General features: G+C 46.1%; 1 protein-coding gene across 1 annotated transcript; it reads right to left on the minus strand.

The window, feature by feature from the left end:
- Positions 1-7,118: 7,118 nt before the first annotated feature.
- SLC13A3 (solute carrier family 13 member 3) lies at positions 7,119-92,601 on the minus strand. Its single transcript, XM_003411754.4, has 13 exons — positions 92,518-92,601; positions 60,485-60,750; positions 56,625-56,788; positions 45,240-45,306; positions 42,934-43,119; positions 37,900-38,025; positions 36,024-36,119; positions 34,995-35,099; positions 31,229-31,326; positions 23,442-23,554; positions 11,888-12,049; positions 8,381-8,518; positions 7,119-7,577 (listed from the first exon to the last, which is right to left on the minus strand). Exons 2-13 carry the CDS (start codon positions 60,718-60,720, stop codon positions 7,428-7,430), a joined length of 1,641 nt encoding a protein of 546 aa, XP_003411802.3. The 5' UTR covers positions 60,721-60,750; positions 92,518-92,601; the 3' UTR covers positions 7,119-7,427.
- Positions 92,602-105,317: the final 12,716 nt, after the last annotated feature.

Below are 105,317 nucleotides of genomic sequence, written 5' to 3' on the forward strand. Positions count from 1 at the left end.
GGGCCCCTGCTAAGGTGCTTATCCAGCCAACAGCAGCTCTGGTCTCCCTCTCCAGCTCCTTTCTTGTCTTTGGGGGAAGCAGACCTGGCTTCAAATCCCAGCTCTGTCCCTCCCTAGCTGTGTGACCTCGGGCAGGTGACCTTACTTCTCTGAGTCTTAGCTTCCTCCATTTAAACGAGGAGAATGATAATAACAGTTAACATTTATTGAGTGCTTACTACGTACTAGGCATGCTTCTCAACACTTTGCACTTGAACACACTGAATCCTTACTTTCAACAATCTTCTGTGGGAAGGACTGTTATTATCCCCACTCTTCAGCTTGGAAAACTGAGACTGAGAGAGTTAAAGCACTTAGCCAAGCCGCTTGGCTAGTAAGGGGGAGCCATGATTTGCACCCAGTGGTCCTGCTCCAGCATCTACACGATTAGCCTCTGGGCTCCACTGGTCTGGAGGGAATAGTTCCCACATCTCACAGTGTTGTTGATGACCTTGTAAACCATCTGGCACTGCAAATAAGCCAGTTGCCGTTGAGTCGATTCAACTCAGGATGACCCACGTGTATCAGAATAGAATTGGGCTCCACAGGGTTTTCAATGGCTGATTTTTTTCTGGAAGCGGATCACCAGGCCTTCATGTGTGTTGTCAGAGTAGAATTGTGCTTCGTAGGGTTTTCAGTGGCAAACAGGAGATGTCAGGCTCCAACTTAAGTCCCTAACACCCCCAGTACTCAGCTCCAAATAATTGTTCATAAGTGAGAAGGAGTGATCTTTTGGAGGTAGATTGCCAGGACCTTCTTTCAAGGCACCGCTAGGTGGACTCAAACCGCCAACCTTTTGGTTAGCAGCCAAGTGCTTTGACCATTTGTACCATCGAGGGACTCCAATGTGTGTTGAGTGCCTGGAAGCAATAGATGAATGCTCATGGCCCTCCCTCCACCTGGCTGCTCAGCCCTGACTGTCCAGGCCTCTGCGATGCCCACTGGGCCATGACTCTTGTCTGGGTCCCATCACACAGGAAACCTTAGGGCACTGTGCTGGTTAGAGGGCAGCAGTCCTAGAAGATGCCCCAGAGTCTGCCCAGTTTCTGCTCTGATCCGGGGAACTGACTGGTTAAGGGCCCTGTTAGTTATTTCCAGAGAGCCTCTGGGGGGTGTGTGAGATTTGGGAGCATGGGAACATGGGACTCTGGAGCAAAGGGCAGAAGCTATTTCTGACTTTTTTCAGCACATGTAGGCGGTCGCCTCTGCCCGTATAAGGCTGGCCTAATTCCAAGGCCCACAGCATCTAGCAGGGGCTTCTGAATCATCAAAAACAGAATCGGTTTTGCTGAGGGGGATTTCTGGGTGACACATTCAGAGCCATAAGACAGACAGGAAGAGGAAGTGGTAAACCATCAGAGCTGCCCAAGGAGGCTGATCTGGAATCCGAGTCAGAGGTCCATGGATATTACAAAAAACAAAACCCATCACCATCCAGTCAATTCCAACTCATAACGACCCTATAGGACAGAGTAGAACTGCCCCATAGAGTTTCCAAGGAGGGTGCCTGGTGGATTTGAACTGCTGACCTTTTGGTTAGCAGACATAGCACTTAACCACTACACCACCAGGGTTTCCATGGACATTAGAGCCATTGAATTTTACAGCCTATGGGCGTATAAGGAGCCCTGGTGGCGCAGTGGTTAAGAGCTTCATTGCTAACCAAAAGGTCGGCAGTTCAAATCCACCGGAAACTCCTTGGAAACCCTATGGGGCAGTTCCACTGTGCCCTACAGGGTCACTATGAGTTGGAACTGACTTGATGGCAATGGGTTTGGTTTTGTATGGGTGTATAATGTTGCCATTGGCCACTTGGTTTGAGAATGCAGAGAGGCAGCTAAAATCTTACCATCTAGACCAGTGCTATGCAATAGAAATGGAATGTAAGCCACCAATGCCGGCTACAGATGTAATTTAAAAGTTCCTAGCAGTCATATAAAAAAGTGAAATCAGTTTTAACAATACATTTTATTCAACCCAATATGCGCAAATATCATTCTTTGAACATGCAATCAATATAAAAATTATTAATGGGATATTTTGCATTCAATTTTGTGTACTAAGTCTTTAAAATCTGGTGTACCTTTTACGCTTACCAAACCAAAAAAACTCATTGCCGTCGAGTCAGTTCAGACTCGTAGTGACCCTATAGCTTACAGCACATCTCAATTCAGGCCAGCCACATTTCAGGTGTTCAATAGTCACACATAGCAAGCAAGCGGCTACTATACTGGACAGTGCAGATACAGACCATGTTCATCATCACAGAAGGTTCTATTGGGCAGCACTGTTCTAAGCCATTAGAACTAGTGACCACTCATGCTGAAATGGACCTTTCAGATCATGCCGCTCTTGGAGTCATAGATTCAAATGCTTTCAGAGCCCAGAAATGTGACAGAATCAAATGAAGAGAGCCAGTGTAAGACACTAAGGAGTGGTGGGGAGTTGGGCAAACAAGAAATGTAAGGCTCCAACTTAAGTCCCTACCCCCACCATTACTCAGCTCCAAACAGTTGTTGCCAGGTGAGAATGAGGGCCCCATATTGCCGGGTCTTCCGATATTTTCTTTTTCAAGAGAATCCAGAAATTCAGATTTTGTGTGTGTGAAATCTTCTGAATTTTAAGATTCGCAACTCATCTTTAATCTGCCAGAGTTCTGAGCTTTCACCCCATGATTTCCTTGCCCTCTGGCCATACCTTTGCAGCTAGTCCCTTTATTCAATTCTCCTCCTGTCTCCAATTACCTAGTTTGTGTGCTTCCTGTTTCCTGTTGAGACCCCTACTATGTACTCTAATCTCTCAGATGGGGAAATCAAAGTCCAAAACAGTATAGAGACCTGCTCAAGGTCATACACGTGCGTTGGCACGGAGTCAGGAGTCCAATGCGGCTTACTGAACTCTTTCAATTACTTTTATTTCATCTTTTTTGTTGTTGTTGTCATTCCATCTATCATTACTGCGCCCGTCCCTATCCCGCTTGGCTCTAATCTGTGTGATGTATGTACTGGAATATGTGTGTCTGTCCCACCACTCTGTGTACCTGTGATCCATCACCTTGACATGTCACTGTATTCCCTCTAGTGTACTTGGCACCATATGTTATTTTATATTCCCCCAATGATGCTCACTCAGGTGGCCTCCAACTCCTTAGCACCTCAAGCTACAGTGGCACGAATATCTTTCTACAGTGAGTCCATAGGGACCTGTGGGATAACAGTGCTGGGATCTAGACCCAGGAGTAGGATAACTGGGTCATACGGAAAACAGATAATGAATTCCCCTAATTATGCCAAACTGTGCTCCAGGCTGCCTATCACAGTTCACAGTCTCAGCAGCAGAACGGAGGGTTTCTGTTTCCTCACCTCACACCATCACTTATAACCCACTTCCCTAGTGTTTACCAGTCTGATTGGGGTATTGTTGAATATTGCTTCAATTTGTATTTTCCTGATTACGTGTGGGTTTGAGCATTTCTTTATAAGCCTGTTGGCCATTTAGATGTCCCTTTTCAGAGTGGCATATTCATCTCTTTTGTCATTTTCCTGTTGGGGTTTATGGTAGATGCCTTCCAAGGATGGTGGCTGACCATTACTCCCCTTCCTGTACACGTATGCTAACCTCCCCTTGAATCAGGGAGCCCTGGTGGCACCAGTGGTTAAGCGTTCGGCTGCTAACCGAAAGGTGGGCAGTTCAAATCCACCAGCCCTTGGAAGCCCTGTGGGACAGTTCTACTCTGTGCTACAGGGTTGCTATGAGTTGGAATTGACCCCACGACAATGGATTTGGGGGGATCAGGCTAACCTGTGACTTGCTTTGACCAATGTAATGTGACAGAATTGACATTTCTTGGACTTCCAAGTCCAGGCCTTAAGGAAGGAGCCTTGTTGCTTCTGTTTTCACCTTCTTAGAAGTGGACTGCCCTGTAAGACAACCAGTCTAGGCTCCTGCAGGGGCCATGTGAAGGGAGCCTCTGGAGGGTCAGAGCCACCATGGGCTCTCCAGCCCCAGCTAACCTCCCAGCTGAGTGACCTGGCCACCCCACATAGGGCACAGACAAAGCCAGCCCTACAGAGCTCTGCCCAAATTCAGAAGTGTGAGCAAACGAATTGTCGTGGCTTTAGGGGTGGTTGACTGTGCAGCCACAAATAACAAAAACAAGTTTTTTTTTGTTAGTCCTTTCTCATTACTTGGTGCTCCTTGTTCATCCTACATGAGTCCCTCATATATTTCCAAAGACTCTCCACCACCTTAGCCATCTCCCTTCCTCCCACGCGGCCATGAGCACATCTGTAAAGGTACCCCTGGTTCTGCCCACAGTCTCCTCTCTCTCTAAGAAAGGCAAAGCCTTTGGGCATCGGGGCTGAGTAACATCCAGGCAGGGAGTCCCTTGGAGGATGGGTAGGGGTGCGATACTTCCTGTGGAGGGAGATGTGCAAGGCAGAGGGGGCTTGTAACCAGCCAGAGGTGGCAGACTTTCAAACCCCCACAAAGTCCCGGTCACCAGGCCCAGCCCTCTGCCAACAGAGGTCCCCTCTCCCCTTTGGGCCTCCAGACCTCTGCACTTGCAGCCCCCTGGCCTGGAACATTCTTCCCATAGACCCCATGCTGCCAGCTCCTTCAGGTCCTAATCCAATTCCTCCTCCTCAGAGAGGCCCTCCCTGAACACCCTGGCTAAAGTGGCCCCTGAGTCAGCTTATCACATTGGCCAGTCTCCGTTTCTTCATAGCCTGTGGTCATTTTATGTATTTGTTTACCTTCCTGCTGTCTGTTTCCTTTGCTAGAATGTAAGCTCCATGAGGACAGGGACAGTAAACCAGCATATTAAAAAATAATAATAATAGACAGCTGCCATCAAGTCAATTCCAACTCATGGCAACCCCATGTGTATCAGAGAACTGTGTTCCATAGTGTTTTCAGTGGCTGTGATCTGCTGGAAGTAGATGGCCAGGCTTTTCTTCCAAGGCACCTCTGGTTAGTAGCCAAGTTCTTAGCCATTTGCACCACCCAAGGACTCTAAACTATCACATAAACCAAAAAACCAAACCCAGTGCCCTTGAGCCCATTCCGACTCATAGCGACCCTATAGGACAGAGTAGAACTGCCCCATAGAGTTTCCAAGGAGCGTCTGGCGGATTCAAACTGACCCTTTGGTTCGCAGCAGTAGCACTTAACCACTACGCCACCAGGGTTTCTGAACCGGCACATAACAGGTTCTAAATAAATGTTTTTTGAATGAATAAATGAAAGAATGAGTGAAGGAAGAAAGAAATGAAACAGGCCCCAAGTCAAAGGGTGAGATTGCTTTCTCATAAATTCTGGTGTAGATTCATTTATAGAACATTTACTAAGCACCTATTACGTGCGAGAAACTGCTCTAGGTATTGGAGTTACGTCAGTGAATATAATAAAGTTTATATTCTCATCAGCTTATGTTCTGGAGCAAGAGAAAGACAATGAACAAGAAAAGAAAAACAAGACAGTGCTAAGTACTAGGAAGGGCTAAGCACTGAGAAGAAAAATACAGCCGAGTTAGGGAATGAAGAATAATGAGTGAGGTCTTTTAGACAGGAACCCTCTCTGGGGAGGTGACATTTGGGCAGAGATCTAAATGCAGTGAGGGAGGGAGCCATGCAGAGGGGCAGAGTGTTCTAGGCAGAGGAGACAGAGAGCTTGGGTGTGGGGCTGGAGTGGTATGGGGTAGGGTGGGAAGAGATGAGGTCAGGGGCCAATTCTGTAAACCCCCAGCCCAGGAATTTTGGACTTTGGAGCTCTCTTGCAACTGTTGTGTGGTTGAGCCAATTCCTACTCAAAGCAACCCTATATGACAGGGTAGAACTGCCCCATAGGGTTTTCTAGGCTTAATCTATTTTGTGTGTGTGTGTGTGTGTGGAGCGCATCAGCCTCAAACTTTTTATTTCCTCTCAATATCACAGGTTTGTTCTCTTCAATCACTTTTTTTTTAAATTGTGTTTTAGGTGAAAGTTTACAGAGCAAATTAATTTCTGATTAAACAATTAACACACATATTGTTTTGTGACATCGGTTGCCAACCGAGCAATGTGTCAACATTCTCCCTTTCTCCACCCCAGTCAAGGCTTGAAGTTTATGGGACCAGACCTCCAGGTCTTTTCTCCTTCAGAGCTGCTGGTGAGCTCAAACTGATGATCTTTCAGTTAGCAGCTGAGCACTTAACCACTGCGCCACCAGGGCTCCTTCTCTTATGTCTAGAAGGCAAATAATCTCCAGGCCCCGTGTGATTCACATTCTTTATTTTATAGCTTTTTCAATCAGAAGTATTTGAAATCACCATTCATCTGGTTACAGGCCCCGGGGTTTTCTCTGGGAAGGAACTTCCCCTCTGCTGTCCCACAGAGTCCACCCCCACCCTGCCTCCACAGGCTGTAACTGTGATTAAATATGGAAGTGATCAACTGGGAAGGAGGCCTAGCTCACCCTGGCTCAGGGGCCTCTCTTCTCTCCTCTTCCTGCTCTCAAGAAACATCCAGGATCCCCTGTGCTTTGCCCAGAATGACTTTAGTCCCCGGGTACTGCCTTCCCACAGGTGCTGCTGGAGGAACCCCATACCTCGGGGGCATAGGAAGAGGGTGTGTGGGGTCGGGGTGCCTTGGCTGTTGCCTTTTTTGAGGCTGAGCTAATACTGACCTGTTCATTCAGTAGACACTTGCCAAGCGTCTACTGGACCTGTCGTTGTCGGCACTGTGCCTTCGAGTCGATTCTGACTCATAGCAACCTTATAGGACAGGGCAGAACTGCCCCACAGGGTTTCCTAGGCTGTATTTTTCACGAGAGCAGACTGCTAGGTCTTTTCTCCCATGGAGCGGCTGGTGGTTTCGAACCACAGACCTTTCGTTTAGCAGTTGGGCGCTTAACCACTGCCACCAGGGCTCCTTCTTCTGGGCCTAATACTGTGCTATTCCTTGGGGATGGCAAGATGCCTGTGCTTAAAACGAGGGTCCGAATCCTCCAGCACTCAGTTTTCTCGACTGTAGAAGAGGACTGTAACATTTTGCCTGCCTGAGACCTTTGATACGGCCTTGATTTACCTTTGACTTTCCTCTTGCCCCTGAAAAATGTGGTCTTTGCTAACTGAACGTGCTAATCGTTTGGGGTGGGGGTGGGGAGGTAAAGTCCACCTGCGGCCCTGAAATGTATGAGGGAGAAGGAGAAAGTGTCTTACAAAATGAGCCTGTGGGCCTAAGTGGACCATTAGAGGTTACCCTCGCTTGCTGTGTACTGGATCACAGAAAAGAATTGCTTGATGGTCCGATGGGGTCCTTAGCAGCGGGTATTAGTGACAGCCCTCTGGGAGGGCCCAACCCAAAGGGAATCCCCTGTGGCGACTCAGAGGGTCCGGAGTATGTCGTTGGTCAAGGTGGTGGCAGTGCCGTAATGTTGGCTAAGTGGATGTCAGCCCAGGCTGGGAAGGTGCCCAGCTGGAAGATGGTCTGTGCCCAGGTATTTATGGCCAAGTTGAGCAGTAAGACGCCCATCAAGTTCATCAGGAGTCCCGTCCGTACCTGAAAGGGAGCCCAGACTGAGAGAGTAGACACATTATGCCCACTGTGCAGATGGAGAAAACCCAGGCTCAGAGACAGGAAGTCATTCACCCAAGATCTCACAGCTGGAAAGTGATAGAGCCAGGACACAAACCCAGGTCAGCTGATGCTCAAGACACTTCAATCTTTACACTGCCACAGTCTTTTCAATCACCTCACATGCATGTGAAAGCTGGACAATGAAAAAGGAAGATAGAAGAACTGATGCATTCAAATTGTGGTGTTGGCAAAGAATACTGCATATATTGTGGGCTGCCAGTTGGAGCCCTGATGGCACAGTGATTACAGTGATTGATTGCTTACTGAAAGGTCAGTGGTTCAAAACCATTATTCGCTCCCTGCAAGAAAGATGTGGCAGTCTGCTTCCACGGAGTTCAACCCGTTGCTCTGGGGTCAATTCCAACTCACAGCAACCCTACAGGGACAGAGTAGGACTGCCCCATAGGGTTTCCAAGGAACACTTGGTGAATTCAAACCGCCAACTTTTTGCTTAGCAGCTGTAGCTCTAACTATGCCACCAGGGTTTCCAGGGCTCCAAATTAATTAGTCACTCTAATTAGCACCTACCTTGTTACCCCCAGGGAGTAAAATATGCAGGTAACCATGCCCTGCTCTGGACCAGCTATGTAGGTGGCTCTGGAACTTCTGTCTCTCTGTCCCCTTCTACATCTTTCTGCTCCTCAACATCTCTCAGTAAGTGTCCACCGTCACCACCAGGAGCCACCCACCTCTCCAGGCCTCAGTCAGAAAACACCCAGACTCACCATGTCTTTGACCAGTAAGTGTCCAGAGGAGAAGGCAATTGAGTTGGGGGCCGTTGAGACTGGGAGCATGAAGGCGTAGGAGGAGCCAACCGTGCCAGGAATCATCATATACAGGGGGTTCACTCGCAGGCGGATGGCCTGGGCCAGGAGGGAGCCAGAGGGATGGAGATATACACATAAAATATAGAGAAACCACAAGAGAGAGACAGAGTTGGAAAGAAAGTGACACAGAGTCAAAGAGATAGAAAGAGGTGGGTAGAGACAGGAAAGAGAGATGACGTATAGAGATTGGAAGAGTGATAGAGAGCAATAGAGACAAATGAGAAAGACCAATTTAGACAGAGACATGCAGCCAGAAATAGACCAGAAGAGCACCAGACCAAGGGAAAGGTGGAGAGAACAGTCCCAAGGTTAGTGACATTCTGGGACCATGCTGTGGGTTCATCGGGGAGGGTAGACTGGGGTGATATTTATCTAGGATACTCTTCTAAAACTTGCGAAGAACCAGAGTCACCTGGAGGGCTTGTTAAAATACTCCCTGCTGGGTCCCAGCCACCCACAGTTTCCGATTCAGTAGTCTGGGGTGAGTTTTCAAGCTCTTTTGCATTAGAATCACCTAGGAGGCTTGTTAGTGTGCTAATTTCAGGGCCCCACCCAGCATTTCCGAGTTTGGGGCTGGGACCAGAGTATCTGCATTCTAACAGGTCCCAGGGGATGTTTCTGGGTCAGGGACCACAGGATTAGAACTGGCCAAAAAAAAACCCAAACCTATTGCTGTTGAGTTGATTCTGACCCATAATGACCCTATAGGGCAGAATAGAACTACCCGATAGGGTTTCCAAGGCTTAATCTTTATGGAAGCAGATAGCCACGTCTTTCTCCTATGGAGTGGCTTGTGGGTTCGAACCACTAACCTTTCAGTTAGCAGCTGAACGCTTAACCGCTGCTGCCACCAGCGTTCCTTTTGGATGAGAACCAAAAACCCAAAAACCAAACCCATTGCCATCAAGTCGATTCCAACTCATAAAAAAAAATAGCGACCCTATATTCACCTGCAATTCATGTTGGTCACTTCTCCAGCATTTTATTTAAGGTACAACATTTTGGGCCCCTCTAGAGAATTTTGGCCTTGTATCACCAGGTCCCTCCGATCCTGGGCAATGGTTTGATTAAATCCCATCACATTTAGCCAGGGTGTGGGGGAACAGTCTCCCTCCCCCATATTGCTGGTGGGAGTGTAAAATGGCACCCCCGCTCTGGAGGGCTAAGTGGCCATATCTAACAAAAACTCAAGTGTACGTGTTCTTTAATTCAGCGATCTCAGTTCCAGGAATTTATCTGGGTGTGATAAAAAATGCTCAGACAAGGAAGATTTGGGTAGCACTGTTGGATGATAGCAAAGGCTGGAAACAACCTATATGTCCATCAGCCGAGACTGCTTAGATAAACTGGGCAGCTATCCTTTCCATAGCGGACTATTCTGTCACTGCAAAAGAATCAAGTGTATCTCTATGTGCTCATACGGTGCCATCCCCATTATAAATTAATGCACAAATAAACAAACAAATAAAAAAAAACAAAGTGCAGATGAGTCTGCTTGGTGGACCATTTGCACAAAAAGCACACACTTATACCCTTGATTCGATTTTAGCCATTTGGGATTCTGTTAAGACAATGCTATGGTTTGGTCTTTAATCTGTTTAAATATAGAACTGTATCAGCAGTTTCCTAATCCTGAGTCATGTTTTCATTGCTAACCTAAAACCTCCTTGCTCCTGATACACTGTTCTTTTCATACAACCCTGGATTTATTTGGCTGTTTGCATCTTTGTTTACCTGTGAGATTAGATGGTTGCTTTCTTTTCCTTTGCTCTCCTTATCTGGGCTTGGTGTCAGGGTTTTGCTAACTTTATCAGGTGGACTGAATGACTGTCTCTAACCTTCTGTGCTCTGGAAAAGTTTTGGCAAATTGGGAACTATCTGTCCTTTGACGGTTTGCTAGATTTTGCACAAAACCATCTAGGGCTGATGTCTTACAGCAGTGGTTCTCACCCTGGGGCAATTCTTCCCCACGCCCCCACCCTGCCCCAGACGGTAATATCTGGAGACATTCTTGGGGCCCTGGTGGTACAGTGGTTAAGAGCTTGGCTGCTAACCAAAAGGTCAGCAGTTCGAATCCACCAGCTGCTCCTTGGAAACCCTAGGGGGCAGTTCTACTCTGTCCTATAGGGCCACCATGAGTTGGAATCAGCTCAAGGGCAACAGGTTTGGTTTTTGGTTTCAGAGCTTTGCCTACTGCTAGAATTTTTTCTGTGGTTGTATGTTTAGATTTTCTCCTTCCTCTTAATCCAAATTGGTCATGTAGATTTTCCTAGAAAGCCCTCCCTGTCACCATGGGTCTCTTTTCACAGCAAATTGATTTCATGCACTTAGAAAGTATTTACTCTATTTAAGCATATATTTTTTTAGACTTTTTTTTTTATTGTACTTTAGATGAAAGTTTACAGAACAAACTAGCTTCTCATTAAACAGTATACATATTGTTTTATGACATTGGCTAACAACCCCACGACATGTCAGCACTCTCCCTTCTCAACCTTGGGTTCCCTATTACCAGCTTTCCTGCTCCCTGCTGCCTTCTAGTCCTTGCCCCTGGGCTGATATGCCCCTTTAGTCTTGTTATGTTTTATGGGCCTGTCTAATCTTTGGCTGCAGGGTGAACCTCGGGAGTGACTTCATTACTGAGCTAAAAGGGTGTCTGGGGGCCATACTCTCAGGGTTTCTCCAGTCTCTGCCGGGCCAGTAAGTCTGGTCTTTTTTTGTGAGTTACGATTTGTTCTACATTTTTCTCCAGCTCTGTCTGGGACCCTTTATTGTGATCCCTGTGAAAGCAGTCACTGGTGGTAGCCAGGTACCACCTAGTTGTACTGGACTCAACCTGGTGGAGGCCATGGTAGTTGAGGTCCATTAGTCCTTTGGACTAATCTTTCCCTTGTATCTTTAGTTTTCTTCATTCTCCCTTGCTCCCAAAGGGGTGAGACCAGTGGAGTATCTTAGATGGCCACTCACGGGTTTTTAAGACCCCAGATGCTACTCACCAAAGTAGAATGTAGAACATTTTCTTTATAAACTGTGTTATGCCAATTGAGCTAGGTGTCCCCTGAGACCATGGTCCCCACAGCCCTACGCCCAGCAGTTTGGTCCCTCAGGGAGTTTGTATGTGTCTACGAGCATCCATGACCTTGCCTTGTACAGGTTGTGCTGGCTTCCCCAGTATTGTGTACTGTCTTACTATGTAAGCATTTCTTGAAGAACTAAACAGTATTTCTTAAAAATCCCACAGTCGTTCTGACCTTCCATGCATTTTGGAAGGGAGAAATGAAAATTGTGGCCCCTGGTGTACTTCCTGGTGGGAGGGGAGAGATTTCTGAATGTGTGTTGGGGCAGGATTGTTCCTCCTCTTGCTGGCCTGCCAGTCCCCTCCCCCCATCTCCCAGGGACCCTCACCAGCTCTGCCAGGACAGGCAGGAAGATGATGGTAGCGGCCGTGTTGCTGGCAAACTCGGTGAAGAAGGCGATGACCACAGTGATGAGCAGCACAGCCAGCATGGGCGGCACTTTCTCCAGGAGGTGCAGCTGCCCTCCAATCCACGAAGACAGCCCCGACTCCTGCGGGAGGGGAGGGACAGGGGAGGTTTCCTCACTCACCCCACCAGCCCTGCACTGGGACCCCTGGGCGGGCCCAGGAGAGATGGCTTGGAGCCATTGTGAGGATGACAACTATACCCCTTCACAGATGGAGATGGAGGTTCAGAGAGGGTGAGTGACCTGCCCAAAGTCAAACATCAGAAAAGCCAGGCTTGAATTCAGCTTCCCTGCTTCTTGGGTTGCCATACTGTATAAGGCTTAATCTTAACCACAACCCCTTGAAGAAATCAAGGCACAGAGACACTTATATACCCCTGGATCCCCAAATAGTCCCAGTTTGGCTCCATGACCCATAAACTCTAAATTGAGTGGGAGAGGGGAAATCAGATCCTCCAGGTGAATCTTCTCATCCCTCTAACTATGCTTGATTATAAAAATATTAACACCATTATTTATATATGTTGTTATTGTTGTTATGTGCCATCGAGTCAGTTATGACTTATAGCGAACTCATGCACAACAGAACCAAACACTGCCTGGTCCTGCACCATCCTCCCAATCATTGCCATGTTTGAGCCCACTGCTGCAGCCACTGCATCAATGCATCTTGTTGAGGGTCTTCTCTTTTTCATTGACCCTCTACTTTACCAAGCATGATATCCTTCTCCAGGGATTGGTCCCTCCTGATAACATGTCCAAAGTACAGGAGATGAAGTCTTGCCATCCTTGCTTCTAAGGAGCATTCTGGCTGTATTTCTTCCAAGACAGATTTGTTCATTCTTCTGGCAGTCCATGGTATATTCAACATTCTTCGCTGACACCATAATTCAAAGGCATCAGTTCTTCTTCAGTCTTCCTTCTTTATTGTCCAGCTTTTAATTGTATATGAGGTGATTGAAAATACCATGGCTTGGTATTTATGTATAATATTCACTATTAATGCTATGACTTTATATATAATAATATATTAATATGTATAAGATATATAAAGTAGAGTCGACCTTAAGGACATGGATGGAGTAAAGCTTTCGGGACCTTCATTTGCTGATATGACACAACTCAAAGTGAGAAGAAACAGCTGCAAACATCCATTCATAATCGGAACCTGGAATGTAGGAACTATGAATCTAGGAAAATTGGAAATCATCAAAAATGAAATGGAACACTTAAACATCGATATCCTAGGCATTAGTGAGCTGAAATGGACTGGTATTGGCCATTTTGAATTGGACAATCATACAGTCTACTATGCTGGGAATGACAACTTGAAGAGGAATGGTGTTGCATTCATCATCAAAACGAACTTTTCAAGATCTACTCTGAAGTACAACGCTGTCAGTGATAGGATAATATCCATACGCCTACAAGGAAGACCAGTTAATACGACTATTATTCAAATTTACGCACCAACCACTAGGGCCAAAGATGAAGAAATAGAAGATTTTTATCAGCTGCTGCAGTCTGAAATTGATCGAACGTACAATCAAGATGCATTGATAACTACCGGTGATTGGAACGCGAAAGTTGGAAACAAAGAACAAGGATCAGTAGTTGGAAAATATAGCCTTGGTGATAGAAACAATGCCAGAGATCGAATGATAGAATTTTGCAAGACCAATGACTTCTTCATTGCAAATACCTTCTTTCACCAACATAAACGGCGACTATACACATGGACCTCGCCAGATGGAACACACAGAAATCAAATGGGCTACACTTGTGGAAAGAGACGATGGAAAAGCTCAATATCATCAATCAGAAAAAGGCCAGGGGCCGACTGTGGAACACACCATCAATTGCTCATATGCAAGTTCAAGCTGAAACTGAAGAAAATCAAAGTCCACAAGCCAAAATATGACCTTGAGTATATCCCACCTGAATTTAGAGACCATCTCAAGAATAGATTTGATGCACTGAACACTAGTGACCAAAGACCAGACGAGTTGTGGAATGACATCAAGGACATCATCCATGAAGAAAGCAAGACGTCACTGAAAAGACAGGAAAGAAAGAAAAGACCAAGGTGGATGTCAGAGGAGACTCTGAAACTTGCTCTTGAGCATCAAGCAGCTAAAGGAAAAGGAAGAACTGATGAAGTAAAAGAACTGAACAGAAGATTTCAAAGGGCCTCTCGAGAAGACAAAGTAAAGTATTATAATGACATGTACAAAGAGCTGGAGATGGAAAACCAAAAAGGAAGAACACGCTCGGCGTTTCTCAAGCTGAAAGAACTGAAGAAAAAATTCAAGCCTTGAGTTGCAATAGTGAAGGATTCCATGGGGAAAATATTAAATGATGCAGGAAGCATCAAAAGAAGATGGAAGGAATACACAGAGGCATTATACCAAAAAGAATTAGTCCATATTCAACTATTTCAAGAGGTGGCATATGATCAGGAACCCATGGTACTGAAGGAAGAAGTCCAAGCTGCTCTGAAGGCACTGGCGAAAAACGAGGCTCCAGGAATTGATGGAATATCAATTGAGATGTTTCAACAAACAGATGCAGCGCTGGAGGTGCCCACTCATCTATGCCAAGAAATATGGAAGACAGCTTCCTGGCCAACTGATGGGAAGAGATCCATATTTATGGCTATTCCCAAGAAAGGTGATCCAACCGAATATGGAAATTATAGAACAATATCATTAATATCACACGCAAGCAAAATTCTGCTGAAGATCATTCAAAAATGGCTACAGCAGTATATCAACAGGGAACTGCCAGAAATTCAGGCCGGTTTCTTTTTTTTTTTTTTCAGAACAGGACGTGGAACCAGGGATATCATTGCAGATGTCAGATGGATCCTGGCTGAAAGCAGAGGATACCAGAAGGATGTTTACCTGTGTTTTATTGATTATGCAAAGGCATTTGACTGTGTGGATGATAACAAACTATGGAAACGTTGCGAAGAATGGGAATTCCAGAACACTTCACTGTGCTCATGAGGAACCCTTACATAGATCAAGAGGCAGTTGTTTGGATAGAACAAGGGGATACTGATTGGTTTAAAGTCAGGAAAGGTGTGCGACAGGGTTGTATCCTTTCACCATACCTATTTAATCTGTATGCTGAACAAATACGAGAAGCTGGACTATATGAAGAAGAATGGAGCATCAGGATTGGAGGGAAACTCATTAACAACCTGCGTTATGCAGATGACACAACCTTGCTTGCTGAAAGTGAAGATGACCTGAAGCACTTACTAATGAAGATCAAAGACCACAGCCTTCAGTACGGATTACACCTCAACATAAAGAAAACAAAAATCCTCCCAACTGGACCAGTAAGCAACATCATGATAAACGGAGAAAAGATTGAAGTTGTCAAGGATTTCATTTTACTTGGATCCACAATCAACAGCCATGGAAGCAGCAGTCAAGAAATCAAAAGACGCATTGCATTGGGCAAATGTGCAGCAAAGGACCTCTTCAAAGTGTTGAAGAGCAAAGATGTCACCCTGAAGACTAAGGTGCGCCTGACCCAAGCCAGGGTATTTTCAATCGCATCATATGCGTCTGAAAGCTGGACAATGAATAAGGAAGACCAAAGAAGAGTTGACGCCTTTGAATTGTGGTGCTGGGGAAGAATATTGAATATACAAAGAACGAACAAATCTGTCTTAGAAGAAGTACAACCAGAATGCTCCTTAGAAGCAAGGACGGCGAGACCGCATCTTACATACTTTGGACATGTTGTCAGGAGGGATCAGTCCCTGGAGAAGGACATCATGCTTGGCAGAGTACAAGGTCAGCAGAAAAGAGGAAGACCCTCAACGAGGTGGATTGACACAGTGGCTGCAATAATGAGCTCAAGCATAACAATTGTAAGGATGGCACAGGACCAGGCAGTGTTTCGGTCTGTTGTGCATAGGGTCGCTATGAGTTGGAACCGACTCAACAGCACCTAACAACAACAACATATAATATATATTTTTTTAAGTATCATATACAATATAAAATACGTATATAATATAAACACATGTATCAGCTATATATCAAATATAATACAATAGGATTGTCAACAATAAAGATATTTATGATTAATAAGGATAATGATTAAAATGAATAATGATACAAGTACTGACATCATTAATATTGTATTATTATCCACCATCATTGAGGCTTTTTAGGGTGTCAGGTACCCTATAAAGCCCCAGTGATGCATGGTCTTACTCCTGACTTCTTCCATCGATCCCATGAGGTAGATATTATCCTTCCTATTTTATAGAGTGAAACCCTGGTGGCATAGTGGTTAAGCGCTATGGCTGCTAACCAAAGGGTCAGCAGTGCACATCGGCCAGGTGCTCCTTGGTAACTCTATGGGGCAGTTCTACTCTGTCCTATAGGGTTGCTATGAGTCGGAATTGACTCAACGGCACTGGGTTTGTTTTGTTTTGTTATTTTATAGAGGGGAATCCCTGGGTAGTGCAAATGGTTACACTAACTGAAAGGTTGGAGGTTCAGATCCACCCAGAAGTGCCTCAGATGAAAGGCCTGAGAAATCAGCCATTGAAAACCCTGTGGGTCACAGTTCCACTCTGACACACATGGGGTCGCTATGAGTTGGAGTCGACTCAACGGCAACTGGTTTTATTTTACAGAGGGGGAACCTATAAGCTAACATGCTCTTCCAAAGCTCCCTGCCACCCAGGCACCTTCCTCTGGACACGCTAATCTGTTACTGCCCTCTTCACTGAAGAGCAAGTGCCTAGAGCTGACCACAATCCTCCAGGACAGAGAAGGTGCCAGCCAGGTTGACCCTGACTCCAGACTCCACTCTTCCATCAATGCTACTCTCTCCACTGACTTCTCCAGGAGTTATTCTATTTGTAAGCTTATAGTATATATTCCCTCACCTATGCCGCCCCGTCATCAACGTTACTTTAAATAACCCTGAGTCCAACACACTTTTCTTGTGATCCCAAGCCGCAAACCTGTAAGATGTAAAATAGTGCTCTATGCTACCGCCTAGTGGTGTTATGCAGTAATAACGCAACAAATCGACTGGCACATCCTATAGGTGGTTTTCTAAACAAAGATAACAAGCCATGGGTTTAGAAGCTGATCAAGGGTAGAGTTGGGTTAGTTCCCCAATCTCTAACATTTGGAATCAAATATATTTCTACCGTAGCTGTTTTTTTTAACGCAATATCTTCTGGTACCAATACACTTTGTTTTACCAAAGGAACTTTACACTTTTTTTTTTTTTTTTTTAAGTTTTAACAGAAAAATTACTGCTTATCCAGAATTTAAAATTTCCTAATGGATTCTAGAACACAGGTTACGTTTTTATATAAACAAAATAATACATTTTCCCCTACAATTTGAATTAGAAGTCACCTTCAATACACAAGTAGTACACGCTTAAACACAGTCCCCCCCCCCCAAAATAGCCCTTGTAGAATAAAGGTGCTTCTTTTATACCTGCGCTCTTTGTCTGATAGGCTGGCAAACAGGGTATCTACCAGAGCTGAGGCCCCAGCCCCTCCCCTGGCCTAGGGAGCGCTGCAAGGACAAAATGGGGCCCCTGGTTCTCCCTGTAGACTACCACTCTGGCAGAGACCGACAGCAGTATGAGCAATTAAAGGGAGAGAGGCTGGTGAGGGGGAATATTAATGACCTTGGCAAGTGAGAAGCCAAGGGCTTCCCCATAGCTGGGCCTCGGAGTCACAGGCTTCCAGCCAATGTCCCAGACGCCCCTCAGGTCCTTGGCTCGGCTTCCGCAGCTGGAGGGAGGTCTGGCAGCTTCCTGAGAGAGGAGAACTCCAGTTGCCTGGGGTTCTCTTGGGAACTCCAAAGGAGCTGCACCACCCTTTCCCATTCCCTTAGGAATTAGAAGCTCCATTTCCTTGGAAACACACTGCCCCAAAGAATTCCCAGGGGCTCCAGGGACCAACAGCAGGCAAGGTCAGAGGTGGCCTGAAGGTGAGGAGAAAAGGTGCTGGCTTCAGCTTCATCACTTTCTAGTTGTGTCATCTCGGGCAAGTAACTTAACCTCTCCCCATGCCTTAGTTTCCTTACTGTGAGCCAGGGATAATAACAGTACCTGTCTCAGAGAGATGCTGTCAGGAGGAAAGAAGCTAGTCTCCAAAGCACTTAGAAAAGGGCCTGGGCTCATGGTATGGGCCTAGTACATGTCAACAGCGTTGGATGACCCCGTAAGCAAGTAAGCCTGGGTTTATTTGTGTTTATTTACTAATCAGTAGTGACCAATTTCACTACAGATGTAGTAAAACCCATGTGGAATTGGTTGCTACAGATTAGTAACCCGTAAGGAAACCTGTGCTTACCTTGCTTACTGAGTCATCTTCCCCTGTCAGGGACTGTAAATTTGAAAAGAGGCTTTGATTCTGTAGGAAGGTGCTGTGGGGTTGGGAGAGAGACAGATGACAGCCATACCTAGAAGCAGAATCTTCGATGTGGTGAAAAATTGTGAAATTGTTTACTACGGATGATCTGGTAAGCAAGGTAAGCAGTGTGCTCACCTTGCCTATTGGATAATCCACCCCTGCATGTCAGCTGTGACTAGAAGCAGCAAGTCACCAGATGCTAGAGATGGCAGAACACTCAGAAACCACCCAGTGCAGCGGCTATCAAACTGTGTTCCTTAGGGCTCCCAAAGATGCCAAGAAGTGCCTGAGGCCACCTTGGGGAGTTGGGGTGGGGGAAGTGTGAGTGGGCAGGATGGTGTTCCCCTCGTCTTTCCTTCCCACCTCAGCCTGATCCTCCCTTCTTGATTTCTTTTATATATAGCAGGGTCACATCTGAGGAGCTCTGGTGGCACAGTGGTTAAGTGCTCAGCTGCTGACCAAAAGTTCAGTGGTTCAAACCTATCAGCTGCTTCGAGGGAGAGCCATATGGTCTCTTCTGTAAAGATTTACAACCTTGGAAACCCTGTGGGACAGTTCTACTCTGTCCTATAGAGTTGCTATGAGTTGGAATTGGCTTGGTGGCAATGGGTTTGGTATTTTAACCAGTAGTGTCACATCTTGTAAGGAGGGTGTTAAGTTCCAGGCTTACAGAAGAAATCTACAGTGAAGAACACCCTAGAAAAGCTCCTAAAAGGCTCAAAGTCACAGTGGGCTTGACTGTGTGTATACAATTCTGTATAATAATTCTTAGCTAGAGAGAGCCAGAGAACCTGATTAAAAGAAGGAAAAGCGAGAAGGCTTTCTGCACGTGTGTGGACTTTTCAACTCTCCTGCCACTTATAAGCTGCGTGGCTTTGGGTAAATGAGTGAGTGTCTCTGTGTCTTCATTTCTTCAAGGGGTTATGGTAAGGATTAAGTAATTTAATAAAACAGTCCCCGTACATATTAAGTACTGCACGTGATTTACTATTATTTATTTAACAAACATTTAATATAGTACTGGCCACTCTTCTAAGTACTTTGCTCATATTATTTTATTTAAGCTTCTCACAACCCCATGAGGTAGGTACTACAATTGTCCCCATTTTAGAGGTGAAGACACTGAGGCTCAAAGAGGTTAAGTGGTTTGTCGAAATAAGCGAAGCGACTTGCCCTAGGGTTGGGATGGAAACCCAGAGCCCAGCTTTTAATCATCTGCCTAGGCTGCCTCTCCAATCAAATGATAATCATAAAGATGACCCTCAGCTCTCTGGTAGACAATGAGAGGCAGGGAAGAACACACAATTTCCTACCTGCCTACAGAGTATGCTCCACTCTGATTTACTGTTAAGCATCTATAACCTCAGTGTTTTGTTGTGGTAGAGATTAAGTGAGATCCATACGAAGCTATCAGAATAAGGGAAACCCTGGTGGTGCAATGGCTAAGCACTACAGCTGCTAACCTGATGGTTGGCAGTTCGAATCCACCAGGCGCTCCTTGGAAACTCTATGGGGTCTGTATGAGTCGGAATCAACTTGACGGTAATGGGTTTATTGGAATAAGACCAATCTCTCATCCATGAGTTAGTAAAAAAAATAATAACAATAATAGTAGTGAAGACGAGAGGGGCTCCTGGTTTCGGCACCTGGTATGTACCAGTTCTCTGCCAGGCACTTTCCATACATTATATCATCAGTCCTTGAAACAGCCCATCTTGTAGGTCATATCCACTATGTACACACCATTATGCACCAGGACTCTTCTAGATGCTTGAAACAGTGGGGAGAGTAAGAGGGATAAGGTCCCTGCCCACATGGAGCTTCCATTCTAATAGCAGAGACAAACAATAACCAACAAATGAATAAGATAATTTAGAAGGTAAAACCAGTTGCCTATGGAGCACAGTTCTGCTCTGACACACATGTGGCGACCCCATGTGTGTCAGAGCAGAACTGTGCTCCATAGGGTTTTTAGTGGCTGATTTCTCAGAAGTAGATTGCCAGGCCTTTCTTCTGAGACATCTCTGGGTAGTCTCGAACTCCAACCTTTTGGTTAGCAGCCGAGTGATAACCACTCAAGGGCTCCTTAATTTAGGAGGTAGATATGGTATAAATGAGAGAGAATGAGTGGGGGTGGGAGGCTACTTTAGCTGCAGTGGCCAGGGAGGGTCTCTCTGAGGAGGTGGCCTTAGAGCTGAGACCTGAAGGATGAGGACTCAGATGTCAAGGAAGAACATTCGATAGAGGCAAAAGCACATGCAAAGGCCCTGGGGTGCAAACGAGCCTGGTGCAGCTGAGGAACTGTAAGGAGCCAGTGGGACTAAAGGGGCATAAACAAGGGAGAGAGAGAGGTAGGAGCTGACACTGGGGAGGTGGGCAGGGGCCAGCTACGCAGGGCCTTGTGGGTGGACCGAGGGAAACCTTCACTTGAATCTCAGCCTATGTGGGGTCCTGAGCTGTTCTGCAGCAGGAGGAGACTGCGCTGAGGACGCTAAGTTGTTTTTTTTTTCTCCCTAAATTTTATTTATTTTGTTGTTGAGAACATACACAGCAAAACACACACCAATTCAACAGTTTCTACATGTGCAATCTAGTGACACTGCTTACATTCTTCAAGTTGTGCAACCATTCTCACCCTCCTTTTTCTGAGTTGTTCCTCCCTCATTCACATAAACTCACGGCCCCCTAAGGTTCCTAACTAATCTTTTGAGTTGCTGTTGTCCATCTGATCCTATATAAAAGTCAAGAACTAAACCCACTGCCATCCAGTTGATTCCAACTCATAGCGACCCCAGAAGGTTTCCGAGGCTGTAAATCTCTACGGAAGCAGACTGCTACATCTTTCTTTGATCCTCTATAAAACCAGTTGCCGTTGAGCCGATTCCAACTCATAGTGACCCTATAGGACAGAGTAGAACTGCCCCATAGAGTTTCCAAGGAGCACCTGGTGGATTTGAACTGCCAACCGTCTGGTTTGCAGCTGTAGCTCTTAACCACTATGCCACCAGGGTTTCCTGATCCCCTATAGATAGTTCTTAAAAGAACATAATGCTCAAGGCAGACCTCTTTTACTAGGTAAGCTAAACTATCGTTTGGGTTTTAAGATGACTTCAGGGGATGGATATTTTTGGTTAAAGGTTATCTCAGGGCAATAGTTTCAGGGGTTCGTCTACCCTCCATGGCTCCGGAAAGTCTACAGTCCACAAGAATTTAAAAGTCTGCTTTGCATTTTCACCTGACAGTAAGTGGTTTAAGCAAGTTTCCCAAGCTCCAGGTGAGCGCTGGGACCTGCTTCCAGCCCTTCGGAACCACCACTTATGACCCACACACCCAGGCTCACACTGGACCCAGCCTAGGCCTGAGGAATGCGCTGGGCCGGGCCAGGAGGCTGGATGTACCATAAACATTCCGGTCCCTCCTGCACCAGGCTGCAGTGACCTGTGGTGGCCTGGGGCAGTCTGGGGAGGGGATGGTACCAGCAGGAGCTAGGGGGAGGGGTGGCTGCCACACAAAGACCCTGTTGAACAGAAACCCTGGCTGGTTGCCCAGGACTGGGCCAGGGGCCAGCCTGGCCTCCCAGGCTGAGCAGTGCAGCAGCCCAGCCCCCGCTGCGAGACGGGGCTTCTACTACTCCTGGGGCTCAGAGAAGCCTCTGGGGTGCAGGGCCATCTCAGCCAGCCCCCACCTCTGGGCCAGGCTGGGTTCAGATCATCTCCATAAATGGCACCATTTCCACTGAGTTGCTTGGACCAACAACTTCCAAGCCATCCTTGATTCTGCCTTTTCTCCCCCAACATCCAATCAATAACACTCAACCAGGCCCAGCTTTGTTCTAAGTGCTGCACAGGTATTGACTCATTTAATGATCATGACAACTCTGTAAGCTGAGTATCATCATTATTCCTATTTTACAGATGAGGAAACTGAGGCACAGAGAGGTTTAGTAACTTGCCAAAGATCACACAGCTAAGAAGGGGAGGATCTGTGATGCCGGTCTGGCTCCGTAGCCCATGCTGCTGACCTTGCAGTGCACCACCTCTTCAGGATGAGGATAGCATGTGTTTTCTCCAGGGCAGTGCAGTGACTTACTTCATATGGCCCTTCTAGCCATGATCTTTTGAATCCTACAAAATGACTGGGTAGGACTATGCAAATATGGTGTTTGTGGCCCACCAATAGGGTTAGATAGCCTGCTAATAATGCAAATAAAGTACATGGAACGCTTGCAGAACTTGGACTGTGCAAATAAGGTGTATAGAACCTAACAAGGGGATTGGTCAGTTTTCCCATCCCTGGAGGCTTAAAATGAGACAATCCCAGAGGCTGAGATGGACCTCACTACCATCAAGAAGAAGAGCCAGGAGCAGAGCACATCCTTGGGACTCATGGTTCTGCGCTGAGAACCTCCTAGACCCAGGGGACAGAGAGAGCTCTGTAAGACCAGAGACGGCATGAGATGGTGAGCATGGCCGCGCTCTTAACCACTGCACCACCAGGGCTAGCATTAACGATAACATTAATTGATATTCGTAATACCTAACGTTTATATCACCGGGCTTAAGAGCATAGACTAGAGCCAAACTGCCTGGGTTCTATTCCTGAGTCCATAGCTGAGTGACCTTAGGGAAGTTACTCTACCCCCCTGTGCCTCACTTTCCGTATCTGTAAGATGGGGATAATAGTGGCATCTACATCCTAGGCTTGTCATGAGGCTCACATGAGTTAACATAAGGAAAGCACGCTGAACAGTGCTTGGCATGTGGCAAGCACACTGTGTTGTTATTTCTCTGTGTTCACAGAGCCCTCTAGCCATGATATTACTATCATTATTCTCATCCTGAACTCCATGAAGGTCCAGGTCATATCCTAATCTCTTGTTCCCTGAAGCACCAGGCACTGAGTATGGGCTGGGAGGCAGGTACTATTATTATCCCGTTAGGCAGGGCCTGCAGGGCCATGTGGTCCACTGGCCCTGGTTCCAGAACCTGCAGCTGCGGCCTGTCCTTGCCCACGTGCCCCCCACCCAGACCTGCAGTGCACTTGTGGCCCCTGCCCAGGTCTTACCTCACAGCCTTTGGCCATCGCGAAGCCCCCGCCCAGAAGAAGGATGATGTCCCAGGGCACCGTCTTCTGGGCCTTCTTCCACGTCAGCAAGGGCTCTGTTTCCGTGTTGGGAGCTGGTAAAGAGAGGGACCCAACACACTCTCAGGGAGACACTCAGCCCGAGGAAGGGGCTCCCGGCCGCCGCTGGGCAAGAGTGGTACCCCAACACAATCTCAGAGAGGACACTCAGCCTGAGGAAGGGGCCGCCACCCCCACTGGGCAAGAGGGGTACCCCAACACAGTCTCAGAGAGGACACTCAGCCTGAGGAAGGGGCCCCTGACTCCCACTGGGCAAGAGGGGTACCCCAACACAATCTCAGGGACACTCAGCCTGAGGAAGGGGCTCCCACCCTCACTGGGCAGGAGGGGGACCTCAACACAATCTTGGGGACACTCAGCCTGAGGAAGGGGCCAAGGGGCGGATTAGCCAGTAAGCAAGGCTCGCACTGGGCTTCCAGAAAGCAAGGTAGACGCACGCTAAATTATGTTTACTTACTAAAGTGCACAATTTCACATGGGTTTCACCACATCAAAGATATGAAAAACAGGTGCAATTGTGCACTACAGATTGGTAAGTAAGCACGAATAAACCCGTGTGCACCTCGCTTATTGGGTAACCCTTCCCTGATTCAGCGGCCCCAAACCCTGCTGGCGGAGAAGGATCCAACACACTCTCGGGGAGGAACATTGGGCCTGAAGAAAGGGCCCCCCAAGCCTGGCAGCCCCATCTTTGTGGGGACACTCAGGGTCTCCAGGAAGCCACAGTCTGTCTCCAGAGTCTGATTCTGGAGCTTTAGGAAACCCCACAAGCATTGTGATGGGACAGCTGCTGTACTCAGAATGAGAACAGTGTCTGGCTGTGCGTGGTGGTGGGCGTTTCCTGGGACCAGGCGTTGCACAGGCAGGCGTCATTTACATCTCACAGGGTACTGCTATTTTTATCCCCAATTACAAGAGAAAAGGCTTCTTTTTATTTTCTTTCCTTTCCTTATCTTTTATTGTACTTTAGATGAAGTTTACAGAACTAGCTTCTTATTAAAAATTAGTACACATATTATTTTATGACGTTGGTTAACAACCCCACGACACGTCAACATTCTCCCTTCTTGACCCTGGGTTCCCTATTACCAGCTTTCCTGTCCTCTCCTGCCTTCTAGTCCTTGCCCCTGGGGTGGTGTGCCCCTTTAGTCTCGTTCTGTTTTACAGGTCTGTCTAATCTTTGGCTGAAGGATGAACCTTGGGAGTGACTTTATTAGTGAGCTAAAAGGGTGTCCGGGGGCCATACTCTCAGGGTTTCCTCAGTCTCTGTCAGGCCAGCAAGTCTGGTCTTTCTTTTGGAGTTAAAATTTTGTTCTACATGTTTCTCCAGCTCTGTCCAGAAATCTCTCCTGTGATCCCTGTCAGAGCAGTCAGTAGTGGTAGCCGGGCACCATCTAGTTGTACTGGACTCAGTCTGGTGGAGGCCATGGTAGCTGTGGTCTATTAGTCCTTTGGACTAATCTTTCCTTTGTGTCTTTAGTTTTCTTCATTCTCCCTTGCTCCTGAAGGGGTGAGACCAGTGGGGTATCTTAGATTGCCGCTCACAGGCTTTTAAAGACCCCAGATGCTACTCACCACAGTAGAATGTAGAACATTTTCTTTATAAACTATGTTATGCCAATTGAGCTAGATGTTCCCAGAGACCATGGTCCCCACAGCCCTCGGCCTAGTAAATCAGTCTCTCAGGGGGTTCAGATGTGTCTCTGGAGCTTCCATGACCTTGCAAAAGGCTTTCTTTTTAAATGAACGTATGCAGAGAGGAAAAAATAAATAAAAAAGAGGAAGGCAATTTAGGAAAATGGAAACTAAGGCCATCTCTGGCCCATGAGTTTATGGGATAGTTTTTATTTTCTCAAAAGTGGCTGTGTAGTGCAATGGTTAGGACAAGAGTCAGCATCCTTTTTCTGTGAAGGGTTAGGGACTGAACCATGCAGGCTTTGCAGGCCAAAGGTCTCTTTTTTGCAACTGCTCTGTCATTGTAGCATGAAAGCAGCTATAAACAACAGGGAAACAAAGCTGTTTGATGTGGTGGGCTGTGAGCTGCAGTTTGCCATGCCTGGGTAGGGTATAGTCTTAGAGTCCTGGGTCTTGGCACATGTTCAATGGGTGGACTTAAACAAGGGACCTCCCTTTCCTGAGCCCCCGTCTCCTCAGCTGACACAAGGCACAGTAACAGGACTTGGAGGGCTCTGGGAGCACTGACCGAGGCAACGATGGAGCTGTATGTGGAAAGGGACATTCCTGTCTAGTTCACAACTGGTTCCCCCATGTCTAGAACCGGGCCTGGCACCTGGTGTTGTTGGGTGCCGTTGAGTCAGTTCTGACGCATGGCTACACTATGTGATAGATTAGAACTGCCCCATAGGGCTTCCTAGGCTGCGATCTTTACAGGAGCAGATGGCCAGGTCTTTCTCCTGTGGAGCTGCTAGGTGGGTTCAACCACTAGCCTTTCAGTTAGAAGCCAGGCACTTAACTGTTGCACCACTGGGCACCTGGTAGTTGCTTCACACACACACACACACAAAAACAAACCTGTTGCCATCAAGTCAATTCCGACTCATGGTGACCCTATAGGACAGAAAAGAACTGCCCCTTAGGGTTTCCAAGGAGTGGCTGGTGGATTTGAACTGCTGACTTTTTGGTTAGTAGCTGTAGCTCTTAACCACTGTGCCACCAGGGCTCCCCTTCATAAATAACCAGTTAAAAACCAAACCCGATGCCATTGAGTCGATTCCGACTCCATAAATACTTGTCTAATAATGTAAATATAAGACACTTAGCCCAATGCCTGTTGCAGAGTGAACACTCCTCAAATGGAACTTTGCATTGCAGGCTGGGACCAGAGAGGCAGGGAGGACAGGTCTGGCTCATTCGTGGTTCCCTGGCATCTGGTGTTATTAGCTTTCTTGACTGTGATCTTTACAGAAGCAGATTGCCAGGTCTTTCTCCCATGGGACCACTGTGTGGGTTTGAACCACCAACTTTTCAGTTAGCAGCCAAGCACGTAAACATTGCACCATCAGGGCACCTGGTAGTTAGATGCCTAGAGAGGTCTGGTCGTGCAATCATTGACATTTTGTTCCTCCTCGTTGGCTTTTCCCAAATATTACACAGTGGTTGCCGAAAACAAAATCTTATAATCAGGAAATAAAGACAAAAAGAAGCTATTTAATAAAATCCCTGCATTACCTATGCATGCAGCCTAAGGTGTGTACAGAGAGTTCAGGAGTTGTGCACTGCCAGGCAATTTTTGAGCCAAGTGTGACATACCATTAAGCCCAGAATTGAAAGAGGTAATGGAGATGTCAGGTGACCTTGCCCTCCGTCTTCAGGTGGTGAATATTATTTCATTAACGAGGCAGCTAAGGTCTGGAAGAGTAAAGTGACTTGCCCCACGTGACAAGTAAAGGTAAGAAGGAGGAATGGAGGAGGCCCTGAACATGAGTTTCATATAATGCAGATTAAATGAGCTAACAAATGACAAGTGCTCATAGACTGCCTGCCATACGGGAAGCCCTCAATTAATGTTAGTTATTGAGTGGCGCAAATGGTTAAGGCCCTCAGCTGCTAACCGAAAGGTTGGAGGTTCAAGTCCACCCAGAGGCACCTCAGAAGACAGGCCTAGAATTCTACTTCCATGGAAAACCAGCCATGGAAAACCCAGTGGAGCACAGTTCTATTCTGACACACACGGCGTCTCTGTGAGTCAGAGTGAATGTGACGGCAATTGGGTTGTTATTATTATTATTGATACTATTTTCCCATCTAGCCATGCTCTTGCCACTATTTCTTACAAGACTTCTAACTATGTGAATTTCCCATTTCTAGTTCAACTTAATGTCTGTTGGCTGTCTAGAGCAGTGACTAAAAGTACAGGCTTTGAGGTTGAACTAGATTTGAATCCTGGATCTGCTGTGTGACATGGGCCAGTGGCTCTACCTCTCTGAGTCTCAATCATCTCATCTGCAAAGCAGAGTAATGGTACCTCCCTCAGAGACTTACCAGGCAGATGCCATGGGCCTGTGTGTGCAGAATGTGCAGCACAGGACTAGGCTTGGAGGAAGGCCTTGGGTCATTTATTTAACAAATGTACATTGAGCGCCTACTATGTGCCAAGCAGTGGCCTAGGCACTGAGGACCCAGAAGTAGCCAGATTAGAGAAAATCCCTCGCCATGGAGAATTTACATTCCAGTAGGGGAGGCAAATGATTTTTAGGGGAGGCAAATGATAAACAAGTAAATATAATTCCAGGAAACTGTGGGTGTTATGTAGAAAAATGAAATAAGGTAAGAGGATAGAGAGAGAGAAAGGAGGGGTGCTTTTTTAGATGGTGTGGTAAGGGGAGGTGACATTTGGACAGGGCCCCGAATGAAGTGATGGGGTGAGCCACGCACATATCTGGAGGAAGAGCTTACTGGGCGGAGAGGAAATGGAAGCTATCGTCATCATCATTACCATCTTCATCATCTTCATCATGCTGAACCATAAGCATAGCGCCTGGCACAGTGTAGGTACTCAGTCAATACTTACTGAATCACCATAAAGGCAGAGAAATGCAAGAGCGGCTCGGACCCTTAGAACAATGGAGGCCGGTGGGTAGAATGAGAAAATCAAGATTGGCCCAGACACCGGGGCTCTAAATTCTGTCTCTTCTTAACTGGCTGTATGATCTTCACCAAGTCACTTCTATTTCCACATGCTTCTATTTCCTCATCTGGAAACTGACAGCTTGACCACTCTCTAAGTCTCCACATAATCCCTGAGTGCTGAATGCTAGAAAGTTCCATTTCAGCCAAGTCCACATGGGCCCATGGATGGCTCAATGATGAGTGGTGCTCTTTGACCTCTCCCTGTCCAACCATCAGGCAATGCTGGGAACCCCAACTCAAAGAACCCACAGCCACATGGGCATTGACACTCCATGGGACAGAGACAACACACCAATGTGTTCTAACCTGATGCTGTTGGCCCACACGGTATTCGTATTTCAGTTTTAATTAGTTGCCAACATTTAAAAATTAGGGAGTTTTCATATAAAAATTCAGATTCTACTTCTTTCTGCAAATCTGGCAAAACTAGTCCTGTTTTCCTGCATGGCGACAGTTGGTGGAAACTGAGTTGCGGCTGCCCCCTTTATTTGGCCATTGGCCCCTTGGTTTTCCACAGACCCCACTGTGCCCCAGTGCTCTTCCATTTCTCCTCACCCTCTGCTGCTGTCTTCCTTTCAATATAGAAACTGTTCTCTGTTTCAAAAGAGTGGAAGGAAATTGGACAGGGAGGGCCATGTGTTTCATGAAAAACATTTCCCAGCACGTACATAACTTCCTGCTGCATACGCAACTGCTACCTCCTTGGAGGCATGTAAGTTTGCAACCCCTGATCTACAGAACCACTAAATGCCAGAGCGAGGAGGCACCTAAGGGACGCCTTCATTTTATAAATGAAACAGCATGGCCCAGACAGCAGAAGGACTTACTCGAGGTCCCCCAGTAAGTTAGTAACACAGCTGGGACACCAAGCCTTTCTGTCCCAGTGCCTGCCCCACAGTCCCAGCTGAGAGGCAGCTCTGGGCCTTATGAGCCCACCCACAGGGAAATGACCATCGATGGGCACCTGACCAAAGGTGGCCAATCCATAGGCTGTCAGGAGCCTATGGGGTGGCCTGGTGGGAGAAGATCTGCCCAAAGAAAACAAGCCAGGTCAATTAGATTCTTACCCTCAGAAGTATGAATGGGAAATAGATAATTGGGCAAAGAGAAGTGACAGCTAAAGGCGAAAGAGTAAACAGAGAGAGATGTCATGTGATATAGGAGGGGCATGAAGGGGATGAATTCTGTGAGGAAGCAAGAGCTATGAGGAAGCTGTAGCTTTGAAGAAGTGGAAGCTGTGAGGAGGTGGATGCTCTGAGGAAACAGAGGCTACCAGTAAAGAAACACTGTGAAGGAATAAGCACTGTAAGAGAACGGAAGCTGTGAAGAAGCAGAAAGTGTGAGGGAGGAGATGCCTTGAGGGAACAGAAACTATGGTAGGACAGACACTATGTTGTTGTTAGCTGCCTTCGAGTCGGTCCCTGACTCATGGTGACCCCACGCACAACATGATCAGACCATTGTGCTCCATAGGGTTTCCGTTGGTGATTTTTCAAAAGCAGATCTTCAGGCCTTTCTTCCTAGTTCATCTTAGTCTGGAAGCTCCGCTGAAACCTGTTCAGCATCGTAGCAACACGCAAGTCTCCACTGACAGACGGGTGGTGACTGCGCTTGAGGTACCTTGGCTGGAATTGAACCTCGTTCTCCACATGGAAGGCAAGAATCCTACCAGCAAACAACCAAGCTCCCCAGGGCAGACACTATAGGAAGCAGAAACCATGAGGAAGTAGAAGTGGCAGAAGCTCTGGGAAGTAGACTCTCTGAGGAGGTAGGCACATGAAGGAGAAGGTACTATAAGTGTTATTTATTTTTTTTATAACCATTTTTTTTTCTAAAAAGCAGAAACTATACTGAAGCAGAAGCTATAAAGATGCAAAACTAAGAAGCAGTAGAAAGTGTGAAGAAGTCAAGAAATGACTTACTGAGTGGATGATGAGGAAAGCCAGTTGGAAGTAAGGCAGAGAAGCAGAGAACATGAAAATAACTGAATCCATTTAATTGCACAGTCCAGAAGCCAACCACCTCAGGCTTCCCTGGATCCAGTTCTAGCCCCCTCAAGGCCCAACTGTGCTACAATGACTGTTTCTGGATCCCTGAGAAATCCCTGTCTCCTCTCTGACCCTTACGCTCAATCACCCTCTTCCACTCAACCAAACCCCGCCCTCCATGACTGGAGCTATGCTTCCTCATACTCGGTTCTTCTCAATAATAGAAAACCCCTCAGTCCTGACTCCTGGTGGAGAGCTCATTCCTCTGCCCCAGGTAGACAACTGGCCAGTCTCAGCCTCTGTGGACAGATGGTGGTGGCCGCACCTTCTTCTGGCAGACATCTGCTAGAAACTGAATTGGCAATCTGGAGGTCATCCCACAGACACTTGGTTTGATTTTTTTTTTTTTTTTTCTGTTTTTTACACTGCACTGAGTGCCTTCAGGCGGGTTTGCCTCAGGCCCTGCCACTGCCTGTAAGTTTTAAACCCAGCTTGAATTTTTCATACCTGGTCCCTTAGGCAGGCATGAACAAATGTCTCCCTTAGACCAGGGGTCTCCGAAGTTTTCCTGAAGAGAGCCAGAAAGTAAATATTTTTGGCTTTGCGGGCCAAGAGGTAAAATTAAGGCCTTTGTGCAGGTACTTAGTAACGGGGAGAAATATATTTCCATAAATGTTGTACTGAGGAATTCACAGTTTCTTATATGGATACTGAAATTTGAGGTTCACGTAATGTTCATGTGTCATGAAATATTTTTCTTTTGATTTTTCCAACCATTTGAAAATGTAAACACCATTCTTAGCTCACAGACTATAGAATAACACATAGACATTTGGCCCATGGAATGTGGTTGCCAACCCCTGCCCTAGACCATCAGCTTGGGTGCCCTGAGTCCCCAGGTAAGGTCAGCACTTAGGCAGCTAAAGGGGAGCATCGGGGACCACTTGGTTATACGATGGAGCCATCAAGGAGCACTTCCCAGGGATGGCCCCCACCTTCAGGCTCCCGATTACATGCTCCTTGCTACAGTCCTCACCAAGCCCACCAAGACCCCAGCCTGGACCCCCTTACCTTTGAAGTCAAACCACCACTTGAGAGATGGCCTTTGGGATGGGAAGAAGAACAAGATGGTGACAATGGTCACGCCAGTGACAGCATCGGAAAGAAACCTACAATGACAAGGCCCCAAAGCACATGACTGTGAAGGGCATCCTTGGATCCGGTCCTGCACGGAACTCTGCATGAGTGCAGCTGTCCATGGATGCAAAACTCTTTTATTGGACAGCTTCTTGGGACATGGTTTGATGCTGCTAAAGCCAAGCAAATGCTTACCCTCCCAATGCAAGGACTTGATCAAAGAAGGAAGACTCTGAGACCCATAGAATATTGGAGTTCACGGAACCCCCACAAATCGCCCCAACCTAGACTCTTGTGAGAGCCTTATCTGTACTTGTGCAGTTCCTGCATGAATTCCTCCTGCCCATCCCCATTCGTAGAGCCCAGACTGACTCAACCTCATTGCCCCTCACAACCTAACTGCCACCTTCCAAGCATCTACGACGTGTCCTTCGTAGACATTAGGCTCACAGAAGCCTCAAAAACAACTGTCCGAGGCAGGCAGCTTCCATTTCAGAAGAGAAATCTGAAGCTCAAGAGCAGCCGCAACTTGCTCAAGGCCAGACGATGGTCCACGGAGGACACGAGCCTTGAACCCAGAATTTTCTCGCTTCAATGAACCGCAGAGCCAATTGCTAACAAAAGCTCTTCAACCCGAACATTTGGGAGGAAGAATATTCAGATAGCCAAGAAGTTTGAAAAGATGGTCATTATCACTATAGTGAGAGAGAGAGAAATTGAAACACTAACGGAATATTATTCATGTGCTAACAGACAAAACTTGAAAAGGGTGATAATGCCCAATGAAAGCGTTGGAACAAATATACTGGTAGTGGGGTGTTATGGATTGTATTATGTCCCCCCAAAATGTGTGTCAACTTGGCTAGGCCATGATTCCAGTATTGTGTGGTTGTCCACCATCTCGAGATCTGATGTGATTATCCTATGTGTTATAAATCCTAACCTCTATGATGTTAAGAAGGCAGGACTCAATCTACAGGATTAGGTTGTATCTTGATTCAATCTCTTTTGAGAAATAAAAGAGAGAATCAAACAGAGAGGAGAGGGACCTCCTACCACCAAGAATGAAGAATAGGAGGTGAGCATGTCCTTTGGACCCAGGGTCCCTGCACTGAGAAGCTCCTAGACCAGGGGAAGATTGATGACAAGGACCTTCCACCAGAACAGACAGAGACAGGAAACCTTCCCCTGGAGCTGGTACCTGAGTTCAGACTTCTAGCCTCCTAGACTGTGAGAGAACAAATTTCTCTTTGTTAAAGCCATCTACTTGTGGTATTTCTGTTATAGCAGCACTAGATGACTAAGACATGGGAGAATAAAATGGTTTGACCCTCTGGCAGGCAGTTGGCAACATGTTTTGAAGTTTTAAATGTGAATATCTCTTGATCCAGTTATTCTACTTCTAGGAATTTACCTTCAGGAAATAATCAGACTCTTTATCACAGATTTTGTGTAGGGATGTTCATTATTTATATGAGAAAAAAAAAAAACAGAAATTTTAAATAGGGACATGCTTAAATAAAATGTGTCCTAGCCATATAATGAAATACTCAGCATCTGTTTTCCTAAAAGAGATAAAAGATAATGTCAATCTTTATACACTGACATAGAAATACAACCAAGATACCTTGTAAATGGAAAAAAGAAAAAAAAAAGGCAAGCTTTTATTTGCAGTACTAGACACAATCCAAAAATGAATTGGTTACATAAATTAAGATGCTTCCATTCTACACAATACTATGCAGTGTTTAAAGAGAGTGGAGGAGTTGGCAAATAGCAAGCCGTCTATGATCATATTGTTATATTTTCCAAATTTTACATATATATATATACACATATACATAGTACGTATGTACGAATATATGAGTGTGAGTATGTGTGTGTATTTGCTGTTGTGTATGTGTATGGACAGATAGACAGACTGACAGATAGATGGATAGATCGATAGTTATGAAAGCTACATACCAAAATGTCAATAGCGATCATCTCTGGGAGTGGGATAGAAGGCAGGTGAACAGCAACTAACTTTTTTTTTTTTTATTGTGCTTTAAGTAAAGTTTACAAATTTCAGTCTCTCATACAAAAATTTATATACACCTTGCTATATACTCCTAATTGCTCTCCCGCAATGAGACAGCACACTCCTTCCCTCCACTCTCTCTTTTCATATCCGTTCTTCCAGCTTCTGACTCCCTCTGCCCTCTTATCTCCCCTCCAGATAGGAGATGCCAACATAGTCTCAAGTGTCTACTTCATCTAAGAAGCTCATTCTTCACCAGCATCTTTTTCTATCCCATTGTCCAGTCCAGTTCCTATCTGAAGAGTTGGCTTTGGGAATGGTTCCTGTCTTGGGCTAACAGAAGGTCTGGGGTCCATGACCACCAGGGACCTTCTAGTCTCACTCAGACCATTCAGTCTGGTCTTTTTATGAGAATCTGGGCTCTGCATCCCACTGCTCTCCTGCTCCCTCAGGGGTTCTCTGTTGTATTCCCTATCAGAGCAGTCATCGGTTGTAGCTGGACACCATCTAGTTCTTCTGATCTCAGGCTGATGTAGTCTCTGGTTTATATGGCCTTTTCTGTCTCTTGGGCTCATAATTACCTTGTGTCTTTGGTGCTTTTCATTCTCCTTTGCTCCAGGTGGGTTGAGGCCAATTGATGCATCTTAGATGGCTGCTTGCTAGCATTTAAGACCCCAGACACCACTCTCCAAAGTGGGATGCAGAATGTTTTCTTAATAGATTTTATTATGCCAATTGACTTAGATGTCCTCTGAAACCATGGTCCCCAAATCCCCACCCCTGCTATGCTGGCCTTTGAAGCATTCAGTTTATTCAGGAAACTTCTCTGCTTTTGGTTTAGTCCGGTTGTACTGACCTCTCCTGTATTGTGTGTTGTCTTTCCTTTCACCTAAAATAGTTCTTGTCTACTATCTAATTAGTGAATGCCCCTCTCCCTCCCTCCCTCCCTCCCTCCCCCATCTCGTAACCATCAAAGAATATTTTCTTCTCTGTTTAAACTATTTGTCGAGTTCTTATAATAGTGGTCTTATACAATATTTGTCCTTTTGCAACTGACTAATTTCACTCAGCATAATGCCTTCCAGATTCCTCCATGTTATGAAATGTTTCACAGGTTCCTCACTTGAACAGCAACTAGCTTTTATTTTTATAATTCAGTATTGTTTGAATTTTAGATATAGAACATGCATAATTTTTGTAATTAAAAAGTAAAAGAAAAAACATGTCATAAATAAGACATATGATGTGATCACATTTTTGTTAAAAAAATCTTGTGTTTTGGTAGGTTTGTTTTTAGCTAGTCTGCATGAGTTTTTAGAGACAGTTTTATTGGGGTATAATTTACACGCAGCGAGGTGCGCACATCTGAAGGCAGCAGGTCAATGCATTCTGACAAATGTGTACACTCCTGTGGCCACGAATGGGATCAGGATGCAGAACAGTTCCAGACAGGCAGTTTCTTAAGTCAGAAGAGATGTATGTGGGAACTGGAGTCTGAGGTTCTAGGTGATTTTCACTTTCTCTGTATTATTAAAATGTTTACAACATCCCTTTTTCATCTGAAAAAATAACAATGGTAGCTACATTTTGGAAAAATACAAGAATGGCTACAATAGTCAAAGCCACTTCTCTTGGCCCCCTCCCTGCGGGACTCCATTCTGTGGGGCCCCAGAACCTCACCCAGGAGTGAAGAAGCTGGCCCAGCCAGGGATGAACTTGGGGTCCCGGGAGAAGAGGAGGATGGCGAACGTGCAGAAAAGAACGAAAACAGCTTGTTCTGCAAACCTGTGGCAGATACATGGATGGTGACCGTAGGCTTTGGACTGACGCCGCCTGGTGCCCACCTGCCTGGGCCTAACTGGGCCCAGGCCCCAACTCTGAGAAAGCTGAGAAAATAATTCTCTCCCTCCCAGGACATCCCCGGTGTATCAGGGTGGGGTGGGGGTGGGGGACAGTGTCAGTGGATCTTGTCCCTGAGCTTCCACACTCCTCCAGGTTCCTTCCGGAGCATCAAGCAGCCCCTTCCCCAAACTATATCATTCCCACCAGGAATGTCCCAAAGCCCTAAGGGGAGACAAGAGAGAAAACGAAACAGAGAGAGACAGAGAAGAAGAGAGAAACGGCAAGAGCCCCCAGACAGAGACAGAAAGGCAGGCAGGCAAAGAGAAGAGCGGTCATACAGATGGAGGGAGACAGACAAACACACACACAGCAGGGTAGAGACAGACACACTGCAAGAGGCAGACACCGAGAGAGAGACTCTCCAAATATTGTGGCGTATCTACCCAGTATGCCCACTTTACAGATTAGGGAGCAGAGCCTTGCCCAAGGTCACACAGGAAATTAATGGCAGAGCCAACCCTTGAATGCAGGCCATCTGCTCTTGTGATTTTCACCACCTGGAAAGCATGCATTAAACAAGGCAGGGGTCCTGAAGTCACCCGAGACAGTGTCAGGGTGTCCTATACACCAGAAGGGAGACAGTGCATTAGATGGGAGGCTGGCAGGTCCCCACCCCAAGTGTAACCTGAGCGACTCTACTGTCCTCAGATACCCCACCCTGAAGGTCACAGGGTATCTAGTCCAGCCCCAGGTTAAGACACTGTGAAGGTCACCTCCTAACCCTCAAGCTCCAGGCTCCCAGGGACTCAGCTCCCACAGGCCCAGGGACCAGGTCAGGAGGTAGCTTTCCCAAAGGACCCCACGCACCTGATAGGCCCCAGGTTCTGGAATTCTTCCCGAATCACAGCTCGAGCCCTGTCTTCGGCGCTAGCCCTGAGCTCAGATTTCTTCTTCCTCCAGCCCCTGGAACAGAGAGTGGGGAGGTTAGGAGTGGCCACTGCAGGCCTGACTTCCCTTTCCCCCATCACCTGGCCGAGCCACATTGTCACTGTCCCCTTGGACACTGAGACAGCCTGAACACCTCAACTACCTTCAGTGCAACTACGCACAAAAGTCTGGGTAATGCTTTTAAAATGCAAATCTGATCATACGGCTCCTGGGCTTAAAGTCAGTTAGTAGGTCAAACGGGCACCTGAATAAACAGAGAAATCAATGGGACAAAGTAGACTGTCCAGAAATAGACCCAAACAGATAGGGGCACTTAGTCTATGATAAAGCTGGTACGGAAAAGTTGGGCTATTTGGTAAGTGGGCTATTAAGTTGGGACAGATGGGTGGCCGTCTGGAACAAAAGGAAGTTGGATCCAAACCTCGTGCTGTATACTATACCAAATAGATTGAAGACTTACATGTAAAAAACAAAAGTACTAGAAAAAAAATGGGATTATTCTTTTATAATCCTATAGTGGGAAGACCTTTCTAACAAGAATTGAAAATTCAGAAGCCATGTGAGAAAAGATTGATAAATTCTCCTAAAAATTGTTTTTACTCTACATTGAAAAAAACACCATTTGCAAAGTCAGAAAACAAACCGGGGGGAAAAAATTTGCAGCTCATATTGCAGGGTAAGGACTTATCTTTCTAATATATAAAGAACACTGGAAATCAGTAAGATCAAGACCCATCACCCAGTTGGAAATGTATGAAGAATGTGAACACACAGTCCAACAATTCACAGGAAAGAAAATACCAGTGGCCCCCAGACATGAAAAGTTGCTCGAAATCACACTTAACAACATAAATGCAAATGATTTTTCTCTTTTCAGATGGGCAAAAACCCTACTTTCCTGCCCGGAAACAAGCATTCTCCTAAGTCGTTAACTACACAGCGAACTAGTACAATTCTGATGGAGAACAGTTTGACAATATCTACTTAAAAATGTGTTGATGCACTGACCCAGAAATCTCATTTCTGGAAATCTGTTTCACACACACACACAAAAAAGCTTACAAGTATATAAAATGACAGCTGTACCAAAAAAATATATCTGTATTGGCTTTTTTTATTTAAGAAAAAAACTCTGGAAGGATACCCAAGAACCCAATACCAATGGATACTTGTTTAGGCGATGTGTTGGGTGAAGGGATACATGTGGGCACAGCTGGGAACAAGACTCACACGTACTTTGTTGTATTGTCTTGATTTCTGAACCAAGTGTATGTACTGCCTATTGTATTTTTGAATAAAGCACTGCACTCCGTCTCTCTTCTGGTCATGAGTGTTTACCTTAAAGAACAATGCTATTTAATAATTATTAATGATGGCAGGAATCATGTTTGGTAAAGCAAAGCATCAGTGAATGAGGGAAACTCTCAGTGAGTTGGATTACTACAATAGCCACAATGATAGACTCAAACATGCCAACGATCATGAAGATGGCACATGACTGGGCAACCTTTTGTATTGTTATACGTAAGGCAGCCACGTGTGGAGTCCACTTCACTGCAACTAGCAACAACAACAACATTAACCCAAGGCCTGGGTCACATACACTACCTACCCTCCTGGTACCCCTGGGAGGTTGGGACTGCTCTAATGGCCCCATGAGAATATAACTCTAATGATAACTTTTTAGACACAGGCTTAAGCAGACCTCTCCTCTAAATAACAGTTCAGTCTGGCTCCAAAGCTCCTTTTTTTCCTCCTTCCCCACACTACCTCCCAAGAGAAAAATCAGTGATACCTCAGGGTTATTCCCCCGTAGAGGAAGCAGATCCAGAGCCAGCCCAGCAACAGGAACACCACCATGAGCGGAAAGGCGAAAATGAACCAGGAGCCGAAATTCACCAAGTCACACTGTGGGAAGAAACTGGAGAACAGGGGTGGATGAGAACCCATCTGCGAGAGGGGGTGGGGAGTACTTGCAGTGATGGGTCAAGAGAGGAATGACGGGGTAGCCTGGGAGTCACGGGGACAGTCTTCCATCCCTTCTAATAGGAAAAAAAACAAAAAACCAACAACGTTGCCGTGGCGTTGATTCTGACTCATGGCGACCCTACAGGACAGAGTAGAAAGGCCCCATAGGGTTTCCAAGGAGCAGCAGGTGGATTCAGACTTCTGGCCTTTTGGTTAGCAGCCGAGTTCTTAACCACTGTGCCACCAGGCCTCACTTAAGACACCTTTTTCTCTTCTTTGGAGAGGGGATGCTGAATTTCTGATCTAGTGGAGCTGTAGATGCACTACCCCAGCGGTCAAAAACTCAGTGGTTTTTGGGGGCCAGACAGGTGACCCAAGTGAGTGAAACAGGCCAGGTTGGACACTGGTGTATTGAGGAGCACACGCTCTGTTCAAAAGGGCTGGAGCCACTCAGCTCCCCCTACTGTCGTGCTGCGGAAGTGCAGGCCCAATGAGCTCAGCTCTGGGTTTTTACTTGAAATCACGTGATGTTTAATTGTTGGCAATTCATTAAAGTGTTCTTTAAAGACAAACCTCTGGGGACTGCGACCTCTGCCCTACTCTTTTAAGTCCTCACTGGCCATGCACGTCCTGCCCAAACAATGTTAACGTCTATGGGTTCTTTCTCTGCCAAAGAGTCCAACCTCAGCTTTGTTTTAGACATTGTCAAGCCTGAAAGGGTTGAGGGCAATAACATTCAGTGTCGGTGAAGGTGTGCAAAAACAGGCACGCGCACAGGCGAACCCCCAATGCTGGTCCGAGGGAACAATCTTTTTCTGGAGGGGAATTTGGCAAAATGCACTAAGAGCCTTAAACCTATGTATGCCCTTTTACCCAGATAGTTTACTACTAAAAATATCTCAAAAAACAAAAAATTTAAAAAAGTAGAAATGGGATCAAGGATGTATGTGCTGGATTGAGAAGGCAGAAAATCAGGTTACAAAACAATATGTTAGGTATTCTTTCATTAAACACATAGGGACACAAACCTGCTCACAGGCATCACACAGTAAACAAGCCAAAATACTGACAAGTGTTGCAAAATAAACAAATGAACAAACAAAAATATTCATGGTTAAACTCTATCTAGTGGGACTCTGGGAGATTTTTCTTTCTTTTGTGTATTTTCTACATTTTCTGCCATGAATAAGTATGCCTTTTGTAATAAGACAAAAAATAAAAAATTAAAAAAAAATTAGCAAGTGCCAGTCACATTTTTCACAATAGCAAAATAATAAGAAGAAGAAATGAAAACAATCAAAATACCCATTATTAAACCATGACACCCAAAATGGGATCATTTATAGCCATTAACAATTATGTTTTCTAAAAAACTTAATGATGAAATGTGTAAATGGTATGATGACGATAATGTTGACTATATACATATATTTAATATATGTACATAGAAAAGACTAGAAGAAAATATGCTAAAATAATAAGAGTGAGATTGAAAGTATTTCAAAATTTTCCTCTATATTTTTGGAGTGTTCTATAATGTGCCTATATCATTTATAACCTGAATAAAGTAATAAAGTGCATTTTGGGAACAAAAGCTAGCCATTTCCCTGTCTCCGCAGGCTGCTCAGCTGGAGGGCCAAAACTCTATATTACTTGATGTTCCCTTTTAAATCCTCTCTTTCCAGACCAGAGAGTCCAAGTTTAAGTCATTAAATGTTGCATGTGATTTGCATGTAATTTGCATTTAATTTACTCAAAATTCTATGTTCGATATTTCTATTTCCAGCTCCAGCATTTTCTCCTTAGTTCCTTTTCAGGTTGGAACAAAGTCTTGCTCACATCAGGGTGCCAGGCAGCCTGAAAACCCTTTGACAGCAGCCCCTACCTCCATTCATTCACCCCATCCCCATTCACCCATCCCTAACTCAGGACCTGCCCATGGTTTCCACCCAGGCCCCCAGAGTCCATGCCTTCCTGGCCAGCCCCTGGGATGTCCTCCAATAAGCCCTCTTATCAAGCTCCTAGCTTTCCCCCAGCAGCCCAACACAGCCAGTTTTCCCTCCATTGTCCTAATAGGTTTTTGATTCTTTAGTTGAGCATCAGGTTAAGGAGTTGACCAACACTTGGGGCCATGTTGAATATCAAATACTTTTTGTTGTCATAATGTTGAATTTTGCCTGAACCCTATGATAACAGAAAATAGCGATGGTTGCAGTAATCCTCCTACCCTTTGTGTTCAGGAAAACCAACCAAAAAAACCCAAACCCAGTGCCATCTAGTCAATTCTGACTCATAGCAACCTTATAGGACAGAGTAGAACTGCCCCACAGAGTTTCCAAGGAGTGCCTGGTGGATTCGAAGTGCCGTAACCAACGGAAAACAGCTTACCACAAATAACACCCTTTCGATACAACTTAGATAAGGCTCTCAGATGTCCCCTCGTTTACCCAGGGCAAAGCCAAACACAGACTGTCCAAATTCCCATTTGTTGATTCACAAATAAGTAACCGAATTTCTTGTCCCCATTGATCAATCAGAAACAAACTGCTCGCTGATCAAACTTGTTAAGTTTCTCGTCTTCTTCGTCCTTGAATTTTGCCCACCGTCATCCTGAGCAAACACGTTACCCTTCTTTAAGGGCCTTCAGCTTAAAGCACTCTAATTTGCTATCCAATGATGTCACCCGCTCGCCCTACCTCCCTTCCCCACACCTGGGTTTTTTCTAGGCCTGTTTTCTCACAGTCTGTATAAATGCACTTTTTCCCTACTTTTTTGACACAATTACAGAGTTTATGTGCTGGGTTCTTCCTATTGTCGTCTCCCTCCCCCACTATTATAGGAGTCAGGTTCCCCTTTTCTTTCTGAAAAAAGCTTCTCCCTGCCAAAGTCTGGATTTTTTTTTCCCTCATCTTTTTCTTTCTTGTATTGTGCTTTAGGTGAAAGTTTATAGCTCAAGTTAATTTCTCATACAAAAATTTATACATATGTTGTTAAGCGACATTAGTTGCAACCCCTATAATGTGACAGTACACTCCCCCTTTTCACCCCAGGTTTCTGTGTCCATTCAACCAGTTCCTGTCCCTTCCTGCCTTCTTATCCTGCCTCTGGACGGGAACCACTATTTGGTCTCATGTATCTGCTTGAGCTAAGAAGCACACTCTTCAGGAGTATTATTTTATGTTTTTTATTCCCGTCTGGTTCGTCTTTGTCTGAAGAGTGGGCTTTGGGAATGGTTTTAGTTCTGGGTTAACAGAGCGTCGGGGGGGGCCATGGCTTTGGGGGTTCCCCCAGTCTTAGTCAAACCATTAAGTCTCGTCTTTTACGTGAATTTGCGTTCTGCTCCACACGTTTCTCTGGCTCCATCAGGAACTCTGTTGTGTTCCCGGTCAGGGTGGTCATTGACAGTAGCCGGGCACCATCTAGTTCTTCTGGTCTCAGGCTGATGGAGTCTCTGGTTTATGTGGCTCTCTTGTCTCTTGGGCTGATATTTTCCTTGTGTCTTTGGTGTTCTTCATTCTCCTTTGCTCCAAGTAGGTTGGGACCAATTGATGCATCTTGGATGGCCACCTGCAAGCTTTTATGACCCCAGACGCCACTCACCAAAGTGGGACGCAGAACGTTTTCTTCATAAACTTTGTTATGCCAGTTGACCTAGATGTCCCCTGAAACCATGGTCCCCAGACTCCAGCCCCAGATACTCTGTCCATCAAAGTGTTTTATTGTATTCAGGAAGCTTCTTAGCTTTTGGTTTAGTCCAGTTGTGCTGACTTCCCCTGTATTGTGTGCTGTCCTTTTGTTCACGTAAGATGATTCTTATCTACTATCTAGTTAGTGAATTCCCCTCTCCCTTCCTCCCCACCCTCATAACCGTCTGAATTTGGTTTTTATTTGACAGTCGGTGAGCCAAATGCTCCATTTGCATTCATGTAAATAAATGAACATATGATACATCTCCACTACAAAGGAATCTCAGAAACACAGCCTTGGAATGCTGGGAAAATCTTAAAATCTTAGAATCTTGAAATGCTGGCATATTTCAAGTCTTAGCACTCAAGAGGCATTGACAAGCCATGCAGTCTGGGAATCTTCTCCTCTTACTCCCACTCCCTGCCAGTCACTGCCTGAGGCTCTCAGTGATGGGGAGAGTTTACCTCCTGGCAGAGCCCATTCCATCCCTGGGCGGTGCTCATGGTCATAGCTTCCCACAGAACCTTACAGCCATAGATCACCACCGCGAGTTGGAGGTTCATTTTGAAAGTGTAGGTCACACCATGTCCTTCTTCTGTTCTCAAATCTCCAATGACTACCATCTCACTTGCAGAAAAAGCTGGAGTCCTGGCGATCTCCTGTGACCTTATCTCCTTCCACCCTCCCCTCTACCCTCTGGGCTCAGCCAGCCTGGTCTTCTTGCGGTCCCTGAACCTCCCAGGGTGGTTCCCACCTCCTGGCCTTTGTACTGATTATTCCCTCTGTCTGGAATGTTTTCCTGCCTGTATTCACATGACTCAGCCCCTCATTTCTAGGTATTTGCTCAAACACTGTCTCACATGAGAAGACATCCCTGACCAACCTATACAAAATAGCACCACACACCTGTCACTTCTTCCCCCTTCTCCTGCTTTAGTTCATAATTTACTACACCTGACACAGTATATATTTGTTTGCTTTTTGTTTATTGCCTGTGTCCCCACTAGAACGGAAGCTCCCCAAGGGCAGAGGCTTTGCTGGGCTTTGCACATTGCTGTGCCCCAGAGCCTGGCAAATAGAAGGCACTCAATACACATTCCAGAATGTTGAGTACAAGAGAAGAGGAGGAGAAAGAGCAGAATCCCCAGCGCTGGGTGGGGGCACTTGCTTTTACCTGTTGAGCTGGCCCAGCAGGATGAGGTTGGGGGGAGTGCCTGTGAGCGTGGCGGTGCCCCCGATGCTGGCTGAGTAGGGGATGGAGATGAGGAAGCCCTTCCAGACGTTCCTGCGATATTCCTCCTCCTCCTTGGGGTCAGCCTGCAGATCCAGGGCAGCCTCCACTTCATCAGGGCAGTCTTTGCTTTAAACAAACCCAAACAGCAGCCATTCAGAACATACTCGGAATTTCTGGCCTCCTGGGGAGACAGGTCACACACTGCTGGGGGCTGGAGGAACAGACTAACTGGCCTTCTTAGAAGACAGTTTGGCCAGGCATTTAAAACCTTTAAAAACACACAGCCCCTTCAGCTCATCTATTCTACTCTAAGAATTTATCCTAAAGAAATAATTAGACAGGTGTTTTAGGTATGGCGCCAGGGAGTTCACCATGACATTAAATACAATTTAAAATGGAAGCAAAAACCCAAATATCCATCCAAAAGGGATTGGCTAAGTTAAGGTGGCCCTTTTTCAGCAGGGAACGCCAGTGTAAAAATGATGATGTAAATTAGATGGGTGTTTATTAAGATAATAGGTGTCTACTACATAAAATAAAGGGAAAAGCAGGTGATACTACTACTTAGTTTTTTATTTAAAAATGATCCACATATTTTGGGAATATGTGACTTAGGAAAAGTCTAGATGGTATGCACAAAACTGTTCTGGCACCCTTTTGGGGGGTGGAATTGTAGCTTTTTTTTTTCTTATTTGCATTTTCTGGGGTGTTTTCTCTGTAAAGTTAAAGAATCCCAAAAATGAATGAAATTAAGAAGTGTTTATTATGGAATGAAGATAAGATGTTAACATATATTTATTGAGGTGAAAAGATGTCCACTACACTCCAGTAAGTGAAAAAATGGTCTACAAAACAGCGTATATAACATTAGACCCAAACCCAGTGCTGTCGAGTAAAGCCTTACCGATTTTTAATTTAAAAAATGCATTTTTGTATATGGAGAGAGGGCAAGACAGTCAGAATGTATCCACTTAACTGTCTTAACGGCTGTCTCTGGGAGTGAAAAAGGAAAATATATTTTTCTTTTTGTTCGTTGTTGTTGTTAGCTGCCGTCAAGTATTTTTATTTTAAAACTACCTTTACCTGCCCAACAGCCTGGCTCCCTATCCCTCTTTCCTGCTTCATTCTCCTCCATGGAACCTGCCAACTGTCTGATATACTATGAATTTTACACATTTACTTGTTTCTTGTCACTGGAATGGAAGCTCCACCAGGGTCGGGATTCTTGTCTGCTCAGCGCTGTACCCCCACACATAGACCAGTGCCTGGCTGGTTGTAAGCTCAGGATAAGTATTTTTTGAATGAATGAAACAGACCTGAATGATGCCCATCACTGCCATGGGCAAGTCACATTACTTTCTGCTATTTCGTCAGTGTTAAATTGAGATGACAAGTGTTGCCATCTCCACTTGTATGGCCCGGGCAACCTGCTTTATCGACATTATCTCATTAAGTCTCAAAACAACCCTGTAAGGTGGGTGCCAATATGATGCCCAGTAGAGAGATGAAGACTAATGAAGCTCAGTGAGATTAAGTGACTTGTCCAGGATGCAAAGTCAGGTCTGCATGACTCCAAACCCATGGTCTTAACAACTCTGCAATAATGCAAAGGACATGTGACATCAATGTGAAGAGGTGTTCCAAGTCATATGAAGAATAAAAGTTGCCATCGAGTTGGTTCTAACTCATGATGGCCACCATGTGTGTCAGAGTAGAACTGTGCTCCATAGGGTTTTCAGTGGCTGATTTTTTGGAATGTAGATTGCCAGGCCTTTCTCCTGAGGCATCTATGGGTGAACTCAAACCCCCAACCTTTTGTTTAGCAGTCAAGCACATTAACTGCACCACTCAGGGACTCCATCCAAGTCGTGCAGATATAAGGAATTATGGTTGTCTCATGGGAATGTTTTTTATCTTTAGAGCACTGGACCCTATCTGCAGCCCTCTCCTTCTTGACTCTTTGGCCATGTAGTTTGTTCTTTCCTGCTTTCTTGGGTCCCTTCTTTCAAGGGAAAAGCATCTGAGATTCTCCGCCCCACCAGGCCTTTAGGGACTTAATAAGCCCATTCCACATCTTCATGTTTTTTAAGGAAGCTGCAGAGGACTAGGCATGGTAGACCTTGAGCATTGGGTCATTTGGAGAAAAACTGGGGGATGGGAGGGTCGTTGCTTGCAGCCATTGAATTCTTGGTCACTATCTCTTGGATCAAGCACTGGCTCCTCTATGAATGTCATCAAGGACTTACTCTTCTGTGCTGGCCAAAAATTGCATCTCCGTGGGCATGGTGGGGAGGCCGTTGCTCTGCGCAGTGGCTAGGAGGAAAGAGCATGCAGTCTTTAGTGTGACGTAGCAAATGGGATGAGAGTGTTCCCGTTCTTGTCTGGTCAATCAAAAAACTTCTTCACACCTTGTAGCTAAGTAACAGATTGGCTCACAAGATAATGAATCTCACCGGAAAGTACTGCACTCCTTAAAAAATCACCTATATGAGACCAAATGGTCAACAATTACTTTAAAAGAAAGATGCGAACATAGGGGACAGGGAAACTAGATCAATGGAAACGGAATAAGCAATGAGGGTGCTCACCCATTGTGAAAAATGTAACCAATGTCACTGAACAACTTGTGTATAAGTTGTTGAATGGGAACCTAAGTTGCTGCATAAACCCTTACCAAAAACACAATACAATATTATTTGCGGGGGGTCGGGGGGCAGGGGGAAGCTTCTTCAGGCTCCCTCCTTGCCATTGAATCAAAAAAAAAAAAAAAAATCTTATCCTCCTGGCCCATTCATACACGGAGATGGCCCCAGGCCTGTGGGCAAGAAGTGAGCTGCAAGGCTGGTTTACAACCTACAACTCAAGCCTAGTTTTACCAAGGGATGCCAGAGAGATGCTTGTAAAGGACTATATGAGTGGTCATGAAAAGCAATGTGCATGGTGACACCAATTGCCTATCGTTCATTCAGTCAGTCATTCAAAAAGTATTTATTGAGAACCTACAATGTGTTATCGAATATGAGCTCTGAGTACACAGTGAACAATAAAGAATGAGGTCCCTGTTCCCAAGGAGATTATATTCTAGAAGGAGAGACAGACAATAAACGAAAGTTCAGGTAGTGAAGAAAGTCATAAAAATAAAAACCCATGGCCGTCAAGTCGATTCCGACTCATAGAGACCCTATAGGACAGAGTAGAACTGCCCCATAGAGTTTCCAAGGAGCGCCTGGTGGATTCAAACTGCCAACCTTTTGGTTAGCAGCCATAGCGCTTAACCACTATGTCACCAGGGTTACCGAAGAATGTTACGGGGGAATAAAACTGGGCAATATGATAGGGAGTGACTGGCAGAGTGGGGAGGGAAAACAGGGAGAGCTACATGTGACCAGGTCGTCAGTAAAGACACTACGAGCCAATGGCATCTGATCCAAGACCTCAGAACAAAAAGCAGCCAGTTACATGAGTAGCCACAGGAAGACGGTTCCAGGCAGCAGCAACAGCACGTGCAAAGGCTCTGAGGTAAGGAGAAGCTCAGCACATTCGAGAAATCTAGAGAAGGGCAGTGTGCGAGAAAACAGTGAGCAGAGAGGACTTTGGTTCCTCCTGAGTCAGATGGGAGCTAGCGGGGTGTCTGAGGAGGGATAGGACAGGATTTGACTTGTGTTTAAAAATTACCCCTTCGCTTGACATTCTCCCCAGGCAGGTCCAACAGTGCTTTGGAGACGAGAACAAGGGAAGGAATGAAAAGTTCCTGCAGGTGGAATCACCACCGAAGGCATGGCAACCCTCCCCTGAAGGCTGGACATGTGGCTGGTAGTTAAGCACGTGGGTTCTGGGCTACAATCATAGCTCCATCACTTACTATGTGACCTTAGATCAGTGGTTCCCAGCCCACCCTGATTCTGCATCCAGGAGGCATTGGGCAATGTCTGGAGACATTTTTAGTTGTCCCAGCTGGGGAGGAGGTACTACTGGCATCCAGTGGGTAGAAGCCAGGGGTGCTGCCAAATAGCCTATAATGTGCAGGACAGCACCCCTCCCCACCAACAAAAAATCATCTGGTACAAAAGCCCAACAGTGCTGAGGCTGAGAAACTTTGGTTTAGGTAACTTCTTTAATCTCTCTGTACCTCAATTCGTTAATTTCTAAGAGGCAAATAACAATTCCCCCAGGGTGGTTAAGGCGGACTCAGGAATTAATCCACTTAAAACAGGGATCAACAAACTTGTTCTGTAAAGTGCCAGACAGTAAATATTTTCAGCTTTGCAGGCTATACCGTCTCCGTTGCATCTACTCAGCTCTGTTCTCCAGCTCCGAAGCAGCCTCAGGCAACGTGGAGAGCAGCAGGCGCTGCTGTGTTCAATACTACTTTATGGATGCTGAAATTCTATTTCATATAATTGTCGCAGGTTGTGAAATAGACTTCTTCTCATCTTTTTTCAACCATTTAAAAGTATAAAAACCATTCTTAGTTCCTGGGACACAGACACAAACACCAGGTGATTTGGCTCACGGTCCACAGTTTGATTTAAAGCATTTAACAGGGAATACCAGCAGGGGTTTAATAAATGTGGGTTATTCTTGAGGGGAGCGGGGAGGGGAAGCAGCCCCTGACTTCAGAATCTGACTGACACCCATAGCTGGGCCATTTTTGTTCTCCTGTTGGAAACCCTGGTGGCGTAGTGGTTAAGTATTACGGCTGCCAACCAAGAGGTCGGCAGTTCGAATCCACCAGGTGCTCCTTGGAAACTCTATGGGGCAGTTCTTCTCTGTCCTCTAGGGTCGCTATGAGTCAGACTCGACTCAGCAGCAACGGGTATGGGTTGGATTTAAGCAACCTTACAGAATACCACCCTCAGACAAAATCACCCCGAGACCATGATGAAACACGACAAAGCAAGACTACTCATAATCTTGTCTAAGCACAGCCAAAAGCAAGGTCACTGTGCTACCCAGGGAATCCGAAGCCTCCCCCATCTTGCTAGCTGAGTGACTGCCACTTCTTCTCCCAATCCCAGAACTGCCTCTGCCTTCAGACAACACCCCATCTAGAGCAAACCACCGCTTCCACAGACCTTCCCCAAATCACCCAGACCGAAAAAACCCGTTACTGTTGAGTCAGTTCCAGCTCATAGCAACCCTATAGGACAGAGTAGAACTGCCCCCTAGGGCTTCCGAGGAGCAGCTGGTGGATTCAAACTGCCAACCTTTTGGTTAACAGCCAATCTTTTAGCCACTGTGCCACCAGGGCTCCCTAAGTCACCCAGGCACAGTCTATAATAGGTTCTTTCTAACACCCTCATATGTAACACCCCTTGGTTCCCTGTGATATGGGTTCTCCCTCGCCACAACTAGTAATAAACCCAACTGTCTTCACTTAACTACAGGTGTGTTCCTAGGAGCCTTTGCTGGAGGGTAGTGATACTCTGGAGGCCTGGTGGTACAGTGGTTAAGAGTTCAGCAGCTAACCAAAAGGTCGGCAGTTCGAATCCACCAGGCGCTCCTTGGAAGCCCTAGGGGGCAGTTCTACTCTGTCCTACAGGGTCACTATGAGTTGGAATTGACATCCTGGGTAGTGATACTCTGAAGGGAACTCCAGTAGGGAAAAACATCATTTGTTGACATGGGATTTTCCTTCACATGGAAACAAGGCTGCCCACAGGGCAGTTCTACTCTGTCATATAGGGGCCTATGAGTCAGAATCAAGTCCACGGCCACAACTCAGCCACCGGACTAGGACTAGGAAGAAGGGTCTGGATCCTAGTCTCAGCTCTTTGTGCCTCAGCTAGTGGTCTTGGGGAAGACCCCACTTTGGGCTGCCTTTTCCCTACTGTACTCTGAGGGAACAGGGTTCCACGAATGCGTCATTTGTACTGTGCCTGAGGCAGGCCCTGCTGATCGCCAGCAGGGGTCTAAGGGCTAAGGGTCAGGTCAGCTGGCCCTGGGCCATGGTGAGGAGAACCTCAGGGCTCTCGTGCTAGGGACACATGTCCACAGGCAACGCATGAGACTGGAGCCCAGGGTACTGAAGCAGGAAATGAAGGGCTGTTAACAGCACATGGGTGGGGAAGGGGACAAAGTCGCTCCCCAGGGGATGCCCAGACAGGAAGAGCTCTGACCCAGTGACACCCCAGCCCCACCCATCACTCTGCACCCTTCCCATTGTGGGGAGGGGGGACTGGCTGTAACACAGCCCCAGGCATCCACAGATCTCAGCAGCACCTCAGGCACAGCCCATGCCAACCTCGGCCCTGGCTGCACGTTAGGATGCCAGGGGTGCCCAGCTCCACCTCCAGAAATCCTAGTTTAGTGGCCCCGGAGTGGTGCCTGGGCCTCAGTATTTTTGAAAAGCTCCGCAGGTGATTTCTTACATGCAGCCAGGGTCTGAGGTTACAGATGAGGAAACTGAGGCTGCCCATGCCTGCAGAGGGGGCCTGTGCTCACCAGTTTGCCACAGTCTCCACCCACCCCTCTCACTCACTCATGGAACCTGGACACTGCCAGCATCTGAGCCTGAGAACCCCGTATATACTTGGCATGCTATAAAGAGACCTGTAGAAGGTATTAACACAGAGAACTATAAATGGTAATTTCCTTTCACATATGGGATTAGGGAGGGAGAGAGGAGTTTCCTTTTTTCTTTATGCAGATTAAAAATCCAGTTGCCAACTCATGGTGACCCCACGTGTGTCAGAGTAGAACTGTGCTCCATGGGGTTTTCAATGGCTCACTTTTCAGCAGCAGCTTGCCAGTCCTTTCTTCCAAGGTGCCTCTGGGTGGACTCAAACCCCTAACCTTTCAGTGAGTAGTCAAGCATGTTATCCCATTTGCACCACCCACAGGCTTTACGCAAATTAGTAAAGTGTATATATTTTATACCAAGCATTATTTTTCTAAGGATGATAATGATGAGAAAGCTAATGAAGATAAAGTTGAAAAAACAGGAAAACCAAGATGCTGAGTGCTTTTAACCATTTGCCCAAGGTCCACATCATGCCTCCTATGGCCACAGTGACCCAAGAGACCACATGGATACAGGCCAGGGGGGCAAAGTCTCCAAAGGCTCTGACTTCTCTGAGACCAGAAATCACTGGCTGGTGAGGATCTCAGGGCTACGTAAGAGCTTATTCAAGTCATAACAATTCCTGTGTTCGAATCAGGCAGAGAGACTGAGAGCTTTCACATTTGCAAATTTACAGCAGGCTTGGAATAGTCCTGGAGAGCTCTTGTTGTTTCATGCCATCGAGTCAATTCCGACTCATAGCAACCCTTTAGGACAGGGTAGAAGTGCCTCATAAGGTTTTCTAGGCTGAAATCTTTACAGGAGCAGATCGCCAGGCCTTTTCTCCCATGAAGTCACTAGTGGGTTCAAACCACCAGTGCCTTAACCATTGTGCCCAGGGCCCCTGTTTTGAAACCTTGTGACACCTGGGGAAATGGAGACCCAGAAAGGAGGGTTAGAACTAGGTTCAGGATGACCCAATGGGTTAGTGGGAAAGTCAGGCTTGTACCCAGGACTATGGATTCCCCACCTCTTAAATCCTGCCCCATCCCCAAAGGTACCTGGTAGGTACAGCACCCACCTGCACTCACAGGGCTAACTGGAAACTGACAACTCTGTTGTTGCTGGGCACCATCTAGCCGATTCTACTCTGTGACAGAGTAGAACTGCTCCATAGGGTTGCCTTAGCTATAATCTTTCAGAAGCAGGTCACCAAGTCTTTCTCCCAAGGAGCTGCCGGTGGGTTCGAACTGCCAACCTTTCAGTTAGCAGCCGAATGCTTAACCACTGGGGGCTCCTTAACGGTATCTAAACCCAAACCAAACCCGTTGCCGTCGAATTGATTCTGACTAATACCTGCCCTATAGGATAGAGTAGAACTGCCCCATAGGGTATCCAAGAAGTGGCTGGTGGATTTGAACTGCTGACCTTTTGGTTAGCAACCGAGCTCTTAACCACTGCGCCACCAGGGCTCCCTAACTCTATTTAGACTGCCCCTATGACTGAAATGTCCTTGCAGTGTAGCACACAGCAGGCCCCAGGGAAAGCCACAAGCCCCCAAACCAGGCCGGTTTACATCTAGTTCATTTAACACTTATAAAAATCTAGAAGGTAAAGCTTACTATGCCTATTTTATGGAGGAGGAAACTGAGGCCTACGTAAGAAACTGGCCCACTCATTCATTTATTCATTAATTGCACACATTTATTGAACACTTCTATGTGCCAGTGACCCAGATGGACAAGATTACACCAGTGAAGAGTGTCACCAAAGTGAAAAAGACAGACATAACCCCTACTGGAGCTTGGGTTTTGTGTGGGGCGACGGATAATAAGTAAACAAATCCCCCCAACTAGAAGAGCTAGGAAATTGAAGCCTATATCGGGGTGTAGGGTCTCATTGCCTGTCCCCCTGCTTCTTAAATCTTATAACACTAGCTCTTATCCACACGCCACATATTAACCACCTACTATGTTCCAGGAGCTCATTTCTCATGTACACTTCACAATAATATACATGAAATGTGAGGTTTTATCCTCATTTTACAGATGGGAAAAGAATCTCAGAAGGTGGATTAGCATCATAAATGAAGAGAGAAGGAGGAGGGCAATGCTTAACCCAACCTAAAAGACTGCATTTTAACGATGGCCTCTTGGGTATTCCTAAAAGGAAGATACGCATGGTGAGCAAGCCTTCTCTGGGCAGAGGAAAGGAAGGGAAAGAGTCTGAGAGTTTAGATTTAAAAGACAGCTGGGCCACTTACTGATTGAGGGACATTGGCCTAGTTACTTCACTGCTTTGAGCCTCAGTTTCCTCCTCTGTAAAATGGGGATGATAATAGCACCTCTCCTGCAGGGCTGTAGTGGAGGATCCAATGGAACCAGGGAAGTAAAAGGTCTGGAGAAGCCACCAGGCAGGTGACCTCCAGGTCCCTCAGGCAGTGGAAGGAGCAGAACTGGGTAAAGGAACTAGAGAGAGGGAGCAGGGCCACCCTCTGAGGCTGAGGACACCTGGGAGCTGTCCAGAGGCTTTCACCCTGCCCCAGTCTACCCCTCTCCATACCAGGCACCATGGCATAGTGCTTCTTAGCACTGAGGCTGGATACAGGCCAAGCTCAGCAACTAATATACCATATTACTTTTGGCAAATCATTTTGCCTTTCTGAACCTCAGCCTCCCCATCTGTAAACTGGGGATCATGAGGATTAAGTAAACTAATGCATATGAAAGACTTAGCACAGTGCCTGGCATATGTTGAGTCCCAGAAAATGACAGCTAGCATTCTCATTGTTGTTGCTGCTGCTATAGGTGTCCCTCAGGGACTTAAAGCCCCCAGGAGCCTCCTTGCCCCTGGCCTGGTCCCACTAACACCCTGCTCTCACCTCCAATCACCTGAACGGAGCACACAAGCTGGCTGAAAGGGAACACCTCTCTTTGCCTGGAATTAGCCTTGTCTTAGGTCTGAGGGGCTGATCATTAACCAATTCCTGCTCTCTGATCCCACCGCCTGCAAAAGTAGGTGCCTGCCCCGTCCCCCAGGGGCCCCCCTGACTCCCTGCAGCCTTGGAGAGAAAGACAGGATTTGGCATCCCAACTGACAGTGCGTAACCTCAGGCAAGAACGACCCTCCCCCTTTCTGGTCCTCCGTGCTTTTCATTTTTGAAAACTTTTTTTTTTTTTTTAGCTACTAGGCTACTGTTTGGAAAAAATCTTGTGTGGGAGGCAGAATAAGGTAGGTTAAGAGACTAGACCCTGAAGTCAGCCAGCCTGGATTTCAAAACCCCAGAGCATGATGTACGTAATCAATGTCGCTGAATTATACATGTAAAAAGTGTTGGACTGGCAAACGTTTTGTTATGTATATTTTGCCACCAAAAAAAAGAAAAGAAAAGAAAATTCCTAGAGGCTCTGTTTTGAAACTGTATGACCTTGGGGCTACTCTACGCTCTTTTTTCTTTTTCTTCTTCAGTTTCCATTCCTCTAAATGAGGCCGGTGCTAGCTCCACACATTCAGAGGGCAGGCTCTTAGAAGAGTCTTTGCATGAAATAAGTGCTCAATTAGCATTTTCCATTATTATTACTCAGAAGTCAGGTGTATAAAAATGGAGCCCTTGGGGTTGAAATGGAGGGGTGGGGTAGAGTCCCGGCCAGCTGCTTGCTGCCATGCCACCCTGGGATGACTGTGAGGCATTTTCTTGGAACCCTATGCTGGGGAAACAGTTTGAAAACCAGTGAGGCTGAGCTTAGAGCAGGGTTTTGCAAACTACAGCCTGAAGGTCCAATCCAGCCCCCACCCCCAACCTGCTTTTGTACCGCCTGCCAGCTAAGAATGTTTTTTACACTTTTAAATAGTTGAAAAAGTTCAATGGAAGAATACTATTTTGTGATATGAATATTAAGGAGCCCTGGAGGTGCAGTGGCTAAGTGCTTGGCTGCTAACCGAAAAGTCAGTGGTTCAAACCGATCAGCTGCTCCACAGGAGAAAGATGTGGTAGTCTGCTCCCATAAAGATTATAGCCTTAGAAACCCTATGGAGCAGTTCTACCCTGTCCTATAGGGTCGCTGTAGTTGGAATTGACTCAACAGCAAAGGGTTTTGATACAAAAATTAAATGAAATATTCATTTCCGTGCTCACAATAAAGTTTTATTGGAACATAGCCACGCCTACTCTTTTATGTGTTGTCTAGGGCTGCTTTCCCTCTGCAAGAGCAGAGTACCAAGCCTGTTATGTTGAGTCAATTCTAACTCATAGACATCCTATAGGACAGAGTGGAATGCTCTATAGGGTTTCCTAGGCTGTAATCTTTATGGATGCAGACTGCCAAATCTTTCTCCCGTGGAGGCGCTGGGTGGGTTTCAACTGCCGAACTTTGGGTTAGCAGCCGAGCGCTTAACCACTGCGCCACCAGAGCAGAGTACGGTCCTTGTGAAAGAGACCACCTGGCCCACAAAGCCTGAAATATTCACTATCTGGTCACGAAAAGTTTCCCAGCCCCTGCTACAGACCATCTCTCCTCTTCCACGTGGAAGACCTTGCCCCTGCATAGCTCCTGGCTCTGCTACTGGACATGCGCCTTCACCTCTCTGAACTGCGTCTGTACAGTGCTTACAATCATTTCTAGCTTTCAGGGTGGCTGCGGAAAAAAAACAAACAGGGCCAGCGAGTGCATGATGGAGAAATACTCACACCACTGGCAGTCAGTGAAATGAACTCACCTGGTACGTGGATCAGCATTTGTGTTTTTAACAGATCTAAAATCCTGGTGGCGTAGTGGTTAAGTGCTATGACTGCTAATCAAAGGGTCGGCAGTTCAAATCCACCAGGCGCTCCTTGGAAACTCTATGGGGCCGACTCAGGTCGCTATAAGTCCGAATAGACTTGGCAGCAATGGGTTTGGTTTTTATTTTTAGTTTTGGTTTTAGTAGCACAAGGCCCCTCTTTTGTTTTACTGATTTATTATTGGAGTCTTGTTTCTCCCTATTTCCCACACCCGTCTTTCCCAGAGCAACCATTCTGACATGCTTAATGTGTAGCTTTCCATCCCTTTGTGTTTTTGCACAATGTTTTGTCATTTGTGTGTATTTTTTTTTAATTTACACAATGGTGTGTGTTCTCTATCTCATTCTGTTTTTTTTTCTTCCAATCACAACTATGTTTTACAAGATCAGTCTATATAACTGTATGTCCCTCTAATCCTTTCCTCCTAACAGCAGTAGCGCACTCAATGGGGGGTACTAATCACATTTTATCTACCTCTTTATTCCACCACAGACAATGTGCACCGAACATCGTCACAGGCATCCCCTTATAAACCTGAGTCAGACTGCTTTTGGGATTTGAGTCCAGGAGCAAAACTGCTGGGCTACAGACTGTATGCACATTTAATTCAATTAAATACTTCTTTATATGAAGGCTGACACAGCCCAGACTCCTTCTAGCAGTCTACATGAGGACCCATGGCCCCTTTTCCACCAAAAGGGGGTATTATCTGGCTTTTTTACTTTTGCCAGTCTTATAGTGGTTAAATGCTATGGCTGCTAACCAAAGAGTTGGCAGTTCGAATCCGCCAGGTGCTCCTTGGAAACTCTATGAGGCATTTCTACTCTGTTCTATAGGGTCGCTATGAGTCGGAATAGACTTGGCAGCACTGGGTTTGTTTTGTTTTTTTGTTTATTGATATAAATATCATTGCTGTCTCAATTTGCATTTCTCTGGGTGTTAGCGATTTTGAGCATCTCTTCAATGCTTTAAAACGAAGTTTAATTATAGTACCTACTTCACAGAGCTATTTTGAGAGTTGAGGGAGATAACATTTAAAGTGCTTAACTCCTCTCTTAGTACATAGTAAGTGCTCAATAAATGTGAATTTAAAAAAGCAAGATATTATGTATGTTTGACTTATCTGATTCTCAGTTATTATTATTAAAACACCTGGCTAACAGACTCCATGAATCACTGCTCCCACTAATATGCGGCTAGAAGAACTGGATGGTCCCAGGTACCATGATGGAACGTTTTGCTTGGGAACACAATAGATGGATCCCGATAAAAAGGAAAGAAACATAGAACAGAACTTCAGATTCCTAAAGAATCCAGACTTACTGCACTCATTAGAGCTGGAGGAACCTCCAAGGCTATTGCCCTAGGATACTCTTCAAACCTTAATATGAAACTATCACCTGAAGTCATCTTTAAACAAGCAAACAAATGAAAAATAGTAAAGAATGTCATCTTTATGTATTGGGCTTTAAAAAAAAATTATCTAGATGAGACCAAAGGGACAATAGGTCTAAAGCATAGATGAGAAGTTTAGGGGGCAGTGAGTCTAAATTAATGGGGGTGAAACAGCTAGAGAAAAATAAGGAGAATATTGACCACAATGTGAAGAATGTAACCAACGTCACTGTCATGGATTGATTGTGTCCCCCCCAAAAATATGTGTCAACTTGGCTAGGCCATGATTCCCAGTTTTATGTGATTATCTGCCATTTTGTCATCTGATGTGATTTTCCTACGTGTTATGGATCCTACCTCTATGATGTTAATGAGGCAGGATTAGAGGCAGTTAGGTTAATGAGGCATGACTCAATCTACAAGATTAGGTTGTGTCTTAAGCCAATCTCTTTAGAGATATAAAAGAGGGAAGCAAGCAGAGAGACACAGGGACCTCATACCACCAAGAAACAACAGTCAGGAGAATAGCGTGTTCTTTGGACCCAGGATCCCTGGGCTGAGAAGCTCCTCTATCAGAGAAGATTGATGACAAGGACCTTCCCCCAGAGCTGATACAGACAGAAAGCCTTTCCCTGGAGCTGGCACCCTGAATTTAGACTTCCAGCCTACTAGACAGTGAGAGAATAAATTTCTTTTTGTTAAAGTCATCCACTTGTGGTATTTCTGTTACAGTAGCACTAGGTAACTAAGACAGTGACCCAAAATATGCATAGAAATTGTTGAATGGAAGCATGTTTTGATGTGTATATTTTCACCAAAAATAAAAACACCTGGCACATAGTAGTAGTGCTCAGTCCATGTGCATTTCTTCCCCTTCCCTGGTAGCCTCCGGACATCTCCACTCTCACTCCTCCACATTGGTGGAGTTGGCCCTGTCCCTTTACACAGACTCACCTGTGTTCTCTTCACTCTCCCTGTTGAGGTCTTTCTGAGCCTCCTTCTGCCCAAAAAGACTCTTGAGGATGGCATTGGCGATGGGCAGCATCATGGCGGTAGAGGCGGTGTTGCTCAACCACATGGACAGGAAGGATGTGGTCACCATCATCCCTAGGATGAGCCTGGGCAGCACAGCGAGTTAGAGATAGATCCAGAACCTCAGGATCCGTTTTGTCCTCCCTAAGGAATCCAGCCCACTTGTTTTATAATTTTTTTTTTCAAAATAATGTTTTGCTGTTTTATAATCTTTGTTTTGAGGCCCAGAGAGGGGAAGTCAATGGCAGAGCTGGGGCCAAATCCACTTACCAGGCTTATTTTAAAGGCAAGGGAACCATGGCTCAGTGTTTTTGAATGAGCTGACCACAGGCACCCAAGGTAATACAGTTCCAACGACACCCCAAGCCTGACATTTCCCCTCTCTTGCCCCCCAATCCTTAATGGATCCCATTTCAGAATAAAGCTACCTTAGCTTGGTACCAAGACTCTTCACCATCTTGCCCCAAATAGTCTTCCCAGTTTCCTTTCCCATCTCTGCCTTCCACTGCCACCCAGGCACCCCTGCAGACAGTGCTGAGCTTCTCACCAGCCCCAAGCATGTCCTGCACTCTCCTGTCTCCTTGCTTCATCTGTTCCCTCCAACAAGAATCTAAGTTTTGTAATTTCTTCTTTACATTGAACTCTTTCCTCCACCTGGCATTTATTTAGATCTATTGTATGAAGTGAGATCTAAATAGATTTTTTTTTCCCGAAGAATAAACTAATTTTCCCAATGCCCACTGCATATATACACACTCTTTCTTTCCCCACTGATTTGGATTTCTTCAGGATCCCTGCTGGTGCAGTGGTTAAGAGCTCGGCTGCTAACCAAAAAGTTAGCGGTTTGAACCCACCAGCTGCTCCACGAGAGAAAGATGTGGCAGTCTGCTTTCATAAAAATTACAGCCTTGGAAGCCCTATGGGGCAGTTCTTTTAGATGATTTACTCTTTTAAAAATCTGTTTCTGTACTAGTTCCATACTGTTTTAATTGTTGTAACTGTATAATGTGTTTGAAACAGCCCCACCCATTCTTCTAGGTCCAGCTCAAATGTTACGTCCTCCCTGAAGAAGTCTTCCCCTATCTCTCAGGTGGACTCCCACAGTGTTGTGCCCCTTGGATATCAAACTCTGCTTAGCACTGGAATCAGTCCTCTGGAAGGAGTCTCCCTCACAGGACTGAGTGTGCCTCCCAAGGAACCACCTCTACCGAGCCTAGTAGAGTGCTTGGCACAGAGTTGATGCTATAACCCTAGGAGATGTCCAGAAACAACTTCTCCCTCACCACATCCCACCCCTCATCCAATCTATTGATTTCATCAAATTTATCCATTCTGGCCACCTCCACTGCCACTACCCTAGTCCAGGCTCCCACCATGACTTGTTTGGACACCCAGTCCAGCCTCCCAATTAGCACAGCCACATCCAGCGTTTCACGCCCTCATCTCTTCTCCACATGGCAGCCAAGAGGAGTCTTTTAAAAATGCACATCTGTTCATGTCACTCCCCAGCTTAATGCCCTTTATAACAGAGACTCTGGACCAGGGGTCCATGGATAGAATTCATGACAGGAATGGGGAAAAAATTACATCTCTATTTTACCAACACCTAACTGGAATTTAGTATTTCTCAGTGATAAACATAGGCAACAAAGTTCAGTAGTATTAGTGTCTGCAAGAGACTTCATTACCATTAAAAATCATAGATATTCTCGTATCACATCATAGTAGTTGTAGACATCTTAAAATGTCATTGACACTTATCACGGCCTCAAAATGACAATTGTTATTAGGTTCATTGCTAGGTCACACTGTTACTGTGTTAATAAAGGAACACATATGGTCCTATGCCACAAATTTGTAGGGGAATTTTAAAGTATCTTGATATTCTTATCAAAAGAGGGAAAAGGCAGAACAGAATTTCAAATTCTTAGGAAATTCAGACTTTCTGAAGCCATTGAGGTTGGATAAACCCCTGAAACTGTTGTTCAGAGATAATCTTTAAACCTTAAACCAAAAATATTCCCTGAAGTCTTCTCTAAATCAAGTAATGTTGTTGTTAGGTGCCATCGAGTCAGTTCCAACTCATAGTGACCCTAAGCACAACAGAATGAAACACTGCCTGGTCCTGCACCATCCTCACAATGGTTGCTGTACTTGAACCCATTGTTGCAGCCACTGTGTCAATCCATCTCCTTGAGGGTCTTCCTCTTTTTTGATGACCCTCTACTTTATCAGGCATGATATCCTTCTCCAGGGACTGATCCCTCCTGACAACATGTCCAAAGTATGTGAGACATAGTCTTGCCATCTTTGCTTCTAAGGAGCATTCTGGCTGTACTTCTGAGACAAAAATCAAACAATGGTTTATCTTAACTAGTAAAAAATGTCTGCCTTGAGCTTTGTGCTCTTTTAAGAACTTTCTATTTGGGACCAAACTGACAACAGTAACTCGAAAGATTAGATAGGAAACTTAGGGGACAGTAAGTTTATGTTGATGGGGGAAGAACAATTTGGAAAAGGAGCCTGAGAATGGCTGCACAACTTGAAGAAGGTAATCAAAGTCACTGAATTGTACAAGAAGAAACGATTGAATTGGTATACATTCTACTGCATATATTCACAACAACAACAACAATAAAAATAAGATAAATTACTGGAAAAAAATTGGACAATGCATTTTACTGTCAATGTTGTTGTTTTAAATCCTCTGTGTTTTACTTCATGCATCTGAAAACATTATTCTGAGAAGATCTTTAAGATTCACCAAATTGTCAAAGGGGCTCGTGGAACAACAATCCTGCTTTAAAGGCCACCCAACCCTCTCAGACTACAAGTCCAAATCTTAGCCAGGGGCCCCAAGTTCCTGTAGGATTGGACGCTGCCTCTTTCTCCAAGGACATCTTTCTACTCTCTCCCCACTCCCATCACCTGGGCCACTAAAGAGCAACCAAGGCTGATAATGGCCAACAGATTCTAAGGGGTTTACCTGTATTCATTCATTTAATCCTCACAACTCTATGAAGCAGACACTCTTATATTGCCATTTTGCAGGTAAGGAAACAAGGAGAGGGGTGAAGTGATTTTCCAGAGCAGGCAAGCTGAGATTCAGCTCCAAGCTATCTGAGCCACACCATTTTTAAAAAATGCAGATTCTGCCCTAGGTGTTGCAAATGGTTTGTACTCAACTACTAACCTAACGGTTGGTGGTTTTAACCAACCCAGCAGTGCCATGGAAGAAAGGCCTGGTGATCTGCTTCCATAAATGTTACAGCCCAGAAAATCCTATGGAGCAGTTCTACTCTGGAACATGTGGGGTTGTCGTAAGTCAGAATCGACTGGACGGCAATGGGTTTATGACCCTCTAAAACTACTGAGCTCGAATCTTTGGAAGTGGGTCCTGGGAACAAGCATTTTCAACTGGCTTCCAGGTGATTCTTATACACCTTTGAGAACAACTACCCAAGGGCCTAGCTCTGTGTCTGGCACATAGGGGGTGCTCAATAAATATCTGAGGTGTAGAACCTGTTGCCATTGAGTCGATTCATAGCAACCCTACAGGACAGAGTAGAACTCCCGATATGGTTTCCAGGAAGCGGCTGGGGGATTCAAACTGCCAGCGTTTGGGTTAGCAGCTGAGCTCTTAAACGAGTAAGTGAATGAATGGTGGGAAATGATGCATTTGTTGGCCTGGATGACTTAGCCAAGAAGAAAGGATCTGGGCTCTGAGAGGTGAGATCTCTCTGACTCCCCACTATAGGACTGGGCCCGTTACCAGGCCTTACCTGGCTGGCTGGATCCCAACAAACATCAGGACCTTGAGAGCAATTCTCCGGTGCAGATTCCACTCCTCGATGGCGCTGGCCATGATCAGACCGCTGAGGAAGAGGAAGTTGGTTTCCAGGAAGTACTGGGAGCAGACCTTGTTGGACGGCAGGATGCCCATGAAGGGGAAGAAGATGACAGGCAGCAGGGCTGTCACTGCGAGGGGCAGGGCCTCCATACACCAATACACCGCCATGAGCAAGATAACAAACAGGCAGCGGCCTTCCTGCAGTGGGGGAGAGGAACTCAGAATAGTCAGTGGAGCTTGGAGTGGCAGAGGGGAAAGAGATCCTGGGGGAAGGGGCATCAAGGCACGTTCCTCAGGGAGGCAGTAGAGTGGGTAAGTGCCCAAGGTTTTGATCTTGAGCAGGCAGCATCACATTTCTGAGCTCCATTTTGCTAAACTGCAAAATGGAGAAACTATCACTACCCACCTTATAGGATTGTTTGAAGATTAAATGAAATAATCCATTGCCTTAGAACTAGAAGGAGAGTGGGGAAATGAGACAGAGAAGAGAAGGAAGCCAAAACGAAGTACAGGTAGTCCCCAAATTATGACAGGGTTCCATTCTGACAACTACTCCGTCGTAAGTCAGTTCTGAAGTAAGTCGACTACCTCAATTTTTTTTTTAGTTTTCATTATTATTGCCTTTTATTATCAGTAGCTTTATAAATCTGATCTTTATTTGTCTTTCAGGGTTGGAAACCTTATATCTGAGAATGATAACATCAGCAAATTGCATGCTGCAACAATGTGTGTAGTACATATTACTAACGATAATAGGTACAAAAAAAAAAAAAGAACAGTCCTAAGTGTGGTTTGTCATAACTTGAATATGTTATAAGTCACGGACTACCTGCATATGAATGAGAAGGTTACCACTGTGGGCAACTGGGGAACTCTGGGATACAGTGTAGAACATGCCTCAGAGTTGCTGCACATGGGTGGCAAAGAAGCTGAGGTATTTATCTGCCAAATCCTGTCCATCATTGGTGAGGGCTCCTCCCGATAGCATTAACTGTCCAGCACTTCCAGCCTGCCTTATATGCAATCTGAGTGTGCTCCTGCAGCTAGGGAAGGTCCTCAAGCACAGCATCTCAAGAAGCTATTGGCATGTATGGGGATGATGAAGGTCAATGGAGATGTGGAGGGAGCATTGGTAGCAACTGCCATATCCATATATGACACTTAGTATAATGCCCAACACATACTCAAGACTCTCTATACAGTAATAATAACTAATATTTAAACTGTTACCAAGTGTCAGCCACTGTGTATTCCTCACAAAATCCCAGCAAAATAGGTACTATCGTTATTTCCATTTTATGGAATTGGAAACAGAGGTACAAGGATGTCACTAGCAAGGCAGTGGCCAAGCAGATCAAGGCAGTCTGCCTCCAGAGCCAGTATTTTTAACCACACTATCCTGAGCTGTTATAAGCTGAATATTAGAACCAATGACAGGCAGACAAAGTAATTTAAAAGATTCAAAATAAAACTGACCGGTGGTTTCTTGGGGTTAGGGTGAGAGGTCTGTGTGTGGGGTATGGGTGGGGAATGCAAAGGAGCACCAGAGAAACTTTTGGGGTGATGGAAACGTTCTAGGTCTAGACTGGAGAATGATTACTGGGTGTGTACATTTGTCAAAGCTCATCCAAGTATATACCTGCTTACCAAACAAGAAAGCAATCATGGCAATGCCTTACTTCTGATACATCAGTGTCCCACAGGGTCCGTAATAAATGGCGTCTTTTTATTCACGTGGTCCCTGTTTGAATAGAACTAGTTGCCGTCCTGACTTCCCTTTCTCGTGTTCTTCAAAGGCAATGATCTCTCATGTTCTAGTGAACACAAACTCTTGTTTGGATTTGGTGCTGGCTGGTGCCATTTGATACTTCTTATTCTTACCAGTGGTAGGTTTTGTTACATTATTCATTGCCCATGGGACCTGCTCCGTTCAATGTCATCCTAACAAGCACTGTCCTAATAGAACATATTAGCTAAATGGGACAGACTTTAAGTTATGCTGCAGATACTGACTGGTTGGTTAATACATATAATGGGGGATCAGACAGACCAGCGAGACTGTGCCAATAATCCAAGCAAGAGATGCTGGCATCGTGGGTGCAGGTGGGAGTGGTGGAGGTAGCAAGAAGCGTTTGGATTCTGAATCTCTTTCCAAGGTAGAGCTTGACAGTTTTGCTGATGGATCCCCTTGTGATATGGAAGGCAAAGAGGAGAGTCAAGGGTGATTCCAAAGTTGTTCGCTCAGAGATGGAAGAATCAAGTGGCCATTTACTGAGTTGGGGAAGATTGGGAGACACACCCACATCCATTTCCATATCTTAAAAAATACAGCCTGAGACTCTATGTCAGAAAATTTCCATACACCGAAGTCCCACTGAGGAGCCCTGGTGATGCAATCATTAAGTGCTCGGGTGCTAACCAACCGAAACGATGGTGGTTCAAACCCACTCAGTGACTCTGTGGAAGAAAGACCTGGCAATCTGCTCCCATAAAGATTACAACCTAGAAAACCCTATGCGGCAGTTCTACTCTGTCAATGGGGTGGCTATATTGACTCGACAGCACCTAACAACAATGGAAGTCCCACTCAGCTTTTGCATCAGTGCTTGCATTCACTCAGGAAATTACCGATGTACAGTCTCTTGCATAGGGAATCGCTGTAGAACAGAGCCTATTTTCCTATTAACTTCAGATAGGTTCTTTGGGTGGAAACAAACAAAAAGGCCCCAGAGGTAATACAATCCATTATCCCTCAGAATATTTAAAAATTATTTCTTGAGTCAGGGAAGAATAATTGTCAGCCAAATGAATACACCTTAAATTCAATCCAAGAACCCAGGTGATTTGGCAAACACTTCAAAGACGGGAAGCAAAATTTACAATATGTAATCAAACCTCACAGCTAAAAATTCCCTGAATTTTGATTTCTCAACATCCTTCCAGTTTCCTAAAACAGGAAGATCCCCCTCATATCAGGCATGAGATATGTAGATAATTACGAACTCACAGTCTATAAATATTTATAATTCCTGGCCCTTTATTCAAGCAAAATTGGATATTGAATCACAACGTATCAAACAGGCAGAAACTGCATGTAAAAATCAGGTTGAAAGGAGCTTTTCTGGCGGAAGTGGGGTAGGAGCTGTACACAGGACCCCTCTGTTCTCTCCCTCCCTTCCGCCTACACTGAGAGCAAGCTATTTCTAGAACCCCAAGCTCGGGCCCCTCAGGCAGCACTGGGCCTTTGTGGAAAAGGCCTTCTTAGCCTTAACAGGTGGTTAGAGCCAAGGGCATCATCCCTGGGTTCCACAGAGGCAAAGAGAGGGCAGGCCCATCCCAAATACGCCCAGTACAGAGAACAAAGATGTAGGAAAGAGGCGGCACATTCGACAGCACCTTGTTTGCAGAAGCTTCTGGGATCCTGACATTCTGCCAGCAGAGCTCAGGGGACCACCCAGGGAGCCAGGGCATCCAATGCTTTGGGCCAGGAAAAGTGAATTTGGCCAAGGTCAACTCTGCCTTCTCAGGACTGGAAAACTGTGAGTCTGCAGAGGGGTTGGAATATCAGCTGAGACAGTCCATTTCCACAGCTCAGAAAGGTGAAGTGACTTGCCTGAAGACACATAGCCCTCAACTGATGGAACCAGATTTTAAGCAAAAGAAGTCAGAATCTTGGCTCCCAGTGCAGCACAAATGTGACACCCCCTGCCTACATCCCCTTACCCTTCATAACATTGATCACCAGTTAAATATGGATTTTATATCTTTATTGATATTCTCCTCCACCAGAATACAAGCTCTGGGAGGGCAGGGATTGGTTCCCCAGAGCCAAGAACAGTGCCTGGCACATAGTAGGCCCTCAACAAATATTTGTTGAATGCTTGAATGACTAATATATGCTTACACAACTCACAGAAAGGGCTAAAAACTATTGTAAAAAATGGCGTGGGGGCAGCATCTGACCTCCTTTAATTCTCCAAGGGGGAAGGAGAGTCAAGATTAACAGCCCAAGGCTGATTCCTATGAGGCAGAGGTCAGATATGCCTCCTCTCTTCGCCATCTTTACCAGCTCTGACACCAACAGTCCCTCCCATGGCACCCCCTACTTCCCTACTGGGTTTGATAATTTGTTGCAATGGCCACACAGAATTCACAGATCATACTGACAATTATGGAGTTTATTAGGGAAATAACAGGTTACAACTCAGGTTCAGAAATGCTCAGGATAACAGTTTTTCCATCAGGACAGCCTCTTCTCAGCTGTGCCCAAAGGCACGCCTCCCCTGGCCCCTCAGCCTCTGCTCTGTTTGAGCAAGTGTTACAAAGCTTTTAGCTCTGCCTATCTATCTATCTATCTATATATATATATATTTTATCTATATAGGTACCCACTTTGCCAGTAAGCCTCGGCCTGAATGCGCTCAGCTCTAGCTCCGTGGGCTGGCAAACTTAGCTCCACCAACTGCCCAGAGGTACCCTACCGCGCCAGCAAGACTCCTGCCCAAGAGCGCTCAGCTTTCTAGCTCTGTGCACTGGGAAGCCCACCGCACCATCTCCTGCTGGTCTCCGGCCAGTCTCCTGGTTCTGCTGCCTCTATTGCTGCCATTTCTCTGCCACTGCAGCTCACCATCTTGCCATCTTCAGCGTTACAGCTCTCGGTCTCCTGGATCTAGGATGGTTCCAGCTCCAAAGGATGCACTCCACTCCTGGCTCTTCTTCCTTGATGATAGTGAGATCCTCTCTTCCCACCTCTAGGATGGCTCATTTTAACCCTAGCAAGATGGTAAAACTGACCAGCCTCCCTAAGTTTCCACAGACCTTATTTGTGTGGTCCCACTCCCACACAGTGCCATGATCTTTATTTGCATTGTTAGCAAGCTATCCAATCCCCTTGGTGGCCACAATTATCTTATCTGTATAGTCCCACACCATCACTTGGGCGGGAGTTGCAAGACCATGATAAGAAAGGCCATATAAAAGCGATCCATCACACTGCAACTCTTATCCATTCATCTAGCCACTCAGCAAACATTATTCCTGACCACAAGCTAAGCCCTGGGCTGAGATTAGGAAAATGACCAAGAGCAATCTTTGAATTTTAACAAGCAAATCTGACTATGTCAATCAAAAAATGGTTCTCTAATGCCAGTGTTTCTTAAACTCAAGTGATCTTACTGAACTCCACCTATCAAATATCACATCCCTTAAGCAGAAGAGTGCTAGTAAATTTTAACAGCTGTCTCTCTGAAAAGAATGTGTTTGTGTTGAACATCATCTCTCAAAGGTGCCCAGTGAGATCAGTTCCAGTTTCCCCCAGCAGTAACCTCTTCATTAACAGTCCAGCATTAGCTCCATGCACCACTCTCCAAATAAATTCCTAACAGTCAAATCCTTGTCTCAGGGTCTCCTTCTGGAGAACCAACCTAAGAGTCTTCTCAAAGATGGTGACATCTCTCTGAGCTAGAACTTGAGAGGCACAGAGAAGAAGAGGGGCTGCTTTCTTGCCTATGCTGGAAGCTTTGGTGTTTGAGTCAAAAGAAGGGTCCTGTCCTCCAGCTGGATTTAGGGGAGGTTAAGCCACACAGCTGGTAAGTGGTGGATCTGTGGTTCAAATTTAGGCAGTGTGGCTCAAGACAATGTGCTCTTATCAATTATGTCCCACTGCCTTTCATAGGATGCTATGGTATGTCAAGTGGAAAAATAAAGAAGGAAGGAAGGAGTTGGTATCGGTATGTGTAGAATGAATCAATGACTAGATTGTGGCCCTTATTCTCTGCTAGACCTCTGGTTGGAGGTTTGGGATATAGAGATGAGTAAGTGAACATCTGCCTTCTAGGAACTCAAAGTTGGGGGACGGAGTGAACAGATGCAGAATAAATAACTGCAGCAACAGAGCAACATGTCCAAGAATAGATTTGGTTCTAAGTAAACTAGGGGCACTTAAAAAAACCTATTGACGTCGAGTTGATTCCGACTCATCGTGACCATATAGGACAGAGTAGAACTGCCCCATAGGGTTTCCAAGGAGCAGTTGGTGGATTCAAACTGCCAACCTTTTGGTTAACAGCTGAGCTCACCCGTTGCGCCCATTTCGAATCACAGCGACCCTATAAGACAGGGTAGAACTGCTCCATAGGGTTTCCAAGGAGTGGCTGGTAAATTTGAACTGCTGACCTTTTGTTTAGCAGCCGAGCTCTTTAACCGCTACACCACCAGGGCTCCAGGGGCACATAGGAGAAAGTAATTGATTCAATTTAGGGGATGAGGTAGGATAGCAGGGAAGACTTCCCTCAGGGGGGAGCCATTAAGCAAATATTAGAGAATGAAGGTTTCTGGAGTCCTAAGGGCAGACCCTACCATTGTCTAGCATGCATTTGGGTATTTACCTATTGTTTTAGTTATCTAGTGCTGCTATAACAGAAATACCACAAGTGGATGGCTCTAACAAACAAAAATTTATTCTCTCACAAGTCTAGGAGGCTAGAAGTCCGAATTCAGGATTCACCAATCGTTGTTATGTTTCAGCCCATTGTTGCAACCACTACGTCAATCCGTCTCATCAAGGGTCTTCCTCTCTTTCATTGACCCTCTACCTTACTAAGCATGAAATCCTTCTCCAGAGACTGGTCCCTCCTGATAACATGTCCAAAGTATGTGAGACCAAATCTCACCATCCTGGCTTCCAAGGAGCACTCTTGCTGTACTTCTTCCAAGACAGACTTATTTGTTCCTCTAGCCGGCCATGGTATATTCAATAGTCTTTGCCAACACCATAATTCACAGGTATCAATTCTTCTTTGGTCTTCCTTATTCGCTGTCTAGCTTTTGCATGGATATATGAGGGGTGGGTTGGGGATGAGGTAATTGAAAATACCATGACTTGGGTCAGGTGCACCTTAGTTCTCAAAGTGGCATCTTTGATTTTTAATACTTTAAAGAGGTCTTTTGCAGCCCAATGTGATATGTCATTTGATTTCTTGACTGCTGCTTCCATAGGCTTTGATTGTGGATCCAAGTAAAATGAAATCCTTGACAACTTCAATATTTTCTTTATTTTTCATGATGTTGCTGATGTTGCTTATATCACTAGGCAGAAGGGTAATTGCAATAATAATGATAACCACAACCATCAAAAAAGTTCCAGGCATCTTACATGGATTAAGACATTTAATCCCCACACCAACAATTTTAGGGGAGGTACTATTATTACCCTCCCCTCTACAGAAAGGATAATAAAAAGACGTCCCTATATGTCATGCTTATAATGCTGTGAGCCAGGTCATTTATTCCTAGGGTAGAGTTGCAGCTCACAGACTAAAACCCAAACCAATCCTGTTGCCTTCTAGTCAATTCCTACTCATAGTGACCCCATAGGACAGAGTAGAACTGTCCCATAAGATTTCCTAGGCCAGCAGATTGCCAGGTCTTTCTCCCGAGGAGCCGATGGTAGGTTCAAACCCACTACCTTTCAGTTAGCAGCTGAGCACTTAACCATTGCATCATCAGGGCTCCTTACACATTATATGAAGGTGGGCAAAGATGTATTGTTAAATTCTGGCTGCAAGTGTTGCCTTTCAAAGGGTCTGAGCCCAGGCCTTTTTGTGTTTTCTCTCTCCCTCACTTGCTCTCTCTCTTCCTCTCTTGAGATCTCTGTCCCCTTTGCCCCCTCCCTTCCCTCTCTGTCAGCATGCTCTGGCCAGGATGCTAAGCATCAGGCCTTCCTGGAGGACCCACTCCAGATCCAGCACGTGGCAGCTGGGGTGGTGACTCAGGGCAAGGGCAGTGGTTGAGAAGTTGATCCTTGGTCCACATGGGCTTTGGCAGTAAGTGGGTCAAGAGTGTGTTTCATTACCTTGCTGGTTAGGGATTGAAGCAGAGACAAGGTGACCCCAAATAGCTTCCCCACCCTGGCTGAGCTTCCTGGAGGGCACATGGATTCAGAATTGCTGGATGGATGTCAGGCACGTGGTAGGGAATTCAGAAGTGCTGCTGTCCTGTGTTCACCATCTCCATACCCTGCCAGGCATTGAACACAGAACTGACTTCCAGAGGGCACAAATCTCCCAGGAGGCTTGGAGGCAGGGACTAGACATACTAACTGGTAGGCTCTTGGAGACCAAACGGACCAAGCCCATTCCCACCTCCAGGCACTTGCACTGTGTTCCCTCTGCCTAGCCCTCTCTACCCCTGGATCTGTGTCTGACCGACTGTTGGTTGTTCAGCTTCCACTCCAATTGTTCCCTCTTCAGGGAGTCCTTCTCTGATCACACTGTCAATTGAGGTCTGCCCCACATTGTCCAAATTTGTCCTTGTCATCCACTTATCACTAGCTGAAGTTATTTCTCTTTGTTTACTTATTATTATTTTTCTCTCCTGCCACCAGACTATAAGCTCCATGTAAACAAGGATCCTATCTGTCTTTGTTCAACTCTATCCTCAATATCTCAATACATATTGGTTAAACGAATGAATAAGTTACCTAATTCAGCCATTGTAAACCCAAATGCAGCGAAGCAGGCTGGTGTAGGAAACCCTGGTGGCATAGTGGTTAAGAGCTATGGCTGCTCACCAAAAGGCTGGCAGTTCAAATCCACCAGGTGCTCCTTGGAAACCCTATGGGGCAGTTCTACTCTGCCCTATAGGGTTGCTATGAGTCAAAATCGACTCGGCGGCAAGGGTTGTTTTTTTTTTTTTTTTGGTTAGGCTGGTGTAAGAAAAATCTCATTGTTTTCTCAAGGTTCAATTTCACTTTTGATATAGCACTGAGGGCACAGAAGCCCATTATTCTAGCAAAGAAAAAAAAAGGCTCAGGCTTGATGATAAATGACAACTGGCACTGGCTTTAGGGGCTGTGGGTCAATAGGGAGTGGTGGGGACTGTGGTGAACTGGGGAGCACAGGCCCCTCTGAAGACAGCAATGCTGCTCAGCTCCTCTGATTGTTGCCATGAGGGAACATGGCCCCGGGGTGCCATCTCTCCTGATTTTTGGAGGGAAGCTTGAAATAGCACTTTTATGTGACATCTCGCCGTTTTGAATAAAATTTTGCTGATTAAAAGTGTGGGTGAAATAAAACACATCTGCAGGCTGTGTCAGACCCATGGTCACAGTATATGACCTCGCTTCGAAATGGCTGTAACTGGGGAGTCACGGACGCCTTTGGAAATTAATGAAAGTCAGAGAAAAAGTACTCACATGGTCACATTTCTGAATGTCATTTCAAGTTGGTCACAGGTTGTAAGGGATTGCAGAGCCCTGCGTTAAAAATCCCTGCTCCGTTTTAAAATCCCCATTCTACAGCGGTTGCATGAGTCTGAGCCGATTCAACAGCTACGAACGACACTAACACAGGCATGAAAACTGAGCCCTAGAGAGAAGCGTTATTTCTCCAAGACCACACAGAGCACCATAGACAGATCTCTCCGCTCCCGGTCCTGATTACCGTTTAAATAGCAGAAGCAAGACTTCAGGTGGAAGCCGCGGTTAAACACCACCCCACAGCAGATGGGTTCTCTAGCTGCTTCGGGGCCTCCTGTCTGGTGAACTCGGAGCAGCAACCCGGCTACGCTGAAGAAGAAACTGTGTGTTTGTAAAATGGCAGCTTTCCTTGATCCTTCAGGGGCAGAAGTCTCCAAGGGTGGATTAAGGTAGAAAGTAGAGTCATGTGATTCCAAGGCACTGCACTTTGGTTTTTAATATCTGGAGTTCAGAGGTTGGAGGAAGAGTCCGATTTTGCAGACTCATTTTCTGGGTAATCTCAGGGTCAGCAGTTTGCCTCTTTGCTACTTTGTTCTGACCAGAGGCTCAGCCAAGGAAGGGGGATCTTGCTGAGATAGAGTAGTGACCCCAGGTAAAATGTCTATCAATTCCACAGGCTAATCCCTCTGCCATCAGAAACTGGCATGACTCAAACAAAACCTCCAAGGGTGGATGAGCTGAGAATAAGGTCTAAAGGAGACTCCAGCCCAAGAAGATGGGAGCCAGAGAAGGGTTATCAAGGCCAACCCCAGAGGCCGGGAGAGACCGGAAGAACTTGATGTGGATGGTGCTGGAGGATGGCTGGGATGGAAAGTGGTCAGCTGCATTAGAAAGGGGAAAGAATGCCAAGGAGATCTCTAGAGGAGCTGTCCAGTATGACACCCTCTAGCCAACCACAGGTAACCCTGGTGGCATAGTGGTTAAGAGCTACAGCTGCTAACCAAAATGTTGGCAGTTCGAGTCCACCAGGTGCTCCTTGGAAACTCTATGGGGCAGTTCTACTCTGTCTTACAGGGTCGCTATGAGTCAGAATCAACTCAACAGCAACACGTTTTTTTAGTCAACCACATGTGACTGTTTAAGTTTAAATTAAGTAAGATTAAAAATTCAGTTTCTCAGTCACTTAAGCCACATTTCAAGTATTCAGTAGCCACATGTGGTTAGCGTCTACTATTTCGGACAACGCAGATATAGAACATTTCCATCATCACAGAAAGTTCTATTGGACAGAGCTGCTCTAGAAAGTTCAGGTCTGGCGACTAGGAAGCCCAAGTGTAGTGATTTTGCTACTGAATTCGTGTGACAAGCCACAGAACACCCTGAGCCTCAGTTTGTTCCTATAAATTAGGAATAATAATACTGGGATGTCTACATCACAGAGAAATCCATTAGGATAAATGTATGTGAAAGCATTTTGAAATGTGTATGTGATGGGAGCAGTCTTTTAGGGGTAAGATTATGAACAAATTTTTATATGCTTCTATTTTGCAAAATTTGAATAGCAAATATGTATATTTTTTTTAAAAGAGAGATTCTCTGAATACAAAAGTAATGTATGTATAAAAGTCTTGGATTACATTTTCTTTCTTGGAGAATTGTTTTTGTTAGTTGCTGTCAAGTTGGGTCCGACTCATGGCAACCTTATGTATAAAAATGAACCATTAGTGCACCATCTTCACGATCATTGGTATGTTTGAGTCCATTGTTGTGGTTATTGTGTCAACCATCTCACTGAGGATTTCTCCATTTTTTGAGGACCCTCTACTCTACCAAGCATGTAGTCCTCTTCAAGTGATTGGTCTTTTCTGATGACATGTCCAAAGCAAGGGAGCTGAAATCTCACCATCCTCACTTCTAAGGAGCATTCCGGTTGCATTTCTTCTAAGACTGATTTGTTCACTCTTCTGACAGTCCACGGTATAGTCAATATTCTTTGCCAACTCAGAGAGTTAGTAGATATTTAATTCCTGTATTGCAGAAATTTGAGGCCAGCGTGCTTTCTACTCCCATAGGGAAACCCTGGTAGCGTAGTGGTTAAGTGCTATGGCTGCTAACCAAAGAGTCGGCAGTTCGAATCTGCCAGGCGCTCCTTGGAAACTCTATGGTGCAGTTCTACGCTGTCCTATAGGGTCGCTATGAGTCGGAATCGACTCGATGGCACTGGGTTTGGTTTTGTTTTTTTTTTTATAACTCACTAAAATCCATAGTTTTTTTTCTTTCTTTCTTCTTTCTTAAACTTCAAACCTGTTAAGGTTACCAGGGAATATCTCAGTGTTGATGAGTCTCTGTAGGTTTTTGCTGGGAGACAGTATGCTCTTCCAATCTGCATGTTCTGCCCTTACTTAATTTCTAAGAAGTTTTCTTCTATTAAAAATTCTAATTTTTTTTCCATTTTATTTTCTTCTTCAGCAACATCAATTATACAGATGTTGGATTTCCTTTGACTTCCAGATTTATCGTGTTTTCTCACTCCTTCTTTTCCACTTCATTTTGTTCAACCTTCTTGAGCCTATTATGTCCCTGATTATGGTTTTAGTATTTCTCTGTTTTGATGCTGTAATCTGGCTTTTGTTCTTAGAATGGCTTTATTTTCCTCTTTCACTTCCTTCCTGAATGTTGCTTTTTCATCTTCTTCTACATCTTTGACCCTCTTATTTCTTTTTTTGAGATTTGTTTTAGGAAGGTCCTCATTTCTTTTTTTTTATTTCATGGAGAAATACCTGTTCATAGTGTTTCCTAATTCATAACACAACCCTTCCAATATCTATTCTTTGTTTACTTTTTATTTCATGTTCCCTTTCTTCTTATTTCTCACAGTATCTTCTTGCAGGCTCCATGTTGGCTACTCATCACAGAATTGAGGCCATTCTTTCAAGATCAGCTCTTTGTTCAAAGAAAGTGTGGAGAGAGGGGTTAGGGAGCAAGCTGGGGCAGCAGGTATCTCTGAGCATCAGCACTGTTGATCATCTAACTAACATTGCCCTGAAATACGTCTCTACTCTAAGCAGCCCAGAGGCTTACTCAGTGTGAAGCTCCAAGAATGTCATAGTTCTTTTGTGTTTCTTTTAGCATTTATGTGTCTTTAACTCCATTATAACCACATATGGTATACCTGATCACTGTCCATCACTTATCTTCCACTTGCCACTCCACCATCCTGCTTCTTGCCAAGACATGGTATCTTTGAGCCTCCTTGTTCAGGTCATCTGGACTCTTGCACTGTCACACGTGGTTCAGGGCCTTCCCTCCCTCCTTCACATGCATGGTCCAGATTTTGACAGTGGTAGGAAGGGCTCTTTGGGTTGCAAAACACTTCTGGAAAACTCTGTGTACTTCCAAGAGCTGCAGAAATATAGGCCACTCTTGGTTTTTTTCTGCAATTTGTCCAAAATTTCCCACCATTGTCAGCTCTTCTTCATACAAGCAGGAAGGGATTCTGGTACTTTTTACTTTCATCAGTGATGGCACTTTACCCTCCCTTTTTTGCTTTCTGTTGTTGTTTTCAGACTGTTTCAGTTTAGTGGAAAAGTCTTTATTCTGCTAACTTTAATTAGAAGTGCCTTCTACCTAGTGATTTCATCATCAGAAAGTGCTATATTCCCTTTTGCCTATCTATATTTTCCTACAATAAACATGCACTGTAGAAACAGTGTGGACTTTGGAATCAGGCAGGCCTGAGTTTGAAACCTAATTCTTCCACATTCTAGTTGAGGCCAGTTACTTAACTTCCCTTACCCTCAATTTCCTTATCTGCTACACCCATCACGGTTGAGTTGATTCTGACTCATAGTGACCTTACAGGATAGAGTAGAATTGCTCCATAGGGTTCCCAAGGAGGGACCAGTGGATTCTAACTGCTGACCTTTTGGTGAGCAGCCAAGCTCTTAACCACTGTACCACCAGGGCTCCTTATCCACTGTGGAGGCATAATAATAGCACCTACCTTGGAGAATAATTTATTTAATACAAGATAACCATTGGCCCAGTGATTGATGCATGTTGAGTACTCAATAAATATGAGCTACTGTTCTGTTGTGTTAATTGTTAATAATCATGTATTAATATTATTTTATTATTAATAACACAAGCTTAATTTCTTAAAGCCAGGCTTCAAAAATACTGTTCTAAAATCTTAAAATATGACAGTGAGAATAAACCTGAGATCTTTTTTTTTAATTGTGCTTTAAGTGAAAGTTTACAATTCTAGTTAGTTTCTCATACAAAAATTTATACACACATTGTTACGTGACCCTAGCTGCTCTCCCTATACTGTGACAGCATACTCCTCCTTTCCACCCTGGATTTCCTGTGTCCATTCAACCAGCTCCTGTCCCTTTCTCCCTTCTCATCTCAACTCCAGACAGGAGCTGCCTGTTTAGTCGAATGTATCTATTTGAGCTAAGAAGCATACTCTTCATGAGTATCATTTTATGTCTTATAGTCCAGTCTAATCTTTGTCTGAAGAGTTAGCTTCAGGAATGGTTTTAGTTTTGGGCTAACAGAGAGTCCAGGGGCCATGTCTTCCAGGGTCCCTCCAGTCTCAGTCAGACCATTAAGTCTGGTCTTTTTACTAGAATTTGAGTTCTGCACCCCACTTTTCTCCTCTTCCATCAGGGACTCTCTGATGTGTTCCCTGTCAGGGCAGTCATTGGTGGTAGCTGGGCACCAGCTAGTTCTTCTGGTCTCAGGCTGATGGAGTCTCTGGTTTATGTGGCCCTTTCTGTCTCTTGGGCTAATATTTTCCTTGTGTCTTTGGTGTTCTTCATTCTCCTTTGCTCCAGGTGGATTGGGACCAATTGATGCTTCTTAGATGGCCACTTGCTAGCTTTTAAGACCCCAGATGCCACTCACCAAAGTGGGATGCAGAACATTTTCTTAATAAACTTTGTTATGCCAAATGACCTAGATGTCCCCTGAAACCATGGTCCCCAGACCCCTGCCCCTTCTACTCTGTCCCTCGAAGTGTTTGGTTGTATTCACAAACCTGAGATCATTTATCCAATGGTTCTCCACAGGGTGTGACTTTGCACCCTCCTCCCCCACCCCACCCCCAGGGATATTTGGTTGGAGACATTTTTGGTTGTCAAGACTGGGGGAGGAGGGTGCTACTGGCTTCTTGTGGACAGAGACCAGGGATGCTGCCAAACATCCTAAGTTGCACAGGACAGTCCCCTACTACAAAGCATGACTGGGTTCCCAAATGTAAATAGCGTTGAGGTTAAGAAACACTGGTCTGATCTAACCCCTAGTACAATGGAGGACATGGTTGCACAGAGAAGGAAAATGGCTTGCCTGAAGTCACACAGCAAACCAGGGGTAGACTGTATAAGCTAAGGTCCTGTTTTGTCATATTTCACTGAAAGACAGCAGCACCCTGAGTTTCATCAGACAGAGGAGTTGGGAGCAGGGCGGGGTCTGTTGTTGTTGTTGTCAGTTGCAGTCAATTTGATTTTGACTCATGGAGACTCCATGTCTGCAGGGTAGAACTGCTCGATAACATTTTCAAGGCTGTGATCTTTCAGAAGTAGATCACCAGGCCTGTCTTCCGAGGCACTGCTGGGTGGGTTCTAACTGCCAACCTTCTGGCTAGTAGTCAAACAAGTGCAGGACCCTGACAATGAGCGCCTCCTTAAATTGTGCTCCTTAGGTGTTTCACTTGCCTCACCCTAGCCGTGGCCATGGTTGAGAGCAAGGGTAGGGGGTGGAGATGCTTGGCCATAGCCCCAACCCAGTCTCACTTGTGCCAGCTCAACCCAGTCAAACCCAACTGAAATCCAGCGCAGGGGCTGGATTTCTCACAGGAAGCCTTGTAATCCCCAGCAGAAGAAATCCTACTTTCTCAAGGTTTAGCCAATAATTATCACAGGGATTAAAGTCTGCAGGCAAACCATGCAGTGGTGAGAGAGAGAAAAAGAAAATGCCTTGTCAGGTGGTTAATTTTTGAGCTGGGGAATGATTTCCAGGCAGACACAAGGAAACTTTTTTTTCCCATTGCACCCAAACCTGCCCCTTTTCACCCAGGAAAGGAAAGAAAGAGAAATGGTCTGTTCTCCCGAGCCTAGGGACAGGAACTTTCTGGAAACTGTATTCACCACCACCATCCTTTCCCGCCAAGCTGGTCTCCCTGCTGTGTCGCAGCAGGCATTTTTGTCAGGGCACTGAGCTGTGAGCAGGCTCTCAGCGGGCACTAGGGGCTCCACGCCAGGAGGAGAGATGCTGGCCAACCCTTCGGGGAGCAAGTCTGGGGCCAGCCATCTGTGGTGCCCTCTCCCCAGGAATGTCCAGAGCTAAGGCTGTGTGAAGCCCTGAACATTGAATTCGAGCAAGGCAGAAGTCATGCTTAAAACCCTAGGCAACCCACCCCACCCCCAGCCAGGGCTGGGCATACAGGAGGCCAGGCAGGCCCAGGCAGCAGCCAAGACCAAGGCAGGTTTGAAGCATCACGGCTCAGCATCTCGGGCAACATGCTGCCCACACGGAATGACTGCCCCACCAGAATTACCACAGTGGTACGGTGCCTGGAAATGGCTAGCTCCTGAGACGAAGGACAGGGAGCTAGGAGGTAGGGTTGCAATCCGGACCCATGAGTAAGAAGCAGAGTAGCCTACAGGTTACAACAAGCTTGGCATCTAGCTCCAGAGTGCCTGGGTTTGAATCCTGCCTCTGTCACTTCCTAGAACAAGTGACTTAAATTTCCATCTCAGTTTCCTCATCTGTAAGATGGGAGTGATGATAATAATGATGACAAGAATTCCAACCTCATAGAGTTAGAGTTGCAAGGATTAAATAAGTTAATACAGGTAAAATGCTGGGAGAAACGCATGGCACAAAGCAGGCAGTGTGTGTGTGTGTGTGTGCGTGTGTGTGTGTGTGTGTGTATAAAATGTTATCTACTACTGACTTGCTGTTACTTTGAGTACATTTCTTGCCATCTTTAAGTCAGAAGTTTCACCCCCATGATCTGTAAGACACTTCAGATGTTCCGTTTGGGGATGATTCTAAATGGCACGCAGAAGAAAACCCCAAAGGGAAGGGGTTTAGCGCATGCACACAGCAGGTCTAGGGAAAGGACCCAGCCTGGCAAGACGAGAAAGAACCCAAGAGACATCCTCAATGCAAAAGCCAAGAGTCACCCTGGCATGACATGAGGTCTCCACTTGGAAAGATGGGCCCACAAGAGGACTCCTTTCCTTTTGGGGCCCATACCTGTGTGTCCGTGTCTGGGATAATAATAATAGGAGTACCTTGGATGAGAAAATGAAAGGACAGGTGAGGAATGAAAGGACAAACCCTCATCAATGCTTTTGCAGGCAGTTTTACAGCATCTTGGGGTCTGTTCATCCCCGAGGATAAGCACAGCTGATTTGAGTGTGCCCCCTTTCCGGAAGGGGAGACTGAGGCGTGGAGGGTTAAGCTAGAGACAAGCCCAGGACGAGTCCGGGGGAAGTAGTTGAGGCAGCCCAGAGTCTGGCCTCTGATTTTTAACTCAGGGCTCCCTCCTCCCACCCCCTCAAAATACACAGAGAAGCAGCTAGGGGCCATCTGCAAGACACGTGGGGGAAAGAGGAGAGGGTGGAGGGGGTGGCTTGCTCCTGGAGACCTCTAGGTCAGGCCGCCTCCCCCCTCAGCCTTTACCTCCCCCCTCAGCCTTCACCTCTCCCCTCAGCCTCCGGGGGGGTATTAGCCCCTGGACTCATTAGAAGGTGTTATGACTTTTTGAAGTCCTTGGAGGCACTCATTAAAAGTGTTCCTGGGTCCGCTCACACCCCAGGCTGCCTGGCCTCACTAATCATTCACGAACCCAGCAGGTCAGTGGGGGTGGGGCAGGGGCTGTGGCTGGACCAGGAGCCCCCAGTGGCCTGACTCTAGGAGAACAGAACACATTGCCCCAGAAAAGGGGCTGACTCACTGTGTGACCTTGGCATGTCCTTCCCCTCTCTGGATCTCAGTCTCGCCATGTGTCCAATGGGTCCTTCAGCTCCCAACATCGAGGTAGGGATGGCACACCTAAAGCTCCCCCTCAAGGCTTATCCACCCCCTCCCCCCGCAGCCCCTCCTGGATCATTGGGAGCCCTTCCCTGGTTGAAGTACAATCCCGGCTGAAGGGATCCCCTGTTGGCTCTTCAGCTGTCATTTTGTGACCCAAGGACCACAGCTTAGTCTCCTGGCTCTGGGCCTCAGTTTCCTCCTCTGACTAATGGGAATAATAACGGCTCCTGTGAAGGGCTGTCAGGAGGACCCAAGAAGCTCACTTGCTGTTTTTCGAACACCCACGATGCTCTCCCACCCTAGGACATTTGCACTTGCTGTTCCCTCTGGCTGGAATGTTCTTCCTCCCTGTATGCTCAATGCTCACTCCTTCACCTCCTTCAGCTATTTGTTCAAATATTCCCTTCTCAATGAAGCCATCCTGACTCGTTACAATTCCACTACCCCCTGACTCCCCGTCCCCTTCTCAGCTTTATTTTTCTCTCCAGCACGCATCGCCATCTGGTGTACTTGTGTGTTTGCTTTTGAATATCTCCCCATCTGGAAAAGGCCCCTCCCCCCCCAAAAAGGCCCCCGGGTAGTGCAAATGGTTTGCTCTAAACTACTAAGCTAAAGGTTGGTGCTTCAGACTTACCCAGTGGTGCCAGTTCCACAAGGGCAAGGGCTTATGACAGTTTGGTTAGAACAGTAGCTAGCACATAGTAGCTGTCCAACATTTGTTAAATGAATGTATCAATCACTGTATGCGTGACTGACACACAGGGGACACCGAAGAAGTATGCATTTTGATCCCATGCTCATTTAAGACAGACTTTTTAAGCACCTACTATGTGCCAGGCATAGGTGGTACACTGGGAACCAAGATGGGCAGGGTCTCTATTTGCACTTTATTGTTTGTATAATGCTTGGTTTTTTTTTTTTTTTGGTTTACAAAGTGTTTGGTTTCCCTGGTTCCTGTACACAGCCCTGTGTGGCAGGCAGACCCATGTGACAGATGAAGAAACCAAGGCTGGAGAGGGATGTACCTTGTTGCAACTTGCAGAGCAAGTTCTTGGTCAGCTGGGACCCATCCCAGATCATCTAGCCCACATCCTGTGCTCCCACTGCTTTGCCAAACCCCTCTTGGGCACTGAGATTTGCAGTTCTCTATGGTTTACTATCATCTCATCCTTCCTTTGGTCCAGCTGACCCTGCCTCAGGCATCCTGGAGGTGCATGGTTGGGAAACTCGGTGAGTGATGGGTAAGCTGGCCCGTGCAGCTGGGGCCTGACTGTGGCACCTTTTGACAAGAGCTCCACTGCCCACAATCCCTCATTTCTCAGGCCCCTGGGCTTTAGGCTCTGGTCCAAGAATAAGAATAACAAAGGAAATTTCACTGGGCTTTTCTCTGAGCAAGCACTATCTCATTTAATCTCCAGCAGCTTCTAGGAGATGAACTCTATCCCACTTTATAGGTGAGGAAAAAGAGGCTCAGAGAACCCCCAGAGTGAGGAACGGAGGAGGCGAGGAGGATTCAGGAGCAAGCCCCACCCCTTACAAAGAACTTCTTGAGCAGAATGCAGAAAATACAAATAATAATGATAGCAAACATTTACCTTGTACTTACTGTACCTACTGCATGTCAGATATTCATATACCTCTTAATGACTGCACCACCGGGGCTCCCTTCATACGTTTATTCCATTTATCACCTTTTATCTTACAAGAGATAAAAGGAGAGAGAAGCGAGCAGAGAGAGAGGGACCTCGTACCACCAAGCAAGAACAGCCAGGAGAAGAGCTCATCCTTTGGATCCAGGCTCCCTGCACTGAGAAACTCCTAGGCCCAAGGGAAGATTAACAACGAGGACCTTCCCCCAGAGCCCACAGAGAGAGAATGTCTTCCCCTGGAGCTGACGCCCTGAATTCAGACTTCGAACCTGCTGGAACTGTGAGAGAATAAACTTCGGTTGGTTAAAGCCACCCACTTGCGGTATTTCTGTTATCGCAGCACTAGGTAACTAAGATATAGTTTGGTACTGAGAGTTTGGGGTGTTGCTCTAACAGATGCCAATGTGGAAGTGGTTTTGGAATTAAGTAATGGGTAGAAGCTGGAAGAGTACCTTAAATGGGTATAACGATAGTACCTATCTCATGGCGGGGGGCGGGGGTCGTGAAGATTGATTCATATACCTAAAGCAGGTATATGAATCAATCTTCACAACCCTCCCCCCCGCCATGAGATAGGTACTATCATTATCCCCATTTTACAGAGGAGGAAACTGAGGCCCAGAGAGGCTAAGTAACTTGCCTGAAGTCACACAGCCAAGAAGTGGGAGAGCAAGAATGAAGTCCCGGAAGTTGGTGCTAGAATCCATACCCTCACAATACTGCCCCCAAGAAAGTAACTCTGGGGGACGCACCAGGCCAGGGGAGGCAGCCCTTTTTTGAGAGGAGGAAAGCCAAGGCCTGAAGGGGTTCCCAGAACAAGAAAAACAGCAGGTGCAGGAAACAGAGCCAGGTCTCCCAGGTTGACCGCCCATTTGTGGGGGTGAGAAGGCCCTCTTAGAACCGGCCTTAGTCTCCCGCACCCCTCCCAGGCAGAGGCAAGAGCTGGGCCATGGCAAGGTACCACATCAGGCCTCTGCCAGGCTCCCTCAGTCCTGGACACTCCAGGGTTCTAGTCCCAGACATCTGCAGAACCCACCCCACCGTCCTCAGGCCATACGTCTCGATAAATCATCTACACGTCTGTTTTTGGACTCTGTGCCTGTAAAAGGCCCTGTTTGGGGAGCTATCAGAGGTTTTGCTGACTGGATTCCAGCCCGTTCCAGGGAAATCTGGCAGAGGCATACCTATGGAAAACAGTGTCTATTGGCAAGCAGTGAAATTGTGCCCTGGGGAGCCACAGAGGGTAAATAGCATGCAGGGGCAATCTTTAAATTGCGCCCCTCCCTCTAATTTGAAGATGAACAGACGCTAAAAGTGGCAACACTCAGCAGAATGCCTTCCCCTCTCCCGGACGGCTGCCTTAGTCAGGTGCCTCTGACATTTGTGGAGCCTCGAAATGTCATTCCACGCCTCTTCTGGTGCTCCCTTGGACTTGTGCCCTGGGGCAAGTGCCCCCTTCTGCCTGCCTGCCACTATGCCTCTGCACCCCTATCCAAACATCTGACACCATCTTTTAGATAACTGTACCATAATATCGCTCAAAAATCCAGGTCAAGCTCATTAATCTTTTCCTTAACCTATTATGGCACTACGTGAAAATGACAGGTACACCTTCCTTGCTTTCAGTGATGAACATTGGTCTGTGATGTGCTCAGTCATTTTTTTTTTTTTTTTTCGGTTTCTTCTTTTTCTTCTCAGCAGAGCAAGATCGCACAGTTTGCCTTGACCCATGGGGGCACGCAAATATGAAAGTATTAGTTTTAACTGCTTGGTGGCGCCCTTCCTTCAAGTGGTACCCGGACACCTGCCATATCTGCCATACCTTAGAGACATCAGAATTTTCCTTGAGGGCCCCTCACCCCAGGCCTCCAGAGCCTTCAGGAAAGCGGCTTATCAGGAGAAATTGGTGCACGCAGCATGTCAAAAGGCCACAGGGAACAAGTGGGGCTGTGGGTGGCGGCCAACAAAGGCTTCTCTTGTTATTTCTCCCAACAAAGGGGAGGCAGCCACTCTCAGCCCACTGGGAGCCAAGAGGGCAGAGGGGCCCAGTCAGCTCAGTCCAGCAGAGCCTAGAGTTGGGCTATGAGCAGGGCTGAGGGACCAGAGGTAACCACCTTTGTGTTGCCTGGAACACTCCATTTTCAAGTCCTCTCAGTCCTGCAAGGCCCTCTGTGGCCAAGCTGTGTGCCCACAGACAAGTCATTCACCTCTCTGGGCTTTGCTGTCCTTACTGGCAAAATGGGATTCCTCATAGTGCTGCCTCACAGGCTTACCGGGAAGATCAAAGGAATGAATGCATTTAGGGCAGGCTCTCAACCTTGATACTACTGACATGTGGCTCCAGAAAATTCTCTTGTGGAGGCTACCCTGTGTGTTGTAGAGTGTTTAACAGCATCCATGGCCTTACCACTAGGTGCCAATAGCATCCCTCCCAGTCATGACACCCCAAAACGCCTCCAGACATTGCCCAATGTCCTCTGAGGACAGGCTTGCTTGAGAACCACTGATCTGAAGCATTTCCTCCAGGACCTGAAATACAGTAGGTGCTTTGCCCATGAAGGTAGCCAACATGTTTTGAGTACTTTATGAGCATCATCTTACCAACAGTGTGAGGCACTATTATCATCATACCCCTTTCCTGGTGAAGAAAACACTGAGGCACAGAGAAGTTAAATAACTAGTCCAAAATCACACGGCTTGTTAAAAAGCCAGGATTTGAACCCAAGCTGCCAAGCCCCAGCTCCTACCCACCATGCTCAGCCTCCGGAGAGCTCCGCCAGACTTCCAAATGACTATTTAAAGTGTCTGAGTGACATGTATCCCCTCTAGGAAGCTTTCCTTGATTTCCTTCTATCCCATCCAGCACAACCTCTCTGTCTCTCCTTTGCCTTCACCAACTGTGAAGAACCTAGGCTTTCAACAAACAGACCAAGGCTCGAATCCCAGGACCCCTACTAACTCACTAGCTGTGAGATGCTGGGCAAGTGGTTTCAACCCTCTGAGTCTCGGCCCCCTCCTACAAAAAATGGGTCCATCACCCCTGCGTCACGCAGCACGGATATAAGCACAGGCCCTGGAGCCAGAGTACCAGGGTTCGAATCACCGCTCTACCACTTCAGAGCTGTGTGACCTGGTCAAATGACTGAACCACTCTGTGCTTCAGTTTCCTCATCTGTGAGTGGGGAGAGTAACAGCACCTGCCGTGATGAGCAGTAAATAAGCTAACAAGTGCTGTACACGTAAAGTACGTTAAGACTTTGCCTGGCACTTAGTAGGTGCTACAGAGAGGTTGGCCATGGCTTTCACAAAGACTTTTGGAGACTGAAGGAAAGGGCAGAAAAGAGGCAGGTGGCCCAAGATCTCGACAAACTTGAATTCTCTCCCTGCAGCCTCCTAGAGGCCAGCACTTTCCTGTAGGGGAGCTTAACACTGTTGAAATCAAATTCCTCTCTCAGTTCAGACTGCTGACAAGGTCCCCGCAGGACAGCAGAGCAAAGGGAACTAGGAAAGGAAACACACCAGGGCTGGCGTGCTGGCCTCCCTACCCCTTTTCCAGTGTCTTTACCAGCTGGGGTTCCTTCTTATGCTCTGTGTATTGGTGACCAGCACCTATAGGCTCATTCCCATTGGCTGCCCCTCTCCATGTGATCTCCAGAGACAAGTACAGCAGAGAGCCTGGTATCCCTATCTTGCAGGCAATAGCAACAGCCCTTCATTGAGCACCTACTTCTTTCTAATCGGCTCATCTTCCCAGCAGGCGGGTCTCATTATGCCCATTTTGCAGGTGAGGAACTCGAGGCTCAGGGGAGGGAAATGACTTGCTAGGAAATGGTGTGGCCTTATGCGTGTGTCTTCCCACGTCCCCTGATGTATCTCTGCTGAAGAGAGAATGATTCGGGCATATGCTTGTGACTTGTTCCAGGCCCTAGAGAGGTGTCGACTTTGTGTCTTCAAGGTCGGGGGGATGGGGGTGCCAGAAAAGCAGCTCTCCAGCTGCTCTCAGTCCAGAGGGCACTGTCCTGTTCGGCTGGGTCAGGAAATGTGATCTTGCTCCCCGCCGCATCCCCAAGAATCACAAGGCCTGTTTACACACCTGGCAGGAGCACCGGGAAAGCGGAAAGTTGGCTGGGCCTCAGAGGAAAGGCTTTGAGGCCCAGAGGTCTGGGTGCCCACTGCTGGATGGGGCAATGGGCAAATCTGGTGTGCAGAGAGAGCACTCACATGGGACAGATAAGGGTTCTGTGACCAGCTAGCTGGGAGAGGCTGGGAAGTCCCTCCATACCCCCTCTGGGCCTAGGTCTTTCTCCCTGAAAAGCAAAAGGGTGGGCATCCTGATTCCAGCTCAAACATTCCACGATTGGAAAGCAGTCTGGGGTCTTAGTGCACAAGCCCTAAAGTCAGAGAGACCTGGGTTCAAATTCAAATCCAGCCATTCCACGTTTGTTTACTGAGTACCTACTCTGTGCCAGCCATTGCTGTAGGCACTGGGGTTGCTGCAGAGAGCAAGATAGACATGGGCCCTGCCCTTACAGAGCTCACAGCCTAGCCAGGGAGACCAACACTGAACAAATAAATGATCCTTTCTGATTGGGATAAATGTCTTGGAGGAAATAAAACAGGAAGCTGTTCTAGAGAGCAACTTGCAGGGTGAGAAGGACAAGTGTACTTAAGAAAGAATAATCAAGGAGGACTTCTCAGAGGAGGTGGCATTGACATTAAGACCTGAATGACCAAAAGGATCCAGCTGTGGAAGATCAGAGGCAAGAGCGTTCCAGGAAACGTGAATAGCAAGTGCAAAGGCCCTGAGGCAGAAACAAGCCTGGGAGGTTTGAAGAACCAAGAGAAGCCAATGAGGCTGGCGCACAGTGAGAGAGAACTATGTGAGAGATAAAGTGGGACTGGTGGACCGGCCACAGCCAGGAGTATGGATTTCATGTTACATTCCACTTACCAGCAGGGTGACCTTGACTGCGTAGGTCACTCCACTGCTCTGACCGTTGGTTGCTCCCTCTTGGGCTGCTATCTAGGGATTTTGTAAGGATTGGCTACAAATATATGTAAAGCACCCAGCACCACAGACGGCACTTAGCAGGTGCCCCATCAGTGGCTGCTTTCACTGATTTCTGCCCTCCTGAGTCAGTGTGCACAAGAAGTCTGCGTCTAAAGAGTTGAGAAGACAGACTCTTTCCTCCTTCTGTTCAAGACTATTCCTACCTCTGGGCTTTTGCTCCTACCATTTCCTCCTGTCCCTGTCCCTGGGCCTTCCCCACAGGCCCCACCTCAGCTTTTGAATTAGCCTCTGATGGTTTCCAGAGTGAACTGGGTCAACATCTTCAAGCCAGGACAGGGCCACACTCAGGAGGCTTTGTATCTCAGGAACTAGAGGCCCATGTGACAGGGCACATCTGTGAACGTGGACAATTACTGTGTCAGAATTCAGAGGCAGATATGCGGCTAAGCCTCCCAAACCCTTCCTGGGAGACCTGACCCAGTGTGGCAGTACTGCTGTCTATTCATTTCCTATCGCTGCTGTAACAAACCACCTCCAATTTAGTGGCTTAAAACAACAAAATTTCTTCACTTGGGCTTGCAAGCAGCCATCTAAGATACAGCTATTGATCTCTACTAGTCCGGAATAAAAGTGAAAGAAGGAAACCAAAGACTCAAAGAAGAAAACAGTCTACGGGACTAACAGTCTACATGAACCATGGCTTCATCTATCCTGAGACCAGAAGAACTAGATGGTGCCCGGCTACCACTGATGACTGTTCTGATCAGGGCCACAATAGATGGATCCTGAGAGAATGGGAGAAAAATGTGGAACAGAACTCAAATTCTTAAAAAGTCCAGACTTGTTAGAGCAGTTGAGATTAGAGGATGCCCTGAGACTATCACCCTGAGATACCCCTTAAGCCTTAAACTGAGATTATCCCTTGAGGCCACATTTTAGCTAAATAACAGTTTGGCCCGTAAAATAAAGAATATTACCTATGAGTAATGAGCTCCTTTTAAAAATCATCTATATGAGACCAGATGGTCAAAAATGGTAATTTTTGACCATCTGGTCTCATGAATGTGATTTTTTAAATAAAATAAAGCAAAGAAGAGAAGGTAAGGGGGCAGGGAAACTAGAGTACTAGAAATGGTACAACCAGAATGGGATGAATGAGAATGACACATTGTGAAAAATGTAAACAATATCACTGACTAATTTGTGTAGAAATTGTTAAATGGGAACCTCATTTACTGTGTAAACGTCACCTTCAACACAATAAAGTACTATTAAAAAAAAAAAACACTTGTTGTCTCACCATTCTGGAGGTCACAAGTACAAAGTCATTTTCACTGTGCTAAAGTCAAGGCTGGCTACTCCTGGAGGCTCTAAGGGAGAAGCTGTTCCACTCCTTTCGCAGCTTCTACAGGCCACCTGCATTCTTTGGCTCGTGGCCCCACGTCACATTGCTTCTTTCCAGCTGCTTCTGTCATCACATTGCCTTCTGACTCTGCCTCCTCCCGCATCCCTCTTTTATAAGGATCCTTGTGATTACATCAGGCCCACCGAGACAATGCAGGATAACCACCTCATTTCAAGTCCTTAACTTAATCATATCTGCAATGTCCCTTTGCCATACAAGGTAACACTCATAGGTCCCAGGGATTGGAGTGTCAACATCTTTGGGGGACATTAGGACATCAGCCTATCAAATACCAGGAGACTTCTTTTATTTAATAGCCCAAGTGTTATGGCTGGAGGAAGGTCATCTACGTAGTCCCCTCACTTTACAGATGGGTAAACCGAGGCTCTGCGTGGGAAGGACCTGCCCGACATCTCAGCCTGTAAGGAGGAGCCAGGACTAGCAGCCAACCTAGTACATCCCTAGCCAAGGTGCATATCCAGGCTACAAGTCCAACATTTCTTGAGGTAGAAGAGGCCACTTTCAGAAGACTCTGGATCATATACAGAAGGACAATAAAGAACACTGAGGTTTCTCCCTTTCTGAGTCTTCCCTCCTATTGATTGCTTCCAAAAGAAAGCCTCAGTTTGGTACTAGCTTGTCTTCAGCGCCTTCCTTGACCATTTCCCTCCCTTCGTAATAGAGGGCAGTTTCAGGCCCTCGGCTTCAAGCAGGCGGTAAGCAGTATATAGCCAGAATTAAGCAACGTTGGATATTTTGTTGATCGCTATACTTTTCCTCTATTAATCATTCGTGACCCTCATTTTCCATACATGGCACCAGCATAAAATTTCGTTTTTAAGTCAACGTATTTAAGTTAAAAAAGGCGGAGGGGGGGGAGTTAAAGCATTAATATTTAAAAAATGAGTAAGTAAAAGGTATGTAATTAAGTAAATAGTACTGAGTGGCACAGAGATCTGACAAAAAATGACATGAATGGTTTTAGGATGATGAAAACAAGATCAGACCCTACCCCATTCTGGGGGGCCTGATGGTGCAGTGGTTAAGCACTCAGCTGCTAACCAAAAGGTCAGTGGTTCAAATCCAGCAGCGGCTCTGTGGGAGAAAGATATGGCAGTCTGCTTCTGTAAAAAATTACAGCCTTAGAAACCCTGTGGGGCAGTTCTACCCTGTCCTATAGGGTCACTATGAGTCAGAATCAACTCCACAGCAATGGGTTGGGTGAACAAATTCCCTGTCCAAGCTCTCTGGGGTTCAATGAGATAATGCAAATTAAAAGCACTGGGCAGTATCTGGCCAGAGAAGGTGCTGGATCCACATAGATGGAATCACATATTTTTTTTTCTTCTGGGAAGCCCATATTAGGGAAAGACTCAAGGGGCCTCTCCGAATCCTGGCCACCCTGTCTCCTCAAATCCAGAATCAAGAAGGGAAAAGAAGTGAACGAAATATTTAGTAGCTGTGTGACTTTAGGAACTTCACTTAACTTCTGTGTGTCTTACTTTCCTCCATCTGTAAAAATGGAGCTAACCATAGTTCCTACTTCATAAGGCTGAAGATGTGAAGAGTAAATAAGCTAAAATGTGGAAGGTACTTAAAACAGCACATGATAAATGTGCTTTTATTATCATACACCCTCATTATATGCGGGACACCACCCTGGGCAATTCCCATACCTTCGAATAAACCATCCATAACCGAGGCTCAGAGATGCTAAGTCTCCAGCCCAGGCTCCTCTGTCCACCATGTCAGATCCAAGACCCAAACCCAGATCTGACTAACTCTAAGGCCCCTGTTCTTTCCACCATTTAACTTCTCTGAGCTTCAGTTTCCTCATCTGCAAAATGGGAAAGCTAATACGTCCCTTGAGCGTTGAATGAAAAAGCAGGAATTTATGGTGCAGGCACGATCTATGATTTCACTGAGCCCAAAGAACCACCCAGGGAGGAGGATATTATTGTTGCCATTTTTTAAATAAAGAAACTGAGGTCCAGAGAAGTGACTTGTCCAAGGTCATAGAGCAAGTTGGTGGAATGAGAATCCGGTTCTGATTCCAAAGCCTCAACACGGAGAATGGAATGGACATTTTCCTGGTCATCCATTTAAATGTCCCCTCTAACCTCTCACCTCAACGATTAGACACATGCAAGAAAGTGGGACTCTGAGCATCTCTCAGAAGATCTGCCAACCCAGGACTAGGTCTGCGGCTAGCCTATGTGACACCTCAGTGCTAATTAGAAAGAGAGGCCCTTCCTTCTGGTGGATCCAGCCCTGCTGGGGGAGGGGAAGGGGGGCACAGATTGGCATGTAAACTGCAGGTTGCTTCAGTCTCGCCTGGCTCCTCAAGGTCTCTTGTGCAGTCAACAGCCTGCACAACACTCTGCAGCAGCTCTGCTCAGGGCGCCTCCAAACTCCTTGTCAACACATCCTGTGAGTGCCGCTCTAAGATGTCATCTTGGCCAGATGGCCAATTTAGCTGAAGCTGCTCTCAGTGAGCCCAAGGCAGGAAAGTGGGCCAGACTTCTCTGTAAATGCATGGGGCTGGTGCTTGTTTGCAGCCCTGCTTTAACAGGTCCGTCCTGTCCCCATTAGCTACCCAAGGCCGCTCCCAAGCCTCCATCTCCCAGGATGGCTATTTGGAAAACTTGGGGACAGTCCCTCTGGCAGCATCCTGACTTCCCCAGCCTCTGGCACTCTGTAGAAAGAGCTGGGATCCCCAGTGACACTGGAAATTGCAATTGCAGCATTCCAGAACTACATCCCATTCCTTACCATCCCTGCTGGCAGCATTCCTGAGCCAGGAGGACAGAACGTAAAAATTCCCTCCCCTCTCACCCCCGCAGATTGCCCCCAGCCTCCCTGGGGCCAGATTACCCAGTAAGCAAAGTACAGCACGAGCTTACTTGTGTTTACTTACTAATCTGTAGTGAACAATTTCAGATGGGTTTCACCATGTCTCTTAGAAACACATGTGAAATTGTTCATTACGGATTAGTAAATAAGCACGTGTAAACCTGTGTTTACCTTGCTTCCTGGGACATCTGCCCCCATCAGGGGCTGTACGTTTCAAAAGAAGCTTTGATTCTGTAGGAAGGTGCTGTGGGTTTGGGAGAGAGACCTATGCCAGCCATACCTAGAGCAGAATCTTTGATGAGGTGAAAAACGTGAAATTGTCCACTTCAGATGATCTGGTAAGCACCGTGCTTGCCCTGCGTATTGGATCATCCGCCCCTGGGGTCAGCTCACCAGCCACAGGGGACAGGTGACCGAGAGCCAATCCTCTCAGCCACACAGACTCCAGGAACAGCAGAGCCACAGCGCTCTTGTTCAGACACCATCAAGCCAGGAAACCGGGACCCAAAAAGGGGAATCCCTCACTCCAGGCCACATGGCCAATGGCGAGTGCCCAAGCATCTTAAACATCCTTCCTGAGCTGATATCCGGAAAATTTGCAAAAGCTTTTGGGAACCCCTATGTACAGAACCAGCTGTACTGGTGGCCCCAGATTTTCTACTTAGCATTGCTAAGGAAGACTGGACTAACAACCTGCTTCTGTAACGATCAGTCATTGAAAACTTCTATGGAGCACAGTTCTACTCTGAAACACTTGGGGTCACCATGAGTCAGAACTGACTCAATGGCAACAGGTTTTTAAGCAGCAGAGCCTACCTCCTGAGAAGCCCTGGTTTATCAACCACTTAAAGAGCCAGTGACAACTAGGGCCTCTCTAAGGGCCCCCACCAGAGAACAAGAGGGAACAAGAAGTGGCTCTTACTGAATTATAACTATGGACGGATTGTAAGCACAGTGGTTAAAAGCGTAGACTCTGCATTCTGCGTTCATACCAGCTGTGTGACCTTGGGCAAGTCACCTAACTTCTCTGAGCTTCCATTTCCTCACCTGTCAAAGAGGGATGCTAGTGGCAGCTGCCTCCTCAGTTCTTGTGGAGGTGATACAGTGAAACTTGTGAGAGCCGGAACTCGACAAGACTGCCTTGTCTTTCTGGGTCTCCTCAGTTTTCCGCCTTTGACAGGGTGCAGTCTTACCACTTTTCTGTCACTCGTTTTAGTGGAAAATATTTGCATTTTCCTTCTCTGACAGGTTTCTGCCTTCCACAGGTTCTGGCATTCACAGGTTTTAGGTTATAAGACAATGCCCAAGAAGGTCTTAGTACGGTGCCTGGCGCATAGGAAACATTCAATAAAACACCATACTTATCAGGCTTGGAGTCCCTGTATGGTACAAACAGTTGAGCACTCAGATACTAACTGAAAGGTTGGCGGTTCAGAGTCACTTGGAAAGAAAGGCCTGGTGATTGCCTGGTCACAGCCAAGAAAACCTTACGGAGCACAGTTCTACTCTGAAACACATGGGGTCGCTATGAGTCAGAATCTACTCCAGGGCAACTGGTTTCTTTCTTCCTTTTTTAAAATCGGGCTTACTGCAATCACAGGGGGTTACAGGCATCACTCCTGGGGTTCATACACAAACAATTCACTGTGAAGCTAATGACGCTTAAACTCCCGAGTCCCTCCCAAGTCCTGTACTGAATTTTGTATTTGTAAATCTGTATTCTTTTTCTTAAAGATAGTCCCCTAAATAGTGTATACTTCAGGCACCATAATACTTGGATCTGCCCTGGGGTTCACAGAACTTCCTACAAGGCAGAGCAGAGAGAAGCTGTCAGACGTCCCTCCCTGTGAGGACAGAGCCCCTGTGTGTTTCATCTCTTCTTCCCCAGAGCTCCATCCGGGGCCTTATAGACATCAGTCATCAGTCAAGGCTCATCTACCCACTCTTCCACCACTGACGCTTCACAAAGCTAGGGACTTCCTTGCCTCAGCCCTTCACATCAATCCCAAGAATCTAGCACCGGTGACAGCCCCATTATACAGACAAGGAAAGAAAGTGAAACCCAAAGGAGACTGGCCCAAGGCCCTGGGATCAGCTAATGGCCCACGATGGGCTGGTTTTTCTTTGTGTTTGTTTTTTGATTGGGGGTAATTTTTTTTCATTTTATTTTATTTTGTATTGTACTTTAGATGAAGGTTTACAGAGAAAACTAGTATCTCAAACAGTTGGTACACATATTATTTTATGACCTTGGTTAACAATCCCACGACATGACGACACTCTCTCTCTCTCTCTCAACCTTGGGTTCCCTATTACCAGTTTTCCTGTTCCCTCCTGCCTTCTAATCCTTGACCCTAGGCTGCTGTGCCCCTTTAGTCTCGTTTTGTTTTATGGGCCTGTCCAGTCTGGCTGAAGGGTGAACCTCAGGAGTGACTTCATTACTGAGCTGAAAGGGTGTTTGGGGGCCATACTCTCAGGGTTTCTAGGATGGGCTGGTTTTTGAGTGACTGAATTGACAACCCAAACATGGCGATGGCACAGAACTAAGCAGCATTTCACTCCGTTGTGCATAGGGTCACCATGAGTTTGGATCCGACTTGACGGCAGCTAACAACAATCCGTATTCCAGCATTTATTGTTTATTTTCTTCCATGTCAAGGAAGGCGAATAGCTTAAATAAATTCCACACTAAAAAACTTGTTTGTGTATTGGCGCTGTGTCTCCACATCCTCCCCATTCCCTGTGCTCAAGGAGGGTCTCTTCCTCCAGACAGCCCTCTCTTAACACCTCTCGCATTTTCCCTGTCTCAGCTGGGGGGTGCTGGGTAATGTATCACTAAATCACATCTTCTTTCCTTTTGTTAAAGTGGTTCGGCTGTCTCTTCCTGCAGGTGCCTACCGCCCTACCCTGGTATCCAGTAAGGTCTGGGCAGAGGGGTGCCACAGGGACCTGAAGCACCACCTGCTTCCAGCCCCATCTGTGTTATTTTTGTAATGACATTCCTGACCTCGACTTACCACGTTGGATTCTTCGAGGGATTACTTTCCTTGGGAGTCTGGAAACAGCTTGGGTTCTGGATTCTGACAGATCAGGGATCAAACCTGCACTAAGCCACTTGCTATATGACTCTGAGCAAGTCATGGTACCTCTCTGAGCCTCAGTTTTCTCTCAGGATAATGGGGTACATAGCCCTCTCCCTGAGGGTCATTGAACAGATTAAGTAAGTGGATGTGTGTAAGACAAAGTTTAGCCCTGCACCTTCCCCTAGTAAACCGCTCATTAAATCTTGAGGTCCCCATCATATTAAGGGCCTGATGCAGAATAAAACCAGCCAATGTGTATCAGGTACTTAAGGTGTACCAGGCACAGTTCTAAGAGATTTACATATATTGCCTCATTTAAGTACCCACAACTCTAGGGTGTGACGCTGTCATTTCTCCCACTTTTACATATGAGTAAACTTAAGTTCAGAGAGGTTAAGTAACCTGCCCCAGGTCACACAGCTTGGCACTCTTTAGCCTTCACTGTGACTGTCTAGCAAAATGCACAGCACAGTGCCAAGCACACAGAAGTCAATAAAGAGAAATATTTCCAGTAGAAGTGAGAAGATCCAGAAGGCCGAGTGGGACTCAGGCTCCAAGGCGCAGCTGAGATGAGGGGGAGAGGGTAGAGGAGGTCTGATAAAACTGATAGACTGGGGCCTCAGTGGTCTCTCGCTCCAGAGGCTGGGGAGGACAGGGTCCTGCAGGTGGCGGGCCGCCGAAGGGGTGGGACGGGGGCGCGGAGGCAATGGAGGCATTACCTTGGGCGGGAGGGCGAAGACCACCGGCAGCAGCACGAGCGGCGTGAGCAGCAGCACCAGCAGCCGCCGCACGCTCCATACCTTCTTGGCCACTGCCGTCAGCACCGCCATCAGCCTGAGCGCCCGGGACTGCCCGGCGCCTGCCTCGGACGCCGGCTTAAAGCCCAGGGGAGGGTGTGGGGAGGGAACTGCGCTTGGGGACCCGCCCTCTCTCTACTCCTCCCGGGGGAAAAGGGTGGTGCCTGAGCCCCCGGGACTAGGTGGACGAGTTCCCGGCAAAGTTGGGAAAAAGTTAGGAACAGAAACTGAGGAACCGGGACTGCACGCCCGAAGGCGGCGTGACCCGGGGTTTAAGCATCGCGGCTGCCCAGCTGTGCGGCCTCGGGCAACTGGCTTAACCTTTCTCGTAGCCTGTAAAATGGGTGATAATGACAATGTGAAGATTAAAGTATTTATAGGGTCTGAGTCGACTCATTGGCAAGGGGTTTGGTTTATTATTATTATAAAGGCGCCCTGGTGGCGAAATGGTTAAGCCCTCAGCTGCTACCTGAAAGGTTGCAAGTTCCAACCCACCAGTCCCTAAGGGGAGAAAGACGTGACGGTTGGCTTCCTAAAGATTACAGCCTTGGAAACCTTATGGGGTCCTGCTCTGTCCTATAGGGTCGCTATGAGTTAGAATGGACTTGTTGGCAACCCATTAACAGGTAATTATTATCATTGTTGTTAGGTGCCGTTGAGTCTGTTCCAACTCATAGCAAGCCTATGTACGAGAGAACAAAACACTGCCTGTCCTGGGTCATCCTCACAATCATTCCTATGTTTGAGCCCATTGTTGCAGCCACTATGTATCAACCCATCTCACTGAGGGTCTTCCTCCTTTTTGCTGACCCTCTACCTTACCAAGCATGATGTCCTTCTGCAGGGACTGGTCCCTCCGGATAACGCGTCCAAAGTCTGTGAGATGAAGTTCTGCCATTCTCGCTTCCAAGGAGCACTCTGGCTGTACTTCTTCCAAGGCAGACTTGTTTGTTCTTCTGGCGGTTCATGGTCTATTCTCCGCCAGCGCTGTAATCCAGAGGCATCAATTCTTCTTCGGTCTTCCTTATTCACTGTCCAACTTTCGCGTGCATATGAGGTGATTGAAAATGCCATGGCTTGCGTCAGGTGCACCTTAGTCCTCAAAGTGACAGCTTTGCTTTTAACACTTAAGGGAGGTCTTTTGCGGCAGATTTGCCCAATGCAATATATCGTTTGACTTCTTGAATGCTGGATTGTGGATCCAAGCAAAATGAAATCTTTGACAGTCAATCTTTTCTCCATTTATCACGATGTTGCTTATTGGTTGAGTTGTGAGGATTTTTTTTTTTCCTTTACGCTGAGGTGTAATCCATATTGAAGGCTGTAGCCTTTAATCTTCAGTAAGTAAGTGCTTCAGGTTCTCTTTACTTTCAGCAACCTAGCTAGTGTCATCTGCATAAGGCAGGTTTTTAATGAGTCTTCCTCCAATTCTGATCCTGCATTCTTCTTCAGGTACTCTAGCTTGTTGGATTATTTGCTCAGCATACAGATTGAATAAGTATGGTGGAAGGATACAAATCTGACCACATATTTTCTGACCTTAAACCACGCAGTGTTCCCTTGTTCTGTTCCAACAACTCTCTCTTGGTTTATCGATGTGTTTAATTTACTAACTCACTAGCTCACTTCCCTTTGGTCTCTGCTTAATTTACTGAGAGACAGTAGGTTAAGCGGAGACCAAAGGGAAGTGAGCTAATGAGTCCTGTAGGTGTGTGAGGGGAGCATTCCAGGAAGAAACCCAGTAACCCCGTGCCGTGGAGTTGATTCTGACTCATAGCGACCCTATAGAAGGAAAACCCAAATGCAATGGCTCCAAGGCAGGAGTGAACTTGGCATGTTCTAGAATCAGCAAGGGACCTGAGAGCAGATATAGGATGAGAAGCATAGCCAGTGACTAGACCACAGGACCAGAGAAGGCCCAGAGAAGGACTCTGGACTTTACGTTGAGTATCACGGAGTTGGTGGGGGGAGGGGAGACTGTGGGGATTTAAGCAAAGTGGCAATTCTACTTTAAATTTTTTTTTTGAATAGTTGTATCGAGATATAATTCACATACAATACAATTCACCCATTTAAGGTGCACAGTTCAGTGTTTCTTAGTATATTTATAGAGTTGTGCAACCACCACTACGATCAATTTTAGAACATTTTTATCACACTCTGACTTAGTTCTGTAGCGCTGCTGTAACAGAAACACCACAAGTGGGTGGCTTTAACAAACAGAAACTTATTTTCTCACAGTTTAGGAGGCTAGACGTCTAAATTCAGGGCACCAGCTCTAGGGAAATTCTTTCTCTCTCTGTTGGCTCTGGGGGAAGCTCCATGTCTCTTTTCAGCTTTTGATCCTTGGCTCCTTGGTGATCTTCATGTGGCTTGGCATTTATCTTCACCCATCTCTGCTTGGTTGGCTGCTTGCTCAGTCTGCTCTTTTATATTTCAAAAGAGATTGATTTAAGACACACCCTATACTAATACTGCCTCATTAACATAACAGAGAAAATCCATTCCCAGATAGGATTATAATCACGTTTGTTATCAACACAGGTATGGGGTTAGGATTTACAATACATATTTTGGGGGACACAATTCAATCTATAACACTCCCCCAAAATCTTTCCCCATTAATAGTCACTCCCTACTTCTCCCCAAACCCCACAGCCCTAGACAACCACTACTCTACTTTCTGTCTGTATGAATTTGTTTATTCTGGACATTTCATATAAATAAAATCATACAATATGTGGTACTTTGTGACTGGCTTTTTTTGCTTGGCAAGATTCATCCATGTTGTAGCATATATCAATACTTCCTTCCGTCTTATGGCCAAATAATATTCCACTATATGGATACAGCAAATTTTATTTATCCACGCATCAGTTGATGGACATTTGAGTTTTTCCATCTTTTGGCTATTATGAACAATGCAGCTATGAACATTCATATACAAGTTTTTGCATGAACACATTTTCATTTCATTGGGTACATACCTAGAAGTGGAATTGGTGGGTTATATGGTTTGTTTTTTTTTTTTCTGGTAACTCTATGTTTAACGTTCTGAGGAAATGTCAGGCTGTTTTCCAAAGTGGTTGCACCATTTTACAACTCTGCCAGGAGTGTATGAGGGTTCCAGTTTCTCCATATCTTCGCCAAGACTTGATATTATCGTCTTTATGATAGCCATTTAAGTGGGTGTGCTTTTCATTTAAAAGGATCCCCGTGGCTGAGATGACGGTGGCTTGGACCAAAGTAGTAATGATGGCAGTGGAGAGAAATGATTTGATTCCGGATATATTTCAACAGTTGAGCTGACAGATCTTGATGACATTCTGATGAGAGTTTGAGAAAGAGCAGTTGTTGCTGGGATCAAATCGGATGGTAGAATGTTTCTTAAACTGTGAGAGCCATTCCAGCGAGGAAACACAAGATAATTTTATGTTGTACTACATGGCATTTAAATAATAACATTTAATCAGATAGAGTGAAAGTTATTCCTTACGTCGATTTTAACCCTTAATTACACTTGGGAGAAAGTCTCATCACCTGACAATCTCCTTTGGTAATAGTCAGGGAAGGCTTTAGAGTCAGAGCCTCTGGCAGGCAATACAATTTTGCAGGAATTGGACAGCATTGCTTTGTTTTTATTTATTCTTACAGTTACTTTTGACTTAGGGCAAGGTATTTTTGCTTTTTATTAATGCTGGTGACTTCTTCAAAACCCTCTTTGTCAATTAAATCCATTTAACTATATGAAGTGAAGCAGCTTTTAGAAAAATGTATTAAGTAGCAAATAGTGCAGAGAATGCGTGTCTACGGCAAAAATGCAAAAATTTGATGCAAAGATCTGAAATTTGTAAAGCAGTGGGATGGAAAGAGAAGTAACCAGGAAGGGTGCAGTCAGGGCTCACTTCTCACCTGGGCCATGCTTCCATCATTCCTGCAAAGCCCAAGAGCAAGTCATTCCTCAATGGACCCATTCCAGGCTGTGATGAAACTTTCTCCCATGACATTTCAGGTTGGAGACCAGACACTGAGCCTGCCCAGTAACAAAACTCGTTGCTGTCGAGCTGATTCCAACTCACAGGGACCGTACAGAACAGAGTAAAAGTGCTCCGTAGGGTTTCCAAGGCTGCAGTCTTTGCAGAAGCAGACTGCCACATCTTTTTCCCGCAGAGCAGCTGGTGGGTTCCAACCGCCGACCTTTAAGTTAGCAGCTGAGGGCTTACCCACTGCACCACCAGGATTCCATTGCCAAATTATGGACGGGCTTCACCAAAGGCTTCAGCCAGGCTAGAGTCAGACAACCTGGGATGGAGGAGCAAGTTTGCCAGGGAGCACCTGGGACGTTTGAGGTTTGGGTGTGGGAGGATGAGGTACTCAGACCAAAAAAGCTTTCCTGGGGATTCTTACCAGCTAACATCACAGGAACTCTGGTCCATTTCCCAAGGCCCAAAATGATGCAGTGGGAGCCGGGGTATATCGCGCCCAGACTCCCTGGGCTGGGCCCTCTGCTCCAGAACCGGCTGAAAGGTTAAGAGTACAATATTTGATATTAGAGCAGAGGTTTCAATCTGGTGGCTCGAATGTAATAATATCATTGTTAATAAGAGCAAGTATATATATTACACTAATATATGTGCAGTGGTTAAGAGCTTGGCTGCTAACCAAAAGGTTGGCAGTTTGAATTCACCAGCTACTCCTTGGAAACCCTATGGGGCAGTTCTACTCTGTCCTACAGGGTCACTGTGAGTTAGAATCGACTCAAAGGCAACAGGTTTGCTTTTATATTACAATTACTATGTGGCAGAAGGTCCCTGGGTGGTGCAAGTGGTTTGTGCTCAACTACTAACCTAAAGGTTGGCAGTTCAGACTCACCCAGTAGCACCACGGAAGAAAGGCCTGGTGATCTGCCTTTGTAAAGATTTCAGCCAAGAAAACCTATGGAGCGGTTTGACTCTGTAATACATGAGGTTGCCATGAGTTGCAAATGACTTTTTTTTTTTGGTCTATGTACCACACACTGTTTTAAGGACCCTAGATGTATTAACTCACGTAATCGTTACAATAACCCATCTGCATTGCCTTTTTGAATCTGTCACCCCTGCATTAGACATAGCTATATTCGAATTCTGGTTGAGCCATTTGTTCATTGTGCAACGCTGGCCAAGAGGTTTAACTTCAGTGCTCCTGAGTTTCCTCATCTGAAATGGGAAAAATGATTGTATGTCAATCACATGGATGTTGTGAGAACAGACAAAGGTGTAGCATAGTAATTGCTACACCTTCCAATTAGCAGCTGAGCACTTAACCACTGCGCCACCAGGGCTCCTTCCTGGAACATAATCAGTATGATATATGTACTTGCTATTATTAATAATATTATTACATTCGAGCCACCAGATTGAAATCTTGGCTCTAATATCAAATATTGTACCTCTCAGCTGGTTCTGGAGCAGAGTAGCCAGCCCAGGGACTCTGGCTGTGGTATGTCCTTGTCCCCAGTGGCCTCCAGTCAGTATTTAGAGAATGAACCCAAGTTCCTGTGATGTCAGCTGGTCACAGTGTAGCACAGTTACAGAGTAAGTGCTCAGAAACTAACAACAATTATTTCTGCTTGAGGTAGACTGGTATTTTCCAATGATGGCACCAATATACATCCCACAGGCTCTTCTTGCAAGGTGACTGACGCCCTTCCCACTGACAAGTGGGGATCTATGTTACTGCCTCTTGAATGTGGGTGGGGCCTGTGATGCTCTGACCAATAGAACATGGCAGAAGTGATGCTATGTGACTTCCAAGACTAAGTCATAAAAAGGGCACAGCTTCTGCCTGGTTCTCTTATTCTTGGAACTCTCCTACTTGAAACCCAGCAGCCATATTTGAAGTTCAAATTAGACCTGACACAAAAATCTCATGGTGAGGCCCATGTGGAGAAACTGAGGCTGCCAGCCAACAGCCAACTGGCATATGTGTGAATGAACCTTCAGATGATTCCAGCCCCTAGCCTTTGAGTCCTCCAGCCGAAACCTGAGACATGGTAAAACAGAGACAAGCCATTCCCGTGGTGCTCTGACCCTCGTAATCTGTAAGCATAATAAAATATTGTTTTCTTCCATGAAGGTTTGGAGTAATGTGTTATACAGCAATAGATAACTATTACTACTGCAATTACTATTAGCATGATTACTTTTATTACCTAGAGAACAGCTTCTTATAGAAAGGACAGTCTGTAAGACATGACGTCTCTAACTGGATGACTTGGACCTTAGAAGCCAGCAGAAGGAAAGGTGGCTCCAAGGCTGGACCTGCTAAATCCCTTTCTTGGTTTCTTCCCCCTTAACACTGAAAAGGAAGTAGGCTGTGGGAGGGAATTTTTAAAGATCTTTCATACTTGGTGGATGGTTTGATTAAATTTATTCTCATTCCCTACTAGGTGTGTCCATCGGACAGAGGAGGAAACTGGGGCTCACAGAGATTGAGACTTTTGTCCAAGGTCACACAGTCAATGCATGACAGAGATGGGATTCCAGTGATACCTTCGTCCACTCCTGCCTGAATACTGAGCTACCTTCCTTGTTGGACTCACCAGAAGAATAAGGACTTGTTATATATTTGATGAATGATGGAATCCAACATATGACCTGAAATCCAGAGATGTCCTTTGGCTACAGAAGAAATCTTTCATTCCCTCCTTTTGTTGCCAGGTAGAAAATTCCTTAAAATATCCCATCAAACAAGTGTTCATCTTCCTTTTAAAGATGCTCAGAGAGGCAGGCCACAGCCCTTTCATCAAGGTGTCCAGAACCCTGGTGTCGTGGATTGAATTGTGTCCCTCAAAAAAATGTGTCAACTTGGCTAGGCCATGACTCCCAGTGTTGTGCGATTGTCCACCATTTTGTCATCTGATATGATTATCCTATGTGTTGTAAATCCTACCTCTACGATATTAATGAGGTGGAATTAGAGGTCGCTATTTTTTTTATGTTAATTAGGGGCAGGACTGAATCTACAAGATTAGGTTGTGTTTTAAGCCAATCTCTTTTGCGATATAAAAGAGAGAAGTGAGCAGAGCCATATGGGGACCTCATACCACCAAGAATGTAGCACTGGGAGCAGAGACTGTCCTTTGGACCTGGGGTTGCTGTGCTGAGAAGCTCTTAGTCCAGGGAAAGACTGATGGCGAGGGCCTTGCTCCAGAGCCAACAGAGGGAGAAAGCCTTCCCCTGGACCTGATGCACTGAATTTGGACTTCAAACCTACTAGAATGTGAGAGAATAAGCTTCTGTTTGCTGAAGCCATCCACTCGTGGTCTTTCTGTTATAGCAGCACTAGATAGCGAAGACACCTGGTGACCATCAACTGAACACTGACTATGCTCCAATCCCATGCTCAGGGTTCCCAACGTTGTCTCTGTTCATTTGTACAACCGCCCTTTCAGGTGGGCATGGTTATCCCCATTACAGAGGAGGAAACTGAAGCTCAGAGGTGTCTTCTCTGACTACAAAACCTATGCTCTTAATCCTCAACTAGACTATCTCCTAAACCTGCCACTATGCCCACCTTCAGGCAAAGTTAGAAAACCCCCGGTTGATGGGAGTTGACTGTGCGTCAGGTGTGGCAGAGACAGCAAGTAGAGAGACAAGAGGCCATATCAGCTGGTCCAGTCTGAACAGTGGCACCCAAGGCAAACTAGGGGCCATGATTTGGGGGCAGCAAAAAAAATTTTTTTTTTTTTTATAGTTTACTGGGAAACCCTGGTGGCATAGTGGTTAAGTGCTACGGCTGCTAACCAAGAGGTCGGCAGTTCAAATCCACCAGGCGCTCCTTGGAAACTCGATGGGGCAATTCTACTCTGTCCTATAGGGTTGCTATGAGTGGGAATCAACTCGATGGCAGTGGGTTTGGTTTGGTTTTATAGTTTATTGTATTAATATTAGTAGGAATAACAACTACCATTTATTGAGGGACTATGAGTCGGAATTGACTCGACGGCACTGAGATGTCTACCATTAATACAATAGTGTTCTAAGCACTGTGCTAAGAACTTCATACACTTCATACTGGCTAGTGTATATAAAAAAGGAAGAAAAAAATTGCATCCATACTTACTTTAAAATGCAGAAAATATCTTTGGAAGGATAAATAAGAAACTGGTTACATTGTTTTCCTCCTAGCAGAGGCATTGGGAGGCTGGGTGTAGCAGGAACTACCCATATCCAAGCTTCTCTTGGTCCTTAATAACATTCCCGGGGACTACATGACCCACTTGAAAAAAAAAAATTCTCAGCCTCCCTTGCAGGTATGTGTGTCTATGGGATTAAGATCTGGCCAATGAGAAGTTAATAGAAGTTGTCGAGTGGGATGTTTAGGACGGTTTCTTTAAAAGAGCATACCCTTTGTTCTTCCTCACCCTTCCTTCTTGCTGCCTCTTGGAATACGGGTATAAAGGCTTGAGCTCCAGCAGCCATCTTGGATCATGAGTGTGAAAAACTTGTTATATTGGTGGCCTGCAATGAACCACGCCTCCTGGTACTCAAACTATTATGAATGAATCACCCCTCCGACAGTGACTCTGGGCTTGACAAAGTGACTTGCTTTGGCCAAAGAAACACCACCAAATGTGATACAAGCAAAGGCCAATAAGCACTTGCACATTAGGTCTTGTCTTCTTCAAATGCTCCGTCTGCCCCGCAGCCAACATCATGCTGTAAAGAAGCTTGGACTACCCCGACTGAATGATGAAATGCCCCATAGACAGCGCCCTGGAAGATAAGAAGCCATCTCGGATGTTCCAACCTCAGTTAAGCTCCCAGCTGAATGCAGCCACCTACATGACTTGAACCACACCATGTGGCAGGAAAGAACCACCCAACTGAGTCCAGTCAACGACAGAGTTATGAGAAATAACAAAATTGAGGTGGGTTCAAGTTTTGTGATGATTTATAATTGACAACCAAAACACAAGGTGAGCTTGAGAATAAAAGTGCACGCTACAGATGGCAGAACAGAAAGATGGGAGTTAGGTCTTGGATGAGTGCACAGAACTACCTCAGTAATTCCTTTACAGGACAGTAGAAGCCCTTATGTGTGAAAGCCTTATATGTTTACTGCTTCCATTATCTGCAACTGAAGTTGATATATTAGAGGCATGAGAAAGCTGGAGACTTCCTTGCATATTATGTCTGGGGATGGATGTTGCGATACATGCCCAGCGCCCCCTTCAGGAATAAAAGGCCCCACCATTGGGAGTGCTACCAGCAGTCAGCCCTAGGCCATCAGCCCCCTTTGGGGATTACCTCATCTAAGAAAGCCATCTCAGCCAAGGCTATGTTCTTCCCCTGTGGCCTGCATCCAGTAACTGATTGAAACAGGGATATAAGTACCTACCCCCTTCGTCCCAACTTAGGACCAACTTTGAAGGGCCATCTTCCTCCAGAGTGCCCCATGTGATCAAACAAGGCCTTTGTTGAGACTACAGCTCAGCCCAACTTCTGCCCAATCTTGTCTCCTTCCTTCCCTTCCACAGGTGTGGGTCCCAAGAGCACTCTCTAACAAACTTCCCGCACAAGCCGCCACCACCCATCTGTCAGTGGAGGCTTCCATGTTTCTATGATGCTGGACAGGTTTCAGTGGATCGTCCAGACTCAGAGAGACTAGGAAGAAAGGCCTGGTGATTTGCTTTGGAAAATCAGCCAATGAAAACCTTATGGATCACAACAGTCCAATCCTCGATCGATCATGAGGATGGCACAGGACCAGGCAGCATTTTGTTCTGTTGTGCGTGGGTTCACCACGAGCTGGGGCCCAACTTAACAGTAGCTAAGAATAACTAAAACAATCTCCAAAATCCAGGGAACCCAACATGCAACATAGCCTTTTTTAATCTTTTGAATTTTGCACTTTATGTACCATCTGGGAAAAAAAAAAAGTAAATAAAACAGAGTTCATAAGCAAAAAACTGTTTCACAGTGTGGGTTTTCCAGGAAATAGAGGGAGTTAGGAGTGCAAGAATATATGGGAAATAAAACCCAAAACTAAACACGTTGCCGTTGAATCGATTCTGACTCACAGCGACCTATAGCAGAGTAGAACTGCCCCATAGTGTTTCCAAGGAGTGGTTGGTGGATTTTAACTGCTGACCTTTTTTAGTTAACAGCCATAGCTCTTAACACCGCGCCACCAGGGCTTCTTATGGGGAATAACATCTGTGGGAAGGAACAGGGAGATGCAGGACTGGGCAGAAAGGGCCACTGGGCTGCGATGCAGACCTAATAACGTCTGTACCAGCACAGCAGAGATCCCTGCTAGAGGAGCGTGGGCTGGAAGGATGGCTACTGAACCACCAACTTGCTCAGTCAGCCTCTGGGCTGGGGCAACCCTAAGAAGAGCAAGACCTTGACTCAAAAATGAAGGCAGTCTCTGAAGGAGCTAACGCTGGAGGCTGTCAGCTAAGCACACTCTCCACAGCTGGGCAGTGAATCCTTTCTAGAAGGGGATCAGAGCAGCATATCTCTAGGTCTGCTGTTAATGGAAGAGCCTTTTTACAATTGCCTAATCTCATAACCTCCCCCACTGAACAGATGAACACGCTGAGGTTCACAGAGTGTATGGCCCAATACCACCCAGAGAGTCCGGGTCCGAATTACAGCCAGTTCCCAGGCCAGGAATCATTCCATAAGGCCTCAAGCCGGCTCAGGTGAAGTAGGAAAGCATGGCTTTGAGCTCCCTATGGGCAGGGGTCACGTCTGCTCATACACTGCTGGTTCTCCATTGCCTAGCCCAGAGTGGGTGGAAGGTTAAATTGAACTGATGTGCAAATCCCAACATTCAGCACCTCACACCAGAGAGCAGGCTACCAGGGTTCCAGTGGCTCAGCCAAAAGCAGTGGTCATTAATAGCCAAGTTCTGCTGAGCCCATGTCCACAGAAGGAGCATGGATTTTTGGAATCATCTTTTCCTTCGTTTAACAAATATTCATTGAATTCAACACTCAGCACCAGGCCCTGTCCTGGGCACTGAAGATCCAACATGGACTGTGGCAGGCAGTGTCCCTACCTTCATGTAGGTCACAATCTAGTGGAATAAACAGTTCAAATGCCTGCGGTGTTTATAAGACAGGGTCACAAATTCTGTGCCACCCCTCTCATTGAGAGGTAGAGTCTACGGGTTTGGTTTGGTATAACATGGTAAGGGTAGCCCTGGTGATGCAGTGGTTAAGTGCTCAGCTGCAAAACAAAAGGTCAGTGGTTGGAACCCACCAGCTGCTCTGCAGGAGAAAGATGTGGCAGTCTGCTCCTACAAGGATTACAGCCTTGGAAACCCTATGGGACAGTTCTATTCTATCCTATAGGGTCTCTGTGAGTCAGAATCAACTCGACGGCAATGAGTATAAATTTGTAAAATGCAGCATGTCACATGGTGCTTAGTGCCACAAAGGAAAATCAAGCCGGGAGACAGGACGAGGGGAGTATTTGCATCAGTTTTTCTCTTTCCTTCCACTGAAGGCTTCCTGTCCCCTCTCCTCCAACACACTCCCAAGTCCCAGCCCCGCACCTTTGTCAGCATCTTCCAGCATGGCATTTTGTTAGAACCTCTGCAGCCCCAAGAGCAATACTGGATTTGAAGCAAGTCCCAGCAGGAACCCTCAGGCTGGGTTTGGGATTAGTCACCCTTTCATTTCCCCTATGGGGGAGGGACAAGCCGCTTAGCCTTGAGGGGCCTTTCCCCATTATGGGAAGGAGGCAGGCCTGGAGCCCGCTGAACTGGGATCTGAGCTGTCCCCTACCTTCCTGTATCCTGGGCAGAAGGGAAGGTTTACAAACACCAAGAGGCCTTTGATCAGCACCAACCCCCCAGCAATCTCACTGTTTTGTTTGTGTGTAAGTGTGTGTATGTGTCTGTAGGGTAGTAGGAGGAAGCTCATGGGGATCCTCAACTTTTTTCCCAATAAGCAGGTCGGACTTCTAAGAGGGAATTCAATCCAATTCAATAAACGTTTATATGAGCACCTATTATATTCCAGATATATATATTCCAGGCACTGTTTAGTACAGAAACTAGGCCCAGTAAGCCTACAGTCCAGAGGGGGAGACAGGCAGTGAGGACATGAGTGAATGAATACAAAGAGGTCCTGTGGCTGCGAAAGCCAGGGAGATGGATGAAGCTGGGAAGGCAAATAAGGGGGGCACTTACCCTTTTAAATAAGGTGTTCATGAAGGGCCTTTCAGATAAAGTGGTATTTGGGTGAGATGTAAAGGACATGGAAGTGGCTGCCAAGGAAGATCCGTGGGGAACAGTGTTCCAGGCAAAGGGAACAGCAAATACAGAGGCCCTGAGGTGGGGAGGCATGTTGGAAGTACAGTGAGAAGCCGGTGTTGCTGGACCAGAGTGGGGGGAGGAGGTAATAGAAGAGGGGATCAGACAGAAGGGTGTTGGGGTGGGGGCACCCTGAGTGAGGTAGGAGCTGCTGAAGTGTTTTGGGCAGAGGAATGGCTTAACCTGAATTGAAATTTAAATGGATGCCTCAGGGTGGTGTGTGGAAAACAGGCTGCCAGGAGGTGAGGCAGAAGCAGGGAGACCAGTGGGGAAGCTGGTGCAACGGTTCAGGCAAAAGATCGCAGACCTCGCCATGAAGGTGGCTGTGAGGTGGTGCGCGGTGGGAAGTTCCAATCATATGTTCATAAACTTTCTATTGACGTCTTACACACAGAAAAGTACATGTAAAC

Source organism: Loxodonta africana, chromosome 24 (assembly GCF_030014295.1).
Source record: "Loxodonta africana isolate mLoxAfr1 chromosome 24, mLoxAfr1.hap2, whole genome shotgun sequence".
In the NCBI taxonomy this organism is placed as follows: Eukaryota; Metazoa; Chordata; class Mammalia; order Proboscidea; family Elephantidae; genus Loxodonta; species Loxodonta africana.

Excerpts from the sequence above, each read along its gene's own strand:
- SLC13A3 (XM_003411754.4), bottom strand. The coding sequence starts at position 60,720 with ATGGCGGTGTATTGGTGTATGGAGGCCCTGCCCCTCGCAGTGACAGCC. Across the intron at positions 36,120-37,899 it reads TACGGGGGAATAACCCTGAG|GGGCTGGAGGAAGAAGAAAT; the intron begins GTATCACTGATT and ends TCTCTGTTCCAG. Across the intron at positions 12,050-23,441 it reads CGATGGCCAAAGGCTGTGAG|GAGTCGGGGCTGTCTTCGTG; the intron begins GTAAGACCTGGG and ends CCCCTCCCGCAG.